Here is a 144,179-nt window from a genome sequence, read left to right on the forward strand (position 1 = left end):
AAAAATTGCGCGCCTTCAAAATTCACCTTCATGATAACTTGACTTCTATTTTATCGGTGGAATATCAGCACATGAATAATGATTTGGAAAAAACGGCCAAGGAAATATATGGTGTAAATTTTCTCCTATAGAACTATTTAAACAGACCTTCGCTAGTGCAGCCAGTCAAAGAAGGGTTGCAATCCTTATATGTCGTACCACTGTATACACCGTTGATGCTATATACACGACGAGTATACACGGTCATGTGCCAATGTACTTTTACAGTGGAGAGCTTACAGGTATTGATCTCTTCATGTAACAGTCCCTCCACAAAGCAGGACACCGTTTGGTCACATATTAAGGAGCGCTTTGTCATTATGATGGCAGGAAACTCAACGCCTATAATCCCCTCATTACCTAATACTATAAGCACATAAACTTTATTTCACTTTACCACAAAATAAATACACTTGGCGCTTATCGTAAGAGTACTAATCAACAGGCATTAATAGAAGATGTTGGCATCGACGAAAGTTCTTATGGCAAAGACAACGCCTTATCATTGTTTCTATGCTTTATTGTTATCTCAACTACGGGTGTTTATAAATGATTAATTAAATGCAAATGACAACTGGGTAAAAATTAGATACACTTGGAGTCAGGATTTCAGACAAAGCCTTGTCACCTGCCGGTAGATGCGTGCCTTAGCGAGCCCGCCTTGAATTTTGCCGATGATGTATCTACGAAGCCAGGAAAGAAACGCTATCTTCTTTTGGAAACTCTACGTCACATTATGCCTACTTTATTTCCTTACGGTAGTCAATTGTGACCGCAATGAGATTCAACTTTCAAGTGATGGTTACGAAAATGTGTTGGTAGCTATTCACGAGAGGATACCAGAGGACAGTATTATAATCGACAGATTGCAGGTAGGAGACTTTTCAGATCATCTGTCTTACTATAACTTGCAGGGAAGCACACAAAATAGGTTGTTGTTTATAAGCATTATTAAAAGAAGGTATTGTCATCACCATAATAGTGTTTTAAGGCTCCAAGACAAGAAATCGACCTTTCAAAGCTAACGATACTTTATTGGTTGATAAGCTCAGAACCCCCGTCAATTATATATTTTCAGAAAGCCTAGATATAGTGGAACATATTTGTTACCATAGTGTCACCATTGTTTATATAACTATCACGTGATAGGTAATTTGCATAACCTTTCAAAAAGCGGTTTTTCCCTATGTTTTGTTCCAATGCTTTTAATTCTCGCGTAGATCTTCAGTTTCTGATTATTTTTAACGTCATTACAAAATATTATTGATTCAACAATAAGACTTTTTGGTCACATTATGGAGTTTTCCTTCGGTCATGGTCGTTCGTTATGATAAATTAGATAACACCAAAATATGTACCATTGTCAGTTATTCTCACCCGAGATGATATTAATAATTTATCGTTAAAAGGTACGCACAATCTTGTGCTGATGAGATATCAACCCTTATTCACAATTGCCTTGGAAGGGGTACCGTCAGTTAAAAGTTTTTCTTGCCTTCAACATAAACAGTTGCGCGAATGCTAGGCATTACCCGGATACACCCATCGCCAAAACAGCAGAAATCGTGATCGAAGGATTAAACATGACTTTTTGGTCTCCACATCTTCGCACTTAGTATCTAATTAGTGAGAATAGTGATGGGACAGGTATTAACATGTCGACAGCAGTTAGAACATTTTATCATTAGGTAGGCTATTAATCAGTGTCAGAGTATCAATATTGATTAGGTGTTTGTTGCTGGCAACCGGACAATTTTGGAAAGAAAAACCCCTGTGGGGCTTAGCCCCTATTATATTTAATCAGGGTCACTTCTTCTCTTTTTTCTCTTCTTCTTCCTTAAATGGTTTGCAAAGCTGGATCTCCGAAACCGTTGCATTGAGCTTATTAGGCATACTAAATACTTTTGCACCTGACCCTTCATATTTTGATTTGTCAAATGACCTGGCTGTTATTATGAAATTAAATTTTAGTTCCACCTAATGTGCATGAAAATTGAACAAACGAAATCTGTCAACTTAAAAGAAACTTTGTAGACCATCTACCAGGTGCTATATACATACCGAATTTGAAGGATACTAACATTGCCCTTTTTGAGAGGAAGATTTTTAAAGTGTAATTTTTCTGATTTTACAATCACCTTTGACCTCGCCTATACCTCTACAGCTAAACCATGGCAATGGCTTATACGGGCCTATGTAGAGTCCAAGAGGGCTAGTAACTACTGAAAAATGACCAACAGGGGACCAATTTGTACATACAAATTTTGAGAATGAACTTGACCTTTGACCCTGCCATGCTCCTGCACCTTATTAATTATGCATATATGAAATTCCATCTTCCAAATATACCTTGAGTTTTGATTTTTCGAACACAGGGACAAATTTTTGTGTGAAGATTTCTTAACAAAATGTCACTTGACCAGCACATCCTATGCCTATTTATTATGCACAAAAGTTTGTGTGTGCGATGTGTGATAGTTAGCGTATGTGCGTGAGTGCTTCACAAACTCTACAACGTGTGGAGCAGTCGCAGACAGAAAAAATTAACAACTTAGCCGGCTATTGAACCACTCTTTTTAGAGTGGGGATTTAGCCGTGCGGTTCTGTCTGCTGCCTCTCCGCTAGGTGACTGATATCGTATGTTGTGGGTTCGAACCGGATTGAAAACTAGCCGTATATCTAATCCTTGGCGAGCCAGAGGTCTGATTTTGGTAACAGGAATAACTATAGGAACAAATATTTTCGACATATTGTTACGTGACCTCGATGACCTTTGACCTAAAATATACTTATATGCCTATAAAGTAGTAGCTACAAGGGTTTTACAGTTCATATTTAGTAGAATGGTAAACCTTATGGTACAACACCATGAGCTTCTTAATTATGCACATATCTAATTCTAAGCTAGCCAAAAATAGATATAGGTCTGATCTTTGGTACACAGGCAAATCCATTGGAGCACGAATTTTGTCGAAATGTCACGTGACCTCGATGACCTTTGACCTTGAATTTACAGTATGCCTTTAGGTAGTACCCCAACTGCTATACAGTTCATATTTTGTCGAATGGTGGACCTTATGGTACACATCATGTGCCTCATTAATCATGCACATATATCTAATTATACGCTAACCATAGAGCAAGAGGTCTGATTTTTTTATACAGGCATATGCAATGGAGCATAGATTTTTGGACAAAATGTCAAATTTACTTCTCTACCTATAATCATTGGCAGCAACAGCTGTGAAGTTCATATTTGGTAGCATGGAAGCTTAGGATGCCACACCATATGCCTCATTCATTTTTTTAACTACATTATTACATTAAACAAAGCGGAAAAACTTACAAAAAAAAGAGCGAAAACAAAAATGACGACAAAACTGATGGCAGTTACGAAAAAATTGAATACATGGATTCCAATTTTTTTGAAATATTGAAAATCCTTGTCTCCTTTTCTTTTTGATATTTTCTGTTCTTTTTCAAACAAGTCCTTTAAGTCGATAAGAAAAACTGAAAGTCGAGGACGTATTTTCTGAAGTCTACATTTATAGATGTGGTACTTTCCATAGAAAAAACAAGTTTACAAGGCAATAAAATTTGATCTATTTGTTGTCATTCCGAACAAAACATCCTTCAGACTAAAGTTAATTTCTTCATTTGTGATGGTACACCACCAATCAATTACATCACTCCAAAACTGTAATACAAAAACACAATTGAACAAAAGGTGATCTGTTTTCTCCGTAAAAAGGTCACAAAAAGTACACTCAGAATGATCAAGCTTACCAACAATAGAAAGAATGTAATTGTTACAGACAACATTATTTACTATTTTATACTGAAATTCACGTATTTTCACATTTCTTAGAAGCTTATTTGGTAATGTATAGAAATATTTCCACTGATCTTCCGTTATACTAAAACGATTGGAAAATTTAGACTTAACCGTGGGTGGAGTGATATTTTTTCTTATTAATCGTAAGTACATTATTTTGGCTGTGATCTTATCCAGTGATATGCATAGCAACTGACAAATGCAAAACAGAGTTTGAATTTTCTTCCTGTAAAGCAAAAATTTTACATTACGAGGAACACTGGAAATTAAAGCCATCCATCTGAAACGATTTACATGATTATTCTTAACACATCTACCAGTAATGGAATCAAAGGCAACAGGATTTCCATGCTCATTGTAAAGATCTTTGACATACCGAATACCAGAGTTGAAAAAATCTTTATAAAATACAGATCTACCATCGATTAAGATGTTTTTGTTGTTCCATACAACAATGTGACGATTCGCTGTGCAAACTGTTTGCCAAGCTGCCAGTACTTCAAAATAAAATGTTGGGAGGAACGGTTGCAGTGTAGGTAGGTGAAAATTACAATAGAAAATAAAATCTCCTCCAAAGTCTCTCAAAAAATGACGAAAGTAATATTTCCATGAAGAAATGTTATTTTGAAAATACCGCTGAACCCAAGTAATTCTTGAGGCTTCAATCATCGTGTTAATATCAGGCATATTTAAACCACCTTCATCAATATTTGCAAATAAAGTTGACCTTTTTACCAGAGGTTTTTTATGTTTCCAAATAAAGGAAAAAATCATTTCATTGGCAGATCTAATAAAATTGACCGGAACAGGAAGGACGGATGCTCTATAAAGAAATTTAGAAATAACAAAAGTTTTGACCACTAAAATACGGCCATATATGGAAATATTGTGTCGACTCCAAGATATAAGAGAGTTTTGTATGTCTCTAAGGAGACTGTAAAAATTCCATTGATTTGAGTCTTGCTCACTATATGAAAAATACACACCAAGTGCCAAAACCGGCCCATTTGGCCACTTAATGCCAAAGGGTTTTTCCGAGTTGTTACGTGAGCAGCCCAGCCATAAACCCTCTGATTTGTCAACATTTACTCTAAGACCTGAAACAATTTCAAAACTCTTCAAAGTGGAAAAGAGGCGTTTGGCAGAATCAGTATCCGCCAAGACTGCAGTTGTATCATCTGCATACTGGACAAGTTTAGTACAATTTCCTTCTACATCAATGCCCTTGATGGCGCTATCACCACGTATTGATATAGAAAGGATTTCCAAACCAATTATGAAAAGGTAGGCTGACAGAGGGTCTCCCTGTCGAACTCCACGCGTAACATCAAAATAACCAGATGTATAACCATTGTTTATAGTACAGCTACTAATGTTGGAATAGAAAACATTTATCCATCGAATAAAGGAAGTGCCAAACCCAAACGCATGAAGACAATTTTGTAAATATTTAAAGTCAATTGTATCAAATGCCTTTTCAAAGTCTAGAAATAAAAGTAAACCTGGAATGTGATTTCTCTTCGTAAAATACATAACATCTGAAATAGAGCGAATAGCTTCTCTAATATTTCTACCCTTGACATAACCACACTGATTATGATGAATTATATGAGGGAGAACATTATCAAGGCGTTTTGCAATCGCTTTGGACGCTATCTTGTAATCAACATTGATAAGCGATATTGGGCGCCAATTCTTAAGAAGAAGTTTGTCTTTATCCTTCTTAGGTATAAGAGTAATGACGGCCTGTCTCTGTGAGTGAGACATTTCGCCATGAACATGTGAATAATTAAAAGAGTCCACACACACGTCAGCTATATCTTCCCAAAAATACTTATAAAACTCAGCACAGATTCCATCATTTCCTGGTGTTTTGTTTACAGCTAAGTTTCTCACAATTTTCCCTCATTCAAATATGGACAATAAACCTTCACATGTTTCACGCATGATATCATCGAGTTGTGGAATATTTTCATTTCCAAAGAAAAGATCTGCATTTCTTCCATTCAACTCTACGTCTTTTTTTGAATACAAGTTGGAATAGTAACGCCTCTGTTCATTTAAAATGGCATTTTGATTTGTAATGAACTCGTCATGACCTGTTTTTAACTTCTTCATATGTTTTTTTGAAGATCTGGACTTTTCCAAAGCAAAGAAGAGCTTTGACGATTTTTCACCATACTCATGCCAGTTAATGCGGGACCTTACAATTGCGCCATTTGTAATATTTTCATTAATATCGTCATACATCTTTTTGTATTTTTCATACTCAGCACTGGCGCTATCACGATTGGAAATATCCCTGGAGAGCAAACTTTCAGCATTTTGCAATTTAATGCTGATGTCCTTTTCGAGATTTCTACGTTCTTTTGCACGACTCTTACTAAAATTTACTGTCAAAGTCCCTATATAAAACTTAAAAAGCTCCATTGTCATCTAGGGTCAGCTGTACTCGGTTTCCAATGGCTGATTTTGCGCTTCATTGAGTACGTAGTTAACAAAGACTGCGTTGTGATCAGAGTGCACTGCTGGTATAATATCAACGTCAGTAATCTCACTATGAAGACCATCAGAAACCAGCCAAAAGTCTAAACGAGACTGAATAAGAGGGGAACGTTGCCTCCAGGTATATTTTCTTACACTTGGATTACGAATGCGCCAAATATCATGCAGATCATACTTGCATAAAATGCGTTCAAGCATCTCTGCAGCTTGAGGTTTGTAAATGGCAGCACCACCAAACCTGTCCAAGTCTTTGTTAAAAACACAGTTGAAATCGCCACCAAAAAAAATGTTGTCTTGAAAAGAAAGTTGACAGTCATCCAAAAATTCTTGCATATCATTAAAAAACAGCATCTGTTCCCTTTCGTTATTTGGTGAGTAAACATTTACAAATGCATAAGATCTGTCATCTATAGTACAGCGAGTGATATTTAGTCTTCCATTTTTGTCACAAAAGGTCTCATTTACATGACAATCAAAATTCTTTCTGAAAAGTATGGCGACCCCTTTAGAACGGGCACTGCCATGGCTAAAAATGCAGTGTCCATTCCATTCTTTAGACCATCTGGTGACTACATCTGCTGTACTGTATGTCTCCTGCAGAAAAAAAATATCTCCTTTCTGCCTTTTCAACCACGAAAAAATACTCTGTCTTTTCTTGTTACTTCGAATTCCTCGACAATTTAAAGTGATCACTTTAAAGGCAGGCATATACGTAAAGTATGAGAAAATAGACCAAAGGTATTGTTACTGTGCCATCAGAACACAACAGGAGAACAAGAGACAAAAAAAAACAAAAAAAAAAAACAGACACAACATTGACGAAAACGGAAAAACGGCAGAAAAAAGAAACGAGGTGCAAAGCAAAAGCAAAGCCCAAAAACAAAAGGAAAAGGAAAAAACACCCATTTCAGCAAACATGTGGACGTAAGACTTATTTGTCACCAATATCGTTAAAACGAACTAATTTCGAGTCTTTGGTTTTCTTTACAAAGGATATGCCGTTATGAGTCCACGCACTGTACCATTTCCTTTCTTTCACGAAAGTTCTTGCATGATGAAAGATTTCAGCATTTTTCTTGGTCAAATTTTCATTGATGTACACAGTTTTTGAACTTGGATGAAGTCCGATTCTTTCAGTTTTCACCTTCCTCAGCTTTATTCTTGCGCGATACAGCTTCCTACTGACGTTGCACGACTTGAATTTGGCGATGATAACAGGCAGTCCTTGTGATTTCCGTTTGATCGGATGACAGATGTCAATGTCGGCTTCCGTTATGTCCAAATCTAAAACTTTGGAAATCTTCAAGGTGGCTTCTGTTGCTGCTTCCGCCGATTGTTCTGACAAGCTGACTCCGCTTATTTCAACTGCATATTTTCTACAGTATTGCCCCAGGTTGTTCATAGCTTCAGCGGTGTCACTCGTAACTTTGGCGGCCACTTCCATGCCGTTTTCAAGCGCCATGATCTTTTCTTCATGGCGTCTTATGGTTTCTTCCATGAAACCAAGGGACTTATGTAAGTCTTGTATTTCAGTGCGCAATTCACTGACAGTGGCTTCAAATTTTTCTGACAACTTCATGTACAAGTCTTCGTTCGACATCTCACGAGTCGTCGCCATCTTGTCACTATTGTCTTTGTACTCACCAGAATGTTCAGTTGACGACGTATCAGTGGATTTTCTCTTCCTCTTACTTTTTCTTGTCATAATAAGTACTTACATCTCCACATACGGCATCTTTGTTCTTTCTCTGGAGACAAATTTTCTTGTTCAAGGCGGATTGGGTGTAAAAGACGCTCACAAAGACGGAGCACTAAAATGCGTGTGCTCACCATTGCAGATTAGAGCGCTCTTTTACATATGCCTTATTCATTATGCGCATATCTATTTCAAGGCTGGCAAATAGAGATAGAGGTCTGATTGTGGTACACATGCTTTTCAATGAGGCAAAAGATCTTTGACAAAATGTCACTTGATATTGATGACCTTTGACATTAAATTTACTTCTATGACTATAGACCAGTGGCTAAAACAGCTATTAAGTTCCTATTTGGTAGCATGGTAGACCTTACGATTCCACATTCATCAAATGCCTCATTAATTATGCAAATAGCTGATTCTAGGCTAGTCAATAGAGCTAGAGGTCTGATTTTGGTACATAGGCATATCTATGGCAGCAAAGATTTTTGACAAAATTTCTCGTGACTTTGATGAACTTTGACCTCAAATATTATTATACGCATATAAATCAGTAGCCACAAGAGCTATGACCGTTCATATTTGGTACCAATTGTGTGCATATCAAATTCTGGACTATTTCATTAAATGAGGGGCCTAATTTTTTGTACTCAGGGATAACTATGAGAGCAATGATTTTTGACAAAATGGCACATGACTTCCTTAACCTTTTACCTTAAATATATTTATTTGCTTCTTAATCAGTAGCCACAAGGGCTGTTATCTGCATTTTCGATGTGAAGGTAGACCTTATAGTGCCACATCCTTTACCGGATTAATTGTGTACATGTCTAATTTTGAGTAAGCCCATAAAGCTATTGGTCTGATTTTTGGTTGACAGATTCAACTATAGTAACAAAAGTTTTGTTGCAAAAAAGACAGCTAACTTAGATTACCTTTGCCCTCTCTGCTGACATTTGCCTTCTTTTTCCCACTGAAGATTGCTTTGGCCCTGGCAATCACTGTTTGCAGCTATATTTTTTCCCGTTTCTGGTCGACAAGGGACTTGTCCAAAATTTTTTCATCATCAGCGGGTAGGGAATGTAAAGTATCAAGCTCAACACTAAATCGTTCTCATAAAATATAGTAAAGAAAATTGAACTCAGGGAGTTGCTGTATGTTCTGCACGCAAATAAAGCGTATTATCGTAGTTTCCATAACGTTTTGCTATTTCGATACAGCAATGTAAAATTTTGTAAAATATATATTCAAGTACTTTAGTTCTCTTTTTACAGTTCAGTAGCATATGCATTTCAGTGACATCATTATTCAATCTTCACTTTGCATTCTCGTAACATCACTTTTGCAAATTACATGCGCATCAATCGGTTTCGAACAATTCATTTGGCCGAGCTGTTTTGACTGTGGCGTCTCCGCTAGATGACCGGGCGCCGTGCGTTGTGGGTTCGAACCCGATCGAAAACTTACTGTATTATCCCCTTTGAAACTTTGTTAATGTTCAGGGAAAAGGGTGTGTGGTTTGAATGACTGTTTAGTGTCAAAGATTATGTACGGAGCACCTTATGTTTAAAAATTATTGACCTTGAGTTTATACTTTAAAGCTTTCTATGTAAGTAAATCCTTTCAAATGTGTGAGAACGAGACGTAGAAAAATTTTATGCAAACTTATGTACCCTACCCCTAGGGACAGACAATTCTACTGCCCCTGTCTTCACACACAACATGCATTATTTCCCCTTCAGGATATATTCATCAGTGCATCTCATCATCTTCACAAAGCAACGCTTAACAGGACTTACTTCAAAGCAGTGACAATCCTTGTTCCAAAAACATGGACAGCAAAGTCAGATTATGAGCCGGCAACGACTGAGAGATATAGCATCGCAAACTTTGTTGTTGATGAAATGGACCCACAATATGGAGACAACCCATACACAAGACAATCACGTACTTGTGGTGAACCAGGTGATTTCGTCCACTTCACAGATCGGTGGGTTAAAGACGTTGAATACAGTCAGCAGTACTGGGGCGATCAAGGTATGGATACACTGATACTCTTGTAGCATTTACAGTATTCGTAGGGAAAATAATTTATAAAGATGAACTGTCGCAATATTGAATTTGATCCGTAGCATGTAGAATGATAGTTCGCCTTTAAGGTACTGTGCGTCTCGAAAATGAAAGACTTAAGACGTTTGCTAAAATGTCCTAAATAAAACTTTAAACCTCTGTCTGACCAAATTAATAATAAAGATCAGCTGTCATTGCATAAACTTTGGTACCAGATAAGCAAATAACATAACATTTACCAATAACTGACATTTAAAATGAACGCCATTCCCGTGTTTATTCTATGGAAAAAAATAACTGGCGATTTAAAGGTTTCCTTTTATAATAGCTTCCAAACGAGCACAACGACTGGCATATGTGTAGTATCCAAGAGGTGCTATATAACTTACATGATTGCCCACATAATGAAACTTCAGGCATGTCCGGTTGAAAGCATGTAGATTGTTGCAGACAGTCCTTAACGGATCGTGGGCAATATTAAAAAAATATTTTAGCATTTCATTTCACACACACACACACACACACACACACACACACACACACATATGTATATATATATATATATATATATATATATATATATATATATATATATATATATATATATATATACACACACGCACACAAATCGCACAATAATATGTTTTACTTAACTTGCAAGTTCAGAGACCAACGTTCAAGTTAAGAGAGACCAACGTAGAACCTTTGCTCTTTTTTCTCATGTTTATTGTTTGGACGTACAATAATATTACTGCGTTGGATAGTGTTTACGTTCGATGTTGCTATTGCTTTGGTGGCACTATAGTGGGACAAACCAAGAAACGTGGTGAACCACAGGGAACAAGAACTGCCAATTCAAGTATGAGAAAGAATAAAGAATACTGCTATCGCACCTTGTTTGTGTACTAGCATTTTTAGGGGCCAAATCCTATGGGCTGTACCCCTGTTGTTTTTGTTGGCGATCAATATTTAGGGTCCTAAGCCTATCGGCTGGGCCCCTATTGGTTTCATTTTGATTTTAACCTCTTGATTATAAGGCCAATATATTCTATATACACTGCAAGTTCTTCTAGCTTTCCGGCAAGTAAATTCGTGCTAAATTTGAACGGTTTGTTTGTCGTTGAACGGATTGCTTCATTTACCCTAAATTGGCTTGCTTTTTGGTTTGTTTTCAGTTTGCCTACATGCCACTTGATTGAACAGACTGGCAAGCTAACAGACCACACTGACAGTAGGACTTGGTTTGCAGGCAATCCACTACGTGTATCTAATAAATTTAAATTTAAATATAAATTTGGAGCATATTCAAATAAACGTCCGTTTACAGGCAAGCCAGCACTTCCTTGTTAGACTGGCATGAATGTTGTGTGCTTGCAAGCCACCCTGTGGTCTGTCAGCAGGCCAAGAAAGCTTCCAGTTTTAGGTAGGGCGGGGTTGGCGGGGCTTGGCGGGGCAGGGTAGGATATGGTATGTGAGGGCTGGCATGGAGGGATTGGGCACTGACGATGCCTTTACTGTCTGTTGTCCTCTTTATCCTCTTTTTATCAGGTTCCATAGCCAAGCTTGGAAAATAATACAACTCAGGAGAAAGGGGATTAAAATAACTTAGTCTCAATTAATATACCCGTGCACTATACGCTGACAAACTGCATAGTCCTGTAAAAAACGTACAGTAAAGGAACCCCGGATTGAATGGTATTTATCCAGGGAAAGGGAGAGCCCTATGGTGGTAACCTGCCAAAGAGATCACACAGAGAAATGTCTTTAGTGTTATTACGATTATTATTGATAAAATGAAAATTTTTGACAAAGTTGTACAATTAAGGTACATAATATCACTTGACAAGCCATACATGCTGATAATAATAATGATTCGAATATATATACATAGCAAATAATAAGTATAACTTAGTAAGAAATAAATACAGCAAAACCTGTCCTATCTCAACTTTGCCTAAAATAGAACAGTCAAACTTAAGAGGTCTTTTCTTAAGTCCATTGCCCATTGACGCAATGACAAATATTCCCCAATACACCAAACACCATTTTGAAGATTTCAAGTCCCAAGTGCAGGTAGACAGGTTTTACTGTATATGGAAAATGTTTAAGAAACTACAGGCCTCTAAAATGAGAAAGTGCTCATGAAGAATTAAAACAAATACTTGCCAACTCTTCAATGAATGGCAAAAAATACATCTGATTCCAAATCATAGTGTCAATGAAAATCACTAATCACTATCCTAAAATCTAAATCAAGTCATTCCTAGTGACTAGGATACATCTGTCAAATAAATAGTTCTGAAGAATAATTCTTCGACTCAAAACTGAAAAAAATTGCTTCAATGACACTTGGCTCACATTTGGTTTTATGTAGCAGGCCAGAGTAAGTTTACTTAAAGTTTACCCCTTGGAACATGCACACAGAGTTTCAAAGCAATAGAACAATCAATTTCAGAGAAAATGATCTTTATACCAAAAATTGGAAACATTGCCCGTAAAACAAATAAGAGAAAATTTCACCAAAATTTGAAGACACTCAATAAGGTTGCCTCTAAGTACATGCATACCAAGTTTAAAAGCAATCATAATGGTTAATTCAGAGAAAATGATTTTGTGACCAATTTGCTGAATTTTCCTTTTATACTTCGTTAGATATTTTTGACACTGACATATTCATTTAAGGCTATTGTCTGGGCTATTTTTAAACATAACCGTGTAGTACCTTGTTTTCAGATTTTGTCATCTTTTTGTTGCAGTAGATGGTAAAATGCAGTGCAGGGGGAAAACCGGTATTCGGTTGCCATGGCGACAATTTCAGGGTTAAAAATATGAGGAAATTTGTGGCAAAGATATCTATTGAACGAAAAGTCATACAACAACCGAATTTTTTCTGTAGCATTCAGATGTATATGTATTACAATATGAACCTAAATCTATGACTGTATAAGATGTCAATATAAATTAAATCATAGTCATCTCGGTAAGATTGAAAAATTAATAAATTTCACAACTTTCCGTCAAGTTTCTACTATGACATGATTGGATGACCTTGTTTTTTGAGGTTTATTTTGTAAAGTATTTAATTTCACATATGTTGGCTGATTTTCATTGCATTCCAACCATTCTTTCAAGAGATATTACTGCCACAAGAAACGAATGCAGTACAAAACACAATGTTAGGAGTATTGGATTGAAATGTTTACAACATAAAGGTGATACTCATACTTCATGCAAAGTTTACGACCTCAAAATAGGGTATTGGACAAGTTTAAATTGTCAGTTAGAATTCTATTTACAAAAGCCTGGTTGTAATTGCTTTCTAAGTGAAAAATGAACTGTTAATTATCAAAAAAACATTGATTTATAATCAGCATGATAATGAAATTCATGTGAGATTCTTTACTTGTTATGTATATGGACACCATAACGTCTAATATGGTTGTTTTCTGGTTTAATTGCTATACCTGAATGAAAATCTTCATATGCCTTACAGTAATATCCACACAAAATATAAAACAGAATCATTTGTTGCAAATTTCTTCCCGATTACTCATTGATCTGGCTTTTTTAGACTGCAATTAGTCTCAAACTCACAATTTCCACAACGCCATATTTTTGACCTCTGAAAAAGCTGCTTCAATAAGCAAGCAAATGGTCACTACTTCATACATGATGCCATAACTCAACAAAGTTTTTAGGCAACCAAAAATAGCGATTTACCTGTTTTGAATATATAATTAGACTAAACAAAATTGACCAGGGGTCAGTGGGAAAAAAACGCGATTTTCTCGATTTTAGTTAATATTTTTTGAAGAATGATATAGCTTATTTGAAAGTATACATGTCGAGGGTGACAATGAAGGAAAAAAATAAAATTTGATTTTTTGAGCATTTTGACCGACATTAGCCCAGACGATGGCCTTAAACAAATTCACATCTCCACCTATGGGTGCACGTGTACATCAAATACCTAGATGGTAGGTGCCGCGGTTTTGGATTTTTAGTTTTGTATTGACATACATTGCACATAGTTACAGACATACAGACACTGCCTACCATATAAGCTCTCTGGTATATATGCATAAAACATAAACCAAATGTAGGCACAAAACCTGCCCAAGAAATACAAATATGCAAATCTCACTAAAATCTGTAAGCGAGCAACCTAGCAGCCAATAGATCTCTGATGTATTGTGTTGAGACTTAACAATTTATGACATATGTTCTGATGAATGTGGAAATCTTTCACAGCCTTTGATATGTTTAAGGTGAAAAACGACATGGGACTCATTAGGATAAATGGCCAAGTACCTCTGCTCAGGCTGAGAGGCAGGAAAGATAATACAAAAGTATTTTGGCCGACCTTGACTTTGATTGACATCATCCCTAAAAACATTTGTACCAAATATCAAAGGCATAATACAAGCAGTTTTTGAAAACAAATTTTTAACTAAAATGGCAAAAATTACCCTTAAAATACAAAATAGCAGATTTCAGCATAATTTCAGTATATCATATTAAGATAAACACTAGAAACCCCAACACCAAATATCAAAGCTATCAGACAAGTAACTTATAAAAAACAATTTTTCTGATAAAAATTGCACCCCAAACACAAAATTACACATTTCATCATAATTTTGATACACATTACATTAAGATAACCCCTTGTTACCTGTATAATTAATACCAAGGCTATCAGATAGCAATTGTCAGAAAAAAAACCCCAAAATGGCTAAAATAACCCCTAAAAATATCGATTGTAGATTTCATCAAACAAATTAAATATACGCTACACATTTTGGTCACCCTATGAATCCTGTATGCTAAGTATCAAAGCCATCGGAAGAGCGATTTTGGTAAAAAAATTTTGATCATGACCAAAAATTGCAAAACTAGCCTCAAAATTACAAATTTGCATATTTCTACACACTTTAACAAATGTGAATAGATCATCCCTAGAGATCTATGTACCAAATATCAAAGTTATCCAACCTGTAGTTTTTGAAGAAGATTATTAAGATTTTTGACCAAAAATGACAAAAATTGCCTAAAAATACAAATATGCAAATTTATCAATGATTGGAACAAATCTAACTGAAGTTACCCTAAGTAATATGCATACCAAATTTCAAAGTAATCGTATCTGTGGTGTCAGAGAAGATGTTTTTACCAAAAACAGCAAAAAATGCCCCGAAAATACAAATATGCAAATTTAACCATGATTTGAAGAAACTTAGGTGAGGTCACCCCAAGTAAACTGCATATCAACTTTCAAAGGAATCAGACTTGCGATTTCGGAGAAGGCATTGTTGACAGACGACGGATAGACGTACAACGACGATGGAAAATCAGTCTATTTGATAAGCTCCGCATCACTGACAGTGGAGCTAAAAAAGATCACAAAAATTGAGCTTGAAAAGTATAAAAAATGTTCAAAACAACATAATTTGCAAATGTGAGATTGCTTGATATGAGTTCCGGGACCCGTGGTATACTAAAAGTATTTTCATCATAGGAATAGAAATCCCAAAAACTTGCTGATACAATGTCCTCAACATTTGCATAGAGGCAGATGAAGTCATTGCTTAGATCTAACAAAGCAATGCAACTGCTTTTGGACAACATTTTCAAAGAAATACAGTTTGAAACACCATTGAGCAAAAAGAAAGAGTACCTGCAAAAGTTTAAATATCCGTTTTCATGCTAATTTAACAAATACCTACTAATAGCATCCCTACGAAGCTAAAAGCTGTACTTGAAAGCTATAAGATAAACCGTACATGAGATAATGCTTTTAAGGTTTACCTTTGACCTCAATTTTTAAAAAAAAGATAGGGAAAAATGAATGGTTTGTCAAGTTTTAGGGTTGTTGTTCCATAATTTAAACTCTATGGGTTCGCTATTGTGGGAAGAGACTACAGGAATAGAGCACTGTGTGAGTGAAAAACATATTAAAAAAGGTAATGCAAATTAATTATATTCTTACTTTCTTGGTTCCCTTGATAGAAGGAATATCGCTTTAAGATTGCAATGTGTCCTAGATGTGTTTGGTACAAGTCCAGATTTAGCAATACTATCTGAAATGGGGGGGGGGGGGGTGTATCAGGCATCTGAAAAGAGATTAAACCAGGGAGAACAGTACCAAGATGCATACGACACACAGTTTCCCTACTTCCAGTTATTTAAAAGTTATGAGACATGAGGAGACATGAGGAGAGACTGCACTAAACATATATGGTGCTAATTTCTCAAGAAATGTCATCTTACTTGTTAAATAAAATCAAAATAAGTCCAAACACATAAACTGAACTTCATTACACTTAACTGACACCTTACGTCCATTCCATGATAACTATGATATTTTTTCCTTACTTCTAGTATATACTCAAGTTTGAAGTATCAATAGAACCTCCACTGATAAGACATTTTTCCTATTTCATGAATGCCCTTTCTGCTACACCATATTTATTTACTAGTTTTCATGATGACTTTTGGGACAGTTGCAGCAGTTGAAAGTTCTGTCATAGAATGCGTACTTGAATGTGCTATTTTCACTGGCAGCGACTCAATAATTACACAAATATGTTAAAACAGTGCATTCCAGTTTCAATCTTGCCGGATGCAATTTTCACTGGCAGCGACTCAATAATTACACAAATATGTAAAAACGGTGCATTCCAGTTTCAATCTTGCCGGATGCAATTTTCACTGGCAGCGACTCAATAATTACACAAATATGTAAAAATGGTGCATTCCAGTTTCAATCTTTCTAGATGCAATTTTCACTGGCAGCGACTCAATAATTACACAAATATGTATAAAAACGGTTGGCATCCCAGTTTCAATCTTTTCCAGATGCAATTTCACTGGCAGCGACTCAATAATTTAGCATAATCAATTATGGTCACTGTGACGATATACTGTGAATATTGGATTTAAATAGGGTGGCCTATTATCTCTGAAAGATTATTTATTTGATAGAAGACACTCACAGAATACACAGTATATATATTTGCTATGGTGAGAAAGGAAATTAAACCTTACCTGAACTTTTTTTATCTGCAAAAGAAAAATAGTGACAATATCACTGTTTCGCTCCCCATATAGTTATCAAAACAAGCCAACAATTGTATGAAACATGGACATACACATACATACAGACAGACTGACATAAACAGACTGGCACAGACTGATAACATTAGCCCCAAGTGTGTCTTGGCCCATGGAGATTGATAGGAGATTGATAAAGATATAACAGCTGAATGTAATGATAAAACAGTTAAACATGAACTTCCCCTATAAAAGCTGGATTACTGTAAAGTCTATGCAAATATTAAAAAGCCACGCTGCTGATCGGACATGCCGTGTTTGGTCAAAGAATCCCATAGTTTTGTCATGTTTCAGGTGTTCATTGTCACTGAATCTTGCATTATGACGTGTGTGAATAAATAGTGACAAAACTTGTGTCAGAAGTAAACTGAAAATATGTTTCGATTTTGTCAGAGAACACATGTATTTCAAAATGTGTTCCCGTACAACCATTTAATCCCTCTTGGCATATGTTACGAAAGTGCTCATCATGATTATTCAAATTTATGACATAGTCAAAGCAATGCTACGAGAATTCAAAACTCCGGTCCAGTGTACGCAAATGGATGCGTCATCAGAAATCCCCCTTTTGTGCGCTCATGGTCCTGTAACTTCTCGTTTAAGTAAAGCCTACAGGCAATGAAGGTGAATATGTTACAGCAATTTGATTACTTTCTTTACTTTTTCTATTTCTGTGATAATATAAGATAATCAATCTGTAAGGCAGTTTATGTATTGACAAATATGTTATCTTTTACAAGCACACAGCAAACTGCTCTGATTTTTCATTTACAATATTTGACATAGACTGAAATGCATAGCATGCAACCGATGTTTACATTTTGCCCATACACCAGATACATGGAGTGATTTCAACATACAATCAGTATCTTAGAAACATTACAGGGAAAAGTAAACATTATTTTCTTCCAGAACAGCTGGTGCATCCACATCTGGAACAACTTACAAACTTAATCAATTACTCAAGGATGATGACACAAGTGATAAAGTTAAGAAATTTAACTGTGTGAACTTGACTATTCCTTTCAAATCCATACCTAACTTGGCATCTTAATCTTAAATACACTGCATGGTTTACTGCCTGCAAAAATACATCAGGGGTTTGGATAAAAGGGGGGGGGGCATTCCAGCCCCCGCGCCCACACAAAAATTGACCAATTCGGGATTATGGCTTATCAACCAATTTCATTGTTCCTGCTGTTTTTCCTTAAATGTTTGGTTAGTCCTATGTACTTGACACTTTCGGGAAACTTGTACCTGGTTTGTCTAAAGGGCTCTTCCGATCATTTTATGACCCTCGTGCTGGTGAGGTGTTAAACTTCTTTTTAACAGTAGTATAGTCTCAGCTATACACAAGTGATCAGTATTACAACAGAAAACACAAAACTCGAAAGCTATCTAGAAGCGACAAAACTCGCACTTCTAGAGATACCCTTTCAAACAAGGAAACAGAACATGTCGCGTGCTCAAAGAATCGCGATAAACAAGCTTGCAAACAATAGGCTAATTACAATAAAACCCTTCGACAAGGGTCGAGGCATCGTCATCGTAAACACAAAAGATTACGTACACGAATGCGAAAGACAATTACGCAACACCCAGTATTATACACAACTAGACAATGACGACACAGAACAAACAGTAAACAAAGTACACGAACTATTAAACAAAATGTACGAGAAAAAACACATCGACCATGATACTTATAAGTATCTCGATCCAAAAAACATAAAAATCCGTACCCCGCAGTGGTACTTACTACCTAAAATTCACAAACCGCCGCCCGAAAACTCAACGTTTGCAGGGAGACCAATAATTAGCGGCTGCTCTAGTCCCACTAACAGAATCTCAGAATTCTTGGATTACTTCATAAAAACATTGGTCCAGCAACAACCAACGTATTTAAAAGACACAACAAACTTCATACAAGAAATTGAAAAAAACAAATGTCCCCCAACATGCATTTCTTGTAACACTCGACGTAGTATCTATGTACACAAACACAATTCACGACGAAGCGATTCGGCTAGTCAGTGAAACATTAAACTCACAAACCTCGCTTCAAACAAATTACGGTATCAAAAAAACCACCAACGGAAGACTTAATAGAAATGCTTTCACTAATTCTAAAACACAACAGTTTTGAATTTAACAAGCAATACTTCCGTCAAACCCGCGGTTGCAGCATGGGATCGAATGCGTCTCCAGAAATTGCTTTTCATGAACTTGAAAAGAGAATAATCGTAAACAACAGCAACAACATTCATTTCTGGAAAAGATTCAGAGATGATGTCTTTGCAATCTTTCTGGGAACACAAACCGAACTAACTAACTTCATTCAAAAAAACAACACAATGCACCCAACGTTTAAGTTTTCATACAAAAACTCAACACAAGAAATTACATTCCTAGATGTAGTAGTTTTCAAAGGTGCAAGATACCACAAAGAAAATATCCTCGACATCAAAACACATACTAAACCAACAGACACATTCCAATTTCTACATAGAGAATCGTGTCACCCGACAGCAACATTTAATGGCTTTATCAAAGGTGAAATCCTTCGATACGCCCGCACTTGTAACAACAATGACGACTTTACTAAAAAAAGTCGCTTTCTTTAGAAACAAACTACTCGACAGAGAATACAAAAACAACGAAATCACGAATATAACAGATAAAATAAACCACAGTATTCGTAACACACTAACAAACCGTACAATTACACGTAAGGAAACAGCAAACAAACTCATCTTCAGTACAACTTACAGCCCCTACATAAAACAAAAGATCTTAAAAGTTCCATAGCTGTATCTTCTTGCGATTTTTTTCCGTTAGTTTTGATTGAAATGATCACTGGCTCATGTTGAATAGCCTGTCAAATAACAGAGAATCGCATATTATTCGGAAACATTACGTGCCCTACAACTAAATAACATGTGATTTTACAACGAAAATTTCAATTTTTGTCCGGACAGAAATACAAACTCTGTTGACACGCGGATTGCAACGTAGGCATTCTTCTGCACCTGCGCCGAGCCATTTACAGCAATTTCAAAATAAATATTCATTACTTATGCCCGGTACTTACGTCGTAGACCATTGTCCGAGCACGTTGCGCAGCCAGATGTCTGGCAATCCACGACGCAATGTTGTTTTGATCCCGCAATAAACGTGAACTTGTACATCTGGCGTGATCGCGGCGTCACCATATCTGCGTTCTCCCAGCACGCTGAGCATGCCAGACGTCAACAAACGAGCTCGGAAGGCAAACGTTTGAACAAAAATTAGCAGTTTTATGGGCTATAACATCACATGATCATTTGTTTGTTTCTTCGTTAAACAACATTTGCAACAAATATGAGCCTCCAACATGGAATTTTCCGAGGTAAAAAATGGGTCAAAAATTACAAATAATGGCCCTTTAAGGCAATTCTTTTGAAACATTGGGCTGAACTGGAGAAGGACTCAACCCTAAGAATGTATTCCAGAATCACCAATCATTGCCTACAAGAGAAACAAAAACCTAAAAGACACACTAGTCAAAACAAAATTCACAGAAGTAAAGAAACTAAAAACAAACAAAAACCAGACCACCAAATGGACTCACAACGAGACCTAAACATTGATATTCTTGCCTCGCTATTCGATGAGCAAGATCACTAAAACACATTAAAATAAATATTCACAAACACAAACTAAGGAAAGAATCTACATTGCGACTGATGAGAAACCACACTCGGGTTTCGAAATGCAAGCGTCAAAGGGCCACTCTATCAACTTTGTAACACCATAGGTCCGGCTGCGTCTCGCCATAAGCTTTCCCCACACAAACAAAACATTACCGTACACACTAATCCAAACTTCCCTACAAATATCCGAGGCGAAACAAACATTTTTTATTAACACAAACAATCGGATAAGAATGTAGGAACACATTTTTGAAAACGAACCAAACACAAACTCGACACAAAAACATTTTGGATAGTTAGGTGGGGAGCCTCTTTCACACTTTATACAGACAAGCGTGAGCATCTAGCGACTGATGAAATCTGCTGATGATATCATGAATATGTAATTAGGTGAAAGTGGCCGTCGACGCGTCGCGACTGGCAGTGGCGCTGCACTTGATAAGTCTTAGTCGGGTGGTTACCGTATAACTGGAACAGCCGATCGTTTGCTGAGACGATCAAAAGGTGTCAAGTGCGCCTCCGATTAAAGTAGTAAAGTAAACTATGCATAACTAATAGACGGGGCCCAGAACGTCGTTTCAGGCCCAAACAACACTCTTAGCCCCGTCGAGTTCTGTGTGGGCGCAGGGCTGTCATGGGGCTGTCTGGAAGATTGATGAGGTACATTATTTTTTTTATTCAATACATAGTACATTTTTTCTTCCCCTCTCCAACCTTTCCTTTCCGTCAAAACCTCTGCCTAATTTTTTTTATTGACATTTGTTTGGAATATTATTAATAATCCCTCACCCTAAAATATTCAAAAAAAAAAGAGGATATATTTGTTGGAAACCAAACTTGCTAAAAGCACCTCAGCTATGTTTTCTAATGATTTTTTAACCGCATTTCCAAACCAAATACATTTTACCATATGTATCAAATGCTTACTAAATCACTACATTATATACTATTAGTTCCAGTAGGTATACAATTACCAAAAAAAATCTCAAAAATACAAAATGAAAGATAATCCTTTAAAAATGAGTTTTGCAAAGTTGCCCCCTAAAATTCAAAATTCTGGATTTCAACCTAATTTCAATATGTATCATATTACATAAACCCTAAAAACATGTTTACTAATTTCAAAGCAATACGATTGGTAAATTTTGGGAAACAAATTTTTTGACCAAAAATGAGAAAAATTGCCCCCGAAAATACAAAATTGCAGATAATATCCTAATTTTAATATATCTATTAACATAAACCCTAGGAACCTGTACACTAAATATCAAAGCTACCAGATCAGTAGTTTTAAGGAGAAATTTTTTTGACCAAAAAGGCAAAAATTGCCCCCAAAATACAAAAAATTGCAGATTTCATCAGAACTTTAACACTTTAGATTTTGATCAACCATAGGAACCTGTATACCAAATATCAAAGCTATCAGATCAGAGTATTTTGATCAAACAAATTACGAAAATTTGGAAAATTTCCCATTAATTACAAATATGAAAATTACCATTCATATGTATAAACTTGACTGAGGTCATCCTGAGGAACATGTATACCAACTTTTTAAGCAATCAGACAAGCAGTTTCAGAGAAAAAGATTTTTTGACTAAAAACTAAAAATAGAAACATGCAAATTTCATCTCAATGTCTGCATACATAATTTAGAATACCTAAGGTAATCTGCATACTAGTTTCAACCAAATCTGACAAATGCTTACTGAGTTTTTGCCAAGTGCAGGCTTTTTCCTTTTTACCCCTCATTGCATATTTTTGGCACTGACATGTTCATTTGAACATCTCCATCCCTAGGTGCACATGTACACTAAATACTAAGACAGTAGGTGCTGCGGTTTAGTTTTGATGCGGACGGACATACATACATACATACATACATACATACATACATACATACATACATACATACATACATACATGCAGAAGCCATTTTGCCACATAAGAATACCTTCCATTTGCATATATTGGAGCTAAAATAAAATTAGAAAACAATTTAAGTTTGCGTGATCATGACAACCAGTAAGTTGGAATACATGGAGTCTGAGACAATGAACCCTATGACATCTTTGACTGTAATTTAAACTCTTTTGGCGAGAAAGTTCAAAGGGTAATCGGTTTCAGATAAATCTTGCGAGACTGATTTAGATTGAAGTGTAAACATGGGAATATATGTGTAAGGAGCTGGTGACAGGGTTTCATATGTTCTCACATAACATTTCTTAGCACTTTCCAGCTGAGCATTATAAGTTTCTTAGAAGAAAAATTCCTGCCGTGAAAATAGTAAAACATATAACAGTATGGAAATCAAACATACGGCACACCATTAAGATGCGAAGCCAATCGTAACTTAATACCACAAGCGATGCGAAAAATAATTTTGGCTGGTAAATCCCTAGACTGGTTGAATTTAATCGCCGTTGAAATATTAATTTGATTTTTTGATAGCCCGCTACTCATATTAACATACCAATACAATAATTGTTAGCAAAATGAATTTGTATATCATAAAAACACGACTTTTCTTCTATCCATCTGTGTTACTGTGATGGTGAAATGATGTATGAATTCACTCACAGAATTACCTTTTCAAGCCCCCCCCCCCCATGTCAACGGATAACTGTGGCATGAAATGTGTTATTCTAATAGTAACTGTAGTATATTTACTATGCATTGTATAGAGAGACAAGGAGGCCGTTGTTCACTAGTCTCAAGCATGAGGAGAGTCATACTTTATTATGCACATGCGCACTACCATAATACGTCATTACATGAATACATTAGCATATATTACACTGCTTCCCCTTTCAAAAGAAAAGTGTTACATGCCTGATTTCTACAAATAAACTACATTGCGAAATCTACAGATCTAATTTCACTACTGGTTTTCTAACTTTATTTGATCTTCTTACTGGTTCAGTAATTACACTTGGTTTTACTGATGTCTCCTGACTTGGTGTTACTTTGTCAGATTTACTGGTACCATTAACTGCAATATTTTCTTATCTTCACAAAAATCAAGTGAACTCTTTGAAAAGGTTTCATTGGCCATACCCACGGATGTAAAGGTAATTTAGCTGGCATTTGTCTTACTCTTTGACAAACTGAACATGCTTTCACTTTACTCTCAATATCCGAATCAATATTTGGCCACCATACATGACTACGGGCGAGTGCTTTCATGGCACATACTCCAGGATGTTCCCAGTGAAGCTCGTCTAACAACCTTTCACGACACTTGTTTGGAATCACCACTCGAGTACCCCATAAAATACAACCTTGTTCCGTTGACAATTGATCTCTTCTAGGATAAAATGGCTTAAGTGCCTAAAACATATTTGTGAAATTGCTGGGCCAACCATTAAATACAAGATCATGTACTTTACTAAGAAGTGGATTAACTTTGGTTTCCCTAACGATATCATCAGCTACAACTAGGAAACTCTCATCTATTACACTAACAGCAAATACACTGTCCTCAGCACCTTGTGTGCTTGGACTTGGTAGTCTTGACAACGCATCACAATTTGCGTGTGCTTGTGTATTACGATACTCTATATCATAGTCATATGCCTGCAGAGTCAGTGCCCATCTTTGCATTCTTGCAGCTTCTATGGTAGGAATACCTGATTTCGAACCTAAGATTGCTAGCAATGGCTTATGGTCCGTAACCAAGGTGAATTTCCTCCCATACAGGAAATCATGGAATTTCTTAACTCCAAATATCAGTGAAAGTGCTTCCCTCTCAATTTGGGCATAGTTACGTTCACTCGGGCTTAGAGTTCTAGAGGCATACGCTATTGGTCTTTCGTCACCATTTTCAAATACATGTCAGAGAACAGCTCCCACACCATAACTTGAAGCGTCACAATCTAACTTTAGCTTCTTATTTGGATCATAGTGTACAAGTAAGTTCCACTACTTAACTTTGCTTTACATTTCTCATACGCTTTTTGACATTTTCAGACAACTTCCAGTCAACTCCTTTCTTTAACAATTCATGGAGTGGCTGTAAAGTTGTGGCTAAACTTGGAAAAAACTGATGGTAATACTGTACCATACCTAAAAATGATCGCAACTGTGCGACATTCTTTGGGATTGGAGCCTGCTTAATTGCTTGCAATGACGATTCTACAGGTCTCAATCCTTCACCACTGTATTCTAAACCCAGATATATAGCACTTGCTTTGACAAATTCACATTTCGACAAATTGACATGAAGATTGTTATCACTTAATCTTTTAGGACTTCCTCTAAAATATCTAGATTCTCATGAATATTATTCCTCCAATGAGAATATCATCTTGTTTTACATACACATTTCTGAATACCCTGTAAGATACAATCCATCTTACTTTGAAAATCTTTGGTGCTGACTTCACACCATAAGGTAACTTAGTATAGGCATACAGGCCTTTGTGAGTATTGATGGTTAAGTACTTCCGACTTTCATCATCAACTGACAATTGTGCATACGCATGCGTCAAATCTAATCGTGAAAATACCTTTGACCCTGACAATTGAACATACAAATCTTGATAGTTGGCAGAGTACATTGCTCATCCTCAACTACCGGATTAATACTGACTTTATAATCTCCGCATATTCTTACAGACTTATTCGATTTGGGAAACGACAACAATAGGACTCGCCCATTCAGAGCGGTCTACTTTAACAATTACACCGTTTTCCTCTAACTTTTGTAACTCTGTTTCCACTGCTTCCCTGAGCGCATATGGAACTCTACGAGGTTTATGAAACACAGGCTTGGCGCCTTCTTTCACACGGATGTGAGCTTTGTGCCCACGCATACCATCGTAGCTATCAGAAAACACATTACTGTACTTACGTAAGACTGAATCAAGTTTGTCTTTCGTATTACCGGTCATACAATCACCGCTTTCTTTGTTAGCTTTTTCAGCTACACATGTAAAAATCTTACCCCAATTTAATTTCAACTTTTGCAACCAGTTTCGCCCAAGTAATGTTGGTTTACCAGGGTGATCTACTATTATCAGTGGCAAGTTGACACGCTGACTTTCATAGCTCACTTCGACCGAAATTTCTCCACTAACGGAAATTGTATCGCCAGTGTAGCTTTTCAATTTAATTCCCGACTGTCTCAAAGAATTTTCTGGAAATTCTTGTCATACTCTGTTTTTGACATGATACTGTAGTCAGCTGCCGTGTCTATTTGCATGGACACTGATTTACCATTTAACATCCAGATTTTTCTCCACTTACATTCATATCAATGGAGGACTCAACATGATACACATTACAATTAGAATCATCACTGTCGCTATCTGCTTCAGTGACAGCCTTTACTGATTTTGACTTACCAGACTTCGGCTTTTTACCTTTTTGTTATCTTTGCCCTTTGGTTTCGACTTACAAAATTTCGCAAAATGACCACGTTTAGAACACTTATGACACTCAACATTTTTGTGTGGACAATCTTTAGCCAAATGATTATTTCCACACCTATAACACTCTATACTTTTAGAAGAGTCACGTTTACTTACTACTTTACTGATCTTCCCTTTGCTTGAAGTGTCCTTTGCCATTTGATTCGACTGGTGCAGTCCCGTTTCCATCGATACCGCGATCTCGCACGCTTCGATGAAACCCAACTCTGAAATGTCTTTCATAGTCATGAAGTGCTGACGAATTCGCGAGTTGTACAGTCCCGTTACAAGTTTGTCCCGCAAAATTCTGCCTTGACAGCACTCCTTGTAGTTACAGTCCCGCAGCTTCTGCTTCAACGCGGTTATGTAGTCTTGCACCGATTCGCCTGGCTTCTGGTCCCGCTTCAGGAAATGGAAAGCTCCAGCAAGTTCCATCCGCGCTGGATCGTAGTACTTTTCCAAGCACGCCACGATCTCTGCTAGCGACTTGTCTGCTGGTTTTGCTGGCAGGAGTATATCCTCCAACTCGGAGAAAGCCGTTTGACCAATGCAATATAAAAGTGCATCTTTCTGGTCTGCTTCCTCCGTTTTATGCCGTTGACACGGTAGAACCTCTCCATCCTATTGTAGTAAGACTTGAAAGTACTTTTCGTCTTGTCGAAAGCTTCAGTCGTAGCACGTGTTATTCAGGCGTTGGCCATTATCACTTGTTTACTTTAGATACATCATGTTCCTCAGCGAATACGAGTTGTTCAAAATCGCCAAACTGTCCCATGGATCACGACTTCAATCATCTAAGCGAGGAAAGCTAGGATGAAAGCTGAGAAAACCTGGAGAAAGTCACAATTAGAAATTCATCGTCAGATTTATAGAGAACTTCGAACAAAGGTTGTGCAATTGGTTAAAACCGCCAAAAAATGTCACTTTGCTGGCCTGGTTGAAAACTGCTCCGGTGATCAGAAGAAGCTCTTCCAGATAGTCACCAGTCTATTGTACACCTGTTTTTGGCTTCGGGACCTGGGTGTCGCCTGGCTTCATTTCAGCTCACTACTGTTGATGAGGTTGATGAGATTATTCGCTCATCACCCTCATCCTCCTGCTGTCTTGATCCTATTCCCACCAGGATCCTGAAGGATAAGCATGTCCTTACTATTCTTTTACCATTGATTACAGATATTTTTAATAACTCATTACAGTCTGGCTTTGTACCATCCGATTTCAAAGATGCAGTCGTAAAACCTCTTCTGAAGAAACCTTCACTAGATCATAACACTCTTAAGAATTATCGCCCGATTTCAAATCTCCCATTCTATCAAAGGTTCTCGAACGCATTGTCGCTCGTAGACTTAAAGCTCATATTGTCTCCAATTCTTTAGATGAACCCTTACAATCGGCTTATAAACAAGGTCACTCTACTGAAACAGCTCTATTAAAGGTCACTAATGATATTTTATGTGCACTTGATTCTAAGCAGGATGTATTTTAGTTATGTTAGATCTTTCTGCCGCCTTGATACGGTTAATCATGAAATTTTGTTAGAGCGTTTGCACCATCGTTTCGGTGTCACTGATAATGCTTTGATGTGGTTTAAGTCATATCTCTTCGATCGAAGACAAGCGGTAATCATAAATTCTACCCAGTCGCCCTATTATCCTCTGGAAACAGGTGTACCGCAAGGGTCAGTCCTTGGCCCAATTTTATTTAATGTTTACACATCCCCCCTAGGCGACGTAGTCGCTCGTCATGGTTGTAAATATCATTTTTATGCCGATGACTCAAATCTGTACATGTCTTTTCGACGTGAAAATTACCATGTCACTGTAAGTAATCTTGAATCCTGTGTCTCAGATGTCAGAGCCTGGATGTCCTCAAATTTTTACGCCTTAATGATGATAAAACAGAATTTGTAATTTTCTCTAAGAATTTTGACTTTTATTCAAGTCTTGAGCGAAGTCTTCGTATAGGTGATGCTCTGATTTCAACCCAATGTCAAGCAAAGAGCCTTGGCGTCATTCTTGATTCCGGTCTCACTATGAAATCTCATGTCAGTCATATTTGTCGCTCTTCCATGTTCCATATTCGACGCATTGCCCTCATTCGTAAGTACCTATCCAGATCTGCCACTGAACAACTTATCCATTCGCTTGTCTCCTCACGTATCGATTCTTGTAATTCTTTGCTGTATGGCTTACCACTGTATTTGATTAATCGCATTCAGCATGTTCAAAATGTAGCAGCCAGAGTTATAACTCGGTCAAAGCGTTCTGATCATATTACACCATTTCTGCAGGAACTTCATTGGCTACCTGTACACCAGCGTATCATTTACAAGATTTTAATTATTACTTTTAAATGTTTATATGGTGCTGGTCCACAATATCTGAGAGATTTAATAAGTTTTTATGTACCTAGGCGCAAACTTCGTTCTGCGAACGATTTTAAACTCAATACATTCATGACGAAGACAAAAAGGTATGGTGATAGGGCGTTCTGTTCTGCAGCCCCATTTTTATGGAACGAGCTTCCAGTGAATATTCGTTCTTGTAATAATTTTAATACTTTTAAACGTATGCTTAAGACACACCTTTTTAAATTGGCTTTCTCTATTGATTAGACTTTTTTATGATTTTGCTTGTTTTTAACTTTCTCGATCAATTATATTTTTATTAGTTATCCATTTTCTTATTGTAATGTATCTTTTAGCGGCTGTGATCACTTTTTCTGTGGAGTTTGTCGCTTTACAAATAAATTATATTATTATTTTTATTAATAGATTAACGTAACAGTTAAGACAAAGGAATTTACTTGAAAACTTGAACTTCGGGTGACACAGTCTTAAATCTTCAGATTCGCTGAGATTTTCCCCGACTGCACTGCGTAGAACAACTGTTCCAAGTTCTTAGAGTTACTTTGAAGTTACTTCTCTCTACTGGATCTCTTCCACTGTTCCGATCCTCTGTCCCAAGTTCCACTCGACTGCGTGGCACTATTCCTCACTAACTGATTGATGGTCCGAATTAAATGTGCCGCTTTTTCTCCGTTCTCCAACCTCGTTTTTGTTCGAAACAACTCACACATTGCGAGAACAAAGCACTTTGCACTCTAAGGTCACTGACGTTTTTCCTCGTCCGCCACTTGTAGTATATTTAATATGTATTGTATAGAGAGACATGGAGGCCGTTGTTTACTAGTCTCAAGCATGAGGAGAGTCATACTTTATTCTGCACATGCGCACTACCATAATACGTCATTACATGAATACATTAGCATATATTACAGTAACAAAGCAGATTTTTGGTATTAAAATATCATTCATGATAAAGTGGTCCCTTCTCAAGTTGTCTATGCATAGTAGATAAGCTAATACGGATAGTTTTTCAATCGGATTCGAACCCACAACATACGGCATCAGTCGCCTAGCTGAGAGGCCACAGACAGACCCGCTCGGCTAAATCTCCACTCCAAAAAAGAGTGGTTCAATAGCCGGCTAAGTTGTTACATTTTTCTGACTGAGACCGCTCAACACGTTGTAGAGTTCGTGAAGCACTCACGCAAGAAAGAAATCCCCAACATTTGAGGAACACGTAGTACCACTGTCGATAAGACACGGTGAGGCCTTTATATATATATGTCATGGAGGTCGACTTACCCATCCAGAATTTTCAGGATCGTCCACGTCCGTGGGAAATGCAAACAGTTTTCCTTGATATGCTGGTGACAGGCAAGCTCCTTGGTCCACTGTTAGGCGCCATTGTCTCCGCTCTATACCAGGTTCAAAAGGCGGGCTTATAATTTTGAAGAAGACAGTTACTATCTAGCATCCCAGCAGTGAGGCATCCGCAGGAGAAATGGTCGTCAAAGTGCAACACACTTAATTGTACTTGTAGGAGCGAACCAGGGTCAAAGGTCATGTGTCGTCCACACTTGGCTGACCAAAAGTAAGTATCATTCATCATTACCCCTATTCAAAGCTAAACGTAGACAATCATTATCGTAAATATGAACATTTCCTCATATTGATTTCAGGGGTAAAAGTATCAAACATATTAAAAGTGGAAAGTAAACTGTGCTACATTGACCTCTTACCCTTATTACATATTCAGACCTTACGCCCTTGGCAATATTCGACAAGGTCGAGAAACTTGAGAGTTAAATCCGTTGTGTAACTCACATGCGTAACTCTAAATGCCATGCAACGTGGCAAGTATTACCGCTTAAAAGAGGATCCTATGTGCGCTATCGTGAGGAGATTTGCATGCCTTTTATATAGAGAATTTTATGTAAGTTTTGTAAGGCCCGCAAAACCGTTTCTGTGTTCCGTTCGCTCTGCTTTTCATGAGATACAGTATGACACTCCATGTGGTTTGATGCCGAATGACTTTACTACTCTCCTAAATTAGGCTAGCCCATCGGGCTTATAGGCACCAAAAATTACTTGCTTGGTGGTAAAACTGCTACACCAGTTAGCCCTGCTTATAGGTCTGTGTGTCCGGCGTTATACAGCCTCGTTGAGGCTGTACAACGCCGGGAACACACAGACCTGTACGCAGGGCTACCAGCCAGTGAGCTCGCTCGGGGTGGTGGATTTCCTCACCCTTGCATTCTGAACAGAGGCCTACTCGGGCCGGGCGCGAGTCGCTTCCAGAACCCGGAAGTAATAATGCAAAGGCGATATACGATCGCGGTTGGAGTGATCGCGTCAAAACCGTTCTTTTTTCGGAGCGAATAAAAAAATTCTCAAGCGTGGCTGATTGGCTATAAAAAATCGCCAAAAACACGATTGGAACTCATTTGGTATACATACTGTTGGGTTGGTGGGATCACTCATGATGGAGGAATAAAATGTCGGATTGAGACAAAGCACACCAGACTTGTCTTCACACTAAAATCGGAGGACATGCCAACATCCTGGTAATTTATTTACAAGAATGCACCTCATGAGGGCGCTATACACATTTATCGGTACCATCTACTACAATGAGTTTTCACAGCTGTTGGAATGAGATTACAAAGAATGGATATTCTAACACCCCCACTTAATCTCATTTCCACTTGTGAAAAAGTTTACATGACATGAAAATATGCATATTTTCAATAGAAAATCTTGTATTCTCTGTTGATGCCGTGTTACATTTACGGACATCAGAATACAATTATCCAAAAACATAGTTTCTGAACTTTTCCAGCTTAAATTTAGTTGCCGGCTTAGTCAGTATATCAGCCACCATGTTATTTGTAGGACAATACTCCAAGACTATTTTACCACTAGCTAATTCATGGCGAACGAAATGGTAACGTATGTCAATATGTTTTGACCTTCGATGATTTACTGGGTTTTTGGCTAAAGTAATTGTGCCCTGGTTGTCCTCAAAAATCAAAGCAGGCACTTTATGTGTGATACCAAATTCATTGAATAAGTGAATAAGATAAAGACATTCTTGAATAGTTGCTGCAAGTGCCATATACTCTGCTTCACAGGAGGACAGGGCAATAGTTGGTTGCTTCTTAGACTTCCAAGAAATAAGAGGACCTGTATTAGTTAGACTAAAACAGTATCCACTAACACTACGTCTATCATCTGTACATGATGCCAAATCTGCATCACTGTAGCCCATTAATGTAAGACCATCATCACATTTCTTGAAACACAATTGATAATCAAGAGTACCCTTTAAGTATCTAAACACATGTTTAACTGCCATCCAGTGAGCTTTTAATGGTTTTGACAAATACTGTGACAGCTTGGTTACAATCCAACACAAATTTGGTCTTGCACATGTCATTGCATATATCAGACTGCCTACAGCCTCACGATATATTCTAGCATTAGCTAGTGTTTCATCATTACACACAAGCTTTTGTTCTGAGGGAGTAGACCTTGGTTTACATTCAACCATGTCGAATCTTTCAAGTATTTTACACAGATACTTCTTTTGGTTCATTTTAACAACACCATCACTTTGTTCAAAATGAATCCCCACAAAATAGGAAAGTTTTCCAAGATCTTTCATTCTAAATTTAGCTTTCAGCATTTGTTTGACATTACACAATAAAGTATCATTGCTTGCGCCAATAATAAGATCATCTACCCAGATAAGTATTACAACCATACCATCATCAACCTGTTTTGTATACAAACATGGGTCAACGGAACTCTGTATGTAATCATTTTCAGATAAGTAATTGTGTAACATACTATTCCAATTTCTCCCTGATTGTTTCAAACCATACAAAGACTTGTTCAATTTACACACAAGTTTACTGTTACCTGTATTTGGAATTTCAAACCTTCAGGTTGCTCCATGTATATTTCACAATCAATTGGAGCATTAAGGTATGCAGTTTTAACATCCATTTGATGTAAAATCAAATCATACTGTGCAGCTACTTCCAAAAACATACGCAATGAGGTCATTCTTGCAGTTGGAGCAAAAGTTTCATTATAATCTACACCGTTCATCTGACTATACCCTTTTGCAACATATCTCGCTTTGTAAGTTTGGGAACCATCAGAACTTTCTTTAATAGTATACACCCAACGACCCCCCACTGCTTTTCTACCCTCTGGTAAAGTAGTCAGGGTAAATGTGTCATTTTCTTTCAGTCTGGCGCTCTGATGGCTTCTGAATAACTTTGAGGAAAATCAGAAATCCGGTAACAATAATCAACACTAGACATTGCCTGATCATCTTCAAAATCAGTAACATAATCACTTAGATATGCAGGGGGGGGGGTTTCTTACTCTGCTAGGATACCTTGAATTTCTGTCAGACGACTGTGGATCCGCAATCGCTTGGCCACCAGTTTCTGACATTTCAGCCCCATCTGAATTTAACTCAACTTCATCACTACGTGGTTTCAGAACGAAATCATCATCAGTATTCAAAATCTCAGTTTGAATTTTCTCATCTTGTTTCTTACAAGTAGTACCTTTCGTAACGAATTTCACAACTCTGTGTTTCATGACTTTGCCCGTTTCTGGATAGTACACCAAATATGCACGACTACCATTGTCATATCCTACAAAGATACCCTTAGTACATTATGGATCCAATTCCTTCTTTTCATAACTATATGCATAGCATTCAGAACCAAATACTCTCATGTAAGCTAAGTTTGGTTTTTCGTTTGTTTGACCAGTAAAGGCAAAGAATGGCGTCTGATCAATACGCTTATTGTAACACCTGTTACGTATGTATGCAGCTGCCATTACTGCATATGGCCACATATCTTTGTCAAGATTGGCCTGAATAAGTAAACATCTGCCCATTTCAAATAATGTTCTCCAGTGTCGCTCAGCAGTGCCATTTTGATGAGGAGAATAAGGTGCTGAAGTTTCATGCCTTATTCTATTCTTCCTGAGAAGCGACTTGTATGCCCTTGAAAGGAACTCTGATCCATTGTCTGATCTCATAGTTTTTACATTTCCCCATGGAGCAGAATCTGCTAAAAATTGCTCTGTGGCAGCTAAAGTATCACTCTTATATTTCAGAAAATACACAAACATCAAACCTGAGTAATCATCTGTGAAAATAGCTGCGTACCTGAAATTTTCATTAGATACTGGATCAATAGGCCCTGCCAGATCAGTATGAACCAACTCTAATGGGACGGTTGAGCGAGCACGAGGACCTCTATTTCGACTTTTTGTCATTTTACCAAGTGCACAAATACTACAATCATCAGGTTTTGAAATGTTGCCAATGGCTTTCATACCATCAACAAGTTTTTTCAACTTTTAAGATATCGTCATGGTTACAATGACCAAGTATTTCACGCCAACTCTGTAAATTATTTGCATAGTTAACATTATCAGAAGTAACACTACCATCACATGTTGGAAGATAGTACAGTCTTCCATGTTTCTCAATATCAAACTTCGTACCATCCCTGTGAAGTAATTTTGCAGAGTTAGGTTGAAATATTACACTTGCACCTTTTTCTGTTGCTGCCTGTACTGAAAATATGTTCTGGGGATATGATGGAATATACAAGGCATTTTTCAGTAATGCATGGATGCTTCTGCCATGAACATCAACCAACGGAATACTCACATCACCTCTCTTGAGTGCTACATTATTAGATTTCATACCATTTGCTAGCTCAATATAGCGCTTTTCTGGTTTGAATGATGCATCATAATTTATAAATTTGGACTCATCAGTAATTATATGTGCAGTGGCACCACAATCTACCAACAACATATCATTTTTCATCTTACTCATATCTCCAGTGTACATATTAGCATGAAATGCAAAAGAATGTTCATCACTTGACCCTGTTACTTGTTTAACTGAGTCTTTGCTTCTACTGTTCCTGTCTTTTCCCTTTTTACGACACGTCTTGTCCGTGTGGGAAGAGTTTCGGCAAAAACTGCACCACTTACTCGGCTTCTTCTCACACTTCCGAGCCACATGGCCTGCTGACCACATCTAAAACATGTGATATCTTTTGTAGTTTTAGACGACTTTGATATGCAGACTTGTTAGCGGCTTTCATGATTGAATCATCAGGTGAAGTGGAAGATCTAGCCCGTTCAGTGTCCTCAAAACTTCTCAAAGCTATCTTGAATCCTGAAAATGTCTGAGTCTTTTCACTTTGGGTAACAACTACAACAAATGGCTTGTAGCTGTCGGGCAACCCTTTCAATACCATAGCAATCAACAGGCTGTCTGTAACAGTTTCACCCGCATCTCTGAGTGCTGCTGCAGTAGTCTCGGCTCGAATGACATAATCTGTGGCAGTTTCATTTGGTTGCATGACCAAGGATGTGAGTTCTGTATATAATGAAATAACTCTAGGCTTGCCTGCCCCAGCATAATGTTCTTTCAATATCTTGAACGCTTTACGACCGTCATTCTCAGCATCTCTCATGACTAAAGACAGACTTTTATCATCCAAGAATTGAATTAATTCAGCATAAACTTCATTTTTAGATGCATCTACCTCCGTTCCGTCTGGTGTCATGACAATGTCTTTGAGTTTTTGCAGTTTCAAATATCCTAGAAACTTTACCTTCCATTGCTCAAATTTTCGCTCATCTCCATCGAAAAATAATCTTCCATAACGCCCATTAACAGCTGTACTGGGCCCATAACCTGTTGGGTTGGCGGGATCACAGGGAATTCAGTAATCTTGTTGTTGTTGTTGTTGTTGTTGTTGTTGTTGTTGTTGTTGTTATTGTTGTTGTTGTTGATGGTGATGATGATGACGATAATAAAAAATATTAAAAAACAATGTGTCATTCCTTGCTGTTGTTTGTCGATGTTGTAGATAATTGTAAAAGAAAACTGTAATCGTGACCAAAAACGACGTAGGTCGCCCAACGTCACTCCCGTCCTATTATACAACCAAGGGTGGAATCGAGATGCCCCTGATCAAGGCTCATCAGCCACCTTCAAGGCCCAGAAAAAACACCCCATTCACGAGCGATCGATTGAAATGTGCTATCATAGGCACTGAAATTATCTCACTGACCTAATTTGGGCTTCACTTGAACTACCGACCTGCAAACGAGTGGAAAAACGGCGATTTCCAAGTCGTACCTGGTCAAAATCGATCACATTTGAACTTCCCGGTCGATGGTGACGGCGCTTTCGTCACTGGGCATTTAAGTTGACCAATTGGGGGCCCTGTAAAGGCTGCTTCGGCCAGCTCTCATTACCAATACATGAGAAGGCTTGTCCCAACGCAAAATTTCACTACAGTTTAAACTTCGCCGTCTAAACTTCATTCAATTTCCATTCTTGTAAAATAATAATTATATGGATACCAATGACAAATCAACCCGTCATTTACTGTAAACTATCACCTGGAATACTCATTCACAACGACAATGTACACTCGCTCAAGTACGAGCCCGGATGTTGATTACGCTTGTAACGGGGGGGGGGGGGAATTCAAATACCCGGAAGTGTACGCTCTAACTATCGACAGTATATCCTGACGTAAAATGGCAGATTTCCTGACAAAGTGTTGGTAAGTATCCGTTTATCTGCATGACTATGAAGGTTTTTCTACTTTTTCGCGTACTTTTGAACGTTACACGTACGCGTACGAGCAGGGAGCATTGAAACATAAACAATCGGCTGGCCGAAGCAGCCTTTACAGGGCCCCCAATTGGTCAATTTAAATGCCCAGTGACGAAAGCGCCGTCACCATCGACCGGGAAGTTCAAATGTGATCGATTTTGACCGGGTACGACTTGGAAATCGCCGTTTTTCCACTCGTTTGCAGGTCGGTAGTTCAAGTGAAGCCCACATTAGGTCAGTGAGATAAATTTCAGTGCCTATGATAGCACATTTCAATCGATCGCTCGTGAATGGGGTGTTTTTTCTGGGCCTTGAAGGTGGCTGATGAGCCTTGATCAGGGGCATCTCGATTCCACCCTTGGTTGTATAATATGACGTTGGGCGACCTACGTCGTTTTTTGGTCACGATTACAGTTTTCTTTTACAATTATCTACAACATCGACAAACAACAGCAAGGAATGACACATTGTTTTTTAATATTTTTTATTATCGTCATCATCATCACCATCAACAACAACAACAATAACAACAACAACAACAACAACAACAACAAGATTACTGAATTACCTGTGGTGGGATCACTCATGATGGAGGAATAAAATGTCGGATTGAGACAAAGCACACCAGACTTGTCTTCACACTAAAATCGGAGGACATGCCAACATCCTGGTAATTTATTTACAAGAATGCACCTCATGAGGGCGCTATACACATTTATCGGTACCATCTACTACAATGAGTTTCACAGCTGTTGGAATGAGATTACAAAGAATGGATATTCTAACACATACTTTTCAAATTTCTCAAAATGATAGGTGCCCTATAGTTGAATGTTGCGATACCACAAAATAACTCATAAAAACGAGTGTTTAACTCAAAAAGAAAAGCAGATGAGGTTACATTTGCAGATTAAATCGACATCACTTCACCATCCAATTATCCAGAATTAGTTCTAATCGTGTTCAAATGAGTTTTACTCGCATTTTGTGAGTGTGGCGCGACACACTGCATATGACCAATCAGTTTTACTTGTTATAACTTATTCAAACAAGGGGCAATCCCGCATGTCATAAAAAGCGGCAAAAAATTAACAGCTGCAGTGGTTTACAACTTCAACTTCAAAATGGAATAAATTCCCACCAGATCATAGAAATAAGTTTAGTTGTCAACAAACCAACGATGACCAATTTTTGCTCAGTGATCTTGTGGCGTGGAATACTAACCATTATTCCGCCACAGTTGGTCTGCTTTATGCAACCATAACTTACATGGTTGGGGTACAAAAACAGTATACGACACGTAAGTTTGCCCATAACCGGAATTGGGAATAAATAGAAGACCGTGTTCTGAAATTTCAATCCAGAAGAATTTGCAGTGTACCAGGTCCCATATGCAAATATTGATAAAATCTGGGGTGTGGTCATTGAATCAACACTGCTTACAGTAATTATTAAGTGAGTAGCAATAAACCATATATTTTCTGAATCAGCATGAAATTTCCCACTTTCTCATAAATCAGTTTTGTATTTCCAGGTCACGTGACTGGTCACATGACTCATCATGTGACCAGAGTTGACGAAGAATATGCTTGGGAAGAATATTTGAAGCATCAGGAATCTGATGAATTTTTGAATTCTTGAATTCTTGAGTCCATGAATACAGTTGCAATTTTCATGGCATTGTCTTTACATATATGTAATAATAACTACTCTTTACTTTATTTATAGATGTACCTGTTTAAGATTTTTCTCACAAAAGGCAGAGTATTTGAACCGCAAACATCCGCATCTGACATAATTCTGTATTTGAAAATTAACACATTTTATTTGTAAATACCTTCTTTGTCTTCCTTGCAGTAAACATGCATCGAAAATGGTTATGATTTATCAAAAATAATTCATAATATTTAAAATACATTTGAGGGAACAACATATCACATGACCAGTCACATGACAAGTCATGTGACCAGTCATATTGACAATATGGCTGCTATAAAATTTCGCTGGATTATAGTAAAAAATATATTTCCTCCAGTTTTATTCACAGAATATTGCTGTTAATAGAACATATTTACATATTAATCATTTGTTTTCAATAAATAGACATTTCCTTTTATTAAAAAAACCAAACCATAAAAATCTTGCAAGTAAATGACATTAATCAGCTTCAAACTACACTCATCGGATTTCTTTCTCACAAAAGGCTGTGTAATTGAACCACAAGCATCAGCATCTGACAAAATTCTGTATTTGAAAATCAACACATTTTATTTGTAAACACCTGCTTTATGTCTTCCTTGCAGAAACATGCATTCAAACTGGTTATGATTTATCAAAATATAATTCAAAATATTTGGAATATATTTTATGGAACAGCACTCACATGACTAATCACATGACCAGTCATGTGACCAGTCATATCGACAATATGGTTGCTATAAAAAATCACTCATTCATTCACAGAATATTGCTCTATTTAAATTCAAGTAAAATTCATTAATAAATAGAACATATTTACATATTAATCGTGTGATCATTTGATTTAAATAAATAAAAAATTCATTGCATTAAAAACATAACCATAAAAATCTGGCAAGTAAATGATATCAATTCGCTTCAAACTACTTTCATCAGTATCACTGTGTTGTGATAAAATCATTGTCCTTTCAGAAAATATAGATAGTTGTTGTCAATCAATGCTTTTTGTCTAAGATTATAGATGTGTAGAACATTTGATTATGTACACAGAGATGCAAAAAAGGAGTGATTAAAAAATATGGTTTTTCACAAATTCTAGGATTTATGTCTGATTACATCATACAGTAGTGGTATTGTAAAGACGCACAGCGTCGATGACAATACCAAAGCGACAATATACAAGGACATAAATCCTGGTATTTTGTGTTTTTAACCTTATTATTATACACACCTGTTCAAAGTTGAAAAATTATGCTTCAAAACTTCCCTGAACAAAGGTCAGGGTAGTGTGATCACCTAATACAAAATGCTACACTATATGTAGACTGCATGTACAGCATGCTTGCACAATACACTGGAAAGACACCCAAGTGCAAAATGGAATATGCACCCTGAGCGGGCAAATGATACCCCATTGCTTACAACAGTATTTCGCATGACAAAGTTATTGTCGTCTCCATCAACCATTGGAACAAACTGCACAATTAAAGTCCATAGATTACTGTAGTAGGTGTACAATAATACATACTATTCAGTCACAGTCCCTCAACCAACTGTTCTATAGTCAAGTGCAATGAGTTGTATACAGCCAATACTTTTTATTTACATAGTGGCTCAAAATTGCAACAGTGTGTTCCATATTCCAAAACAAGGTGCACTGCACAGACCTGGTTTGCTTGGACACTGTTCACACATATAGTGACATCTCGCCAGACTCCTCGCTTGGAACAAACACGGAATCTCTTCTGGCGTCTGGTCCATGTTGCTGATGCTTCCACCTTAGAAGGGAAGTGACGTTCTGTCAGCCTGATTATGTCTTATGTCTTGTTTGTTTGATCTGGTGCATCTATGTTGAACAGGAGACTTGCGATGACCTAAATGACAATAATAATGATCATCAGTAGTAGGATCATAATAATAATCTTCATCATCATTATCATTATCATCATCATCTATATAATTTTTTTCTTTGCTTATCCCCTGAACAAACCATGTGATTATGTCTGAAAACTCACCTCGTGCTGAAATTTCAGGAAGTTATATTGCCCACCAGTCTTCTTGTACAAAATGTGGGCATTCAGCATGGCAATCTGTATCAAATGGATAGCCAACTTCTTATACCATTTTAGAGGTTTTCTGGCTGCACTGTATGGTTGAATCATCTAAGCAAAAAAGTCAAGGAAATTCTATTCTGTATTTCCATTGAGAGGATCAGAGTTTTCGGATAATTTTATATATTGTCTTACAAATACCCTCCCAATGCACATAGAATGGCAGACATATAGCTGATGTTACACAGTTATATAAAGTTGAAAACATAAATCCATTAACCACACAAATTGTGTGTATATATAATTTTATATATATATATATATATATATATATATATATATATATATATATACATACACCATGTGTGTATTTATATAATTATATGTATATATAATATATATACATATATATATGTATATAATTATATATATATATATAATATATATATATATATATATATATATATATATATATATATATATATATATATATATATATGTGTGTGTGTGTATGTGTGTGTGTGTATGTGTGAAAGCCGGAATAACATACTGATACAACAATAACATCAAACACACACAACACTACACACACGCACATACACACAGTTAAAGGATACTTGATCAGCTATGTCAACTCCTCCCATGTTCCTGTTGTAGTCAATCACTGCTACTGGCTACTGCAGTTGTGTCCGTTGCTCACGTCTCCTGCCCCTGGCATTGTATACCCTTGTTCCATCATCATGGGTAGTCGTCAGGACATGTACATCCTTCTTGTCCCTGAACTTGAGACAAAGTAGGGGACCAGCATGGAAAGACAGGGTTGCATCCTGCTGAACATGTGCTGTGCGGATAAGTGATTGGATGTGGTTCAGGCGGATTGTACCACAAGCATTGTTGCCTGCTGGTGTAGGTAGCAAACAGACGTGTGGTTGTGTACCAGTTATCATATATGCTGAGTAACCCTTGCCAAGGAGCGGCAACAGCAGATAAACAACTATCTTCTCAGGCTTGTTGAAGTTGGTGGTATTTCTTGGCAGCCAGGTTGTAACATCTTATGCATTGCCTTCTCTGCCAGTATAGACTTGAAAGGGGTAAGTGTAGCCTGATTTGTCACACAGTGCAAATATCTTGATTCCGAACCTGGCACGCTTCAGTGGAATATATTGTCTGAATATCAGACGACCTTTCCACAGTAGCAGGGACTCATCAATGGCAACATCTCTTTCAGGAGTGTATACTGTTTGAAACATCTCAAAGAAATGATCAATGAGGGGTCGTATTTTGAAGAGCCTGTCTCTGTTTGGATCCTGGTGATTAGGCAGGTTGGTGTTGTCATTCAGGTGGAAAAATTTCATCACAAGTTGAAAGTAGTTCCTCGTCATAATGGCGCCAAACAGTGAGTGCTGTACATCACGTCAGTTGACCAGTAGAGAGAGATGAAGGTTTTTTTTATAATACCCATGAGGAGCACTAAACCAATGAATTTCTTCATTATTGGTACATCTACTGGACGCCAGAAATGGACAGTAGAATATCGTGGTAAACTAGGATGGGCTTGGATGTACTGCTGAGCAAACAGATTGGTTTGAAACACAAAATGGTTGATCAAATCATCATTGACATATAACTGAAAAAAATCAATGGGGGAAAAACCTGCAGTATCAACTTGAAGGCCTGGTACACCAGTTAACTGATGAACTGAACAAGGACCTTGATGAACAAGGACCTTGATAATTACCCTGTACCAACTGAAGTAGAGGGCACTCCCACGGTAAATTATCAACGGGCAGTTGCTGAACTGCTGGAACTCTATTGTTGTTTTCCTGAATTTCTCGATCAACATTGCCATTGACATTGTCAAAAACTCTGTCACCAATACGCCTTCTAACACGACGTGCGCCCTCATCGCGATCGTCGTCGACTTGACTTCGACGACCTTCGGTTCGGTATTGTTTTCCTCACTTCACCACGTGAATTTTCATCGCTGTCATCACTGTCACAGTCACTAATTCCACCACCACCACTACAACTATCATCGACACTATGATAATGATGATATTTGCCCTATTTACCTGGTTTTCTATGTCTTCATCATTGGTGTCAGACAAAAGTGCATCACCGCTATCATCAGCTCTAGCGCTTGATATGGCTTCACCGCCATGGCTGTCAAAATCATCCGCTTCTGTCCCACTTTCATCGTAATCACTAGCACTGACTTCATTATCCTTCAACATGCTAAGCAGTTGAGCTGCAGTTACTTTCTGACGCCTAGACATGGTAGGTTTATGAAATTGACCAACATTTCATGCGATCGTCAGTACTTCTTAAGTGTAAACAATAAGCGCGACGCTTCTGCAGTGAGCAGTCTGACCTTTCAGGGTCAAAGTCAGGGGTCGCGACATTTGCTTCCTCATTTTGGCCTTTCTCGGACGTACGTGCAATCATATCAGGCCAGGTCGGAATACATCTATCTTGTCGCGCTGCGTGCCGATGCCAAAATTACGGGATGTTTAGGTACAAAAACGAAGCAAACACAGCATGAAAAGCCAAATTTAACATTCTTTATGCAATTGCATAAATTTGCATAAAGTTAGTCGGCTCCTGTACACACCTTTATGCAGTGCATAAAGGTGTGTAAACACGGTGTCAGTGGTGGTGCCTATATGCATCTTTATGCACTTGTATAAAAGGGTTTAATGGCTCACTAAAATTATGCACCTTTATGCAATCTAATAAAGTTGCATAATTTTACGTGTGAGGTAAAGATTATAAAACAACACTGAGGATGACAATTTACAGTCTCTACAAATGTGAAAGAACTATATGTGTTTAAGAATAGCTGGATGTATAGTGAGAAACATCTAGTCACTTCCCTAGGCTACATTTCTAACGTTCACTCTACCCATCTGGAAACCATCTTGAAGGGCTTGGGGTTTGCACTTTGGAGTCCCCGCACTGTAGTAGACACATCCCTCTCCTTTAATTCTTATCATTTTGCGACTGTCTCTTTATCTTTTGACTGAAAGAAAGCTTGCGTTTTGTATACCACAGTATATGTTGCTGCAGTCATGACGAAAATAGTGATAGGTCAGGCAATGGCAAGTCATGCACGGCTCTGATTCATTGCTCCATTGTCGCAAGGTGTAAATAGCCATATGTCATTAACATATCAGAAAGGTTGCCATCGATATCGCCACAGCTTTTACACATGGGATACTTCCCTTTTCGTCACACATCATTCATTCAAATGACAAATGTGTGGAGTCAGTGGATGACTGCCTGTCTTGTGATAGTATTTGGTAGCCGGTATCAGACAGTTTGCGTTCGTGTCGGCTGCACAGACGATCTGCCCTATTGCGAGTTCGACTTCGTGAAAAAAAAGATATGACCTGCGACCAAAATTGCTTATTGACACATAACCAGGAGACCTGCATTACATTTTGCACCGGTATATCATGAAGAAAATAGTGATAAGTCAGGCAATGGCAAGTCGTGCAGGGCTCTGATTCATTGCCTCATTGTCTCAAGGTGTAAATAGCCATATGTCATTAACAACAACCACGAGGACCCCCTTGAACAACAACAACCACGAGGACCCCCTTGAAACAAAAGCGGTTTTCTTTCTTCAGTCACTGTTGCTAGAAAGTTTGACTGAAAATAGACTTTGTTCAAGTCTGCAATTTACATCAAATTCTTGTAAAACTTGTTTCTTTTAAAAGTTGATTGAACGCATTGTCATGGAGTTGCACCCGAAATCACATTTGCAGGATCGCTGTCAGCCCTACTGCACTATGGATGAAAAAAGGAATGTCATAAATTTGAAAGATTTTTGTGATGCATAGAAAATTATCAGTGAAGTTTGGTGTGTGTGTGTGTGTCCTGGACGTACAACAGGTACGTCCGTCGAGTGTCTTGGCCGTCCTGATCATGGCAACCATGCCACAGCTGAAAAGGCCAGCGTCGACAAAGATAAAATAATAGGTGTGAAAGGGATTATCAGGCCGTCCTGCACCCTTACATCCATGACTGCACAGACTCCACTTCTAGTGCGTTCTACAACTAATTTAAGAACGTGTACACTCAAAAAAGTAACTTGAGTAGTTTTGCGTGAAATAAAGATGACCGTGATAGCCGTGATTGAAACACCCTTTGTTTGCTGTCTTACTCGACCATGGCAAAAGTCGGAGACTGCTGAGACGGGAAGACCATTATCGAATTTGAAAATTGTGAATGTATCCGTCATTTTATCCAGATGATTTAGTGTCCTTTTCGATATTAAGTGGTCGAACCAAGGCCCCCGGGATGCACTCTGTGGTCACAATGCATATGCAGTACAGTCAGGAGAAGTGTGCAACACAGACAGGGGAATTATTTGTTTGTGTGTGCAACAAGCATTGTCAGGGCAGGGACTTCCCTAATTACCGTGGTCAATGTCGGAATGTGGAGAGGTTGCTGATGTCCTCCCACATTACGTGTATGGCATAATGTTATGAACACTCTGGTGCACCGAATGCTTCAATCGTCGTTTGTGTGCAGAGGGTCTGTGCCTTGACGAAAACTCTATGATACAACTTCTCATTTGCATCGTGGGAGTTTCGCATAGTTACTATCAAGTCGCCTGTGCCCTGGCGAGTGCATGGCAATTATCTGGCTAATCGACTACCTTTCAAAATCGAACAAGGAATGTTTTAAAATGATGAGTAAAATTAAATGCTGAACACAGAATGGACAATACGGAAAATGTTTTGCTGTAGCCGGTGACATAAGTTATTTCAATTGACATACTCTCAAAGCGGACCTACTATAGTCTTAGTTTCCGTATGAGTAAATCGCTACAGCCAGCCATCAGTAAGCATGAAAGTGAAAAGATACATCAATGCTGTAAGGTCAAATTATTTTGCTCTTGTGAGTAATTAAGATTGTCTTTTTTTTAATTTTCCTGGTGCTAGGTGTAGTTTACCAAGTATTTTCTGGTCAGATTTTAGAGTTGCAAACGTATCTCATATAACGGTGTGACCGAGAGGTTTGCCTATTCGGTATGTTTGTGTAAGAGTATCAGGGATAGACTTCTCCAAGTTTTTGGGCATATCAAAACATAATAAATTGAAGGACAAAACATCAGCAAACTGTTGTGCTAATGGTAGGCTATTTCGTGGATCGTGGAGTGAATGTCGCTTGGTCAGCAAGTAACTCAACTAAAGAGAAAGCGCGACTGGGGGCCAGTCTACACCCGGGACTGTTTTCCGTTAATAAATCCTGGGCTAAACTTTCCCAGGTTTAGAATAAAACAAGATCTAATGTGCCTATCAGAGATCAAGATGTATGACGCTTGATTTTGAAATACTACTCCATGTTGCTTTCTAATGCTGAATTCTCATTGAGAAAACAGAACAGTATGCTCTTCATATGCGCAGCAGGTTTCATATTGATCAGTACACTTTGCAAAACAGACTTTCAATTTACAGACATCAAAATATTTCTATGTATTTCTGACATATTAAAGTACCGCGCCCGGAGCGCCCGCTGAAAAATATTAACATATAGATATCTCCGATATATATATGTCTGATACGTGAAAGTCATACGGCTGAAGGGCATGCTGAAATATGTTTGATATTTCAAGTAATGCGCCAGATGTGCGCGTCGACAACATTTTAAATATACGAATGTCTCTGACATATATGTCTGATATAATAAAGTTTCGTGCTTTAAGGGACCTCTGAAAAAATGTTTCATTATTATTATTATTATTATTATTATTATTATTATTATTATTACAAGTTTAGGGGCTATAAGTATTATATAGAAATCTAATAACAGTTCATTGAAGCTGTGGGAATTCTGAAAAAGAGGTGTTCGAATGCAGGCCCATCGTGGCAGTCGTGGGCGCGCACAAAACAAGGCACAGCGACTGTGGAGAGTCTATGCCAGTGTATTTGCTGCAAATATACCTTCACGCATGCGCACTCGTTTTCCAGTGTAGTCTGCCAATATGAGCATGCGCAATTATGTTTTCCTGCGCGTGAATGTGTAGTCTGTACACTACGTCTCGTGCTATAATCTTGTCGTTGAGCTTTGCATGTTGACAGAAACTGGAATTACTGCAGAGAATACTTTTCAGGACATCACAAGTGAGTCCCTAAGGTAACAAGTAGGACGTTTAGGAAATCCTTTCAGAAAGTTCACGCCGCCTGTGGCCATTTTGTGGAGTATAAGCTTATACGTACCTGGAGCGACGGTATACAGTACATTTTGCCAGATAATATGCGATGGAATTTTGCGTTTCACGTCGTTCAATCATTCAGATGGAAATGCCGGCCTTCTCCAAACTTTGAAAAAAATCAGGGTGACAGACTTTGGAATGCTAACTCTTGTATAACAATGACGTTGAAGACATTTGTATTCGAGCTCGGCAACATTTTTTGATTTGAGAACTCTCATCATGGAGGATTCACTGAAACAGTGAGTATTCAACAACTTTTTCCTATGTCCATGTAGCACTAAATTATGCAAAAATAAGCGAGTCAACAGGCCTTTGGCGAATCAATAAATGCGTTTTTCACCAAGCTGAAAGGTTGAAAGATGCGTCGGTCACTTTGGGACGAGCTAGATAAATGCAGTCAAACCCAGCTGGGCATAGAAATTTGCCATAGTATGACTTTGTTCTGGAGACGACCGGCCGTGCGGTGGAATTTTCATATCTGAACTGACGTACTTGAATGACAGGCACAGGAAACGATGGCCAATAAAAACGCATTCACGTTGCATATTGATAATAATGTATCAATCTAAATGACACGGAAATTATGCCTCCTCCCAACAGAAGGGCCATGGTCTATTTTTAGCCCTGCTACAGTATGTCTCAGTGCTGAAAAGGCCATATTGTTGTCATGTTGTCATGGCGACTTTTAAAATTTGCATAAAACTGTGAGAGTGAAACGGGTTGTTTATAGGTCACAAAACTTTTGAATCCCACTGTCGTCCATTACACCTATTTCCTTGGGCATTAAAGGTGTGCAAGTATACACATCAATATAATTTGTCTTCATTATTCTTCCTGGAATGAGGCAAAGAAATCAAAATAAATATTATAAAAGGACATTATTATACGTCGTTAATTATAAATCATAAAATAAATAAGTACCAGTGAATTATGTTTTAAATAAAACAAAAAAACTGTGCGCTACTGTTACTGCTTGTGATAAATATGTTATCGTTCGCCCAGTTAAAGCGATGAAATTCGTTCTTCGCTTCGATAAAGTGTGCGATGTATGATAGTGAGCATGCGTGCGTGAGTGCTTTACGAACTCTACAACGTGTTGAGCGGTCTCAGTCAGAAAAATGTAACAACTTAGCCGGCTATTGAACCACTCTTTTTTGGGAGTGGAGATTTAGCCGAGTGGTTCTGTCTGTGGCCTCTCAGCTAGGCGACTGATGCCGTATGTTGTGGGTTCGAATCCGATTAAAAACTATCCGTATAATGGTACATTGGGTGATAAGGAGGATTGGGTTCGGATACCAGTAGAATTAATTTCAGGACATAAAATTAATTTGAAGGCATAAACTTAATTCGATAAATGCATAATAAGTTAGTAATATACTATATAACACTTATTTGGGATGACTGCATGAAACACCATTAAAAATGCTTGAAAAATTATTTCTGGTCTATGTAAAATTAATTCTAAGACACTAAAATTAACGGAAAACATAATTTTGACCAAAATGGCCCCAATATACATTATCTTTATTATTCTTTCCAGAATGAAGGCAAAGAAATTAGAAATCCATAAAATAAATAAAAAACAGTGAATTATGTTTTAACATAGACCCTCTCGAGGGTCTATGGTTTTAAATAAAAAAACTGTGGTTACCGAAATGGTTACTATGGCAACATAAAACAAAAATGAACATGGAGTTCATGCTGTTATAAATACACTTAGGAGAGCATTTGCATAGTAACTGGGATTACTTTTAATTGACTTAGGAAAACAAATTAAATTTTAAAACGCAAATAGGTTACTATGGAAACACTGGGCAGTAAAAATGGATATCATATTTTGTCTTTCTAACCCGAAATAACCCTTTGGTATAATATTTCAGTTGATTACTGGATTTTTACACTGGATATTTGGTCTTTCTAACCCAAAATATCCCTTTGATATAACACATTCTATTGATTCCTGGATTTTAGATGGAATCTTTGAAAAACTGGTAATTTTTACTCCTGAATGGTTGCCATGGAAACATCTCACATTAAAATGAGCGTGATTTTTTTTGTGTGTGCTAACCAGAAAAACCCTTATTATCAATTTTTACATCAGTCAATAGTTCTTTAATAGGAATTAGGAAAAAGTAACATTTTCAATCGCAGAATAGTTACCATGGCAACTCAAAACATTAAAATAAGTCTGTTTTTTGTGTTCTCTTACCCGAACTCCCCCTGCTAGATAATTTTTTATATCAATCAAAGTAACTTTTCATGGGATATTAGAAAAACTGAAATTTTCAACACCTAAAATGGTTACCATGGAAACATGGGGCAGTGAAATCGATATCATATTTGGTCTTTTCGACCCAAAATACCCTTATGGTGAAATTTTCATGGAAATTGAACCTATTATTATTCGCGTTATTATTTCTATATAATACTTATATTAATTATTATTATTATTATTACAAGTTTAGGGGCTATAAGTATTATATAGAAATCTAATAATAGTTCATTGAGGCTGTATGGGAATTCTGATAAAGAGGTGTTGTATATTTTAATTTTGTCAATAGGGGTGACTTCTCATTGATGTACGTGCAGCGCAGTTTTCTTCCATCAAAAGTCACGACTATGAAAAAGATTTCCAATATAAATTAACTCTCTCTCTCTCTCTCTCTCTCTCTCTCTCTCTCTCTCTCTCGGCAGTGAAATTGCTATGCTGCGACCACCGAACGAATATTTTCCATACATTAGGGGTAACATTAAAAGTTCATTATATAAATCTAACCAGTGTAGTCTGGCAGAGACCCTGCGATTCGCGTTCTTCTCTGCATTGGAACACGCGCGCGCCCTTCAGAGGTGCGACGCGATTCCCAGAGCATGCGCAATTGAGAGTGCGTGCGCGTGACACTAGAACGTCTCCGATCTCGTGCTATCGTGTCGTTAGCTTTAAAAATGATGGGAGGTCAACAGAAAATGGAATTAGTGCAGAGAATACTTTTCAGGATATCACATGTGAGTGTCTAAGGTACCAAGTAGGACGTTAGGAAATCCTTTCCAAAACTTAACGCCGCTTGTGGCCATTTTGTGGAGTATAATAAGCTTATAAGCTTACGTAACTGCACCGTAAACAGTATTTCTACTGTACATATTGCCGGAACATATGCGATGGAAAAGTTTGCGTTTCACGTCGTTCAATTATTCAGATGGAAATGCCTCCCTCTACTCCAAACTTTGAAAAAACAGGGTGACAGACTTTGGAATGCTAACTCTTGTATAACAATGACGTAATTTAATGGGAAGACATTTGTATTCGAGCACGGCTACAGTACAGTTTTTGATTTGACTCTCATCATGTCGGATTCACCGAAACAGTCAGTTGAGGGTGAGTCGAACTTTTCCTATGTCCATGTAGAACTTGTGCAAAATAAGCAAATCCACAGGCCTTTGGCGAATCAATAAATGCGTTTTTCACCAAGCTGAAAGATGGAAAGATTAATTATTTTGTAGCACGTCAGTAGTTTGATATGACTAACGCCTTTCACAATAATACTGGCTATTCCATTGAGCATCGTGCTACAGGTCAAAATCTTATTCCTCAGGTTGATATACATAAGTAGAGATTTTTATAGAAACTATTCCATAGCTATTTACATTTCTTTATCACTTTTGTGGTTTTGCGGTTTCCTGTTTTGTTAGCCGATTAGCCGGCACACGCCAAAACGACTAGTCTTTGCGGTTTTCTATAATTTTGAGTTGGCACGCGCCAAAACGCGTTTAACGATTAGTCTATTGCGCTCGTATTTCTGAGCACGTTTAGTCTCACTGTTTACCTCAGGTTGGTTAGCAACCGCAGTTTAATTGACAGCCGATTCTTTATATTTAGGGTAAATTGTTGCAATAAGTGTTTCCTACGACGTTCGCACAAGTGAGAGCCCTATACTATGTCAAGTAGGGCAGTATTAAATGTGATATCTTGTAATATTTCCCCTTTGTCTTGGCCTGCTTGGTTTTTAAAAAGTGTTTAACGGTAATACAGGCACCATGTTCAAATTAAGCCGTTGCTACCATGGAAAGGGATCTAGCTTGTCATAGAGTTTATGGGGTCACGCCAGGTCACACTAAAATAATGCACCACTACATGGTCATAATTTTACTTTAGCTAAACCATCAGAGATAATTTGTCTTCATTATTCTTCCTGGAATGAGACAAAGAAATCATTAATTGTCAATTCATAAAATAAATAAGTACCAGTGAATCTTGGGTGCTAAGGGGAATTAGGTTCACAAAATTAATTTGAGACACTAGTAGAATTCATTTTATCACATAAAATTAATTTGAAGGCATAAACTGAATTCGATGAATGCCAAGTTAGTAATATACTACATAGCACTTATTTGAGATAACTGCATGAAACAAAATTAAAAATGCTTGAAAAATTATTTCTGGTCTATATAAAATTAATTCTAACACACTAAAATTAACGGAAAACATAATTTAGACCAGAATGGCCGCAACATACATTATCTTTATTATTATACACCTGCATCTGCAATCTTTGGAGTTTTCTTCATACAGTAAATTTCGATATCAGAGGACGCAGAGTCCAATAACTTTGCCGCGGAGTACAATAACTTTTGGTGTTATTGGACGCTATTGACCTTTGACCTCAAAACACCATTACGTCAATGCGGGGAAATACTTCTAAACATTGGGTACTTCACAACTTTAGTAGTGGTGAATCAAAAGCTTGTGAATTCGGTTGAAATTATGCTGCCGGCCGTACAATTTCTCACACGTACACTGCGCTGCGCAGGTTTGAAATTTCGTACTGTGCGCTTAGCGGACGCGCTTAACGCGTTCTCAGTTTGCTCGCAATCGCTCAGTGCAGTGCGGGACGGTCATCCCCAAAAAAGCTTTAATTTTGATTTTTTCGAGGTAAAAGGTGTATAATAATGAGGTTATTCCCAAAATACCGGGATTTATGTCCGAGTACATTTTTAATAGAAATAAGGGGAAAAGGAACATTTTCAATGCCAAAATAGTTACCATGGCAACTTGAAACATTAAAATAAGTCTGGTTTTTGTGTTCTCTGACCCAAATTCCCCCACTAGATAATTTTCATATCAATCAAAGTAACTTTTCATGGGATATTAGAAAACCTGAAATTTTCAACCCCTAAAATGGTTACCATGGAAACATGGGGCAGTGAAATCGATATCATATTTGGTCTTTTCGACCCAAAATACCCTAATTGTGAAATTTTCATGGAAATTGAACCTATTATTATTCGCGTTATATTTCTACATAATACTTATATAATTAATTATGATTTAAGTTAAGCGCCTAAAGGGCGTGCCATGAATGCAACTGAATGATGAAATTTGTCACTTGCACGATGCATTTTAGGCAAGTATAGGGCCGTGTCGAAATTTTTAAAACACACTGAACCCCCCTCCCTTATAGGGCATTCAAAAACATAGTGCCCCCCTTTATCACCATAGTAAAAAACAGGGTGACCCTCATGAATCCACTGCCCCCTCCCCCGCCAAATAAACTGACCAGTCCCTTATTATGAATATTGCACGACTTTAGCAATTATGACTTCAAAAGAATTCCTAAGACAGACATGTTTTACAACAACTTGGTAGCCTTCTAATCCATCATAATCTTTCGCAAAATGTGCTTGTTCTTCAGACAGTGCTTCAACAACATCAAAATTCGACTCGGGGGCAAGTCAAGGCTGTTTAACGGCATTGATACCGTTGCTAGCTTCACCGATCGAAATGCTATTCTCGGAAACAGGACGGCAGCATTTGCCAGGGCCGGATTTCGCACATTATATGGAAAGCGGTGGTTATTTCTTCGAAAATATTGATTGGACTGCGTACTTCTCCTTTTGGCCTTGGACTTTCTCAGCCTGGCCCCAAACGTCAATTAGCAAAACTAATCACAAGATAGTTTAGTCAGGTGAATCTGTATGTTTGATGCATCGATCTATCGTGATTAATTCTGAACTCCCTAATGCATAACAACAGGGTCGCAGTCAGGTGTTCGAGGACGTTCAGAAGACACCATCGACTAGTTTAATTTCAGAGTTAGCGGAATTCTTTTTACTACTTTCGAGAACTATCATTGTAACGTATTGTTGTAGACGATGAACTTGGAAGTTTTAAATTGTGCACATTTTATTAAAAATACTTTTCGGAAAAAGCCGGTGCATGGGAAAAGACACCGCGACTGGAGCGACAATTGCACAAGAAAATGTCTTTTCCACTTTCTACATTTACCTTCGGGCTCCATTAAATCCAACGCCAAGTCATAAAGAACTCCGAACTCAGTCTCCCATTTAAAACTGCGACCATGACCCGATGATATAGGCTACGATGACGGATTTCATAAAAAAGTGCTAGAATTTCGCTTTTCCCGGCCCGTCAGTACAGGTTGGTAGTTATTATATGAGACCGAATTCAAACCATGTTCAGAATTGAAATAAACAGATATGATCTCCAGAACCATTTTTTATTCAATTGATTCATCACCTTTTCGCGTAAACCTCGCTGTGTGTATCCCAATTATCGTTCGGAAAGATACCAGTATATCTCCTATGTACTTAAGCTGACATGGAGAACACCGTCACAATTACGTAATATTTCTGCAATGTCGCAAAACATATTGCACAACCTTGGTGAATGATACACGTCCTTGTATGTTCGTCAGAAACTAATTAAGCTTACAGTAGGTAAAGGCTTATAGGATATGACATCGGTCAAATGAGGATGAAATATTGCACGTCAGTCATTTCTTTCAATTCATTTTTCTTTGTATATGAACTGTATTATTCTCAATTCCCTCCATACTATTTTTGAGCATTGCTGGTGTGTACATGGCAACATTGTTGGTGTTGAAATGAATCCAAATCTGGCTGTTGCAACAGTAAGAATGTTAGAAAGAGATTACAAGATGCACGATTGGCTATATCCGCAGATGCACTCATTAACTACATTAATGTCAATGTTATACTTGGCACTTTGCAGAGTTCAACCCGTCTAACATACACACGCACACACTTATCTACCAAAGCAAGATCATAGAAGAGATATCCTTTATTTCAAATAGTTAAATAGGAAAACACACGCAACAAAAACCGAATGAATTCTTCAAAACCGTCCTCAAAATACAAGCAATACCTACTTCCTATAAACTCACGCACGATTATTTCCCAAAGTTTTAATTAGGCAAATAGCTGCTATTTTCCCATCTTGAAAAAGTTCTCTCCAAATATCCGGCTCAGTGCACTGGTTGGGACGTCTCTGTGAGTAACCATAGACCCTCGTTTTTCTCGAGGGTCTATGGCGTAACACGAAATATTCATGAAGATAAAAAATGCGTAAGCTGCTCAGTGTACATGCAGAGAGGCTGGACTGCAGCCTGATGCTAGGGGGTCAATTTGTACAATGATGTACCTTAATCTGACGAAACACGAAAATATGGTTCAGTTAGCAATACTTTTGTCTTACGAGAGCAAAAAACAAATAACATTTTCTTCAAGATTGAGTAAAAAATGATAGTTATAATCAAATTCTTTGCAAAGTTCGTTTCGTGAATATTTGAGCTTTTAAGGAGTCATACTCAGAAGACGCCATTTTCGCATCTGTACATCGTACCATGAAGCTACTCCGTGATCGTGCCGTCGATAATCTTCTGTTGTCGATATTTTAGCTTCTACTGACATGTTCCGTCGGTGTTTAGGAATGTCTGCTAAAGAGTCTACCCTTGAAATCCTGGACCATCTCGACGACTATGCGGTACGTTTGAATCTATTGCCAGTTATGTGTGATAGATTGTGTCATGAATTTATGACATGGCTCGACAAGCAGCAAGCTTTTAATATTCTCCCTTCAACCAGGACGAAACTCGCTAAAACGGAAGAGAGTAACTCTTTTCCGCACCAGCGACAGGTCGACACACACTTCAAGCCCTCGATCGTCGCTGAGTCCTGCATCAGCTGAACGGCTCTTGTGTACAACATTGTAAGCTTATATGAGGTATGTATAGCTGCTGTCCTATTTTTAACAAGCCCAATTGTGTCTAAGATACGTCTACTCCTTCTTGTATAAACGTGTTCAGCAATGTCTGTATCTGGCAAAGTATCTAACATTTGTTTGTTTTAAATCATCGATATTCCTGATAATTTCAATGAACATCGAATTTCCAGGTCACTTTATGCTAATATGACTTTTAGTGGTATGCACCCCGGGATGACTGTTGATCCATGTCAGGGACCGGACAAAAATTAAGGGCGGGGGGAGGGGGATTGGTTGGTGTTTTAAAGGCCTGTGTTGGCACCAGATTGTCTCACCAGAAAATTTACCCACCAGATTACAATTTCAATGGAAAACAAAAGGCTATCACACCTCCATAGTCCTCTTACATACTAGAACAAAGGTAATTCCAGGGATCAGCAAAAGTGCCTTTTTAAATCCATGGAAAATAATGACCCTTCAAAAAGTGTTAGCAAGAAAAAGATTGTCCCTCCCAAATTTTTGTATGACCTGTGAGTCACAGTCTGTATAAATGATATCTTAAAAATTGACATATAAGTTCTCATTTAACTTTAAACTTTTAAAGAATACCTATACCCAAATAGAAATACGCAACAGAGTGAAAGTCGAATATCACATTTGTTGTTCACATCTGCTCTTTAACCAATAATCTCATCATGTACATTAATATCACTTGCCAAACATTTATAAAAACACAGGTTTAGCGTGTGCGTTATTTAAGTAATAAAGCACACCCAGCGACAGTATATCACGAGATTTTGATCAGTTCACGGCATGTATGCATGAGCGATAGCGAGTGCATATACATGTATGAAGTGAAATGGTCCAAATCAAGTGGTATACAGTCGCTGGGTGTGATTTATTGCTATTATATCATAACAGTATATTTAAATTTCGGCGATATATCAACTTTTATTAAAACCCTTTTCCTGCCAGACAGTATCACTTCCCCATCAGGTAAGTCAGTAAAAAGTGGTATTGAGCATTTTCACCCACTTGACTTAATTGGTCTGTTATAGCATTTTTAGTCCGAAAGAATCAAATTTACAGTATTTATGTTTTCAACAGCTTTCAAATGTACAGTATTATGTTAAAATACATCATATGAAATATGTTGTGTTTCATTAATTTTAACCGTCTTGACCGTGTGGTGAAATATTGACTTGGCAGAAAAAGGGTTAAACATACCGATACTTGTAAGTATTAGGAAATTTATGATCATTTGTTCTGACCAAAGGGTTTTGCTCTTGAAAATCAGAAAATGATGCTGTTCAAAACGAGCATACTTGACCTGCATGGATGCTTTCCTTGCGGTGTTCAACGTTTGTATGGACTGGGACATTGTAGACGCTTCAATTTGAGGGCATACCCATCATTTACATTCATCGGCAATGCCACATGCATACAGTTCCAATGCACTGTTGACTCCACATGTAATCAGTCCTTTCTACCCAACTTCCTATGCACCACCTTATATGCAGTGTTAGATGTTAGAAATTTTTAAAGGGATAGTCCACCCAAAATTTAATCAGCTGTGTACAGGTTTATATTTATGTCATAGAAGCATTTATCATTACTTTCTGCACAGAAACAGTGGTTTGTTGAAGTTATCCATGAAAATAAATATCAAAATCTGGCAATATAGAGCCCTTTTTAGCCTTTTTAGTCAAAAGATGAGCCATTTCTGGTCGTCCGCTTTGTCTCTCCCTCCCCCACCCCATGGGGAACGGTTATTGGAATTATCTCATCATCCGCTTATACTTTTTCTATATGTGACTGGAAAATTAGCACTTTGAATTTGCATTTTCGATAACCATTCTTTGTTATAAAAAGAATTATCCATATTTTAAAACCAGCGTTGCAATGGTTAAACATGCGGAGTAATTTCGGCATGCAATTCTCTTCGGGCATTTGACATCGAACATCGCTTTTTTCAAGTGATAATAGCTAGGTTGCAATGCTGATCGAAATGTTTTGGCCAAAAATACAACAATTTTTGAAGTTCATTTCGTCATAAGGCGATATCGAAGATGTGTTCAGCTCCAAACATGGCCTCCCCTAACGTTGTAACTTATACCTTTGAGCTACCAAAAGAGCCATGCTTGTACAGCTTCCTTCGGTAACTGGTTGAGCCACGTGCCCTTCTTTTACTTCCGTTATCGATGTGTCCGTGTATTCATCGGAAACACCAAGTTCGAAATCCTGGAGTTTGAAGTCGCTGAATTCCGGTTCAAAGTTATAAGGTTGAAGGCAAAGTGTGTCCATTGGGCAGTAGCTCAATACAAACGTACAGTAGATCAGACCCCCTAGTGATACCTCCTAACTTCCTTAACAAAACACGAAAACTTTACGTCATCTAAGGTCAAGCCTCTCTAAGGAAATCTGATAGGTGGCGCTTCCATATGGCGAAAATGGCGTCATACACATCAATTAATAATACATTAATTTCAAGGAGAATAATTAGCACATTTCTCATCTCTTCATCATTAATGTTACAAAAATAATCTACTTCAACTTTTAAAGGCAGGTTGATATTTGGTTAGACTATCCCTTTAACATTTCACACTATGACTGAGGTGAGGTTATGACTTTTTGGGAGCCCAACTTCACTGCGCGAATGAATGAACTACATGCATTTGCGTGAACTCTGTGTGACCAAACCATTTAGAGAATGTTACGCCCTGAGTAAATCCAATTATGTTGAGCCTTTTTAGGCCATGAAAATGCTTGATATATTTCTGATTCAAATGTGTGTCGATGGACTGTCAGATTAAGGTGGCTGGTATGGTTATACATTGTCATTATTGTCACTTGAAATATGATGATTCATCATCTGTGTTTGAGATAATTTGATTTTCTCGGTAGGATTTTTAACTCTTTTTATATTCTTGTAAGTCACAGGTCCCTGGAGGTACATTTATTTATTAGGCATTGAACAAATAGGGAAAGTGTAGTGCCCAAAGGAATGACAGTCACACAAAAAGGCATGCCAACAACTGGGAACAATATGAGAGGTATGTACTACAAAGTCTGCACTGATAAGTTTTTAGTCTAAAGTAGTGAACTTTGAAGGGCAAGTTAACCAAAGCACCAATGTTGGTGAATTATAGTACATGAACATGGTTAAGCAGAACCATCACGACACAAGTACGACAATTTTACTTAGCTCAACTTTGATGTTTGGTTATATTTGCAGGGCACCTAACAGCCATAAGCGACAAAATCTGCCTTTATAATCTTCTTTTGAAGATACAGATGTAATCGATAGTGATGCAGCTTAGCCCATGCCAAATTTTCAAATCACAATGAAATGTGAAAACCCTGGAAATTATTATAGAGAAGCATAGTGTTGAAACAACTTCAGGGGCTCTGACATGAGTTCCAAACACAAATGTACATGACACACAATAATTGCATAGTCAAACCAAGGAATTTTTTTTTTTAACACTGTCTCCCGACACTGACCAAAATACTATTGAATGAATCCAAGAAGTGTATTTTATGAACCTTGTCTGGAAAACAAAACTTTGAAACAATATCACCAGAAAAACTGAGGTTGCAGAGTCTGTTGCAAATTGTGTAATGAAAGATGAAACAAGCTTCTGTTCTGATAACATGTTCCAGATTACATGACATAAACAAAAACCGAAATTTTATTTTTTAGTAAAATTGAACGAAACTATTTTCAGAACAACATACAGTTTGCAAGAAAACCATTGCTTTTGTTCAAAAAATGTAGCATAATATATTATTTTTCATAACTGTACAGTCCCAAATACACAAACATGATCCCACCCCAAAGGTCACTAGCATGTGATTTCCAAACATTTAGCAAATGCTTTCCCCTGTAATGAATCTACCAAGCATGTTATTCAATCACCGTAATTCAAATGCCATAATCCAGCAGGGACTACATGTATGTCGTCAGCGAAGACTTCTAGATCAAGTACTGAGAGATTAACTCTTAATCCATACTATTACTGGCACACATTTGATTTGGGTGATTCCCAGCGTAACATGCCCTCTTTTTAGTTCAATATATGTATATGTTACAAGGCACTGTAGGTCAAGGCTGCATGATACAAAAATATTTCTATCTTCAATATTCCATCCTTATGACAGATGTAATATTCTATCCTATAGATCCTACTGTATAAGTTCTCGACCAACGTACAGAGACTTGGTCCATTCGCTAAAGCGCATAATTGATGACATGTTTTGCAAAATTAATATTGGAAGCACGACCATACTCCATGTGTCTGGAAGGTACATTGATGTTACAGTCTCTCGAATCAGTGAAAAAACTTTTGGTCTTCATATTTGTATATTTAGGCATAAACATGTCAGTTTGATGTGCAACAGTACATAGATGGCCAGACCTGGACTGACACTTTGAGTAAATGTAATCTTGAGCAAAGGATAAAAAAATAATACTATTTGAAAGAAGGTAAACTTGACAAGTGGAGTAGATTCATTTAATGATTACCATGACAATCATTTGTGTAAGGTGTATGTGGAATCGGAGAAAGAACAGTACCCTTTGGAGCCCCAGCAAAGGTGGACCGAGAGATTGAATAGGTAGACTCATAGCGAACCCTTTGAGAATGATATTCAAGAAAATCAACAATCCGAAGAAGAAGTTTGGGGTTGACATTACATGTAAGAAGTTTTTGTGCCTTGAGATGGGGTTAAATTGTATTAAAGGCTGATGAGAAATCTATAAACAACAAACGCACAAATGCACCTGGCTTTTTCGAGATGAGTGTACATGTGATGCAACAGTGTGATTGTGGCATCATCTGTACTTCTATTGTGTCGGTAAGCAAATTGGTACGGGACAAGATAGGGCTTTGTGTAATTTAGAAGTTGGCAGCGAACGATACGTTCAAAACACTTCATCGTAATGGACGTTAAAGCTACTGGCCGATAATCATTCAGGGAAGCGGGTTTCAATTTTTTGGCAATAGGGCAGATGGTGGAGTTTTTCCAAATAGCTGGTAATGTATAATCATTCAAAGACCAGTTGAACAATTTACGAAAACACTTGCAAGCTGTTTGGCACAAAACCTCAAAAGTTTTCACATATGTGATCTGTTCCCATTGCTTTCTGTGTGTTAATCCTTCGAAATATGGACCTAACCTGTTCGTCAGTAATCTCAAATAGCTCTTTCCCTACCCTTTGCTCAAGATTACATTAACTCAAAATGTCAGTCCAGGATTTATTGCCTTCAGAAGCTCAGATCACTCAGTGTCAATTCTGCAATCTTAAAACGTTTTATCGTTGTTTTATCGATTCCGTGTTAACATTTTCATTTTTTAAGCTGGTTTGGAGGTTTGAGTTTGTGTGGCAAAAGCATTCTAGGTAGAATTGTGAATATATGTAACAAGATTGTTGATTGGCGACTGTTAAATCTCAGTGATCTATATATCCGACGCATAAAAAAAAAGGCAAGAGAGATTTTAAAAGATCAAAATCACGTTTTAAGTAGATTTTATGAGAACCTGCCATCAGGCCGTCGTTTACGGGTTCCAAAGTGTAGAGCTGTGAGAACGAAGCTGAGTTTTATTCCGAATTCAATTTCAATTTCAAACAAGTCAAATTAGGGTGATGTCCAGTCTCAGTTTTATCCCTTTGTGTTTAAGTGTATTGTGTGTTGTGTATTTGGTGTTAAGAACAACATGTAAATTTGTCTAGAGGTGATCATAAAGTTTTCTGAATCTGAATTTATTGAATAAGGGAGCGTTCAGTTATTACAGCCGGGGGTAAGCCAGCACAATTTGAAGGGGGGGGGGATTGGGGGTTGGGGGTTGGGTTCACCTTAAATTTGAAAATTGCAAAGGTTAGGTCATTTATTTTCAAACAGCATTGGGGTCCCTCAGTTTTCTTAAGTATTTGTCCTATAAAAAAGTAGTTTTAGTGTTCCAAAATATTCTGGGAGATAAAACGATTCATTACATGATTTCACTATCGGTAGTCATTTAACTGTAAATCTGAACAAAAGTATAATTATCTGTCACATGAACATCTTGCTGTTGAAGCTCTGAGGCTTGTCTTATTGTAAATAGAGCTCACGGAGGGCAATGGATAATTTATATTACTTACGTATTAGAGATATAGCAAGTTTTGTAAGGGAAAATATTTAACAGTGACCTGGAGACCACTAGTACCATGAAAAGTGAAATAGGTTTAGTTGAAATTCCAATATCATAACTGTTGTCCACATCTGAACCTTTAAACACCCTATTTGAATCAAGTACATTTGTATGAATTGTCAAGCACCTCAGAAAGCACAGATTGTGTTTTAGACTGAAAGATTCCGTCGAGTGCGGGCGCTTCGGCGCACTGTGACCTACGACCATTTACCAGGTAGGTCACAGAGAGCCGGAGCGCCCGCATGCCACGGAATCTTTCAGTCTAATTGTGTTTGGGAAGCATTGAAAAATAATTATTCATAGTTTTCTCATAGACTCCAGTGTACAGTGAATACACATTTCAGTGAAATTCAGAAATCGAATTTCTTGCATACATATCAACTTTTAACCATTGTCGTCTAGTGAGGTACTTTTAAATGAATTATCAAATGTCTATAAATACACAGATTTAAACAAAAACAAACAAAATTGATAATGAACAATCCTGATGATTTACTCTGTGTAGCATTTTTACAGGAACTGAAGTACATACAATCTGGGCTATCCAAGGACTAACATCAAGCTGAAGACATTTTGACAGTTGTTTGTGTTTCTTCTGATGACAGCGAACATGACAGAAGTTGCAAGGGTGGTGCCTTTATTTGGAGACTCTAATGCCATTGGATACAGAAAGAAGTGAAACTGCATATGGAAAAAATACATGCATCAAAGGAAATGTGTATTGCGACTACCTTGCATTTGGGGCCAGGTATCAATCAGACCAGAGCCTTACAGACACATAACAATGCCAGCAGCGTTGACAACTCATTACAGGACAATGTTTAATGTATAAACATATTTTATACATTTTCTTGATTCTGCTAAAAGCTCAGTGATGTATTTTTAGTTTCGAACAAAGACCACTCAACTTTTGAATTTTGTTAACCAGACAGAGGCTGTACTCATGAAAGTCCAAGTGGGAACAATTTCTATATGTTATTACATCGACTGAGTCATAATCAGTGATTAAGATGAATACCCAAAGCTATACATGTGTGAATATGTGGACTGTACTCGACGGATTACTGGCTGAGTTATAAGACCAATAATACTGTCTTAGTCTCTTCAGTAGCCATATTCGATACTTCAAGAAGAATGTGGTAAATATGAGGTGCATCTTTGCAAACAAATTTTACAGATTATGTACAGCAACTGACAACTACAGTTATTTTTGGCAACGCTTTGGCTTTATGTACATGTAATTTGCTTGAATCTTACCCCGAGTCTAGGTTGTAATCAAAATATTTTTATGGCAATTTTCAATGATATGGTAGAACTCATTATCATGTGTGATCTGTAATAGATGCAGAGCAATGCAACACAAAACATAGCTATATGTGGAGCCTCTTTTCTACTTACACATCCAAACACCCGGTACATCACATTTTATTTTTAATCTTAGAGAACAATGAATTTATTATTTATTTGCTATAACTTAAGCCATAATTGCTGTGTAAAGTAAGTCAAGTTAAATCTGTTGTCAGATACTTGTTGACACTTCCATATTGCATCTACAATAGAGGAAAACAATAAGTGTATTTTTTGTTTTTCACATGAAGTATATTGCTTGTTTTTTTGAGGAAGTTTTTGAGGAAGTAATTATGTATTTGTTGTCCCATGTGATTTCCGATTTAACTATTTTAAATAAACAATTAAAACCGAAACCTCTTCTATGAACTTGCTTTGGTAGATATGTGTGTATGTTAAATGGGTTAAATGTGCAAAGTAGTTGACACAACAACCATATAAAGGTAGTTAATGAGTGCATCTGCAGATATTGCCATCATGCATCTTGTAATCCTTATCTTTATTGTATGTACAACATCACATTGATACTGATGAAAATAGAACTTAAACCCAGATTTGGATTCATTTCAACAACAACGTCTGCTACATACACACCTGCAATGCTAAAAAAATAGTATATATGGCATTCTGCAGTAATACAGTTCATATACGAAGAAAAATACACTGGTAGAAAGAACTACCGTACATTACAAAAGGTGTAAATTTCAGAACAATCAGGTTCATATTTGGACCTATAAGGTCCAAATTACAGAATAATTGATCAAGATGTTCCTTTATGTTGTGTAAAAAGATGCATAAATACAAATCAGGTTGATGCATAAATGTAAATCTTTATGCATCTCTAATGTCCAGCATAAAGGTATTTAAATTTAGTCAGCCATTAAACCCTTTTATGCACCCACATAAGGGTGCATGAAGTTCCAGCTTTATGCTGCAAAAGATGATCAAAGATCATCTTTATGCAACTTTATGTCACCTTTAAGCTGCGCATAAATCCAGATTTTCATCTTGTGAAATACGCCTATTTAACTGTACCGGATATATCCGGCACTAAAGGTATATGGTAATTCAATATGGCGCCGGATATATCCGGCGTTCAAGGTAGTCAAGGGGTTAAGGGGCATTAGCGTATCGGCGAAAGTAGTAAGGAATATATAGATACAAGGATAAAATGATTTTTTCTCCACCCCTTCGGAACGGCACTGATGTGTCTATACACGCAGCTGACCTTTATATGAACTAAAAAATCCCTACAGGGCATACTCCGTGACCCCATTACACGCATGAGCAGCTCTGTCACATACATGGTGAGACACGTCGCTGTCGCATGAGCACAGCTGAACTATATATGAACTTATGCATTCCCCTTCCGAATGGCACTTACGTGTAAAGACACACAGCTGAACTCATGCGTTGTAACACACTGAATCGTGTTTGGAATGTTCTAGATTGTAACGTCGGGCGTCTATATAAGGAGGTTTACAACTGATTGTCAGTCAGTCAATGGTGGACAGTGACGTAAGTAGTGTTTGAGCCTGTGACGTCACTCTCGTACGAAGACTCCATTGGGTGACAGTAGTTTCACAGAGATGTTCTACATTGCTGTAATTTTAGAAATTTCCTCCGAGCTCAAAATGTGAGGGAGGACCATTTTTCAAACAAAATGAGTTGCTTTAGGTGAATGGTACTGATATCCAAAGTGTGTAAGTGGTTGAAATTTATTTAATAAATGAAATATTACCATTTTCTTTACTATTACGAGCAACAATATCTAGTTCGTTTTTGTCTCTATCTATGGTTATGACAATATCACAAGGTGTTCGTGAATCTGTTGTTATAGAGATACTTCCAACTGAATTGTCAAAATCTGATCCTGTACCTAATTGTATGCATCTAATAAAAACTGTGCAATGTTCAAGTATTTTCATATTGTCTCTCATCTGTTGATTGGCTGTCTGTAAAGTTAATACAGCTGTCTCATCTCCCACACTCTTCAGACCCAGTTTCTGCGAAATTGTGTCCCAAAAGAATCTTACTGGAACCCCTCTAGCCGTATATGAACAATACTTCTTCCCAGAGTTTATCCATCTCCGCAGAGTAATAATAATTATTATACACCTACGTCTGTAACCTATGGAGTTTCGTCGTACAATAAGTTTCGGTATCAGAGGACGCGGAGTCCAATAACTTTGACGCGGAGTACAATAACTTTAGGTGTTATTGGACGCTATTTGACCTTTGACCTCAAAACACCTTTACGTCAACGCGAGGAAAAAGAAGAGAATATTTTACATTTTTACAACAATATATACTTCTTAACATTCAGTACTTCACAAAGTAAATCATGGTCAGTCCAAAACCGGTGAATTTGAGTGAAATTATGCTGCTGACGTAAAATTTCTGCCACGCGCACTGCGCAGCGCTGGTTCTGTGCGCTTAGCGGGTGCGCTGAACGCGTTCCAAGTCTGCTCGCGATCGCTCAGTGCAGAAGCATCCAAAAACGCCTAAATTTCGACTTTTTTCAAGTAAAGTTGGACTAAAAAGGTGTATAATAATAAGGTTATTCACAAAATACCGGGATTTATGTCCTCGTACATCGTACGCTACGGTATTGTCCTCGACGCTACGCGTCTCGGACAATACCTCTGCTGCACGATGTACTCGGACATAAATCCCGGTATTTTGAGAATAACCTTATATTAATATAAGTATTATATAGAAATAATAACGCGAATAATAATAGTTCAACTTCCATGAAAATTTCACCATAACGGTTACATGTTTCCATGGTAACCATTTTACTGGTTGAAAATTTCATTTTTCTAATAACACATGAAAAGTTACTTTGATCGATATGAAAATTACCTCGTGGGGGAGTTTGGGTCAGAGAACACAAAAAAGACTAATCTTAATGTTTCGAGTTGCCATGGTAACTATTTTGGGATTGAAAATGTTACTTTTTCCCTAATTCCTATTAAAGAACTTTTGATCGATGTAAAAACATTGATAATAAGGGTTTTTCTTGTTAGCACACCAAAACAAATCACACTCATTTTAATGTGAGATGTTTCCATGGTAACGATTCAGGAGTAAAAATTACCAGTTTTTATTTATTCCACCTAAAATCCAGAGTCCAACAGAATATGTTGTATCAAAGGAATATTTTGGGTTAGAAAGACCAAATTACCAGTGTAAAAATCCAGTAATCAACAGAAATATTATAGCAAAGGGTTATTTTGGGTTAGAAAGACAAAACATGATATCCATTTTCACTGCCCTGTGTTTCCATAGTAACCTATTTGGGTTTCAAATTTCAAAGTTTTTCCAAATTCCATTAAAAGTAATCCCAGTTACTATGCAAATGCTCTCCTAAGTGTATTTATCACAGTATGAACTCCATGTTCATTTTTTGTTTCATGTTGCCATGGTAATCATTTAGGTAACCACAACTTTTTTATTTGAAACCATGCATATTTTAGATCAGGGGTACCTTTTTTCGTTAACCAGACAAGAAAAGGCTATTTAAGAGATTCTGCCCTGAAGTGAATTTGTAAGTCTTTTGATGTGTATACTTGCACACCTTTAATACCCAAGGAAACAGGTATAATGGACGACAGTGGGACTCAACAGTTTTGTGACGTATTAACAACCCGTTTCACTCTCAGAGTTGTATTTAAATTTTAAAAGTCGCAATTACAACCTGACAACAACTTGGCCTTTTCAGCACTGAGACATACTGTAGCAGGGCTAAAAATTGGCCATGGCCCTCCTGCCGGGAGGAGGCATAATTTCTGTGTCATTGTGATTGATACATTATTATCAAAATGCAACAAGCATACGTTTTTATTGGCCATCGGTTCCTGTGCCTGTCATTCAAGTAAGTCACTTCAGATACTGAAACATTGTTGCAAAGTTCCACCTCACGGCCGCTTGTCATCGTAATTTCGAGAACAAAGTCACATTATGATTATGTGCCCAGCTGGGTTTGACTGCATTTATCTACCTCGTCCCAAAGTGACGGACAGATCTTTCAGCCTTTCAGCTTGGTGAAAAACGCATTTATTGATTCGCCTGTGGATTCGCTTATTTTTGCACAAGTGCTACATGGACATAGGAAAACGTTCGACTCATCCTAGCCCTCTCTATTGTTGAATACAACCACAGCCCAATATGAGAGTTCTTGAATCAAAAACTGTAGCCGTGCTCGAATACAAATGTCTACTCATTTATAAATTACGTCATTCTTTATATACAAGAGTAAGCATTCTAAATCTGTCACCCTGTTTTTTTCAAAGTTTGGAGAAGGGCGGCATTTCCATTTGAATGATTGAACGACATGAAACACAAAATTCCATCGCACATTTTCCGGAATATGTACACTGTACAGTAGAAATACTGTATCCGCTCCAGGTACATATAACTATAAGCTTATACTCAACAAAATGGCCACAGGCGGCGTGAACTTTCTTAAATAATTTCCTAAATGTCCTATTCGTTGCCTTAAAGACTCACATGTGATGTCCTGAAAAGTATTCTCTGCAGTAATTCCAGTTTCTGTCAACATGCAAAGCTGAACGACATGATTATAGCACAAGACGTAGTGTACAGACTACACATTCACGCGCACGTTCACTCAATTGGGCATGCTCATATTGGCAGACTACACTGGCAAAAGAGACGCATGCAAAAATTTGTATTTGTAGCACAGATCTCGCGGAAACTCATACCTTTGCTCTATTTGCATCCAAATTGATTGCTTACATTTAATGCACATGAACAAACTAAAACCAACAACGTCAGCATAGGGGAGGGTTAATGGTTTTCGCCACAACTACAAATGCTGAAGATACGTTTACAAGGCCAATTACACTGGCATAGACTCTCCACAGTCGCTGTGCCTTGTTTTGTGCACGCCCACGACTGCCATGATGCGCCTGCATTCGAAGGCTACGCTGCGCAGCTAAGCACCTGCACGCGCTGCCAGACACAGCGACTGTCAGTTTTTGCAAGTCTATGAATATTCATAAGGGTAGTGATGTCAAAAGGAGCACCTAACTGGGCGGAGAGAATATACGTACGACAATTGGAATTCACACCTATTGATAAAATTAAAATAAACAACACCTCTTTTTGTACAGCTTCAATGACTCTTATAAGATTTCTATATAATACTTATAGCCCCTTAACTTGTACTACTACTACTACTACTACTACTACTACTACTACTACTACTACTACTACTACTACTACTACTACTACTACTAATATTATTTATTGCTTAAAAGCGCACTTCACTACGTCTCAGTGCTCTGTACATTAGAATAAATTACATATAGATATGACATCAAATAAATTTCAGCAATAAACAACTACGGATAAGAACAATAACACTGCCTAAAAAGATGAGTTTTAAGACAACGTTTAAAAGACTGACACTGCATAAAAACCCTATAATACTTACTGTATTAACATGGATTATTGCCTGTATTTTAGCTGAAGAGTGCATATACAGATGAATACAGTCAAGAATCCATTTTTTGTATTCAGCAAGCCTGTATTCATGTGGATTCATGTGAATTCACGTGTATTATACTATAATACAGGCAACTCATTAATGTGAATTTATCTGAATTATTGGGTTTTCATGCAGTGTGACTAGACAAACCAAGACGTGAGAATCAAAAGAAAGCTCATTCCAAAACATGGGCCAGCAATTGAAAATGCGCGATAACCATGATTAACTCTAGTGCCCCTAGCGTCAAGTCTGGTAAGAAGTATTTTGTTGGATAAACGGAGAGCATGCTCAGGGATATTTATAGCTACCAATAATTGCAAATACTGTGGACATTCGCTGCAAAGAATTTTGAAAACAAAAAACACAATTTTGAACTTGATACTCTCTTTCACTTGCAACCAAGGAAGTTGGAATCGAACATGTGAGATGTGTTCACATTTCTTAGTGCGTGTTACGAGACGTGCGGCCGCATTATGAACTGACTGAAGTTTTATATGCTGATAGTCAGGAATCCCATGCATCAGGCTTTTACAATAGTCTATTCGTGAAGTGACAAAAGCATGTCGGCGTATATATCAAAGAACGAATTTTACCGATTTTGTACAGTGCAAAAAAGGCAGATTTATACGTGTTTAATATTTGATTTGTCATTGAACCATTCGAATCGAGCAAAACACCAAGATCTTTAACTGTAAAGGACGGGGTAACATCGAGAGTACCGATCTTTAGACTGTGAAGTCGAGTCACATCTCTCTTAAAACGCGATGAAAAGTGAATTACCTCAGTTTTTTCATCGTTTAGGATCAGCATGTTTGAACTCATCCATTGACGCACATTAACAATGCATAATTCAACATCTAACTTAACATCGTCTTGACTATTACAAACATCATAAATCTGAGAATCGTCAGCGTAAAGTATGTAATCCAGGCCGTGACAAGAAACAATATTATCAAGAGGAATTGTGTAAAGAGCAAAAAGTAAAGGTCTTTGGTCAGAACCTCGTGGATACCAAGTCGTAGAACAGCATCTTGTGATGTTGTTGAATTAATACAAACATGTTGAACACGGCCTGTTAAATAGGAACGAAACCACTGCAAGGCTGAACCTGTTATTCCAAAACGACACTGCAATCTATTGAGAAGAATTTCATGGTCCAAGTATCAAAAGCAGCTGATAAATCCAACATAACCAAAATGACATCCTTTCGTGAATCTAATGCTGTCATCATATCATTATGAACCCTAAGCAATGCAGTTTCAGCACTGTGATTTGCACGATAAGCTGACTGGCATTTTGTATACAATTTATTTTCTGATAAATAGATTTTCAAATGATCTGTGACAATACGCTTTAAACATTTGGACGAAAAACATAAATTTGGAACTGGCCTTTAATTTATAAGAATATTGGTATCAAGACTAGGTTTCTTCATCAAAGGCTTAATAGATGCAGTTTTAAAAACGTGCGGAACAGTACCTGATAAAAGCGAGCTGTTAAAAAGGTGAGTTAAAAATGCAGCGATTTCATAAATACAATTTTTAAAAACTTCAGTTGGTAACATATCTAAAATGCACGATTTAGAAGATGATTTCAAAACTAAATTTGAAACATCATTTTCACTGACAAGAATAAAAGATGACTACGAACAGTTGCAAAAAGGATAAATAGCAGTGTCAATAACTGGAACTAGGCCTTCTCTGTATTTCTCGACTTTTTGCTGGAAGAATAAAAAAATGAGTCACTAAGCTCATATGTCAACTGAATCTTTGCACTGGTCTTCCTCGATCCAGTTAGCTGATTAACAATTCGGAAAAGTCCTTTAGAGCCTGCAGTGTTTATTTGATCCTGGTAGTAATCAGACTTTACTTCATCCGCTCGTCGGTTGTACTGTAACCGTGAGGAAACGAATATTTCACAATGAAGGACAAAACGAGAACACAACCACTTTAGCTCATGTTGACGGACCTTTCTCCTGATAGACATCAATTCTTCATTATACCATGGTGCCCTTGGCTTGTCAGTGAATTTTTCAAACGTTATCGACACAAAAAACATCGAATATTTATAAACAGCCGCATTATATCCTGTACAAAGATCGTCAACATCCATAGTTAGATTGTTACAGTAGGTTGACAACGCCAGAGATATCTTCGACTTCAACTTTTCGCGATCAATCGATCGAAAATTTCGTCTTGACCTAGTCACTTTTACATTTGGTGGTCGAGTAACAGTCACCTTGAAATGACCAGACTGGTCCGATGCAAGTATTTCCGAAACACCAACTCCGTCCAATAATCGATCAGATTAGCGTGTTATCAGCAGATCTAGACACGTGGGTTGGTTGTTTTACATGCTGCTGAAGATTATTTGAATTCAGTAGGTCAATGAGTTTACAGGTGTCTGATGACTCTGGGTCATTCAAATGGAAATTGAAATCTCCGGCAATCAATAAGTGTCAAGGTAATAGAACGACGATTTCCAGTAGAGTTAAAAATTCTGATAGGAAATCATTATTTAATTTAAGTTTTTCTTGGATTTCGATGGACGATAGAGTTTGATCAGATGTAAGCATGTACAACCAGATCATAGACAAATATGAAGTGATTCAAAGGAATTAAAGGCATGTGTTTTTTTGTCAGTTACTGTCAAGTTAGACCGTAAAAGAATTGCAACTCCTCCGCCTTTGTGATTAGATCGTGGCTGTTGATGGACAGAAAAGCCAGTAAAAGAACATAAATTTCTGCAATAACAGGGTGGTCCTTGTTCTTGAGCCATATTTCAATCACCATGAGAAAATCAAGTTTTCTTCTATCAGTGATGTAGCAATGCTACTAATCTTACTGGTCAATGAGTATGCATTCCATAGAGCACCTGTCAATCTCAGTTTGGTTTCATTTGAAGAATTTTGATGGATATTCATCAAATTGGAGAAATTTTTTCCTGGTCGCTTGATGCTTTCTGTCTTATTCGATATTATAGTTTCAATGAACCATTTTGTACGGAGACAAACACCAGCTTTGGTTCCACCAGGATGAATCGCATGTTGAATTTTTCACGATGCTTCGGCAACCTGTTGCGTCACTGTTGTATTGTTCCATCTCATTAACAGCAAGTTCAAAACGCTGGAAGACTTGGCCAACGCCATGATGACCAACAAGGAATGCTAGGTACGGAAACACAGTCAAACAATATATAACCATCACCAAGCTTGACATAGACAGCGCAGATGGAGATGTGTACTACCGATATAGATGTAGAATAAAACAATACAGTGACTAAAACTGCTAAAAAAGAAAAATTGAAGAGCGGCAACAAAACACGTCTCCGCAGCCGGGTATTATCCGATTTCATGATTGTAGTATGAGACTGATCTTGAGGTGAATTGTATACCAGGTAGTACGATGTATGGGTTATTAGGCGCAAGCCAACATCGACAATCTAGCAACTTATATTTGTTATCATTACTGTCAAAATAAATCACATTTGGAGTCCCACCCACAATTATACTATCCAATATATCTAAGATGTTATGTGGTACATTATAAGGCCTAAATTTCTGACTAGACCCATCCCATGTCAGAGCAAAGGGAGTAGGATCATTTGCAGCCTTTGTAGCATCTATACTTTCATCTACATCTTTCAGTTCGGAAAACTCTAGAGAGTGCTCATGTTTTTTAACAGCTGCAGCTACCAAGACAATCTGGTTTTTTTTTGCTATACATCAAAGGACGTAATCCTTATTATGGTTACGATCTAAGTATTATTGTTAACTTTAACATCACGCAGATCTTCGAGCTCAAGATTTAGCCCATAATTTACACCTAGACCGTAGTTACTAGTGCCTGACATGATTGTCGTATATACAGTGAACACATTCATTATATCATTCCAGTATATTGATGGTGCAAATGCAGAGATCTTATTGGTCGAGACTCAAAAGAACCGTGGTATATTGGCAATATACCACAGCTGGCATACGTGCGAGCTCTTAGCTTGAGCAAAACTCCATATATGATGTTCCATGCCAGAATTTCAATCTACTGTTATGGTATAATAGCAATAAATCACATCCAGCGACGGTATACCATTCGATTTTGAACAGTTCACTTCATATATGCACTCGCTATTGCTCGTGCATGTACGTCGTGAACTGTCAAAATCTCGTGGTATAAAATCGCTTGGTGTGCTTTATGGTTTAAATGATACCTTGTAATAATATACAACATAGAGATGATCATTTTGATTGAAAGCAAAACGGGCGAACCCGTTACTGTTAATTTTAACCCTAGCATTGACATAACATGGTTTACCAAAATAAGACTGCTAGAATGCACACTCTACAATTCGTGGCATAACATAATATAGGCAAATAATGTACTAAAATATCAAGAAGGCGGCGAACAGAAGAAGACTCTATCAATACGACCAGGTAACTACAATATTGGTACCTCAAGAAAAGCAATTTGGATGCAACAAAAAATCAATTTGAAAAAAGTCTGCTGACAAGCCACGTTTATCTAGCACTGACTAAAGATGTTAAAGCCTATCTTATGCCACAGGTAGCATCGCCGACCTCGTTGGTTTTTCAGATAGGCCAGAAGACAACCCCATAATAAAACTACTATGAGTCCGAAGAGAGCGGATTTCATGACAGTCACTAAATACATAGTTCATTCAGATGCCGTTGTTGTGACTGGAAATTATGTTATAAACACAAGTGACTCGTTAGGGAGTCCGTACACAGGCAAAAACCTCGGACTGTTTACAAATACTTACCGTCTGGGACACAAAGATCAGTGAAAAGATTATCTAAAAAAAAGACTTAAAAAGTGGCGACTCTGCTAGCACCCATGCCATTGAAAAGGCCACAGGATACATGAGTTCAATGAGTACTTGGATAACAGGTCAGGACGGAAATATAGTCAATTTCAATAACAGGCCCAACCGATTTTGTATTAAATTGCTGTAGCTAGCACCTAGCAGACTAGCAGCCTTGTGCACCAGCATGCTAGCATAGCACAAACCATCCTATGACCAATCCCCCAGCAATATAGATCATTGCATATTTTTTGCTCGGGGCTGGGCTGATAATAATCTGAGAATTGAACGGGCACTGACCCTTCATAACGCGTAGTCGCCACTGTTTCTTCCACTATTTCCACAGCTGTATCTCTTAATTCGGCCGCAGCATGTGTATCTTTGGCCTGATTTTCTCTTTCCCAATCAGCCTGGAGTAATCTTGTGTCTGACCAGATATTGCGATCATGTTCAAATATTTCTAATGCCTTATCATGCCGGACTTTTCTTCAATCAGAACAGTGCTGTCTCTGCTAAGCTTTTGACCACTTATGTTTCCGCCTACTACTGCAGCCATACTGGTTAATTGTCTCTATATACATTACTAAGTATAAGTTTCTGTAGGAAAAATAATATTTTTCGACTGTCTCTCTATAAATAACAAAGTATTAGTTTCTGCAGGAATAATATTGTTCTGTTCAAGGAGATCTTTGGTCATAACCGCAGCAGCACTTGCTCCCCATAATTTTGCTTATTGAGTGAGATTTGGCCTGCTTGGATCACCCACCTCCATTTTCAGAAATTTGCTCGAGATCATAAGAAATCCCATCGTAAGTCATGCAATTACAATACCATCATACATTGTGTTTACAACTGTTTTAGTATCCATTATTGCTGTGTGTATATAAAATACAAAAATAACATAATTCACCTTTGAATGTTACTATGCGCATTAATCCATCTCATACAATGTGGAGGGGCCCAGTTTGGCGCTCAACTCCATAGGAGCAGATGCGTCGTGTTCTGAAGGGGCTCACTGGTAAGCGGACGTGTAGGCACGTTCCTAAGGGGACAAATATGTCGAGCAGTGCAGCCCAATATAGTCCAAGTGCAGTCAATGAAACTCCTATAATCCCTAAAACAAGATAACAATTAATATACCATCTGTCACACTGTTGTGGTGTACCCCTTCGGAATACAGCAGGGCTGGCGGCGGGCTTACATAGTCTGCCACAGTCATACCATCATTAGCCTGGTACGAACACTCTGATAATCCTTGACTGCACCTTGTCCAAAGATATGAAGAAGCGCAGTCACGTTTTAGTCAAACTCGGTTTCAGTGCCAGACATGATGTATTATCTGTCTAGGTTCTGACTCAACAATATACTAGTATCAGTAAACCATTCAGGGAAAACATACAGATTTTAGTACTTTTTTACATACAACAAGACTATTGTAAAAGAATATGGAGGAGCAGAGAGCAGGAGGCCTTGGACCTAGTCAGGCAATTGAATAATATGTCATTCAGTAAACTTGTATTTCGTTACGTCACCCGTATGGCATACAATAGTTCGTATAATAAAGCTAATCATGGACCACCCGAACCTAAAGAAACACTAAGAGAACTATACTACAACCCCTAACTGGTTTCTGAGGCGTCCAAAAACTATATGAGGCAGCACGTGCCGGTGGACTAAAAGTGAACAATAAAGAGGTACAGGACAGGTTGCAAACTCAGCTAACTTATAATCTACATAAACCAGTCCCTCGCATCAGCACCGATGGCAGGAGGCGCGTCTTCATATCATCGATAGATGAACAGTGGCAGATTGATCTTGTGGAGATGTCCGCACCATTCGCAAAAGAGAAAAAGGGCATTTGATATATGCTAACAGTAATCGATGTGCTCAGTAAATATGCATGGGCTAGGCCGATACAGACAAAAATGGCTGATGATACGCTGGAGGCACTGAAAGATGTAATTAACACTTTATGCGTAATTAATGCATTCCTGTGCATAGTTTTCTATGGAAATATGGCCTTATAAATATTGATTTACATGTGTGAGCTGTATCTTTGTAATCATAAGAGTATTCGGGGCAATGTTTTTTAGTGAGTATTGCAATATAACAGAGCATCATAAAAATGCTCAAAAGGTCACGTGACACACCTAGAAGATCACGTGATCTTAGCAGCCATATTGGATTTTACAACAAAAATTCAAAAAGTGTTGCATTTTTTGTTATTTCAATATAGAAATGTATTTTTTTCAGCGTAACAATTTTAAAAATTACTACTTACTTTTCGTTAACTCAAATTCAGTAGGGGAACATATATTCTAAAACATATTCCACATGAATGAGGTTAATATGCATATTTATTCAAAGTTCATCTTCGAACAACAAGTATCATCTGGCATTCAAAAGAGAGCTGCATTATATATAAGCTTATATACTGGTAGCCAGTCCGATGCGTAATTGTCATTGACAGATTGATGCACAGTCGTAAAACATCCACAGGAAACCCCATCAACATTTGTGACTTCTGTCACCGGCCCTTTGTCCCACTTTTCTGTCAGTATACTCAGCTGGCCTACCTTGTGTCTTTGCTCAACTTGTTCGGGAATATATTAAAGTTCGGTATTAGATTTGTAATTTGAAATTTGACTTCTGCTATGTCGAGTTCAGTTTCACGATCAGTGACAAATTCACTATTTCTGTCTAAAAAACATGCTCAGGGGCTTAGTCGGTGTTAAACTGTGCCCGTGTTGCCATTTTAAATACCCTCTGACAGTAAAAAACAACGATCACACAATCCTCACAAACCACGGCCGAGAAATGACCGAGTATGGTGGCATTTGTTTACAAATTTGGCGCTCATGCTCATTTAGGTTTGACCTCTACCTCGTGTGGTACACTAGGCCCTTGAGGAAATAGTCAACAAACATGATGTAGATCAAACAAAGCCACGTATGTCGAACGTATACAAACATGTACATTCTTGGCGCGTTTACGCGCCTCTTGCAGTCTGGCCGTTGGCGCAGAATGCGCCCTCCCAGGGTGAAGTGTTAAGAATAGTTGCCACAAACCTGACAGACTTCAGTTAGATGAGGGCGTGAATTTACTAACCCACTCGTTCGCCCAGTTTAGCATTGTATTCATTGCTTTGCTTCGATAAAGTTTGTGTGTGCGATATGTGATAGTGAGCGTGCGTGTGTGAGTGCTTCATGAACTCTACAACGTGTGGAGCGGTCGCAGTCAGAAAATTGTAACAACTTAGCCGGCTTTTGAACCGCTCTTTTTGAGAGTTGGATTTAACCGTGCGGTTATTTCTGCTGCCTCTCCGCTAGGCCACTGATGCCGTATGTTTTGGGTTCGAACCCGATTGAAAACTAGCCGTTTTTACTAACCATAAAATGCAGAATTGGCTCGAGGAGTCTTCCATTCACTGGTATCACACAAATAGTGAAAAAAAGCTAGTGTTGTAGAACGATTCCATCGTAATTTGAAGACACTTATGTGGAAATACTTCACAGACAGACATGCCAGTGGATCACTATTCTATCAGAACTTCTCGAGAACTACAACAACATTGTACATGGAAGTACCAAAATGAAACCAGTCGACGTAACAGAGGAGAATGATTTACAGGCATTTTATACATTATATGGTCCCGAGATGGCGGCCGCAGGCACCACTTCTGAGTTCAAGCTGGGAGAACGGGTCCAAATTATCAAATACAAGAGCACTTTCAGGAAAGGATATTTACCAAACTGGACAGAGGAGATCTTTATAGTTACAAAAGTGGTGTACGCAGCTGGACTGGGAACGCGGCCCATTTTCAAGATAAAAGATCTGAATGGAGAGGAAATACTCGGCACTTTCTATTCAGATGAAAGGCAGAGTGCCCCTGGCAGAGCTGACCTGCTGTACAAAGTCGAGAGAATTCTGAAGACGAAAAAAGTGAGAGGAAAGGAATACTATCTGATAAAATTGTGCGGTTATCCAGAAAGTTCAATAGTTGGGAGTTAGTACTTGCGTACCTTCCTGGTACTTACGCAAGTTCTTATGAAGTACCTGGCAAGTACTTATGCAAGTGCTTACGAAATTATTCATAAGTACCACGGAGCAGGTCCTAAGGGACTGGTCAGTTTCTTCAGCCGGGGGGGGGGGGGGCGGTGGATTCATGGGGGGGTCACCCTGTTTTTGACTTTGGTGATAGGGGGGGTCACCATGTTTTTGAAATACCCAATAGGGGGGTCAGTGTGTTTTTGAATTTTGACACAGGCTCATCATTGCCTAAAATGCTAGTGTCAGCCACAAATTTCATCATTCAGTTGTATTTTTTGGCGCGCCCTTCGGGCGCGTAACTTTAATAATCAGTCATATTTTTCAGCACGCCCAACTTTAACATATCAAGCATACATACATCAGAGATATCTGTATGTTCAATATTTTTCAGCGTGCTCTTCAAGCTCATTACTTTAATATATCAGACATTTTTCAGCATGCCCTTCAGGTGCATGACTTTAATATACAAGGCATATATATCAGAGATATCAGGATGTTTCATATTTTCAGCGCGCCCTTCGGGCGCCATACTTTAATAAATCAGAGATATCTTGATTTTTGCAAAGTGAAAGTGTACATTATGAAATCTGCATTTCATATGAAAAGGATGACTAATTCCTGATACTTTCTGTTCTCTCCATGAGAATTCGTATGAGAAAGCAACATGCACAAATATTTCAAAATATATATTTGATACAGTGACTTATTTTAGAGAGAGAAAAATGACAAGATATCTTTCCTTCTCATTGATGCAATTATTTTCCTTTGTGTCACAGGTTTTCTGTAGAAAGATGCTTTTTTATGAACAAAATAACAGTTAAAAGGCAGTTTTTGTCATTATTAGCTGTGCTTTTATGGTTTCAATGTTACAAGAAAAGGTCCTCTCAGACACTGTACACATCAGAATTGGCTAAAAAAGCTCTCTATGGCTCCTCAGGAGATTTAATTGGATGGTTGGCAAGTCTTAACACCCATCAAAGTTTTTGAATCACTGCTTTTTCCTTTTTGATATTAATGATTGACATCCATTTCTGTACAACAGTTCAGGACATCTGGTTAAGCATAGAAAGTGTGAAATACATTCACAGCTCATTCAAAATACAGCTCATTCAAAATGTACTGTATTCAAACTTTAAGATTGACACTTTGAAATTCCTATCTTACAACTGACATGTTAACAATTTCATTAAAACATAGAATGACTATTTAAAATATAAATATATATGTAAAATATAAAATATATATATATATATATATTTTATATATATATAATATATATATATATATATATATATATATATATATATATATATATATATATATATATATATATATATATATATATATATATATATATATATATATATATATATATATATATATGTCCACCTTTTGTTTTACCTATGTCGTGCGCCGGGGGGGGGGGGTCACCCTGTTTTCGAAATTTGGAATAGGGGGGGTCACCCTGTTTTCAAAATTTGGAATAGGGGGGGTCAGCCACTTTTTGACGTCGGCAAAAAATAATCCACCGCCCCCCCCCCCCAGGCCGAAGAAACTGACCAGTCCCTAATTTCAAGAAAGTGGCGTTACTATCCCATCCCCCTGGCCAAGTATTTACCATGTATTGTCGTAAGAAGTGTTCACTTATTGCATCCTTGCAGGCTGTATGTGTGTAGAGGTGTGGGGCCTGTCAGAGGCACATACTAAGTTTGCAAGATCTTCAAAACGACTTCTCATGTTGTCCTTATCCATTCTTTCGAGCCCCTTTTCAGCTTTCTTGAGAAGTTCTGATTTAAGTGCAATGTAGTTAACTGCCATGAGCCAGAGTATCAAAAGCAGCTGATAAATTCAACATAACCAAAATGACATCCTTTTGTGAATCTAATGCAGTCATCATATCATTATGAACCCTAAGCAATGCAGTTTCAGTACTGTGATTTGCAAGATAAGCTGACTGGCATTTTGTATACAATTTATTTTCTGATAAATAGATTTTCAAATGATCCGTGACAATACGATCTAAACATTTGGACAAAAACATAAATTTGGAACTGGCCTTTAATTTATAGAATATTGTTATCAAGACTGGGTTTCTTTATCAGAGGCTTAATAGATGCAGTTTTAAAACGTGCGGAACAGTACCTGATAAAAGCGAGCTGTTAAAAAGGTGAGTTAAAAATGTAGCGATTTCATAAATACAATCTTTAAAAACTTCAGTTGGTAACATATCTAAAATGCACGATTTAGAAGATGATTTTAAAACTAAATTTCATCATTTTCACTGACAAGAATAAAAGATGACTACGAACAGATGCAAAAAGGATAAGTAGCATTGTCAATAACTGGAACTAGGCCTTCTCTGTATTTCTGTACTTTGTGCTGGAAGAATTTAAAAATGAGTCACTAAGCTCATTTGTTGGCTGAATCTTTGCACTGATCTTCCTCGATCCAGTCAGCTGATTAATGGTTGGGAAAAGTCCTTTAGAGTCTGCAGTGTTTATTTGATCTTGGTAGTAATCAGACTTTACTTCATCCGCTCGTCGATTATACTGTAACCGTGAGGAAACGAATATTTCACGATGAAGGACAAGACGAGAACACAACCACTTTAGCGCATGTTGACGGACCTTCCTCCTGATAGACATCAATTCTTCATTATACCATGGTGCCCTTGGCTTGTCAGTGAATTTTTTAGACGTTATCTGCACAAGTACATCAAGAATTTCAGAAACACCGCATTGTATCCTGTACAAAGATCGTCGACATCCATAGTTTGATTGTTACAGTAGGTTGACAACGCAAAATATATCTTCGACTTCAACTGTTTGCGATCAATCGATCAAAATTTCGTCTTGACCTAGTCGGTTTCACATTCGGTGGTCGAGAAACAGTCACCTTGAAATGAACCAGATCGTGCGCTGACGTAAGTACGTCAGAAAGACCAACGTCGTCCAACAATCGATCAGATGAGCGTGTTATAAGCAGATCAACAATGTCTCCATGCTGCTGAATATTCTTTGAATTCAGTAAATCAATGTGTTTAGCGGTGTCCGATGACTCTTGATCATTCATATGAAAATTAAAATCTCGGCAATCAATTAGTGTCCATGTAATGGAATGACGATTTCCAGTAGAGTTGAAAATTCTGATAGGAAATCATTATTTAATTTAAGTTTTTTTTGGATTTGGTGTGACAATAGAGTATGATCAGATGTAAGCATGTACAACCAGATCATAGACAAACATGAAGTGATTCAGAGGAATTAAAGGCATGTGCTGTTTTGTCATTTACTGTCAAGTTAGACCGTAAAAGAAATGCAACTTCTCCGCCTCGGCGATTAGATTGTAGCTGTTAATGGACAGAAACACCAGTGACGGAAGTTAAATTTCTGTAATAACAGGGTTGTCCTTGTTCTTGAGTCATGTTGCAATCACCATGAGAAATCTAGTTTTTCTTCTATCAGTGTTGTAGCAATGCTACTAATCTTACCAGTCAATGAGCGTGCATTCCATAGAGCACCTTTCAATCTCACTTTGGTTTCATTTGAAGAATTTCGATGGATATTCATTGAATTGGAAATTTTTTTTCCTGGTCGGCTTGATGCTTTCTGTCCTATTGGATATTATAGTTTCAGTGGGCCTTTTGTACAGTGACAAACTCCAGCTTCGGTTCCACCAGGATGAATCGCATGTTGAATTTTTCACGATGCTTCGGCAACCTGTTGCGTCACTGTTGTATTGTTCCATCTCATTAACAGCAAGTTCAAAACGCTGGAAGACTAGGCCAACGCCATGATGACCAACAATGAATGCTAGGTCTGGAAACACAGTCAAACAATATATAACCATCACAAAGTTTGGCATAGACAGCGCAGATGGAGATGTAACCAATATAGACATAGAATAAAACAATACAGTGACTAAAACTGCTAAAAAAGAAAAATTGAAGAGCGGCAACAAAACACGTCTTGGCAGCCAGGTATTATCTGATTTCATGATTGTAGTATGAGACTGATCTTGAATTGTATACAGAGTATTATGATGTATGGGTTATTGGGCGCAAGCCAACATTGACAATCTAGCAACTTATATTTGTTATCATTACTGTCAAAATAAATCACATTTGGAGTCCCACCTGCAATTACACTATCTCATATATCCAAGATGTTATGCGGTACATTATAAGGCCTGAATTTCTGACAAGACCCATCCCGTGTCAGAGCAAAGGCAGTAGGATCATTTGCAGCCTTTGTAGCATCTATACTTTTTTCTACATCTTTCAGTTCGGAAAACTCTAGAGAGTGCTCATGTTTTTGAACAGCAGCAGCCAAGGCAAACTGTTTTTTCTCTATATCAAAGGACATAATCCTTATTATGGTAACCTGCAATCTTAGTATTATTGTTAGCTTTAACATCATGCAGATCTTCGAGCTCAAGGTTTGGTCCATAATTTACACCTAGATCAAAGTTACCAGAGCCTGATATGATTGTCGTATATACAGTGAACACATTCATTATATCATACCAGTATATTGATGGTGCAAATGCAGTGATCAGATTGGTCGAGACTCGAAAAGAACCGTGGTATATTGGCGATATATCATGGCTGGCATACGCGCGAGCTCTCACCTTGAGCAAAAACCCTTTTTGGATATTCCATGCTAGAATTTCAATATACTGTTATGATATAGTAGCAATAAATCACACCCAGCAACGGTATACCACTCGATTTTTACCAGTTCACTTCATATATGCGCTTGCTATCGCTCGTGCATATATGTCGTGAACTGTTCAAAATCTTGTGGTATACCATCGCTGGGTGTGCTTTATGGTTTAAATAATAGCTTGTAATAAAAGACAACATAGAGATGGTTGATTGGATTGAAAGCAAAAAGGGCGATCCAGTTACTGTTAATGTTATCCCTAGCAGTGACATAACAGGCTTTAGCAAAATAAGACTGCTAGAATGCACACTCTACAACTCGTGGCATAACATAATGGAGGCCAATATTGTACTAAAATATCAAGGAGGGAGCCAACAGAAGAAGATTCTATCAATATGACCAGGTAACTACAATGTTGATACCTCAACAAAGTGATTGGGATGCAACTGAAAATCAATTTTGAAAAAAGTCTGCTGACAAGCCGCGTTTATCTAACACAGGTTAAAGATGTTAAAGTCTATCTCAATGCCACAGGTAGCTTCGACGACCTCGTTGGTTTTTCAGATAGGCAAGAGGACAACTCCATGTAAAAAACTACTATGAGTCCAAAAGAGCGGATTTCAAGACAGTCACTGAATATGTAGTTCATTCAGATGCCGTTGATGTGACTGGAAATTACATTACAAACACAAGTGACTCGTTAGGGAGTCCGTACACAGGCAAAAACCTCAGACTGTTCACAAATACTTTCCGTTCTGGACACAAAAGAAATAAGTGAAAAGATAATCTATGACTTAAAAAGTAGCGACTCTGCTATCACCATGCCATTGAAAAGGCCACAGGATACATGAGTTCAATGCGTATTTGGATAAAGATCAGGACGGAAAGGTAGTCAATTTCAATAACTGGCCCAGCAGCTTTTGTATTGAATTGTTGTAGCTAGCATCTAGAGGACTAGCAGCCTAGTGTATCAAATTAACCCGCCCGGTTTGGATTTGAACTCCGTTATGCGGTGCACTTTATTTGTCTAGCAGAGATGCCACTTCACAAACCTCTCAGCCACATCCATGCAAACGTCTCTTAATTAGGACGACTGTAAGGCAATTTTAACATCATTTCCATAGACAACAGACATCGCCATGATCGATATCGATGGTATGGCCAAAAATAGAAAGATGTATAAGCTTTAACAGTAATGGAAGTCAGATTAGTAGATCCGAAAGATGAACGAAGTTTGCCGCAAATTCGTACATTGCATGCTAAATTAAAAGATATATACACAAAATACGGCGGACGGGAGAGTAAGATGAAACAAGAATTAATAGTTTGCTACGAAATTTTGGGTTCTGGTGTCGTTCTCGAGGTGATACTTAATTTTAAAGTAATTCTGTCACAAATTCGACAGCAGCAACTGGGGGCAAATTCGAATGCTGCCTCAATGGTTAAAAATTAAGCATTGTGTCAGTGATCTTATTCTTCCTCGCGGCAGCACTCGGTGCTTCCAGTATGCAGTCGTGGCAAGTATAAAGTTAGATTAATTTCGCGAGAAATGTGGCCAGACTAGAAGGAACTGGAAGACATATGAAAAGTTTGTGGCCGATTACTGTTGGATGAATACCATTTCCTACACCTATAGAAGATATATCCCTATTCGAGCGTTTTGAGCAGCAAAATCAAGGGGTTAAGTCACAAGTATTTCAGATTCACGAAAATGATACTGAACCATCCGACATACCAATCATATATTATCAAGGCAACAATTATGCTGCAGCACAGATAACCAATATCTTACATATAGTAAGTGCCGCGGCGAATTACTTCATTAAGTCGTCTTCTTAATTCTCGTAATGATCGTAAGAATAAGCACAGAATGAAAGTAGTGTATACCTTGTGGGAGAGATTTACAGCGACAGAAGAATTGAAAGAACATTAGGTGTACTGTGGGACTGATGCCGTTCGGTCAGTTTTTCCTAAGGAGGTTAGTTGATTCGAAGGGCATGGGAAGAAGGTAACTTGTACGTACGTTATCTATGCAGATACTGAGGCGGTGATCAAGAAGGACGACAAGCACATTCCAATCTGTCTTTCGTATGTATGATTGAGCGATTGCCAGGCAGTCATTTTCAGAACTAGCCGAAAATGTTAGTTAAAAGTACAAAAACGGGCACAGATTGTGTTGTTGAATTTCTGAAGGATATGAAGGAAATGGCTGCGTATTATTCGAGAATATATTATTCAAAAATAAAACCGATGAAAGATCCTTCTGAAAACGGGGTGGAGCACCAGACTTGCGTTGCATGTGGCACTCGTGCCACACATCGAATTATGATAGATTAGCATTCCACTATCTACTATTGTGAAGGGTGCCGCCAATAGTGAACCATTCCTATCTACTTTCATAACTTCAAGGGGTATGATGATTCTTTATTATAAATAAGTTACATGAACTCGATATGGCAGGGTATGCTGATGCCGGAGGGACGACCTAGAGCCCAAAATTATAGCTAAAAATGCCAATGGATTCATGGGTCTTATGAAAACATTAATCTTCAGTGCCTCAATTGTTGTTGGTGGAGAGTGGCCAAACTGGAAGACGCAGAAAGTTAAATGTTTATTTACGATAAAGTTTATGGACAGTGCCAAATGATGAAAGAACCTCTCGAGAAGTTGGCCGAGACTGTACCAAAGGATGAATGGGTGGTGCCAATTTCTCATCCAGAGATTCAGCAGGCAAAAGCTTTCTTCCCATATGAATACTTAGACTCGGACGCCCGACTGAAAGAGGAGAAGCTCCCGCCGAGAGAGAAATTTGATAGCAAACTAAAGGAAGAGGGAATCTCGGAGTCCGATTATAAAAAAGCATTGAGAGTATTGGACGAAGTGGGACGAAGAGGATTCAAGATTATATGGTATTCTATTGCCAGACTGGCGTTCTCCTTTTTGCGAATATATTCGAAATATTCCACAACACATGTTTATAGATATATAATTTGTCTAAGATAGAGGATGGTGATTCCTGCGACAGTGCCCTACTGGAACTAACAAAGATGACAAATCGGTATGTAAGGGCCAGTTCACATTGTCACAGCGTTGCTCGTACTTTCTAAGCTGCATATGTATGACATGCATTACAATTACTTTTGAGAGCGATTCCCTGGAATACGATTAGCCTACATAGATACTGATAGTTTCATATATAGTGTACCTCTCCCTTCTCCTGATATAACTTTCAATGATATAGTTCGGGAAGATGTGGAACAGAATGGGGAGGAATCGATATATGATACCAGTGGGATGGCAGCCCCCGATTTTCCAAAGATTAACAAAAAGGTGATAGGCAAATTTAAAGATGAATTGAATGGAGAACCTATTCTTGATTTTGTCGGCATTCGTTCGAAAGTGTATGCTTTTCGGACTCCAACTTCGGACACGAAAAAAAGGGGATAAAAGATGTCTGTGTTCGTAAACATCTAAACTTTGAAGACTATAAGGATCTGTTTGAAAGTGGGAAGGAGCCGGAGCCGGCACATTTTGTACAGTTCGTTCGAAGAGCCGGTGAAATCCGGAGTGAAAAGTGTAGTAAAATCATGATGGCGGCCAATGACATCAAACGTGTACAGTTATATGATCCAGACACGGGCGAATGGCTGGCAGAAACAAGACTTATAGGATGGGTGCCTTCGGGTCCTAGTGGCGGAGCCCCGGCCTGCTCAACTTTCATAACCATTTAGACCGTAAAGCCTCATGTAACGCTCGAGTGGGGACTAAATCCTTCCTGTTTTTGAATTTCTAGTGCCTGATGAAATATGTTCTGAATAAGGTCTGAGGCGCGTTCCAAAGGGGCCTCTTCCTCTTCTTCTTTCTTTACAGATGCGGCTTTTTCTTGTATTTGTGGAAGCAATTGTTTATATTGAACATAATAATGTTTATACTCCTCCCATCTCTTTGCTACACCTGCTTTGCCTTGTATTACATACTGACAACACCTGGTATAGGAGTTAATGCTTACAGTATCGCCACTTCTGGAATGGCAGCTATGACAGCAGAAATAACAACAAAGTCCTTAGTAATATTAAGAGCCATATCAATTTGGCCCATCAATTTATAACTACAGCGATATGTAGCACTAGTTCTGTCGATATGGTGGGCCAACCACTGTGGGCAAAATGGCCCCTATTTTGTTCACTCAACATGTGACAATTTTTTGTCGCACTTACGCTGAATGAGCGTAAAGAGAGCCAAATCAAGCTTCCGCGTCATGTTGAAAACTTCGCCGAATTTCCTAGCCGCACAGCTAAATATTCAGGAAAGAGATGCACATTCCATTTCCCATATGTTCCTCTGTCCATTATGATATTTCGGCAATAATTTCATGAAGGAATTCTTAAAATACCGAAGTGAAAATACTCAATGCAAAAATAGGCGAAAACACTGCCAACAGCACAAACAATCGTAAACTTGTCATTTCATGAAAATAAGAAGGAAATTTAAAAAACTAAAACCATAGAGTTTTAGTTAACTTTCATGAGATGCTTAATCTCAAATATTGTGAGAAATAACAGTGACATGAAAATTTAAACCGGCGGGTTTTTTCAAATGTATTTTTCATTTTACGATGTGCCGAATAATCTCGATTCCCATAGAAAACAAGGGCATTTATGCGCGTCCCATCGACCAGATTGCACACTTCTCGCCGGTTCAAATTTTTCAATTCTGAACCAATGATAATGAAATTGGCACGGTGATCCTTTGACTCATAAGCAAAAATCGTATTGTTTTAGATTTTGTATTTCTTCGTAAAATTGTTTTATTGCCATTCTATTTATTCTGATCACTGAAATATACTCTTGCCGTCAACAATATGGTGATCTGACGGCGTTTACATGTGCAGAACAAGGGTCTGAAATTGACGCAAATTATTCACCAAGTGTCTCCTAAATTGTACAGATCAAATACCTGTCAGGATGTTGTCTTTTATACAAAATTTGGGTGAATATGAACCATGAACATCGCAGTAAATTGGTAAAAATAACACGAAACTGAAGCGAACTGGTGTAGAGTCTCCACTGTGAACGTGTAGTGAACGTTATCGATCGATATTCCTTTGTTGCAAATTGATACAATGTTGTGTTGCATACCCGCGGATCGCATGGCGCCAAACTTGTCCAAAGAGCGCCAAAATACGCTGAGACATAAAAGTATCATCAATACTAAACAAACTGTCTTCGATTCAATTGAGTGGAAGAAAACAACAGATACGTTGATTTTATGGTACATAAGTCAATACATACGGGCTGTCATGGACAAATTCATGACGTAACCTGAAAGCGACAGGCGAGCAGATTTCGATCGATATTTTATTGAAATGAAATTGATACAATGTTTGCTGTCGTCACTAGCAACCACCCCCAAACGTTGTCTGGCTAAGGGCGCTGTACTGAACAATTTAGGGCCCTTTTGCCCATAGTGAGTCGTTTGCGATTTTGCGACTCTTTGCCTGTTTAATTTTTTCATTTTGTTTTAAATTTATTGTATTATCGTGTTACAGGCAAAGTTGTTGTACATGAATGGGCACACCTACGGTGGGGCGTCTTTGACGAGTATCCTGACGGTGATGATGACCATTTTTACTATGCTGAAAACGGGCAGGTGGAAGCAACTAGATGCTCTGCAGAAATTATCGGCGAGTCGTACGATATAGATAATGGTGATCGATGCAACAATGATCCACAATCTCGTGAAATGCCAGGCCCAGGATGTAGATTTTATCCCGACATGGACAGTGAAACAACTGCTTCCCTGATGTACGCAAATTACCTAAACTCGGTAGGTTGAATACATTGCTGATAAGTATGTTTGGATATTCATATTGGTACAAAATCAGACACTCCCTAAATGTGTTCTGATATTCTTTTTTCGTAATAGGAGTTACTGTTACTATCGTTTCACATAGAATGTTATCTCCAAGTTCTTGTCTTTTTTGACCCTAGGTCATACATTTCTGTTATGGTCCGAATGGCAATGAAGATACTACTGAGAAGCACAATGTATTGGCTCCAAACAAACAAAATAGGCTATGTTTTCATCAGAGTGCTTGGGACGTAATTTCAAGACATGGCGATTTTCAGGAAGGATTTATGACCCCAAGAGAATTGCCGCTTGTTATTCCTGAATTCAAAGTTGTAAGAGAAGTTGATCTAAGAATTGTCCTCATTCTTGATGTATCTACAAATATGGCTACTGTAAGTAAACATGATCTTTAACCAAATAAAGGTGTTTAACTAAATTTCTAACAGGTCCATCGCACTGCCAATGGAACAAACAAAATTAACATTTGTTATGGGTATTATTTAAACAAGTTGTAATATTCACAAAGATGTTGTATTTTTGTGACTTGCACGAAAGCTAATTGTTACATGGGTTAAAGTCCGTTAATTTCTTTCACAATATTTTCGTTTGGCTCTACAGAGATATCGTCTAGAGGAAATGGTACAAGCTTGCACTAAGTACATCGGATATACAGTTCCAGAAGACTCACTCGTAGGAATTGTTGAGTTTAGCACAAATGCAACAATTTCATCTTATTTGATGCCCGTTACCGGTAAAGGCAAAAGACAATCTTTGATAGACTTACTGCCCCAAACTTCTGGAGGCAGTTTGTGTATCGGTTGTGGATTGGTAGCTGGAGTAGAGGTAACATCATTTGTCATCCTTTTTTTGGAAAATTTACAGTTTAGTTGAATTCATGTGATTAGTAATTTCGTCCATGTGAAAAAAAAAACTAAATTCAGCAGACATACTCAGAAATTCTCATATTTAGCGTATTTATGCTGTCTTAGGTTATGACAATTTTTGTGTGCTTTGTGAGAAATATACTACAGTGTTGGAATAGTCGGCCAGAAAAATGAATATAGGGACCAACTTGGTTATCAATTTTGCCCTGGTAACAAACTTTTCTATGTAAACCATATTTAACAAATAAGTCCAGTCAATTTAGGGTTTAACCTACGACTAATCGCAACAGACTTTTTTCTTCACAGTGACCTCTTGAAAGGCCTCACTGATGCATATAAAAAGTATAAGATAATCTAAGTGGTGCTAATCGGTTACATTTGCATATATTCAAATTAGCTATATATGCCTTTAAAATAACTGCTATACTCACAGTTTGGGCATGTAAAAAGAACTCAAGTGACACTTTTCTTTGCCACACCATTTAAAAAGTTTCAACAAGTTTCAAACTGTTTGCAAAAAATATCATGCAAAATGACTAATTTGTCGTATTAACAAACCTTTTTTCTACGAATTGTTAAAGTTTGAAGAATTATCAGTAACATGTTAAAAATGATTAGAAGTTGACCTGATCTGCATTCTGTGTCACGGCACTATTTGCATAATTGGCACCAATTGTCTGTTGAATATAAAACGCCTACCACAGCTGCCATTGATATTTTGTAGTTATTGAGCATGCAGAAAAACAAAAAGGGTTTTAACATATTAGTTTGTAAAAACGGGAAACATAATATTTTCCTTGCATATTCTTTTTCTTTTAAACAAGGTAAAGGTTATTCATATCAATTGGTTATTTTCTCCTTCACCGTTTTCGATTGAAGTAAAACGTTTAAAGGAATTTTTCATGCTTTTGCCCATTTTTTAAAACTATGATGGCAATTTGTTGTAACTAATAACTGGTTTATCTTGTAATTGAACTATCATCAGCAAAAATACGCACGTCATTTGAATCACCATGATGGTGGTGGTATTGACGATTGTTACGGTAGTCATATCAATATCATAACTTCCTTCCTCTTCCTTCTTGTTCTATTCTTCTTTCTAAAGGTAGTTCATTTTTTACAGCCAAACTTCTTTTTGTTGGCAACAGAAGGTCTCGATTTTGCTTTCTGCAAGGGCTATCGAGACTCTTGCAGTTCATTGCAGAGTCTATGAGAAGATAAAGGAAGGGTTACCTCAAGCAAGAGTTGATAAAGTCGAATCTTAGTTGTGCAAGTATCATTCAGGAGGCTGCTTATGTAATTGACTTAAAATTTGCAGGTTATGACACTTTTGTATCATTGCCAATAAGACAAAGCATTCAAGAAATTAACAATCTGGCCAAGATTCAAATCACAGGTTGACGAATATTGATTAATGTGATTGTTTCTTCTCAAATGTAACAACAGCTTCTGCGATGCATATTTTAAATTGTTTAACATTTATGAAAATTAGAAAGACAAGCTAGATTCTGTGACTCTATGAAAAGTATTTAAAATTACTTTTACCAGTTTTCTACATTCTCATAATTTGGTCAACATATTGTCGTAGAACAAGGTTTTTTTATTTCTTTGACGACAGATGCAGTGCACATGCCCCAATAAGACTTCTTGTCGGTATCTTGGCGAGGAAGGACTGCTGAAGCCGGCGTTGCTTGCAGCTCTTGTGACCTCCGGTCAGATGTGACCCTGAATCTTTCAAGGACTATCCTGGTGTGACCTGAAAATATCAGGGACCACCAAGATGAGTCCTTGAAACTTTCAGGGACCACCCAGATGTGACCCTGAATCTTTCAAGGACTATCCTGGTGTGACCTTGAAAATTTCAGGGACCACCAAGATGAGTCCTTGAATCTTTCAGGGACCACCCAGATGAGACCCTGAATCTTTCAAGGACTATCCCGATGTGACCTTCGCTCATCAGCTTGTGCATTCACAAGCTGACAGGCAGAGGAATCACCGGAAAGATTTGGTCCAACTTCCTGCACATAAGCGTCAATATTCAGCACCTCGAAGTTAAGATTATGTAATGGCTTAACTGGCGTCCTCATGGCTCCGATGTGTGACTGGTCGGCCGCGCTGAAACACGTCTTTGAGTATTAATCACGCGACGAGATCTCCAAGACATGTTCTCCATGGCATAAATGTGATGAACTGGGCAATGGCTGAACCTTTAGTTGAGCCTCTTGACGATTAATGGCAATGTACTCGTTTGTTGAATATGCTGTCCGAGCCGACGCGACGCTGGTAAACAATTTGCATGATGGCATATTCCATTTTAATCTACAGGGACACCTAGGGCTCATCGCGCGATTGTGTAAGGTCCCGGGTAAGGTACATGTTGCTCTTTCATGCTGTAAAGTTTTCCCACCGTTTAAAATACTTTGGTTGTATGTTACAGTCTTCATGATTAATTTGGAGATGTTTTCAATGATGCTTTTCTCGTTAAGCGAGACACTGAATCGTACACCAAATAATATGGTCCTTGCTAATTAACATAATAAAGGTCACGGGTCACATTGTTGTGAGACTCTGCATTGTTTCAAGTCGATTGTGTAAACGATGTGACGTTCGAATGAATTTTGTCCAATGCACTAATTCCTTTGTCGGGAAAGGTTACCGATTCTGAATGTAGGACGTCCATTACCTCAGTTATTTAATGACAGGACTACATGGAAAGCAACGGAATACTGGATATCGCCGATGAATTTGATGTATGTTACCAAGGTCCTTTGTGGAGTGACAGTGCTGTTCTGATCTCGACAATGATGTCAACAACTGTGATCGTAGCGTGAACATGACTAAGTCTATGAGTCCCTCAATCTTTTGAGGACTATCCTATGTGACTGTGCAACTTTCAAAGACCGCCAAGACGAGTCCTTGAAGCATTCAGGGACCACCCTGATATGTCCCTGGATCTTTTAGAGACCACTCTGATGTGACCTTTAAACTTTCAAGGACCACCCGGATGAGTCCTTGAAAGATTCAGGGACCACCCGGATGAGTCCTTGAAACTTTCAGGGACCAACCTGAGGTGTCCCTGAATCTTTCAAGGACTATCCTAATGTGACCTTGAAACATTGAGGGACCACCCACATGAGTCCTTGAAACTTTCGGGGACCACCCTGATGTGTCCCTTAATCTTTTTTAAGGGACCACTTAGATATGACCCCTAAACATTGTTTGAAATAGTAAAGAACCAATCAGATATGATCCCGAAACCTTCAAATGCATCAAGGTCCTCTAAACAATACAGCAATCATGAAGTTTTGACCTTTAATCTTGACATTTTCAAGAATGTGTATCAATGAGATGAAATATCCTTAAAAATTGTCAAAAAGGATAAATTTACAATTTTTGAATAGCAGATGGCTTTAAATACTACAATTTTTTTATACTACTTTAACATTTAGTTCGATAATTACAGTTTTGATATTTTCACTAGAAAAATTGATAATTACTAAATGCTTTGAGTAAACCCTCTCTTAGAGAGCATATTCTGTGACTTTTACTGTTCATCTTATAATCACAAAATAGTTCCAATTGTGTTCTGTCTTTAGTACTCTGGACATTCAGACTGGTATCACAAGATAGAGTTGGATAAGCGCAGTAGGACATTTCACTGGGCAAAACACTTGATATACAACAATATATACACATATACTGATTCTGTACATTTGTCAAATACGTTAAGTATACAAGTACGTATACTAATAAAATGCATAAGTACAGTGTACACTTGGTGTGCAAAGATCTGCATTACGTATACTCTTGATCTGCATAGATATACGCTACACATATCAACGTATTGAAATGTTCTATATACAAAGATATACGTTACGTGTACAATTAATATTGTGTTCCATATACGTCAATATATGTAAATATACTGAACGTATATCAAGCATTTTGTCCTGTGGGGATCTGTAATGCACCAGCGACTTTCAAAAGGTTTATACAGAAAGTGTTTCGAGGGCTCCAGTAGAACATTTTGTAGTTGTACTTAGATAATAGCATTGTTTTCGGTGATTCTTTTGAGTCTGATTGGGAAAGTTGGACATAGTTTAATGGAGGCTGAAGGCAGCTATGTTAAGTTGAAGTCAAAGAAAAGTATTTTATTTGCACTGGAAGTTGAGTATCTAGGACAGAGTGTTGAGGAAAGGAGTAACAACTGATCCTAAAAAGGTAGAGTGTGTAAAAGATTGGCCAGTGCCGAAGTCACTGACTGGAGGCTTTGTTTGTGGTTGATAATTGCACGATATTATGCGAAAAATACGACGAAATGGCATCGTACTGCCAGTCGCGTAGCAACCATAGTTACTTTGTCAGGTTGAGATCATTGGTATTTGTAAAAAAATTACGATCGCAGTGACTATATCAGCTGTAGCCTTGTGTCACCCACAGCGCCATCTTTGAAATTAGGTGGCTACCAAAACAAACAGCGAGGGCAAATTCTTTGCCGTACCATGATAAGGAAACATAATATTTGAGATCAAATGTCAAAACTAATGCTTACAACATCTTTACAACTCAACACGCTTGCCCAATTTGTTGTACTAAATTACGTTTTTTCGAACAATTTACGATTACGGCAACCGGCTATGTGCTTGCATTGATCATGCACACCGCACTGTAAGTGACCTACTGCGAACTGCCCGCTCGCCCGTTCACTCAATCCGACTTAGACCTTTATATAAACTGAATGCTATTACGATTTTAGAAAAAAACCGAGCTATAATTATAAGGGATTTTTTCTGTGAATGGCGTGAGTATGGTGAAATCAATTTTAAAGCATTACAGTAAGGTCTACAAATAAATGTTTCCATCTCGCTGACCACGGGTACGTGTGGCCGTGTTCAACGGGAGAGGTGACACAATGTACCGGTTAGCCAGCCAGCTTCCCGTATGCTGACAGATTTTCCGTTGTCAACCAAGAATTTCTAATGTGCATTAGTATGATTTTTACGGTCTGTTATACAAGAGTACATATTTCTAATGCCATAAAATGATAAATATTATATTTTCAATAATATATTTACGGAACTTTGCCCTGTCTCAAAGTTTAATGAGCCTTGTGCATTGTCAATGGCTCAAAAGCAGCCATATGGGAGGTTTGATTGTTAGTTTGTATTTCGTTCCTTCAATTATGTTACCATACCGTAACACATGTGTCAAGTGCTTGACATAAATCACGACCGCCAACGATTCCCTGCCAGTAATACAGTAGTTTATCTCACTTTTACTCAGTACACGACTCGCATATTAAACAGGCCTCTCAACCCAATCCTGAATCTGACTCAATATTGCTCACATACCAGTAAAACAAGCCTCAGTATCCAAGACAAATGGTCCTTCCGCCGATCACTGCAGGAAGATAGTATATTGATTGTTTTGTATTCAACGTGGCATATTTTCTCCCTGAGAGCGCTTTCGGCTGGTTGCTAGTGATGATAGCGAACATATATATCAATGTATTTTGAATAGAATATCGATCGAAATCCGGTGGTGTACAGGCTCATGTGTCGAGGTCACATCATTAATATGCCCACATAACCCGTATATATTGACTTAGATGCCATAACAACAGTGTATCTGTTGGTTTCTAGTACTTAAATTGAATCGTCGACACTTTTTTACAGTTTTGGCGATGCGTTTATGTTCCAGCACATTTTGGCGCACCTTGGGGACCGTTCAGTTTTTACGACCGGGGGGGGGGGGGGGCTGGCAAAATCCAGGGGGGGTCATCATAATTTTGGAATCCGCGAAGGGGGGGGGGGGTCATCGCTTTTTCACTGGTAGGAAAGGGGGGGTCACTACATTTTCTAAAACATAATACCTCCAATAAAGTTCACTTTATGCCATGGCCATGATCAACCCTCTTTATCGGCCTTCGGCGGCCCACTACAATAAATATACTTTATCTATAACCAATGACCCTCTTAGCGGGCAGACGCCTTTGGCGGCCCACTCCAATTAGGTTTACTTCATGCAATGGCCATTATCGACCCTCTTTACCGGGGCGGCCCACTACAATAAATTGACTTTATTGTAATACCCCACGGCAATCTTAATGGCCGCACGCCTTCAGCAGCCATGTCCAGTAAAGTTTACTTCGTGCAATGGCCATGATCGACCCTTTTTACCAGCGGGCCACCACTACAATAAAGTTGACTTTACGTAATGGCCCATGACCCTCTTAACCGGAGCGCTGCCTTTGGCGAACCACTCCAATACTTTATACATTGTGCATGGACATAAGTTGTCTATGGAAATGAAGTTAAAAATTGCCTTACAGTCGTCCTAATTAACAGACGTTTGCATGGATGTGGCTGAGAAGTTTGTGCACTGGCATCTCTGTTACACAAATAAAGTGCGCTGCATACCGGAGTTAAAATCCAAACCGTGCGGGTAAATTTGACATATAGGTTTTGGTTATTTTTCAGGGGGGTCATCAATTTTTTTTGTGTGTGACAAAGGGGGGTCATGGTTTTTTTCACGAAAAATGCAGGGGGGTCTATATTTTTTTGAACACCGGCGACAAGATTTTGCCGGTCCCCCAGGCCGTAAAAACTGAACGGTCCCTTGGTCAAGTTTGGCACCATTTTAAGCTGGGATCGACCTACGAGTGAGCACGACAACAAAGTTTCAATTCCCGATAAAAAAAATATCGATCGATAACGTTCACTGCATGATTACATTGGAGAGTCTGTGCCTGTTTTTCCTCGTTCTGTGTTATTTTTCAAATTTACTGGAATTTTCATCGTTGATATTCGCCCAAATTTGGTATAAATTACAACATGATACGCATTTGGTCTGTACAACTTACGAGACGCATACTGATTAAAATGCGTCCATTTAAGACCCTTGTTCTGCAAATGTACAAGACGTCAGATTGCCATATTATTGACGGGCAACAGTATATTTTAGTGATCGGAATAATAAAATGCAAATAAAACAATTTTTGTGAAGAAATTTAAAATCTAAAACAATAGGAATTTTGTATATCAGTCAAAGGATCACCGTGCCAATTTTCATCATTATTCGTTCAAAATTGAGGAATTTGCACCAGCAAGGAGTGTGCAATCTGTTCAGTGCATTAGACCCAATGGAACTTATTCACGGAGTCATAAAATGAAAAATACATCTGAAAAAAACCCGTTGGTGTAACTTTTTCAAACAAAGCCTCCAAAAAGGCAACATCTTTGAAGTTCATTTTAATATGAAAAGAGACAACCATGGAACAAATGGCATGCTGTGTTTCCAGTCCATCTATATTTGTCTTTGATTTTGTTTAATAATAGCGTGTCACTTTTCCACCACACATACGTTGAGTACACGTACAGAAAGTCCGTGTTCGATGCTATGTTTAAAATTTCGCGAATTTCCCAACTGCACAGCTTAATATCGATGGAAGAGTTGCAGATTCAATTTTCCAATATGTTGACCTATGCATTATGATAGTTTAGAAACGGCTACATTGTTGTTATGGTATCTAAGTCAATATATACGGGTTATGTGGGCATATAAATGATGTGACCTCGACACATGAGCCTGTACACCACCGGATTTCAATCGATATTTTATTCAAAATACATTGATATATATGTTCGCTGTCATCACTAGCAACCGGCTGAAAGCGCTCTCAGGGAGAAAATATGCTTCCTTGCCCGGCAAAAGTGTCAGTGGTCTAACATGGACTACCATGTTAGTTCTTGGTCATATGACCATGGTCAACCTTGGTAGTTCATGGTCGACCATGTTTGTTAAATGGCACAAATTACAATCGTTGTCCATGGTCACCAACCATGGTCAACCACGGTAAACCAAGGTAGTTAACCATGGTTAACCATGGTTGACCATGGACATCAAACGTGGTTGACCATGTTATTAACCTTGGTCAACCATGATCACCGACCAATGGTATTTATTGGTTTTTGAAACAAAACCTTGGGTGGAAAATTGTCAGAACGGAAAAAATTTTGGAACAAACCTCACCAAAACTCTGCAAAACACCAGTGATTTCCTGATGTCATTATAACTTGACAGACTCACTTAAGGATCAGCAAACTTAGCCTCCATTATAGTGTCCACTGCAATAACAGCCAAGCTCTTCAGATTTATCAACGATCATCCTCCAACATCTTCTGAGTGTTTCCCTGAATGTTCAATGAGCAAAAAATGGACCTATGACCTTGCCTATGTTGATATCATGTTTCGAGGCAAACATTGAGTGAGACTGAGATAGTCTTAACTTCCTGCCATTGCAGCAGTGCTTTTATGCCCACCATGTCAATAATTCCAAGAAATACAGCTCGATATTTGTCCACAGTCTTGTGACATGGACAAGAATACAGCAAATTGGTCTAAGCTTCCCGGGCAACGACATTAATTCTCTCTAACAACTGTGAATGATGTCAAGAGACTCAACTATGTAAATATAGGAGTGTATATACATACAGCCTATTATCAATATGATCATCAAGAAAATTGGGCATCAATATTAAACTACCATGAGTCATCAAATATCATGGTCAACCATAGTTGACCATCGGTAACCATGGTCATAAATACAATCAGTCATCAAATACCATGGTCAACCATGGTAGCTGATATCCATAAACAGGTCAGCCATGATAGACCGTGGTTAACTGTGGTAGACCATAGTATTGGAATGCCTAACATCAAAACCATCAAATACCTTGTTGACCATGGTACATCATAGTTGACATTTTGCCGGGGAATACAAAACAATCAGGTATACTATCTTCCTGCAGTGATCAGCAGAAGGACCATTTGTCTTGGATACTGAGGCTAGTTTTACTGGTATGTGAGCAATATTGAGTCAGATTCAGGATTCGGTTGAGAGGCCTGTTTAATATGCGAGTCGTGTACTGAGTAGAAGTGAGATAAACTACTGTGTTACTAGCAGTGAATCGTTGGCGGTCGTGACTTATGTCAAGCATGAAGCATTATTTGCAAAGGACACCATTTGTTGTCCGCACTGACCATTCTTTGTTGACATGGCTATTGTCATTAAATAATTTGGAAGGACATCTAGCTCACTGGCTAAAAGTGCTAGGTCAGTTTGATTTTAGAATAGAGCATTGAGCTGGTAAGCAACACCAGAATGATGATGCCCTTAGCCGTATGCCTGTTAGGGCAACAATGTGGTAGGGATCATGATGGCAATTATAAGAGAGATCATTCGGGTGGTATTGTGGTCCTTGATTGTTTGGAGGGCTTAGATTCTGGATGTGAGCTGGTCAGTGATGTTTCAGAGGGGAACAAAGGTAGTGTGTGTTGTCTTAAGAGACAGAAAGTCCACTCTGATATTAGTTCACAGAAGTTTCCAAGGAAGGTAAGGGAGCCTTCAGTAATTACAGGGGGGTGGGCCGGGGGAATTTTGCGAACACCTGTACCGTAAAATGTGACCCTCCCCCTTGTCCGACATTCTTAAACTTGACCCTCCCCAATCACTGGGATATTCTCCCAGGAATAATGGAAAGAGCATCAGCTAATTTATATAACAATTAGTTCAATTGTTATGTTAGGGACAAATTACAGAGGGAGGGCTGATGTTTTTGGAGGGACAGTCGCAATTTATCACGCAAGAATTTATAAAGAGATATGGTATTTCATACATTTGAGGGAGGGTCGCCATATTTTGTGCAACTATAAGAAGGCAAGATGTAGCTGATTTAGTGCTTCATCCAAAATATCTAATCATAATACATGGAGTCTATCAGGCAAATTATTGACCATTTACACCCTCAAAAACATGTTGTATCTGTATTTTATATATGTTTGATAATGTATTTAAATGTACTTTGCTTGAATAGGGAAGTAAAATGAACATTTGCGTACAAGAAATTGATTTCTTTATTTCATCTAAAAAGTTGGTTCACTATCCATGGTGTTTATGATGAAATTATGAATAGTTTTTACCAATACAAAAATAGGTAAATCTTTGCATTTGTGTACTATTGATTATTGATATTAATTTTCTTGATTAGACTAGAGTGGTTACAAGTCTAAGGTCATGTAAGAAAAGTCGATTTTGGAATTTCACCAAAATGTCATTCAATACCTATGCATTGGGGTCTATGATTAAACTGTGAATAATTTTTTTTCAGTACAAAATTAGATAAATCTGTGCATTTATGTATGCTTGATTATTCACATTATTGTTCTTGATTAGACTAGAGTGGTTACAAGTCCATGGTTGTGCAAGAAATTTGATTTTGGAATTTCACCAAAATGTCAATTCACTATGCATGGCGGTCTATAAGTGTGTGCGTATTTTGTTGGTGATTTTCTATTCAGGAAATATCACACGGACAATCAAAGTTTTGGCCATAATATCAGCTTCTGTCAAAAGTGACCCTCCCCCCAAGATAGGTTTATAAAAAGTGACCCTTCCCCTTTGAACTGTTTTCAAAAAAGTGAACCCCCTGTAATTACTGAAGGCTCTCTTACTGGCTTGGATAGTAATGAAGTGGTCCCATGTGTGCCCTTCGTCCAAGGAGGTGATTAACGTCAAAAGCTTGCTGACTTAAACAAAGGAGTCATTATGAAGTATGTTGATGTAGGCCTTGAGCGCAGGGAGAAATTTCATCAAAATCGCCAGTGTATAAAACATATTGGGCATCGTATGCACAGCTGCGCATGCGCACAGAATTCTATACAAGTTGTATAAAACTACTGATGGAAAAGCCGTGCATTGGCAATTGATATTGTCAAAGGTGTATAATACACCGCAGCTTGTAGAAAGCCATGATTCAAAGCTAGGGGTCATTCTGGTTTGACTCTGATTTTAGGAAAGTCAGGTTAGGGTACTATCGGTTTGGTATGAGTAAAATAATTGCAATCATACCAATCCATAATCCGATAACACTAGGTCAGAATTCGTAAGACAATACAGACATACAGTAAATAGACGGTACAAAAAACAAAGTCAAATTCTTGAAACAAAGATATATTGACCTCTTGCCAAACCAAGAAGTGATGTCAGGTGTTTCGCAAATAGTAGCGCATCCTGACCCACATGTGGCAACCGCCATATATCAATCTATAAGTCAGATAGGTAGGTCACTAACTAAGGTCCCATGTCACCAATGCCATCGATATCAGCGATCATTGGTCGAAGAGAGATATTGTATTTATCTACCAGCTTGCGATATCTGCCAAAAAGCATTCGAATGATCTAGACAGTCTTGCTCTGCCGTAACCTTGATTTAACAGTTTGTAAGAGAGATGGCCATGTCTCTCTACAAATCACCATATGAACTGCATGCTCTTGCATATCGAATAAGCTGGGAAACGTATACCCCATAAGCTGGTGAGAGTGGAATATTACTACTGAGGTATGGAAAATTGATTATACTAAAGTTTTAAATCATCTCTCTTGTCATATTGCCTTGTAGAAAGGTTACCATTAGAGTCAAATTCAAGTAAAATGTCCAGATATGAAGCAGAAAAGGCCGTTTCTGTAGTTTCTTAATCTCAAATTCTAGAGGATAAATCATAGCGAGATAGTCACTGAATTCAGAGTTATTCATCGAAATAACATCGTCTATGTATCTAAATGTTAGGTTGAAAGTTCTAGCTACAGAGACCTTTTTCTGTTTGATTAGGTTCTTGATAAATTCTGCCTTGTATGAGAACAGAAATATGTCGTCAAGGAAGGGAGCACAGTTAGTGTCCATAGGAATTCCTATACGCTGTTGGAAAATGTGTCCTCGAAATTCAACAAATATGCTGTCAATGAGGAAACCAAGCATACTTATAATGTCTTTCTCGGCATAGAACACTTTAGCGTTAGTTATATCTTTAACAAAATATGTACAATTATACCCTAATACTACATGTTTGTAATGGCGTGAACCATTTTTGTAGAAAAATGCTTGGTTGATGATGTTTTTCAAGCATTCTTTCAATTTATCATGTGGTATTGTGGTAGACAATGTAGAAAAATCGAAAGTTTTAATAAACATTATTTTTGAAACAGATCTTGATTTTAAATTGCCCCAGAGTTCCTTCGAATTGTTTAATATCCACATTTGATTTAAACCACTCCGAAAAAAGACAACACAGTATGCTTGAAGTCCACGTTTAACAGTACAAAGGACAGAAGTCAGTATCTTTGATAACTCTGTTGTTGAAAATTTTGAAGATCCTGCGATAAACCTAGCTTTGTAAGGTGTTTTGTGGAGCTTTGGTATCCAGTATAAGCTTAGTATAGAATAGGAAACTTATTGTTTTCATCCTTTGTTGTAATATTAAAATTATCCATGAATGACTTATGGTTTGCCAAAATTTCAGATTTGTTGAACATTGTTTGCTGTAAGTGGACACTCAAAAGAATACTTCTTAAAGACAAATACGATTGCAGCTTTATCAGCAGGGACGACAACATATTTGTCATGGATATCATTCAAACACTTTACACCATCAGGATCTTTAAATACAGAATAGGGTCTTCTGCAAACATGTGATTTTAGTCGACCAATACGGCGACGAACTATTTTCCTCACAGATTTGACCCATTCTGACAGTGTGTCTAGCACAACATTCTCCCTTTTAACCCATTTCCGGCATAATCTTCAACTGAGTCCATAATGATCTTAAAATTATGGTTCCAGTTGATCCTGCGAGGTTCTCTGAACTTGGGTCCACAAGATAATATCTTACGAAGTGGTGATGTTCAACCAAGTTCAGATCACCAGTGATGACATGGCCAACTGGAGTATATTTGAAGGGAGATGTAGAGCAGTCACAGGATGCTGGTGTTTGAAAGAATGCACAACTTTTTAAGTTCCGCAATGCCTTATTATAAATGAATATTTTATTGGGGATTGTTTTGGTGTACCGATATGACACAATAGGTACAGACTGGTTCTTAAAGTATACAGGTATAGTTGATGTAACCTTGTTGTTGTGAAGTATATTGCTGATATTAATGGCATCAATTCCTTTGTGAGTAAATGGAAGATGTATGACGATGATCATCAGTCATAGGTTCAGCACGAACAGGCTTGTATAATCTGTATAGTGCAATATCAGCAGTTATACTGACCAGTCTTTACGGTTGTTTGTTAGGCTCTGTCAAAGACAATCCTAATGCACAGGCATGCAACCGTCTCAAGTCCTTGATGGAAAGAGCAAATAATGAAGTACCAATGTGATGGAGACCTAAAGGCTTCTGTAATAAAGAAGCATTTCATGAAATTTGTCATGGCAGTTAGAGGTAGATGTATTCAATTTAGGCCGATGGTAATACCTATGTCAATGACTTCGTCTTCTACGGACAGAAGACTCAAAGAGGCCCATCACATTCACTTCTGAACAACCGGCACTTGAGAGATTGCCTATATCTTTGATGTTGTCATTACAACCATAAAGTATTGCGGTACCTAACTGTCTAATCCAGTGGTATTCTCTCTGCCTACGTAATGGTGAACTAAGTGTGGGGCTGTTGGTTGGATGGTATATTTTTTCAAGGATACGGAGAGGCATAGACAAAGTGGAGTGATCGTCTTGGTTAAATTGCTTATAACGTTGCACGTCCAAAGATCGATACGATCCACTGCGATGTCTGTTTATTATAGATCGTAAGCTGTTTCCTGTTTCACCAACATAATGAGCCCACACAAAGAACACTCAATTCCATAAAATACGTTTTTTGGTAGTACAATTCAGAGGTTCCAGACATTTTGTAGAATAGGTCTTCCCTGTCAAACTACCACTGAACTGTTCTGTAGTGATGAGCATACTGCAAGTTTTGCAGTTTTTAATACCACACTTTGTAATGGAACCTGTATAATGACAAGCTGCAGATGAATTTAAACAGTCAGTCAGTAGCAATTACATGGTTTAATTGTCTGGTAGATTTCTTTATTTCTGTGATAAAAATTGCCCTCTGATTGCACGTATGAGGTCTTAGTAACATCCCGAAGGATAATCCTAGGGACACATGGTTTTTGAGCTACTGTGTCCCGTGTAACTGGTCGGGATCTTGTTAACCTGGGCGACGTCCCAGCCGGTATAAATATATCTCTTATATTCAGTCATTCGTTATCATGTACAAGTACCAGGTGGATGATGCCCTTGGGGACAAGATGTCCACCAGCAGAAGCATCGACCTGGTCGTGTAAAATAATCGCAATCATACCAATCCATAATCCAATAACACTAGGTCAGAATTCGTAAGACAATAGTTGTAAACATAGGCACAAAACACAAAACAGACAGTAAATAGACGGTACACAAACACAGTCAAATTCATGAAACAAACATATATGGACCTCTGGCCAAAAGACAGAGAAGTGATGTCAGGTCTTTCGAAAATAGTAAGCGCATCCTGCCCCACATGTGGCATATGCCATATATCAATGTATAAGTCAGATAGGTATTGGTCACTAACTAAGGCCCCATGTCACAGATGCCATCAACGATCATTTGTCAAAGAGAGATATTGTATTTATCTACCAGCTTGCAATACCTGCCAAAAAGCATTCGAATATAGAGACAAGTCTTGCTCTGCTGTAACCTTGATTTAACAGTTTGTAAAAGAGATGGCCATGTCTCTCTACAAAATCAGCATATGAACTGCATGCTCTTGCATATCAAATAAGCTGGGAAACGTATACCCGTAAGCTGGTGAGAGTAGAGTGTTACTAATGAAGTGTGGAATATTGATTATACTAAAGTTTGAAATCAACTCTCTTGTCATATAGCCTTATAAAAAGGCGACCATTAGAGTCAAATTCAAGTAAAATGTCCAGATATGAAGCAGAAAAGGCCGTTTCTGTAGTTTCTTTAATCTCAAATTCAAGAGGATAAATCATAGCGAGATAGTCACTGAATTCAGAGTTATTCATCGAAATAACATCGTCTATGTATCTAAATGTTAGGTTGAAAGTTCTAGCTACAGAGAGTGTTGATGTGCGTGCTTATATAAGATAGTGTTATATGTGTGCTCGTAATAAACCTTTTATGGTCAGTAAACATGCACCATCGCAGATCTATTCTGTAGAGGCTCGTATGGAGCGTATAGCAGTGGGTATAGTGGGACCATTCCCGAATCCAAGAGTGGAAATTGTAAGATTGTACTGGTAGGAGATTATTTCACCAAAAGGATAGAGGATTATGTGGTCCCTAATGAAGAGGCCTCCACCGTCGCCAAGGTTTTGGTGGATAATCTCATCAGCCGTTTTGGTTCACCCTTAGAGTGTCACAGTGATTTGGGACGGAATGTCTTGTCGAACGTGTTTTAAAAGGTGCGTGTTTTGTTAGGAAGACATAACACTTACACCACTCCTCGTCACCTGTAGAGTGACGGACAGATTGAACGTTTTAATCATTCCTTGGTTGCGGGTCAATCTGATTAAGATGAAAATTTGGGTCTTGCTACTGCAGCCTACCGACGTACTCCTCATCCACCTACAGGGGAGACGCCAAATATGCTGATGCTTATGATGGAGATTTACTCCCCCCGGAAACAAAGAGGACAGCTGAAGTGCCCGATGTTATGGATGGTGTTTTCACAGATTTTGTTATCAGCTTATGAGACAGATTACAAGAGACACACAAGCATGCACATGAACGGCTCAATGCCACGGAAAGGCAACAGAAGTTGAGTTATTTTTTATTGTTGCTAAGAAAAGTTTCAAAACTAGGTGACTTTGTATGGCTTAGGGATGAGTGGCAGCGTAAAAGGATATGCCCCTAAATTGCAAATGATGTTTGGGGTTCCACACCTAGTTGTGAGCAGAATTTCTGATGTTGTGAACAGGATCCAGGAAACTCCCCTTCTATGCCTATGGTGGTTCATTACGAACAGTGGAAGAGGTATACTGGGAAACTGTTGCACTCTGCTTTGGAAAAGGTGAAGTTGTTACCTCTTGATCAAGACAACAAATTGGTAAGAAAGGTGAAAGTGCTGTTATGGAGCCCAAGGATGGCCGACATGATGCCATTGAGTCTCCAGTTGAAAGTACTGTGGAAATAGACAGTGATATCAGCACCGTTCAAAACGGTCAGTTTTCTCACAAATTCAAACCCTGAGGTCAATTGTTCCCCTTATGCCTTCTCTGGAGTCGGTTATCCACTGGCTTCAGAGTTAGAAGTCACTGACGGAAACAGTAAGAAGGGTAGTTCAATTGTTGAGAGATCTGATGATTTGAATGATCAGTTTGCGAATACTTAACCCTTATTAACACTAATCGTTACCCTAGGAGGGAGGGGAAAATTCGTCAGTACTATGAATTTACTGGTATGATTAGAAATGCACTGTAAACAGGTGCACCTCACAATCAAAACAGACAGATCCTGGAAGAGTAATGGTGTAGGTTAAGGTGTACTTTGGGTTGCATTAACATTTGATACTTTTGTAATTGAGTTGTCACTGGTTTAACCAATGATGTGGTAATGTATACCACTTTTATAGACAATTTGTTTTTTGTTTTTCTTTAAGCTATTAGACTCTGGGTGTAGTAGTTATAGTTCTACACGCATATACTCATAGACAGATAGACTGTGAATTGCGCCAAGCTTTCTTGTGAAGTAACTGTTGATATTGCTTGGTGTTAATCTGCTTTCAGTCTAATAATGATTGTGGCTCGCTCGAATGATGTGTCGGTAGGTGTCCCTGTTTATTTTCGTTTCCTGTTAAATTGTCGAAAATCTGACATGAGACAGCGGATGTGCTCTGGCAATGTGTTGGCCTTAAATAGTAGATACTCACCATTGTTCTCCATTCTTTCAATAAGTTTGAGGCCATGTTATAGTCTGGACTCCACCGACTGCAATTAACATGTTTGTAGGTACATCAATTACCAACGTATAGGTGATAAGTCTCACCTTGTGATTTATTTCTGTTGGTTGAAAAGTGTCATGGTTACCACCTTTTAGTTCGAAGTGCGTTTTGAGGCAGTGATTACCCGATGATTACTTTGATTGTAATTACCATCAACTTTACATGACCGACGCTATAGACTGACTAAAACTCGACAAAAGACATACTTTCTTATTATTTTGATGTTACAAGAGTTATTTTTTGTTGTACTACAACAGAGGGCTCTTGCATGTAAGCAAGGTTGTTGTCCTGTTGGTAGAACTCAATTATAGGGAGTCGAATTTTCGGGGGACCGAAAAGGACGGAAAAAGATGAATGTCGAAGAACGAGATGATGTTTCTATGACGACAGATGTATTGTTAATGTCCCAGTAGACGTATAGCATTTAGGACACAAATTTGTGTCCTAAACGTCAGCGTCGCTCACGTTTTTGGTAGGTCTTATGTCCCTATGCCCCGTCTGTGTTCATTCATTGGCTGCCTATATGTTCTCAAGTCTCATTAACACTTACTGTTCCGAATCCTGTTCATTCATTGGCTGCCTTATGTTCTTGTCCCTGCCTCATGTTCGAGCGCTACTTGTCTCGTTCTGCCATGTGCTCATCACTGTAATGTACAAATGTATCTGCGGGCTTAGCAAAGCAGTCCCAGACTCCAGGTGTTTCATTCTTCACTTTCGAACAATGACTGACAGTAACCTTTGTGAAGCCGCCAATTATGATGGATATAAACATAGCGTATCGCCATGACACTCTTAGGTCAAATAGCACCTCTTTACGATTGCTAAATGGTCATATAATCAACCCCCGTCTTTGTTTGTCTCTGTGGGTACCGCTGCTCCTCTACCAAAAGCATAGTAAACATAACCAAAAAGATAAATTCGTATAACCGCGTGACCTCTATAATATCAATTCCTGTGTGTGCGCACACACACGCACATACACACACACACAATGGCAGTGCAGTTGCCTACTCCAATAGTACAAAATACAGGGAAAATATGTTATGATTTATTTCAAAGATCTTCGCTTATATATGTTGTTTAGAAGTCAATTCAAGACACAATACAATCTGATATGTCGTTTTGCTAGGAATGTGCATACTTCAACTATAATAGGTATAAACTCTTGCAAGATTAAACTCCCACTTAAATACAATCTTCTCTTGACGATACGGACCACGTAACTCACGAGTAGGAAATGTCGTTAACAGAGGATACATGTTTGGGTATCCTTTGTCAGCCAAAAAATATGCATCTTGTAGAATCTGCAATTGACCTGCGAACCCTATTGATGGTAACAATCTGTACTGCATCAAACTGCGTCATTGGCATGTCCAAGAAATCCTGACTGAATAAAAATAATGTTACATTGATTGTCCACAATAACTTGGGTGCTCATTGCATGATCACGAACGTATCCGCTATTAAATTCATGCTGTTCTTCAACTTCAGGTCAATATATTTCATGTAGAGTACCATCGATTGTGCTGATGGCATTGGGAAAATGTTCCCAGTGTTCTCGTAATTGTCGAAAGCGTTCTAACGATGACCGGCGGACGCTCCGTCGAAAATAATGCCAAATTAAGGAAAGAAGATGACGTATTTCCCTCTGAACAGTCATGACGTAACCATATAAAAGTAAGAAGAAAACAATTTCTCGAATCCAAGGCACAAGCGTGGATTGGGCTCCAGGTTATATATGATTGCTTCCATTATTTGAATGGTTTCTCCAGTTAACATAAAGAAATGGCAAGGACGTCTTTGCAATGATGTCCAATCATCAATGGCATTACCTCAACGAATACCTTCATCATTATAAAGAGTAGGTTGTATATAGTTGGTGGTCGCTGTAAAGGTGGACGCAGGATGTCGTACAACAGGCGTAACCAGATCTGGATGGAAACTTGGTCATCAAAGAACTGTGCTAGATGATACACTTCCCGTTCTTCAGAATACACTGGGAGATTGATTAGCACGAATACAATCAACAATATTGCCATAATACTTGGATATAAGATCGAAGAAGACATATTTGATTGCGCTGTAGCGGCATATTGATAGCAATGTCGAGTTTGTTGGAGTTTTTTTTTGTTCCGTTCTAAGATGTCTTTGCACATTTATTCAATGTGCACTTGTTAAATTCTAATTTGCCAAACCGTTGACCAATCGGAAACAAACAGGAGTGACCACCTCGCACTACAGAAGTTTAACTTTGAGTGCCAATAGAGACGAAGACGACATAGACAAGCTGTATCCCTGTCTCCCTTTCCATATTTTGTATGGCTGATAGTGGTCAATACATTTATAATTTTGATTTCATCACTCCTTTTTATATTAAGGATTTTTACATTTATCGGCAAATTTCAATGTGACCACGGATCCTTTATAGTTCATAAGTTGAAAAAAAACTTCCATTCGATTCTTTAAAATTAATCAAAAGGCAGGAGGTATGCCTGCAGAATAATAGGTAGTCAATTTGCCGTGTTCGACTCACTATGCAATTGTAAAGGCTTCAACTCCTCATGCACCTCTTTGCGTCGTCACTGACGCAGAAATTATGAAAGTGTTATGATCAGCATCTTGAATAATATTCACTGCAAATGTATTCCAAAGACGATGTTATATACAAATATGGAATTATCTGCTGTCATTCGGATTTTCATCAGGAAAGAATTTAGTACAATTAAATCAGGCGAAAACAACTTCAGCAACTTTCGATAAAATCACCGTAGTTTAGTAATTCATTGAAAGGACACTTGATTATACTTCGCATAGGCGAGATAACTGTCATCTGTGTATATGTAGCAAGTGTAATCAGATCTGGTACAGTAATTTGACTCAAAGTACTAATTACAAATGATGATTAAATATGCAAGGAAATTTTTAAGGAATAGTCCAGCAAAATATCAACCTGCCTTTGAAAGTTGAAGAAGACTAATTTTGTAACATTTTGTTGAAAGGATGAGAAAGTGCTGTTTAATATCCTAAAAATTAATGTTTTATAAACTTCTGTGTATGACGCCATTTTCACGGTATGGAAGCGCCACCTATCTGAACTCCTAAGAGAGGTTTCACCTTCGATGACATAAAGTTTTCTTGTTTGGTTGAGGAAGCTAGGGGTATCGCTAGGGGGTCTGATCTACCATGCGTTTGTATTGAGCAGCTGCGCTATGGATACACCAGGCATTTAACCTTATAACTTTGAACCAGAATTCTGCGATTCCTAACTCAAAGATTTCGAACCTGGTGTTTCCAAAGAATACACGGATATATCGACAAAATTGGAAGTAAAACAAGAGAACGTGCCGCGACCAGTTACCGTAAGAAGCTGCACAAGCAGCTGCGCGACAGGAGGCCATGTTTATTTCATTACATGGAACTGAACGCATATTTGAATCGCATGGTGACAAAACGAACTCTTGCTTAACCATAATTGGTGTATTTTCGGTAGAAACATTTCGATCATCATTGAAAGCTAGCTATTATAACTTGCCAACAAAAGATGTTGAATTTTAAATAGCCAAAGAGAATTGGATGACGAAATTGCTCCAACTGTTTAGCAGTTTATAATATTGACAATCTTTTTGTAACAAAGAACGTTTATCGAAAAATGCCAATCCAAAGTGCTAGTTTTTTCAGTTACTACAAATTTATTACATATAGAAAGGAGGTGAACGAATGACGAGACAATTCCAAGCATCGTTCCCCATGGGGGAGGATCGAGGGGAGACAAAGCGGAAAACCGGAAACGGCTCATGTTTCAATTCTACATGGAGTATTCCTAATCTAACAAACAAAAGCACATGCATTTTCATGTTCTCCGGCGCACTAAAGTAAACTTCAAACACATTGTAATGTTCTCGAGACTCTATTGAAATGACATCTTAATTTATCCTTTCAACTTGAGTCATAAAATATACTCTAAATTTACCTTACTCACAACTCACATTGAACTGGTCATGAGCTACTGGTAATTAGAAACGCCTTGGAGGAAGGAAGAGAGTGATCGCAAAGAATGATTTCAGTCACCGTTTGTCTACTGTCAACTTAGTGCAGTCTTTGGGGAAAAAATACTGAAAAAGGTCAAAGTCTGAAAGCAACAGCCTCACGACCAGTCGTTGGGAAAAAAGTCGGGGAAAATTAAACACTTTACAGCCACTTCCTGGCAGCTGACCGCGGACAGAAAATACAAAAAAGTCACAACGTGAAAGTCACGACCTTAAGACCGGTCATTGGGAAAAATACAACACTTCACACCCACGAGATGTTGACCGGTCGTGTTAAGAACAATTTAAAAAATTGAAAGCTTCTACCTCACGACCTGTCGTGGAAAAAATGTAAGGAAAACTTCATCGCTTTACAGCCATGACGACCTGTCGACCGGTCGTGCCAAAGAAAATACAGAAAAACAGGAGAACAGCTGAAAGCCACAATCTCACGATCTGTTTGGGAGAAAACTGTCGGGAAAATTCGACACATTATAGTTACTACCAGGCGACCAGTTGTGGAAAGAAAGTGGAGAAAAAGTGAACAAGCTGAAAGCCATTACCTGGTGACCGGTCATGAAGAAAAATTACTGAAAAAAGTCAAAACTTGAAAATCTCGACTTCACGACCGGTGTCGGAGAAAAAAATCGTGGAAAATATTCATCAAGCTGAAAGTCACTTCTTTACAACTGGTCTTGGAAAAAAAATGTCGGCAAAACTGCGTTACTTTACAGCCACGACCATGCGACCGGTCGTGGGGAGAAATTATAAAAGGAATCGGGATCGGGAGAGACAATATGTACGATTAAAAAGGCGCGTACAAGTACAAAAGTAATTTTGGTGAATTCACCAAATATGGATTTGTCGTTTTGGGTCAATCTTGACGGATGCAGCTAGCTGGCAGGGTACGCTTACTCATTCCGGACACCCGGTACCACCACTATTTCGTGGTTCAAGATGACCCCATTGCCTTTGTCATTTTCGATTGTTCCTTGGACCTGGTAAATTTCATAGTTACCTTGAATGATAATGATTATTGGACCTGATTTGATGTCTACTCTATATCAAAGTCGAGAGAAAGCAGCCATGAGGTTTTAAGAATCTGAATGGACTGACCGAGGAGAGAAACGCTAAAAATTTTCGATCACACGTATCGAGTTTGTGATTCCATTTTTTCACTGTTGCACTGAAAATTTCCAAGCTTTAGCTCAATGATGTTATGTGCAACTGCGTGGTGAATTGGAATTACGATAATGCACTCTGATCTCTACCTTTAGAAATTCCTGGAAACCTTGCAAAAGAGAGCCTCGTTTTCACTTCCATCGAACATGGCGTGGTTGTACGACCGTCATGAAGTGTGCTCATATAAAACGTTGGTTCATTAAGGGCTTAGTATTGAAATTCATGCGTTTACAGTGTTAGATTTTTTTTTGAAAATCCCTTGTACTATTGCACTGGTAACGAACTTCACTTGCTGCTACTTGTTTATTAACGTGGCGAAATATTTCAGTATTTTTTCGATGCTACTTACTGCCGTCACGGGTATCGTAGAAAACTTCAACCTACAACACAAAGGCTCGATAATGAATTTAAGGTGCCTAAATTTTTTTCTAAAAGGAAGAAAAGACTGTACATATTTGTCATGTCGGAAATTTTCCTTAGACCAATGAAAGTTCTGCTTCAGTCCTTCTATCGATTTTTTCCCCGACCTCTTGGCATCCGTATCCTGGTTCCAGATAACGCATTTCAACATATGGATCGTTTCCTGTCATGTGACGCTTGGACGCTAGTTGTGTCGATTAAGTTAGACATGACCGAGCAAGAATAAACTTTCTGATTTCAGTTCATCAATGTTTAATTACAAATGCGATGTCATCAGAATAACAAGGATGACAAGTAATTTTTTGTTAGAAAGATGATCACTACAAAACTCTCCGGCGATACAGAAAAATCATAAATATTTTAAACTATAAACCTCTGTTTTGTTACGGAGAGTATCTCTCTCAATCGTCCTTGATGTTCCCCTTTTCACCGATGCATTTGCTTACCAGGGTAGTTTTGTGCTACAGCATCATCTTGAATTATTTTGCTAATCCCCATTTGATTATGGATCATCAAACTGCTGATGAAGTCCTCTTTGAAATGGCTTCGAATACGCAAAAACTTGTACCGTTGCCTACTTATAGATCTGAAAACTTATGTCGATGCCAACCTTTTCCGGCAACAATTTGTAGAGGCTTTTTCACTTACAGTTTTGAATCATGCATAATGCCTAATCGAAATCTCGCTCACGATTACTGGTACATCCGTGATACTTACATTTGTATGTTTATATCCGAGGGAACTCCCTAGGTCGACCCTTAGCCAATGCACCCAAACCCAAAAACTTTATGTCATGATCCGGCCATTTCTTGCGACATGCTATGCGGAGGAAGTAGACAATATGGCCGCATGCAGTCAGCCAGAAAAGTATCAATGTTGCCTGATTCTGATATTTATGTTAGTTTGTAACTCCAACCAACCGCTCTTTCTGTGCTAAAAGTAATAATAGATGCTTCAAGACATGAGTATACACCTGTATAGAGCTGATGAAATTTTGGGTGGACTCTCACCGAGTTTGGAAAAAAATATGGAGTAATACAATCAGACATATTGTAATTTTGTAGGTAGATTACAAATAAGGAATTGCCTGAAGCAAAAATACTAAATGTGCCATGATTTTCCTAGTATCTATAATGTACATAGCATGTTTCGCCAACCTTGATCGACTTCATCCAGGTATATAAACCAAATTAGAAAAGTGTCATTAAATATAAAAATAAGGAATTAGCTGAAGTAAAAAATGCTTAATAACTTTGAACTATGTTGTATCATTGCAGGCTGGTATTCAATAATTAACAACGTGAATAGTACTCGTAATTTAAAATACCGGTTTGGGTCCAGACCGGATCGACAAAACTACCCCTGATGGGCCATTGAGGGCGAATGGTTCATCAGCCAGACTGTGCCCACGGATTATATTTAAATGTGTCCTTAAAGGGAATTTTTAATGTGATTGCTCTGTGTCGCCATGTCACACAAGGAATTGTAAAACATGTGCAATTTTAATAACTGACACTATAATACAGAGCAACTTATACAAAAGACATACCACACTAAGGCTTTTGAAGACCTTTCTTGCCAAAGCAACAATGTCATTTATGGCATTGACTGTACTTTGTGATGGATGATATATGTCGGAGAGACTGGAGAAAAACTATCTAAGAGAATGTGTGGCCATAGGTCAGGTATACATAATAACTTGCCGACATGCCTATACTCTCATTTTAACGGTCCTCGACATTCCATACTAAACATGAAAGTCAGAATATTGGAAAAAATCTATCATCCTTCTTATAGTTTTTTAGCTAAGCAGGAGCTACCGCAATCAACGTGAACACTATTGGATCACTGGACTTGGTACAGCTATGCCCTATGGATGTAACGATAACATTCTAGGGGTGGATAATTTATCCAGCCCTAGAGGGAGTCGTTTAAATGTGATGGGTTTATTTAACTCTCACACTAGAAGATGACGTAGCCATAAACATGGTAATACCAGCAGTTCTCCCAAGTTCAATGATCTATTGTCTATTCTTAATCAGCAGTAAGAGTTCACAAAATAAAAACTACTTTGTTTGCTTGCTTCTTGCAGAAATTGAGATTGCAAATGTCAAGAGTTCAAACGATGAATATCAACCAAAACAGCCCTGATTATCGTTTAGTCAAAATTATTCTCGATATCCGCAATTACCGGCTGCTTAAGCCAGTAAGGACAGACCTCTTGAACAGTGACAAGCGTTTATTTTTTCATGTACCATTTGCAAACAAGGGGATTGACCAACCAAACATCAGGAATATTTTGCATGATAAGAAAGTTGTGGATAAAATACCTCCATATTTTAAATTTCAAGAACCACCTACAGTTTCCTACTCGTACACAAAAAACATTGGTAGGAAACTTCTTAACCATAACAATGTCTTGAAAAAATTCAACTTTCCATTAAACAACAGCAAAACTTGAAATTGCTTGTCATCCCCCTTTTGCTATAAACCACTTGGTCACATAATAACTGGTGACCTGACCATCATTACCAACAGTAAACTTCGGCAACTCTTTCAATATGGCCCAAAACATCGAGAGCCAGAAAATATTAATTGGAAATTTAATTTCAGAATTATCATGGATGCCGCCGAAAATTTATGCAAGATAGTGGGCTGCAGTTGAGGAAGTAGATGTGGAATGCCTCTCTGACCGGCTGAGGAAAGTCAGAGATAAATTAAAATCACTTATTTCACATTTCCGTTCTCACAGTAGAGATGTAAATACTTCCTCAGCATTGGATGACCAATCGGTCAAAGCATGCCTCGATGCTTAACACAACGAATATGTTGTAGTTCCGCAGACAAAGCTTCAAACAACATTATCTTTGTCTGTAAGAATTATTATATCCAGTGTATAATAGATCAATTAAACCTTCATTCAGATAAGAGTAACACAACCTACACTTTTTCCTCCCTCACTGATGAAGACATTTTTTCAAATCATTCATCTGTGTTCAATGAATTGGCATTCCTTTGATAAAGAAGGACAAAAAAAAAAACTGCCCATGTTGTATTGGATACCTAAATTGCATAAGAACCCTTACAAACAACGTTTTATTGCAGGATCAAGCAATTGCACTGCCAACCATCTGTCACAATTAATGACTATATTTTCAACAATCATCAAAAATGGTCTTTTTCGATATTGTGACAAAGTGTATGAAACAAGTGGGTTGAATCAAATGTGGATACTAAAAAATTCGAAGGAATTGTTGCTTGATGTGAAAGTCAAGAAAAACAAGTTCAGATCAATCCGAACATTTGACTTTCCACATTATACACCACAATGCCCCACGATAAACTTAAAACAAGGCTGTCATCTCTTGTTAAACAAGCTTCCCTGCATAAACATGGTAGTAGAAGGTACCAATACATTACCATTAAACAAAGGTCAGATTATTTCTGTAACAACATGGATGCCCAGCACAAATACACAGATGGAGAAATTATTAAAGTGCTTAATTTCTTAATCGACAACATATTTGTTAGGTTTGGCGGTATGACATTTCAACAATCTATCGGCATACCAATGTGTACAAGTTGTGCACCCCTTCTTGCAGACTTATTTCTGTATTCATATGAAGCAGAGTTCCTACAATCTCTCTACAAAGCATTGTCTAAAAAATTGCAAGGCGTTTTAAAAACACGCACAGATATATCGATGATCTGATTAGTCAAGACAATCCAGTTATCAAATTACTTACATCATATTTCTCCTGATGGGTTGAAAACCAAAGAAACTACAGAGGGTAGGAACTCTGCTTCATATCTTGATCTGTTTCTACAAGTGGGTACTACAAGGGATGATTTCGATTTTGAAATCATAAATTATCCCCTTGTCAAGTAATATTCCATCTGCACCTGCTTATGGTGTGTACGTGTCTCAACTTCTCAGGTATTATAAGGCTTGTGATTTTTACAATGATTTTCAACTGAGGCACAGCTCATTGGCATCAAAATTACTTAGACAAGGATACACAAAAAAAGACTCGTTAGGACTTTCTAAACGTTCTACGGTTGATATGACGACATTGTTGCGAAATATGACACCTCGGTCACTCAAATGATTAACGACAGCATTCCCGGCTTTGACTTATTACAGTATTTCATATCCTGTATCTTTTAATACAATATGTAGACAATTTTGGGACCAATCCTGACGGGTGTAGCATGCTAGCAGGGTACGCTTACCCATTCCGGACACCTGGTACCACCACTAACTATCAGTGGTTCAGGATGGTCCTACTTAAATTTGTAAATCACAATTGCCCCATGGACCTGGTAATATATTACCTTGAATGGAAATGATTATTGGACCAGTTTAATGTCATATAGTAAGTTTCTTTATCTTTCGCCAAGTCAGTAAATGTATATAATCCCTAGTTAGAAAAGTTCATAAAATATGCAAATTAGAATTGATTGAAGTAAACATGTTTAATGACTTTCAATAATGTTGTGCCATAGTTTCTTTAACAAACATACAAAGCTTTGTCAATTTTGATGAATTCGATTCATATATAAATTCTTATTAAGGAAAGTTCATTATATATGCAAATAAGCAATTACTTTATGTCACAACTTTATGTCTTTCATGTCGGATACATCCTTGAGTGATCAACGTTTGTAGCAAATCTCATTGAAGTCTTTGCAGCCGTTCAGATTGCATGTATTTTCTCTTAAACCAGTAATTATGCAAATGAGCATAAAATGTGCAAGCCAAACTCACAAAAAACTAATAAGTTCATGCACTTCTCAAACATAATCTTTGTATCAGATTTAATTCCGAACAGATCGGCCGCTTTTGAGACATCGGGCCGCATTCAGGCTCACAGTCGTCGTTGCGACCCAAGCTCACGTGTGTGAAAACGTGAGCTGGAAATGAACACCTTCCGTTAGCATACTACTGAAGTACTACAGTACTAAATGAATTACTAAAACAAGTAGTGTCTAGTCTCTTAATGTAACTACTTAGGTCAATAGCTCATGTGTTCACATGTGAGCTGATGTCATAGCGTTGCCCGTCTGTCTGTCCTTGAGTATGTGTTTGCTATGTGTGTGAGTATGTGTGTGTGTTTGTGTCTCTTTACACGATAACTCAAAGCCGCATGAACGGTAGACAGGTAACACATGCTAATGGCAAGACCTTATTAGATTTTGGTGTCTTTTACATTGTTGAAGTCGTGAGGGGATTTGCCGGCACAAACCATATATTTAGGCTAATCCCCTGAATGCGGAAAATTTCTGCGTTACCGAATTAATGGCTTATGACCACCACAGAGTAAAATAAACTACCGATCAAGTAAAACAAAAGATCACAATGTTTTTGAAAATGACACTACCCCGAGGTAGACAGGTACCCTATTCTATTGGCAAGAACTGATTAGATTTCGGTTATTGTGGCTTGTATTAGTGAAGCTATGAAACATAATCTTTGATATAATGGTTTCCTCTGGATTTAGTAATGACAGTGTCGACAAAAATCAAGAAAAACTGAAGAAAAGTTCATGAAACTGTTCATTTATGACAATCTCTAACATTATGATGATAATGTGAGTGTCATGTCAATCATCTGCTCATTTGAATATACCATTAACTTTGTAATTGGTGATATTACTCTGAAATTATGGCACTATTTCAGTGAAACGTGCTACATATATTAATCTGGCAATACTTTATTGTCGCGTCAAGTTAATAATAGCGCATTGCGTAATGAATAAGCTCGAAAATTTGCAATGTAACTCCGAGATCACTGCCCAAAATTTGATGAAATCTGCTGCAGACGTATATCTCATTAATATATTAGGTATTGTATCAACTGCAAAAAAAGTAAATAAATAAATACAAAATAAATAAATAAATAAATAAATAAATAAATAAATAAATAAATAAAATAAATAAAAAAAATAATTAGTTCCTTCATTAGCTTAGATTACACTCGTGTGCTAGAAGTTGATATACAATTCAATTTTTTTCTAATATTCGCTCAAAGGAAGCAATACCCACTGGGCAAAATGCTTGATATACAACAATATATAGTTACATATACTGATTCTGTACATGTGTCAAATAAGTTCAGAATGCATGTACGTATACTAGTACCAGATATGAACATAATGTGCTCAAGTGGTTAACAACAGGTTCATTAGTATAAGTATGCTTCACAGAATGTTGGATATCCAGTAAACAGACCAGAAAATTTTAAGCATTTACGAAACAAAACAACTTGACCAACTAATCTGACCCCTGAATGGAAGGAATGACTTTGAGTTGGACAATTTACAAACTTAGTTATCAATCATTGAAATTGACTGCTGATGACTCGATATGTATTGACATTTATCAGGCACTACTAGACGCATGAAGTAATAATGTATGACATGAAGTTGTGTAAAACTATTATACCTTTCACCTGTCTCATATTAAAGTGCAAGGAGATGTTACGCAACATTTGCAGACCTCAGGATAATCACTAACCGACACACAAAAACAAATAAGGCCATTGTATATTCTGACAGCAGTTCAATTGAGCACACGACGCAGAGTGGAAGACAGACTTCTGATAATACTAGACGTGTATACGGTGTACTGCCAGAATAACTATCTCTGACGAGGATTTATTGTTACAGTATTAATTTTTTCAATATTCCTGTCAATAAACCAAACTCATACATCCACACCATGTGAGGCGTGTAATGAGAACAAACAGATATATTTTATATCATTATATGTAGCAGGTTTAATCAATTTTCTCACAGTACTCTCAGAATTACATCACTAATTACAAAACTTTATTTAATATGTAAATGAGATAATTATTTACTTGACACGCCCAAGCTTCTCAGTACAATTAAATACTTATAAGATCAATATCTGTAGCAAGTTTCATCGATGTAATGCTGTAATTTTGGAGTAATGTCACTAATTAGAAATTTCATCAAATATGCAAATGAACACTTAATTAACACTGTGCGACTGCTTCCTTTCTACTAAGGTTTGCACGACCTCGCTCAGCCGTCGGTTCGCGCGAACATCTGTTTTTTATCAATAACCAGACGATCTGTTCTCGAGAACGATCAATGAAATATTGGGCAAAGTGAGAAAATGCCTCAATGTGTAGCAACCTGGGGTGTTCGTTATTTACATATGAAAGAAAAATGCATTTCATGAATTTATTATCTGAATAGAATCATGAAATACATATGAAAAATGAAGTGCGAGTGAATGTTATTTGTCATCGGCGGTGTTTACTGTTTCTCTACCTGGGAAACGTGCATCCGTTCGTGTGACCTCAAAGTGTTTACACTGTACGCAAATATTAGAAATTTTAGACGGCACATCTGTTGCCGCTGACGTCAAACATTGGTTCGTAAAGCTCATCTCTTTCTCTCGCTTGTATATTACAGGCAGTGAGAAACCACGATGCAACAAGAAATAGAGCGTAGACAGGAATACTACGAAACGAGTATTGCCGGTGGTACCATGAACAGACCATACACAGACCTACGAACTGGTAATTTTGATCTTTTACCGGAGTTCATTGGTCTAGAGCCGGGGCTTATCAACCCGTGCCAGACGATGCTCAGAGTCGAATGGTTTTTGCAAATATTCGACGAGGATCTGATAAGATTCATTACCCGATGCACTAATCGTTACGCTAGACAGAGGAGAAGGGCAAATGCGAGTGAATGGCAAAGATCGGCCTGGACAGCGACGACTGTTGTCGAAATGAGAGCATTCATTGGAGTGATGGTGCTATTCGGAATTTGCTGGCAGCCTGAAATCCAGCTGTATTGGTCGGACCATGTTTGCTTCGGTCATAATTTCGTCAAGAGAACTTTTTCCTGTGATCGCTTCAAGCTACTGATGCGATATTCATACTACAGCACACAGCCGTACTGTGCTCGTAACACAGCCATGTATACAGCCCAAAAAATAAGTGAGAAACAGGATAGAATGTTGAAAGTACGAAATGTCATTGATCGAGTGAATGCAAACAGCAGAATGTACAGGAGCCCGATGTGCGAGCTGGCGATCGACGAAGGAGTCATCCCCATCTACAATCCAGCAAAACCACACAAATATGGAATGAGAGTTTACACTCTCAGTGAGTCCGCCACGGGTTACGTTTTCAACGACAAAGTCCATCAACCTGTCGCTGATAACTGTTATCACCCGCTTTATCGCGATGCTGCAGACAATCCCCGAGTTTTCAGGGGAATCAGACCTGGGCAAGTTGTTTCCCGGCTGATTCGACCTTACTATGAGTTAAGACATCATGTCATTATGGACTCATATTACACTTCTGCCCCGTTGTTTGACCATCTCTACGTGCATAATATTGCTGCCACGGGAACCTGCACCTTAGGTTAACCCGATGAAATAAAAAATGCCGCAAACTATGATCCACAAGTCGTACCGCCTGATGCTGATGACGAAGAGCGATGGCCACCCCGGATGGTCACGTGGTAGTTTCTCGGTATTTCAAGACGGCGCAATGACAGTATGTGCCTGGAAAGACATAAAAATGGTGAAATTTATGAGCATGGCAGTCTCTGCATGAAGACCGAATCGAGCACAAGTGAGGCGCTGATGTAAAGATAAAAGAACCGGTGCTTTTGAACGAATTGAAGTAATATGCCCGAACGTTGCTGTAATGTACAATCAGTACTTCAGAGGTGTTGACTTGACTGATCAACAGCTGGCTTACTACACGCCAGGTCGATCATCGCCACGGTGGCACAGAGCTGTGGTTTTACCACGAGCTGAACAAGGCACTCATGAACGCTTTCCACAACATGGCATCAGTTCATGGATACGGTCAAAGTGGATCGAGATACAGACGTCAGCTCATGTTTCGCGCCCAAGTAGCAAAACAGCTGATCGTTAATTTCTCATCTCGGCAACGTCCCCCAAGAGGAACTAGTCTGAAGGCACCACGTCTCATTCCTACCAATGTGGAAAGAGTTGGTCATCGAATGGGTCGCAATCCGGACAGAAGACGTAGTAGCGTGATGTGTCGACGTGCAGTACGGATAGTAGGCCATGGAACTCGTCTTAATCGTGTTCATGAGACAATCAACTGTTGCCTCACTTGCCAGTTTCCACTGTGTCACCCACGTACAGACAAGCGTGCTGGCGAGAGCACAGTGAGTGAATGTCTTTGGCAGAGGACCGCATATCTTGACTATGCATAGACTGAACATTTGTCGGTTTTACAACCCTTTATTACACAGTTGACATGGAAATAAAAAAAAAACCATTCACTCGCAAACTATCAGTGAGTACGATGTGCTTTTGTGTATGGTTGTGTAAAGTGAATGATTGAGTCTAACACGTTTGTGTTTGATTGCATCGATGATTGCATCGGAAGATTGCTAGACAAGGTCTCAGCCAGAGCAGTTCCTGTTTTGGCAGAGAGCGAGTCAGTGTGCGATGAAAAATGCATCTGAGTAGCTAACAGTCGATTTCCCCGGTCTGTCATCTCTCAAATGCGTAATAAAATATTTTTTATTATGCAAATAGTATTCGACATTTACATACGGCTCCCTAGGCTGTACGAACCTCGAATACATCAACACAGTAAAGATCACATGTCAGCTCAGGGTAGTTCAGACCATAACTGCTCAAACTGACAGCTGCCGACCGACAAACATGGAAAAGTGAGATCGGCCTTGTGGGAACCCGTCGCCTCAGTGTTAAATGCACACAACTTCGTAACTTAACAAAATATGAAATTGAGCTATTTGTTAAATTGACACTGTCGAAAGCTTGTCATCACAATTAGATACTTATCAGATCAATATCTGTACCAGATTTCACTAACTTGGGTGCCGTAATTTCAGAGTTATATACCTAATTATAAAGTTCATTCAATATGCAAATGAACTCTTAATCAACTCGACACTACTAATTGCTTTACACCACTGTTAGATATCAGTCAGATCAGTATCTGCAGCAGAATTCATCAAATTTGGTGCAGTTATATCGGAGTTATATACCTAATTATAAAAATTCATAAAATATGCAAATGAGCTGTTTCTTAACGTGACACTAACCGATGCCTCCTAGTATAAATAGATATTTATATATCACATCAATATTTGTTGAACATATCATCAAGTTAGTGCAGTAATTTCAGAGTTATGTCACTAATAACAACAGTTCATTAAATATGCAAATGAGCAGATATCTGCATGACACTCACAGTATCAACATAATGTTCTAAGATTGTCATCCGTAAATAGTTTCATGAAATTTTTGTGCAGCATTGATTGATATATGTCTACACTCATTACTGTCACCTTGAATGATATTGCATGACTTCATTGATATGCAAGCCACACTAACCAAAATCTAATCAGTTCTTGCAAGTAGCATATGACACCCCTGTACCAAATCTGACTTGAATATGTTCAGGCGTACTGAGTTATCGTGTAAACAGACAGACACAGAGACACACAGACACACAGACACACTCACACACACACACACACACACACACACACACGGACAGACAGACAGACATCGCTATGACATTAGCCCACGTTTGAACACGTGAGCTAAAATGCAAAGTACAGTGTACACTTAGTGTGCAAAGATCTGCATTATGCATACTCTTGGTCTGCAAAGATATACGCAACGCATATCAACATAATTGTATTGGAATGTTCCATATACAAAGATATACGCTACGTATGCAATTAGTATTGTATTCAATATACGTATTACTAAATATAAGTAAATATACTGAACGTATACCAAGCATTTACATTATCGTTGTTTGCATGTTTTGGAAGGTACTAGAACAGGATGGGAACAATGCTGCTGGTGGCATCTTACTTCTTGTTACAAGTGGAAAAGAGACGCTGGAACCATATATAGATGACGTTGTCGACGACCTCGTCGCTAAAAAAGTTATTGTTGATACCTTGGCTTTCAGCGAAGAAGCAGATGATGGACTGGCATTGCTGTCTGAAAAAACAGGCGGCAATTCCTACTGGTATTCACAAAGCTCCTTCTCAGTGGCATTACATGACAGCTTCACTGATACCATCACCAGTCGCATCGGTATAAACGCAAAAGTCCAGGCAAGTATACATGAATCATAATTCACAAACTTAGGAAAAACAACTCATCTGGTTCCTTATACATCTAAAGATAGCTTTCTGATTTCTGCAGGAACAGCAAAAATAATAGAGTGTATTCATTAAGATATGTACAATACATACATACGTTCATATATACATCACACGTATACACGTACACACATAATTTCGCACAGACATGCATAAACACACACAACCACACATACATACACCACACATACATACATACATAGATACATACATACATACATAGATACATACATACATAGATAGATACATACATAGATACATAGATACATAGATACATACATACATACATACATACATACATACATACATACATACATACATACATACATACATACATACATACATACATACATACATACATACATACATACATTACATACATACATACATACATACATACATACATAAACATACATACATACATACATACATAGACTCTGGAGCCTAGACAAGGGTCGAAATTTACATCCTCGCCGCGGAAAATTTATATACATAGGACCTCGTTCTGACTTACTGATTTAGGGAGCCTTCAGTAATTACAGGGGGGTGGGCCGGGAGAATTGGGGGGAGGGTCACTTTTTAGAAAACAGTTCAAGGGGGAGGGTCACTTTTATAAACCTATCTTGGGGGGAGGGTCACTTTTGACAGAAGCTGATATTATAGTCAGGTGGCTTAACATAAATATCGTTACACGGATGACAAAAGTGCCAACTTTGCTACAGAGGTTCGCATACATGTGTACATCAAAATTAGCTATTGCTCCAAAAATTTGGGCCAGCGGAAAGGCTCGACGACGTCATTAATTCAAAATGGCCGCCGTTATATTGCTTAAATGGTAAAACACTGCTAATTCAGGCAGTTTTCAATATTATTTTGAATAAAGTGACACAAACATCCAAAATTACAATTACAACATGAAATTGATGCTAATCAAGTATTGTGTTGACGCCATAACGCCAAAATGGCCGACCAAATTCAAAATATCCCCCATAATATCGTCTGATAATGTTCAATTACTGTTGATGAAGCCTGTGTCCAGCATTTTAGTGCCTGAACTGAAATTAATACCCCAAATTACAGACAAAACATATATTTGATACAAATTAATTATTGTGATGACGTCATAAAAACCAAATGACAACCGAAAATTACAAAATGGCCCAAATGAACTTCACTATGCTTAGTACAATAGCCCATGTACGTGACAAAATAATAGTTTTCAAGGTAATATACAATTTGTTTTGATAATCCGTAAACTCAAAATAAATGATAAATGTACCAAAACTTAGCCAATAAGCTCAACACAAGTTGCAAACTATTATGAAATTATTGATTATTTAACAATGGCCTCTGTCTGAAAAAGTGAATCAATGTAAAGGAAATGAGGGCAACTTTACGCATCGGTTCTACCTTTGAAAGTGTTACGATATAGTGAGTAGATCAATAGTAGTGTGATTTCATGATAACGAAAAAACATGGCGAGAAACCGGTGAATAAATCATGCCTTGACCCTGGTCATGTGACCTTGGCCCCCGAAAAAAGGTTTTATGTTTGTGATTTGGTCTTTTGCTTCCTTTGTTTGAGAAGCCTTTTTCGTTTGTTGAATTTTATGTTTTTTTATGTGTGATGACAGACACATAGTTTTGTGCAACAGTAGTTCTCTTTTTGGAGGATGTGCTGGCCTAAAAAGACCGTTTGGTCTGGGTTTTATGAACAAAGAGAAGACTTTTTTGACTTTTGAAGCTAGCTTACCTTGCTTTTTTGCAGCTTTCGTGAATTTTATGAAAAGCGTCTTTGCCTTTCGTTTTGGTATCGTTTTGCTGTTTGGAAACCAAAAACATAAAAAACGCCAGGAAGAACATAAACAGAAATTCGAAGATTTAACAAAAGCGAGAGCTCAGAAAGATTCTCAGTTTCATAAAAAAGCTTGCAAATCAAATCTCACCAAATGTTGAAATCAAAGCATTAAGCAAAGGCTTGAAATTTATTCCCGCTCCGAAGTGCCTATACAGAAAAATTGTCCTGTCACATATCAACAAATCTATTCGCATCATAAGATTGTGCAATATCATGAGAAACAAACGATCAATTCATCAATCAGACATCTGTTTGAAGATAAATCCAATGTCGACACTACTAACAGCGGAAAATCCAAAATTGTAAAACTGTCTCGAAGCAATTTAGATCGATAGAGGAAATTCCATTCACAACCCACATCAGAAAGAACACAACTCTAACAGAAAAGACTGCTCTGAACAATCTGTCTAAAAAAATAAATCACAATAAAACCCATCAATAAAGGAAGAGGCATAGCAATTGTGAATACGACAAACGACATTAAAGAAAGTTATAGACAGCTGCGAAATGTACACTATTTCTGTAAATTAAGGCAACACTTGGCGACATTAATTATACGGTGGAAATTGTATACGGAATCATTTATCTGCGACAAGAACATCATTGACGAGGTGATTTACAGTTTCCCCATTTCCATAAGTAGAATAATTTGTACAACACGATGGTATCGCCTGCCCAAAATACACAAGACCAAGCAGAAGGAACAATCATCATCCAACGTCTCAATAGAAACGGCTGCTCGAGTCAAATTAACCAAATCTCGGAATTTCTAGACTTTGTCATAAAACCAATTATGCAAAGACGACTTATATATATCAGGGACACAAAAACTTCATTAACTAGTTAGAATCAATAAAAAAATACAAGCAAACTCTATTCTGGTAACATTAGGGGTGGAATCAATGCAGAAAAACATGCAAAAATGAAGCCATAAATACAGCGATCGTAGCGTTTGACTCTGAAACAGTACCAGTCAACTGATACGATACAAAAAACTCACCAACAACGTACATAAAAGCCAAACTGTCGCTTATTCTGAAACGCAACATATTTTAATTCAACTGAGAAAAATACAAACGAATCTATGGATAAAACATGGGCTCACCAAAAATAGCTGATATCACATACCATGAAACGGAGAAAACTATATTTAATCCCAAATCCGGTCAAATATTCGTATGGAAACGTTTAAAAGGTAACATTTTCATGATTTACTCAGGAACAGAACATAAACGTATAACATTCAGAACATTCGACGAGGAGTGCAACGCCCTGTACCTTACGTTCAACTTGGGAATTCATAATTGAACATTTCATCGACAAAATCTCATACCCTGACCTTGTGGTCTTCAAATGCCAGAGACGCAATCGAGAGAGATGGCTCGATTGTAAAACCCACACAAACCATCTGACAATATTTATCTGCCACCAACCTTCAAATGCTTTATTAAAGGTTAATTACTCAGATATGTTCGCACATGCAACAACAATATGGACTTCAAAAAAGGTCAATTTCTCAACACAAAAACTTCAAGAACGAGATTACAAAAAGAAAGACATAACTTGTATCAAAAAGCATGAAACCCAATAATTCAGATAAATTCACATTAATGAGTTGCCTGTATAATAGAATAATACACGTGAATTCACATGAATCCACATGAATACAAGCTTGCTGAATACAAAAAATGGATTCTTGACTGTATTCATCTGTATATGCACTCTTCAGATAAAATACAGGCAATAATCCATGTTAATACAGTAAGTATTATTGGGTTTTCATGCAGTGTCAGCCATCCTTCATCAACGAAAATAAGAGTAATGATGTAACAAAAACCTTGTCAGCACGACCTCATCATAAACAGCCTAATCAAACCATGTAATAAGAAACAGGAAAATAATGAAGGACGATTATACCCTGGCTATGGTCTTCCAGAAAACCTATAATAACGTATAAAGGAAGAAAAACATACAAGATATCCTCCTTCAAGCAAAATTCAAACACAAGGAGAGTACAAATGAACGGTCTGAGCAACAATTCACGCAACAATCAGACTACAACATAATGATCTTGGCATCTCTCTTTGATGGCTACCATCAAACTAAGCATGTTGGAATACAAGACCATTCAAGTGACTGAAGAAGGGACCTCACTTTGGCCCGAAACGCCGCTAGGAGGAATCACCAACATAAAACCTTTTTTCTGGGACCAAGGTCACATTACCAGGGTCAAAACACTATCGATTCACTGGTTTCTCACCATGTTTCTCTATCACGAAACCACATTGATCTACTCACTATACCGTATCATAAACAAGGTTGAACCAGTGTGTGAAGTTGCCTTCATTTCCTTTTATATCGATTCGATTTTTCAAACACAGATTATTGTTTAATAATAAATAATCTCATAAGAGTTTGTTACTTGTGTTGAACTTATTGGCTAAGTTTTGCTACATTTATCTTTTATTTTGAGTTTATGGAATATTAATACAAATTGTACATTACCTTGAAACTATCATTTTGTCACGTAAATGGGCTATTGTACTAAGCATAGTGAACTTCATAATAGGCCATTTTGTAAGGTTCGGTTGCCATTTTGGTTTTATGGTTTTATGACGTCATTACAATAAGTAATTTGCATCAATTATATGTTTTGTCTGTAATTTTGGGTGTTAATATCAGTTCAGGCGATAAAATGCTGAGACGGGCTTAATTAACAGTGCTTTAACATTTTAGACAATGTTACGACAGATATTTTGAATTTGGTCGGCCATTTTGGCTTTATGACGTCATTGTAATAAAAGATTTGCGTAACATTTAATGTTTTATTTATAATTGAGAGTGTTTTGTGTCAGTTTATTTTAAAAATATTGAAAACTAGCCGAATAAACGTATTTTACTATTTTTAAGCAATATAATGGCGCATTTTGTATTTATGACGTCATGGGGTCTTTCCGGTAGCCAAATGTTTGGAGCAATAACTAATTTTGATCTACACATATATGTGAACCTCTGTAGCAAATTGGCACTTTTTTCATCCGTGTAACGATCTTGCTGTTTTTTGTTGCTAAACAACCTGACTATTATGGCCAAAACATTGATTGTCCGTGTGATATTTCCTGAATCACAAGGAAATGACCAACACAATACGCACACACTTATAGACCGCCATGCATAGTGAATTGACATTGGGTGAGATTCCAAAATCAAATTTCTTACACAACCATAGACTTGTAACCACTCTAGTGTAATCAAGAACAATAATCTGAATGATCAAGCATACATAAATGCACAGATTTATCTAATTTGTACTGAAAAAAATTATTCATAGTTTCATCATAGACCCCTCTGCATAGTGTATTGAATGACACTGCATAAAAACCCTATAATACTTACTGTATTAACATGGATTATTTCCTGTATTTTAGCTGAAGAGTGCATATACAGATGAATACAGTCAAGAATCCATTTTTTGTATTCAGCAAGCCTGTATTCATGTGGATTCATGTGAATTCACGTGTATTATTCTATAATACAGGCAACTCATTAATGTGAATTTATCTGAATTATTGGGTTTTCATGCAGTGTGACATTTGGTGAAATTCCAAAATCAAATTTCTTACACAACCATAGACTTGTAACCACTCTAGTCTAATCAAGAAAATTAATATCAATAATCAAGAGTACACAAATGCAAAGATTTTTTATTCATAATTTCATCATAAACACCATTGATAGTGAACCAACTTTTTAGATGAAATTCAGAAATCAATTTCTTGTACACAAGTGTTCATTTTACTTCTCTATTCATATATAAAATACAGATATGGCATGTTTTGTGGGGGTACATTGTCAATAATTTGCCTGATAGACTCCATGTATTATGATTTGATATTTTTGGATGAAGCACTAAATCAGCTACATCTTGCCTTCTTATAGTTGCACAAAATATGGTGACCCTCCCTAAACTGTATGAAATACCATATCTCTTCAAAAATTCTTGCGTGATAAATTGCGACTGTCCCTCCAAAAACACCAGCCCTCCCCTCTGTAATTTGTCCCTAACATAACAATTGAACCAATTGTTATGTAAATTAGCTTATACTGTTTTAGTTATTCCCGGAGAGAATACCGCAGTAGACAAGGGGGGAGGGTCAAGTTTTAGAATGTAGGACAAGGGGGAGGGTCACATTTTAGACAGAAGGATTGGGGGGAGGGTCACATTTTACGGTACAGGTGTTTGCAAAATTCCCCCAGCCCATCCCCTGTAATTACTGAAGGCTCCCTTACTGATACAGCCGCAAAATTTTATAAACATACAGCCTCGTTCTGACTTACTGGTACAGCTGCAAAATTTTATATACATAGGACTGCTTTCTGACTTATTGATAGAACTGCAAAATTTTATATACATAGGACCACGCTCTGACTTACTGATACAGCCGCAAAACGATGCTGTGCGTTCCCAGCGTTGAAGGTGCTGGACGGGAGGCGGTAGGCCTCTCCCGCCATACTTTGAAAACACAGTATCGTACGCAGGGCCATGGAGCTAAGAAGGTACCATGGCAGCGCTAAGAATGGCCCAGGCTAGGTGCAATTATTGTAGCCCATATGTTGTGTGCTGGCATTTCCGATCTGGTTTCTTTGCAGCGCTGGCCTGTAGCGGCTGCTACTTCACAGCAACACGTTAGGAAATATGGGGTGAGAACACCGCAAAAATTATCTTCAAAACTTTATTTAAACTTTTCTCATTATTATTATTCCATTGTTTGGTGATTTAATGATAATTATGTCAGTATTCGGCCATTATTTTGCAATTATTTGATCATTATATGGATATTATTTTGACATGATTATCAACTTATTGGAAATTCGGTTGTTTTGACATTATTCAGCATAGATGTCTTGATTTGGAACTTATTTCTTCATGATTACGCCATTATTTGGTGATTTCGTCATTTTTATGTCATTATTTGGTCTTTATCATGTGATTATTTGGTCATGAATACAATATTATCTTGACATCTATTGTGTAACTGTGTGCCGTCTTTGGCAATGGCTATATTGAAAAGGGGTCAATATGGCCATCGCCGTCGGAGTCAGTTTGTACATGACAATAAAATTTGATGAATAAAATGTGGGATGGGACATATTGTACCTTGATTGAGACGGAATTATTGCCACGATCACATGAACTAACTAACCCCAAAAAGTCTGTGATGGTCTTCATTTGCTTGATTTTGTGTCGGGTGAAGCACAGTGCGAGCCAGAAATTGGGGTAAGCTGACCTATTTGTCGGAACTCCGCTCGCTTCGCTCGCTCCATTCCGACAATTTGGTTAGTTAACCCCAATTCCTGGCTTCCACTGTACTTCACCCGATGCAAAAACTAAGCAGTCGGAAAGTGTGACAGTGATTTGAAGAAGAAGTGCAAATCTATATTATTTTAACCTTATTAGTTAGTCAGTGCCGCAATTATGGGGCGTCTGTGTTTGTGTACAGCGATTTTGACGTCATCAGTTTGTGGCTATACCACTTGATATTTTAAAGAACTGCGCCCAATGCGTCAAATATATAAAGTTTTGCCCTAGGACAGGGCTCGAAAAAATATGTCTTATTATTATTAAAGCAACGCACCCAAAGGGCGCGCAGTAAAAATGCAACTCAATGCTGATATTTGTGGCTGGCACAATGCATTTTATGCAAGTATGAGCCTTGTTGAACTTGAAAGAAACACTGACCCCCTATTTGGCATTCCAAAAACATGGTGACCCCCCCCATCACCAAAGACAAAAACAGGGTGACCCCCATGAATCCACCCCCCCTGGCTGAAGCAACTGACCAGTCCCTTAGCTACATGCTCGCATGTACCTCCATGCTCCTTGTGTCAAATGCCCGAGAAAGTCGAAGACCAAGAATTGCTGTCCTTTTACTCCAATTTATCTTCATCCATCATTGTGCATGGGTTATTGCACCAAGATTTCAGTATCAATTTTTGTCTTTATTCTCGTAACTGTGTAGACCGCGAAAGTTCGTTGCACAGCTGACAGACTGCAGTCTCAGTAAACCATCGTTGTTGTATGGTTGACGCCGTTGTATGGTTGATATTATCTTCATATTATCTTGATATTATCTTGACATTATCATGTTAATTCGGTTCTTTTGCCATTATTCGGCATTGATGTCTTGATTTAGAAATTATCTTATCTTATATTCCATTATTTGGTGATTTGGTCATTTTATGTCATTATTTGGTCTTTCTTATGTGATTTTTGGTCATGATTATTACATTGTCTTGATATTATCTTGATATTATCTTGACATTATTATGTCAATTCGGTTCTTTTTTCCATTATTCGGCATTGAGGTCTTGATTTAGAACTTATCATATCATTATTATTCCATTATTGGTGATTTGGTCATTTTATGTCATTATTTGGTCTTTCTTATGCGATTATTTGGTCATGATTACAATATTATCTTGATATTATCACTGCATAAAAACTCTATAATACTTATTGTATTAACATGGATTTTTGCCTGTATTTTAGCTGAAGAGTGCATATACAGATGGATACAGTCAAGAATCCATTATTTGTATTCAGCAAGCCTGTATTCATGTGGATTCATGTGAATTCACGTGTATTATTCTATAATACAGGCAACTCATTAATGTGAATTTATCTGAATTATTGGGTTTTCATGCAGTGTGACATTTGGTGAAATTCCAAAATCAAATTTCTTACACAACCATAGACTTGTAACCACTCTAGTCTAATCAAGAAAATTAATATCAATAATCAAGAGTACACAAATGCAAAGATTTTTTATTCATAATTTCATCATAAACACCATTGATAGTGAACCAACTTTTTAGATGAAATTCAGAAATCAATTTCTTGTACACAAGTGTTCATTTTACTTCTCTATTCATATATAAAATACAGATATGGCATGTTTTGTGGGGGTACATTGTCAATAATTTGCCTGATAGACTCCATGTATTATGATTTGATATTTTTGGATGAAGCACTAAATCAGCTACATCTTGCCCTCTTATAGTTGCACAAAATATGGTGACCCTCCCTAAACTGTATGAAATACCATATCTCTTCAAAAATTCTTGCGTGATAAATTGCGACTGTCCCTCCAAAAACACCAGCCCTCCCCTCTGTAATTTGTCCCTAACATAACAATTGAACCAATTGTTATGTAAATTAGCTTATACTGTTTTAGTTATTCCCGGAGAGAATACCGCAGTAGACAAGGGGGAGGGTCAAGTTTTAGAATGTAGGACAAGGGGGAGGGTCACATTTTAGACAGAAGGATTGGGGGGAGGGTCACATTTTACGGTACAGGTGTTTGCAAAATTCCCCCAGCCCATCCCCCTGTAATTACTGAAGGCTCCCTTACTGATACAGCCGCAAAATTTTATAAACATACAGCCTCGTTCTGACTTACTGGTACAGCTGCAAAATTTATATACATAGGACTGCTTTCTGACTTATTGATAGAACTGCAAAATTTTATATACATAGGACCACGCTCTGACTTACTGATACAGCCGCAAAACGATGCTGTGCGTTCCCAGCGTTGAAGGTGCTGGACGGGAGGCGGTAGGCCTCTCCCGCCATACTTTGAAAACACAGTATCGTACGCAGGGCCATGGAGCTAAGAAGGTACCATGGCAGCGCTAAGAATGGCCCAGGCTAGGTGCAATTATTGTAGCCCATATGTTGTGTGCTGGCATTTCCGATCTGGTTTCTTTGCAGCGCTGGCCTGTAGCGGCTGCTACTTCACAGCAACACGTTAGGAAATATGGGGTGAGAACACCGCAAAAATTATCTTCAAAACTTTATTTAAACTTTTCTCATTATTATTATTCCATTGTTTGGTGATTTAATGATAATTATGTCAGTATTCGGCCATTATTTTGCAATTATTTGATCATTATATGGATATTATTTTGACATGATTATCAACTTATTTGGAAATTCGGTTGTTTTGACATTATTCAGCATAGATGTCTTGATTTGGAACTTATTTCTTCATGATTACGCCATTATTTGGTGATTTCGTCATTTTTATGTCATTATTTGGTCTTTATCATGTGATTATTTGGTCATGAATACAATATTATCTTGACATCTATTGTGTAACTGTGTGCCGTCTTTGGCAATGGCTATATTGAAAAGGGGTCAATATGGCCATCGCCGTCGGAGTCAGTTTGTACATGACAATAAAATTTGATGAATAAAATGTGGGATGGGACATATTGTACCTTGATTGAGACGGAATTATTGCCGCGATCACATGAACTAACTAACCCCAAAAAGTCTGTGATGGTCTTCATTTGCTTGATTTTGTGTCGGGTGAAGCACAGTGCGAGCCAGAAATTGGGGTAAGCTGACCTATTTGTCGGAACTCCGCTCGCTTCGCTCGCTCCATTCCGACAATTTGGTTAGTTAACCCCAATTCCTGGCTTCCACTGTACTTCACCCGATGCAAAAACTAAGCAGTCGGAAAGTGTGACAGTGATTTGAAGAAAGTGCAAATCTATATTATTTAACCTTATTAGTTAGTCAGTGCCGCAATTATAAGGCGTCTGTGTTTTGTGTACAGCGATTTTGACGTCATCAGTTTGTGGCTATACCACTTGATATTTTAAAGAACTGCGCCCAATGCGTCAAATATATAAAGTTTTGCCCTAGGACAGGGCTCGAAAAAATATGTCTTATTATTATTAAAGCAACGCACCCAAAGGGCGCGCAGTAAAAATGCAACTCAATGCTGATATTTGTGGCTGGCACAATGCATTTTATGCAAGTATGAGCCTTTGTGAACTTGAAAGAAACACTGACCCCCTATTTGGCATTCCAAAAACATGGTGACCCCCCCCCATCACCAAAGACAAAAACAGGGTGACCCCCATGAATCCACCCCCCCTGGCTGAAGCAACTGACCAGTCCCTTAGCTACATGCTCGCATGTACCTCCATGCTCCTTGTGTCAAATGCCCGAGGAAAGTCGAAGACCAAGAATTGCTGTCCTTTTACTCCAATTTATCTTCATCCATCATTGTGCATGGGTTTATTGCACCAAGATTTCAGTATCAAATTTTTGTCTTTATTCTCCTAACTGTGTAGACCGCGAAAGTTCGTTGCACAGCTGACAGACTGCAGTCTCAGTAAACCATCGTTGTTGTATGGTTGACGCCGTTGTATGGTGATATTATCTTGATATTATCTTGATATTATCTTGACATTATCATGTTAATTCGGTTCTTTTGCCATTATTCGGCATTGATGTCTTGATTTAGAACTTATCTTATCATTATTATTCCATTATTGGTGATTTGGTCATTTTTATGTCATTATTTGGTCTTTCTTATGTGATTTTTTGGTCATGATTATTACATTGTCTTGATATTATCTTGATATTATCTTGACATTATTATGTCAATTCGGTTCTTTTTTCCATTATTCGGCATTGAGGTTTTGATTTAGAACTTATCATATCATTATTATTCCATTATTGGTGATTTGGTCATTTTATGTCATTATTTGGTCTTTCTTATGCGATTATTTGGTCATGATTACAATATTATCTTGATATTATCACTGCATAAAAACTCTATAATACTTATTGTATTAACATGGATTATTGCCTGTATTTTAGCTGAAGAGTGCATATACAGATGGATACAGTCAAGAACCCATTTTTTGTATTCAGCAAGCCTGTATTCATGTGGATTCATGTGAATTCACGTGTATTACACTATAATACAGGCAACTCATCAATGTGAATTTATCTGAATTATTGGGTTTTCATGCAGTGTATCTTGATATTATCGTGACATTATTATGTTAATTCTGTTCTTTTGCCATTATTCGGCATTGATGTCTTGATTTAGAATTATCTTATCATTATTATTCCATCATTTGGTGATTTGGTCATTTTTATGTCATTATTTGGTCTTTCTTTTACGATTTTTTGGTCATGATTATGACATTGTCTTGATATTATCTTGATATTATCTTGATTATATCTTGACATTATTATGTTAATTTGGTTCTTTTGCCATTATTCGGCATTGAGGTCTTGATTTAGAACTTATCTTATCATTATTATTCCATCATTTGGTGATTTGGTCATTTTTATGTCATTATTTGGTCTTTCTTTTACGATTTTTTGGTCATGATTATGACATTGTCTTGATATTATCTTGATATTATCTTGATATTATCTTGACATTATTATGTTAATTCGGTTCTTTTGCCATTATTCGGCATTGATGTCTTGATTTAGAACTTATCTTATCATTATTATTCCATTATTTGGTGATTTGGTCATTTTTATGTCATTATTTGGTCTTTCTTATGCGATTTTTTGGTCATGACTACTACATTGTCTTGATATTATCTTGATATTATCTTGACATTATTATGTCAATTCGGTTCTTTTTTCCATTATTCGGCATTGGGTCTTGATTTAGAACTTATCTTATCATTATTATTCTATTATTGGTGATTTGGTCATTTTTATGTCATTATTTGGTCTTTCTTATGCGATTATTTGGTCATGATTACAATATTATCTTGATATTATCTTGATATTATCTTGACATTATTATGTTAATTCGTTCTTTTGCCATTATTCGGCATTGATGTCTTGATTTAGAACTTATCTTATCATTATTATTTCATTATTTGGTGATTTGGTCATTTGTGTGCCATTATTTAGCCATTATTCTGCGATTATTTGGTCATGATTACAATATTATCTTGACATTCCTTTGGCTTTCAATTATCTGACCTCCTTTATTATCTGAACTCATTATTTGACCTGCATTTGAACCCTACCCAGAAATTATTGCACATTGAGATTCACAATGGCGCAGTTGATACGGTCTGTTCCCTCGCATAGAGAGAGAAAAGCGGGCTTTGCGTAAGTTTTAAAGCGCAGCTCAGCACAGCATGTATCTAGAATAATTTGGCGTGCTCGAAAACTGAGATCGACCACAATTTTGGATTAAAAATCGATTGTTTTCGGCGGCGGAACGGCTGTGGTGGGTAGCTGACGGTGGCCTGTAGTATTACTATTACACCTAGCCCAGCGTACAGGTCTGTGTATATACCGTGTGTTCTCGGCGTTATATGGTACAGGCCCACGGAACGTTTCGTAGATCATCGTCGGATGGGAAGTGACTAAGACCGAGGTTCGGCCTTCGGCCTCACAGTGTCAGTCACTTCCCATCCGACGACTATCTACGAAACGTTCCGTGGGCCTGCTGTGTTATATGGTGGAGGCCGTATAACAACGGAAACACACAAGGCCAGTACGTACCCACGGTTAGGTTACACCCAGCCTGCCACACAGAGATCAGTAAAGGTATCGATACAGTGGACGAAAACGACAATCGCCGCGCTGTGTTAAAAAAAATCGCCGAACTGTGTGAAAAGCTCCGTGCTGTGTTAAAAATGTCCATAAGCTTATGTTACTATACCCCAGTTCCATGGAGCGAAGCGCGACCAAGATTTAACGTGTTTATGTTTATCAGATGCGAAAGTTTCTGAAGTCTCTCGCGTTTTTGCCAATGCAGACGCAGTGGATGGTGACCGCCTGCGCCCTAAGTGACTGGTCAGTTTCTTCAGCCTGGGGGGGGGGGGGGCGGTGGATTCATGGGGGGGGGGTCACCCTGTTTTTGACTTTGTGATGGGGGGGTCACCTTGTTTTTGAAATGCCCAATAGGAGGCGTCAGTGTGTTTTTGAATTTTGACACAGGCTCATCATTGCCTAAAATGCTAGTGTCAGCCACAAATTTCATTATTCAGTTGTATTTTTGGCGCGCCCTTCGGGCGCGTAACTTTAATAATCAGTCATATTTTTCAGCACACCCAACTTTAACATATCAAGCATACATACATCAGAGATATCTGTATGTTCAATATTTTTCAGCGTGCTCTTCAAGCTCATTACTTTAATATATATCAGACATTTGTCAGCATGCCGTTCAGGTGCATGACTTTAATATACAAGGCCATATATATCAGAGATATCAGGATGTTTCATATTTTTCGGCGCGCCCTTCGGGCGCCATACTTTAATAAATCAGAGATATCTTGATGTTTGCTAAGTGAAAGTGTACCATTATGAAATCTGCATTTCATATGAAAAGGATGACAAATTTCTGATACTTTTCTGTTCTCTCTATGAGAATTCAGTATGAGAAAGCAACATGCACAAATATTTCACAATATATATTTGATACAGTGACTTATTTTAGAGATAGAAAAATGACAAGATATCTTTCCATCTCATTGATGCAATTTTTTTTTTTCCATTGTGTCACAGGTTTTCTGTAGAAAGATGCTTTTTTATGAACAAAATAACAGTTAAAAGGCAGTTTCTGTCATTATTAGCTGTGCTTTTATGGTTTCAATGTTACAAGAAAAGGTCCTCTCAGACACTGTACACATCAGATTTGGCTAAAAAGCTCTCTATGGCTCCTCAGGAGATTTGATTGGATGGTTGGCAAGTCTTTACACCATCAAAGTTTTTGATTCACTGCTTTTTCCTCTTTGATATTAATGATTGACATCCATTTCTGTACAACAGTTCAGGACATCTGGTTAAGCATAGAAAGTGTGAAATACATTCAAAGCTCATTCAAAATAAAGCTCATTCAAAATGTACTGTATTCAAACTTTAAGATTGACACTTTGAAATTCCTATCTTACAACTGACATGTCAACAATGTCATTAAAACATAGAATGACTATTTAAAATATAAATATATGTAAATTGTAAAATGTAAATAATATATATATATATATATATATATATATATATATATATATATATATATATATATATATATATATATATATATATATATATATATATATATAATTTTTTGTCCACCTTTTGCTTTACCTATGTCGCGCGCCGGGGGGGGGGGGGTCACCTTGTTTTCGAACTTTGGAATAGGGGGTCACCCTGTTTTCAAAATTTGGCTAAGGGGGGGTCAGCCACTTTTTGACGTCGGCAAAAAATAATCCACCGCCCCCCCCCCCCGCCCCCCCCCGGCCGAAAAAACGGACCAGTCCCTAAAGCTCCAACACCGTGATCCATGTTGCAACATCCCTGTTTCCGACACCCCTATATATTCTTAAGCTTAAGGCTTCTGCAGGAGCTAGTTTTTTTGGTTGTTAGGGGCCTATGTCTTATTTACAATGTAATAAATATAAACCATTTTTACATGTCACTGTAGATGCAAGACTTCAACCGGAGTTCACGCCGAAATCATTTTTTGATTCATTCCTAATGATCTATAGTTTATTATAATACTCTTTCGTAAATATGTTTGACCTTGACAAAGCGGTTACATTGTCGTATTTATTTGCCAAATATAGACCACACTGCATTTGATTGTATTATTAGAATCAAAATCATCTCAACATACTCGTGCCATTATTGAAGCTTTCTCATCCAGATGAGTCCAGATGGGAATTATGAAAAAATGAGAAAGCAGTACTTTTATCTTTTATCTTATTTTACGGCCAGTTAGAGTTGCAGCTGTAAGCTACAGACTGAAAAGTCGGTACTAATAAGTATCAAGGACATATTCGTTCAACGAAGATGTTTTATCGTAGGTATGCCACATTATATTTTTTATTGGTCGGGAACTATTCTCGGGCGTGGATTTTTTTTATTGTAAACTCAAAGGGGCACGGTCGCTAACCTAACGACTTTTTATTGCTTTGTTTGTTATGAAACGTTATGACCTTTCTGCCTTAAAGAAGTAATTGATTCGTTGCGGTTTCATAACAAACAAAGCAACGAATCAAAATACTTACGCTAACCTAACGACTTACAAATAAGTTCATAATCATGTCAAAATAATATCCATATAATGATCAAATAATTGCAAATAATGGCCAAATACTGACATAACTATCATTAAATCACCAAACAATGGAATAATAATAATGAGATAAGTTTGAATAAAGTTTTGAAGATAATTTTGGCGTGTTCTCACCCCATAAGGAAAAGACCGCATACAGCCCGGCGGCCGTGAGCTGCCTTTTTTGCGGCTAAACCCTGGCAAGACTAAAGCTAATACACGCATAGTGCTTGCGCTTATGCTATTCAAGTGCATTTCGACTTTCCTGATTATTTTGTGCGAGCGACAACAATGACCGTGGTATTGCTATCACGAGAGATCACCACCGATCTGGGCTGTTCGTAGAAGAAAGGACATGCGCTCGGCGTCGACCACACAGTACTTGTTCACTGCAGGTCATTGCAGTCGGTTGTGCAACCTACTTCGCGGTCTACAGAGTTATGAGAATAAAGACAATGGCATCATTTTACAAGTGGTATAGCCACAAACTGATGACGTCAAAGATGTGCGTACTTATGGAAATGAGGTCAAAGGTTACGTTCTAAAAGGGGCGATAAATTATTTTTGGGGTAAGAGTTAGGAATGGGGGCTTGGAAACTTAGGGGGGAATGATTGAAAAGAAGGGTCCCAATTTTTTACTATCTTCACTCCTTTCCTTCATTTTGTAGTATCCTATTACTCTATCCACGTCTTCTTCAGACGCCCTGATACCTATGTGGAAGCAACGGTTGATTAATGACAGGGAGAGAAGTGTTATTTATTAGTTACACTTTTTTACACAACAACTAATACCGCTGCCGGGGATCGAACCCAGCACCTCCAGCATATGAAGCACTACCTATAAACTGTACTCCACGAGAACAAGTTGCGAGAAAGGGATGCAATGTTCCATATAAAAGGTAGTATGATAATAATAGGCAGGAACAGATTAATTTATAATGTTCACTTGTAATGATTTGAAAGTCTTTTACGCATTTTCCTTCTTTTATTGAATTTATGCCTCTGCAGTGATTGCTTTATTGCCTGTCTTTATTTTTTTCTCTGCATTGTCGTGTTTGTTGTGCAGATTTGTTATTGTTTGAATATTTTTCATATTATTTGTTGTATTTGCACAGTTCAAGCATAAAATTGTCACTTGTTTAGGGTGTTTTATTTGTTGAAAACTTTGTGTTTGAAATTTATTATTTGTCATTTGATGCCTTTTTTACAATACGAAAGGTGTGTGTTCTGTTTTTTGACAGGATACACTTTTATATAACCCAACATGTATGAAATGCAATTTTCATAGGTATTGTAGATGAAAACGTGAACAACAATTCGTTGGATATGCCACGAAAATTACATTATAAAGACGAAGTGAATTAAGTGCAGAAGCAAACAAAAGTCGCTGCCAATATAATGATTTAGGGTCCATATACTGTCACTAGCACAAACTTCGTCAGGTTTTTTGCATTCCCGGTGTCACACATCAGCGGCAGTGGCCTCCTTAGCTGTAAACTTAGGCGTAATTTTAGTTTTTAGACCGTCTCAAAAAATTGGCACGATATGGAGTTATGTGCAGTGTTGAATCGATGAAGGGGGCTGTAAACTAGAACGAGAGAGAAATTAAATATGTTGATCAAGTGACATCCACGCCTTAGTTTTATCGCTGAAACGCCTCCACCACATGAACTCAAAAGATAAGTTGGGAATTAGTCTGAAGATGTGAAGCCCATCCAACATCGCTTGGCATTCATCTACATGCCTTCCAAGGAGTTGGTGTGGGCGAAGGTTTGATGATCCACAAAATGAAAACAATGATTAGCGGTGAAATGAAAGAGCTGAAGAGACTTCAACACGAAGAATAAGCCCCCCTACCACTCATCAGAATAATATTGGAACCTGGAGGAACAAATCGATAAAGCATTGGCATTACGTTCGCCGGTCAACAGAAATTAAAAAGTAAGCTCAAATATCGCGACCAATGACTCCAATCACCAAATGTCTGTCACTGTGTCAACTCAAGCTGTATTTGGACTTCCGGAACTTGAATTCATTATAGATGTTTTTTTCACATCCATGGATTAATAAATTTTCATAATACAGCCTGGCAAAAAATCTATTGGGAGGCATGATCGCAAAGAAGAGGAAACAAATTTGTGGACAAAAATTAGACCAATCAATAACAGAGTTTGAACTATCGTACAGGTGTGAAAACATACAAAGAAATTTTGGCCGTCATATTGATTATTATTTGCATTTGAATGAACTCTGAATTCCGTTCTGTGACTGTGCCGTCTTTGGCAACGGCTATATTGAAAAGAGGTCAATATGGCCATCGCCGTCGGGGTCAGTTTGTACATGACAATAAAATTTGATGAATAAAATGTGGGATTGGACATATTGTACCTTGATTGAGACGGAATTATTGCCGCGATCACATGAACTAACTAACCCCAAAAGTCTGTGATGGTCTTCATTTGCTTGATTTTGTGTCGGGTGAAGCACAGTGCGAGCCAGAAATTGGGGTAAGCTGACCTATTTGTCGGAACTCCGCTCGCTTCGCTCGCTCCATTCCGACAATTTGGTTAGTTAACCCCAATTCCTGGCTTCCACTGTACTTCACCCGATACAAAACTAAGCAGTCGGAAAGTGTGACAGTGATTTGAAGAAAGTGCAAATTCATATTATTTTAACCTTATTAGTTAGTCAGTGCCGCAATTATGGAGCGTCTGTGTTTTGTGTACAGCGATTTTGACGTCATCAGTTTGTGGCTATACCACTTGATATTTTAAAGAACTGCGCCCAATGCGTCAATATATAAAGTTTTTGCCCTAGGACAGGGCTCGAAAAAATATGTCTTATTATTATTAAAGTAACGCGCCCAAAGGGCGCGCCGTAAAAATGCAACTCAATGCTGAAATTTGTGGCTGGCACAATGCATTTTATGCAAGTATGAGCCTTTGTTGAACTTGAAGAAACACTGACCCCTATTTGGCATTCCAAAAACATGGTGACCCCCCAATCACCAAAGACAAAACAGGGTGACCCCCATGAATCCACCCCCCCAACTGACCAGTCCCTTAGCTACATGCTCGCGTGTACCTCCATGCTCCTTGTGTCAAATGCCCGAGGAAAGTCCAAGACTAAGAATTGCTGTCCTTTTACTCGAATTTATCTTCATCCATCATTGTGCATGGGTTTATTGCACCAAGATTTCAGTATCAAATTTTTGTCTTCATTCTCGTAACTGTGTAGACCGCGAAAGTTCGTTGCACAGCTGACAGACTGCAGTCTCAGTAAACCATCGTTGTTGTATGGTTGACGCCGTTGTATGGTTGATATTATCTTGATATTATCTTGATATTGTCTTGACATTATTATGTTAATTCGGTTCTTTTGCCATTATTCGGCATTGATGTCTTGATTTAGAACTTATCTTATCATTATTATTCCATTATTTGGTGATTTGGTCATTTTTATGTCATTATTTGGTCTTTCTTATGCGATTTTTTGGTCATGATTACGACATTGTCTTGATATTGTCTTGACATTATTTTGTTTATTCGGTTCTTTTTTCCATTATTCGGCATTGATGTCTTGATTTAGAACTTATCTTATCATTATTATTCCATTATTTGGTGATTTGGTCATTTTTATGTCATTATTTGGTCTTTCTTATGCGATTTTTTTGTCATGATTATTACATTGTCTGATATTATCTTGATATTATCTGTGTGTTCCCGGCGTTATACCGCCTCCACCACAGCCGTATGACGCCGGGAACACACAGACATGTCCACTAGGCTATGAGGGCTAGGCTATGAGCAGCCCAGAATAGTGGTGATATATATATATATATATATATATATATATATATATATATATATATATATATATATATATATATATATATATATATATATATATATATATATATATTATATATACACACAAAATGTATATAATGTGCCCTCCCTGTTAACACCATGCTAATAGTTTTATGGTGATCCCTGAACTTTGGCACAGAGAGTATGTATATGATATATATATATATATATATATATATATATATATATATATATATATATATATATATATATATATATATATATATAATATGTATATGTATATATATAACATTCCTCTCCCTATATGCTTTTCCATCTATTATATCTCTATAAAAGCTTGATTGTGTAATTTTTTACATTTGGCGCCTTGTGCCAGCTGTATATTATCTAAGGATTTTAAGAGTTAATCCTACATGCAAACGTTAAAACAAGGACCAAAGAACTGACAAAGAATTCTCAAAGGACCCTGAAAAGTTGTATAGTACCTAAATGGGGTTCACATAAGAATCTCTCATTCAGTTTAATACATTCTATGTTGGTTCCCTGTAGCAAAAGACGGCTGTTCCAAATCATCCATCAGTTCCCCTCAAAAAGTACAATAAAATTACAACACAGTTGGGTCAGATTTTACATCTGAGTAAAATTTTTATTGGTACCCCTGATTATATGACAACGAAATGAAACTTTATAATACAGGTAAATAAAATCACCAGGTCATATAGCTTAAACTGTTTACAGTATGGAACTTACCATCTTGAAGCACACATTGAAATACTCAATAGTTTTACTAGGTGGTCAGAGTGGGTAAGACTAACCTGATAGCATGTTAAACCGGCCAGAATGTGCAAAGCTGAAAAAATAAAAAGAGTAATCAGTTGAAGCATTGTTTAAATTCAAAGTTAGGAATGGCTTTCACTCTTCATTTGCGTAAAAATATGTCATATTTTGAAAGTATGTCTCCATATCTACCATAGAGCGTCTTACATGATCCTACAAGTCGAATTTCTAAGACGCCATTTCTCACTAGCTTCAATGCAAATAATTGTGTCTTACTCGAATCCTCAAATGAATGCAACTCAGAGGCATAAGGAGTGGGCGAAACGAGTATTCCATCAAAGGTAAAGGATGCTTCATAGTAACTAAAATCATCATCAAACTTTCATTTTTAAAAATGTTAAATCACGTCGCCCTGGAGTTCGATTATATTTCTCCTCCTTCTGTAGTATTTTCTCTGTATTGCTCCAATAATAATGCCGTACAGCAATGACAATGCCGTAAAATCGATAATTTTATCAAGCTTCACTAGCCGAAAACTACATGGAATTAAGGCATAAAGGATCCATCATGTAGTTACTCATAATCCGAGCCAGGCACAGATAGGTGAAACACTACACACATACGGTGTCCAAAGTAAGAGAGTGGAGTCGTTTAAGTTCCAGATACCTTCGATCTGGCTTTTGGCCTAATAGTATCAGGCCATGTAACCGAGAGGTTCAAAATGTCGCAAAAATATATTCAAGTGTATTGTTTTAGAATTCGAGGGACAGATGATCTCGATCTGAGTAATCATAATTTTATTGAACGTTACCGTGATGCCGACCAACAAAAAAGGAGAGATGAAACGTGATTCTGAAGAGTATTCAGAACGAAAATCTCCGAATCTAAGAAGTGGTGCGCCGATGCAGATGATAACATCGTTGACGATAATCTACACCTTGAGGTATATAAAACGAAATATGCCATGCACTTGACTCATCCCTTCATCAAAGGTCATAGGTGTAATGTTCAGAATGGCCAAGTTGAAAGGCATACACCCATACATACAGTAACAGGAGCTAACACCACGATGACAGAGTACTGACTGTCTGATTTATTCATTTTCTCTTTTAAATACACAAAATACAGATGCAGGTGCAAATACACAGGTGCAGTACCAATACTAGATGCAACAAATTAACATATGTATAGAATGTACAGGTCACTACAATTGGGTCACTTATCCGTCAGCGCTCGGCAGCTACATCGATTGGGAAATTACCCTTGCGTCTCTATCTCCCAGTTAATTTTCAGTGAAAATCTCCCTACACCAGGTTATACAACTGACGAATATTCTATTTGAATATGAAAATTGTGATAGACTTCATGACACTCTAGTGACACTGGCAAGTGACACAGCCGGGCACTACAACAATGGTAAAAGTTTTTCCGTACGATCAAGTGAGCTACTTTAGGAAACCTATCTAATAAGCCTGACTTAATTATCAATGAAAAGGCCAATGTACCACGTTGTAGAATGGGAAGTAAACTATTACTCTAAACCAAAGAACAGAATGTCTATGAACTGAACAAAGAACTTTGTAAATTCATTCATTGAATCTCTTTCTATATTGGTATCATTGGGGGATCGTGAATAAAATATCCTCATATTTTGTATGAATCACGTTGGTATTTTGCAGAAGATAAGGCTCAACATACATCAAAACAAAAGATAAAAAGGAAAGCCAGTCAAAATATTTGGAAGAACTTTACAAGGGGGAAGCATTGAAAACCCTTGCTGAACCAACCAACAAGAGCCTACAATAAAAACAAGTGTATAATTTAAAGCAGTGGCATTGAGGGTTCAAATGAATCCTAACAAATGCCAAGGCCGTATCTGTTACGAATTATCGAAATTTAGGTGAAACGTCACCACAAGGAACCTTCATACAAAATTTCAAAGCAAATGGAAGTAGTTTCTAAGAAGAATATTTTTGACCTGTTTTTTAGAAAACTATCGAAATTGCCCCAAACGAGTCGTGCATATATCAGCACAATTCATTTCGTCTTGCAGGAATTATCTCTGGAAACCTTTATACATTATTTCAAAACAAACTACCTGGTATTTTTAGAGAAAATATTTTTTCCCAAAAACGGCATATTTCCGTAAATATAATACGCATAATTTACGAAATAATTTAAACAAATACGGCTAAGGTTTTTTTCAAACTAAGTTTTGTTACAAATAGTGTTAAATTTTGTGACAAATTGGGTCAGTATTACAATATATAGGGTTAACTTTGTTACAAACAAGGTTTGTATGATTTTATCATAAAACAAGATTTTTTAACATTTTGGACCGAAATTGGTGAAATTTGCCCCCAAAACAACATTTGGTATGTATCTGCACAACTTGATTATCATTTACGAGCAGGTCTATTATCCCTAGGAACCTGCACAACTAAATTTAAT

At 37.8% G+C, this 144,179-nt stretch overlaps 1 protein-coding gene and 1 long non-coding RNA gene across 2 annotated transcripts; both read left to right on the forward strand.

Annotated features, from left to right (window-relative positions):
- The first annotated feature begins 685 nt into the window (after positions 1-685).
- Positions 686-86,805, forward strand: LOC139128812 (calcium-activated chloride channel regulator 3A-1-like). Its single transcript, XM_070694521.1, has 3 exons — positions 686-911; positions 9,818-10,112; positions 86,519-86,805. The coding sequence occupies exons 1-3, from the start codon at positions 714-716 to the stop codon at positions 86,803-86,805; spliced, it is 780 nt and encodes a 259-aa protein (XP_070550622.1). The 5' UTR covers positions 686-713.
- A 157-nt stretch (positions 86,806-86,962) lies between these two features.
- Positions 86,963-121,306, forward strand: LOC139128814 (uncharacterized). Its single transcript, XR_011551419.1, has 3 exons — positions 86,963-87,212; positions 87,439-87,663; positions 121,022-121,306. It is a non-coding gene; the product is annotated as an uncharacterized lncRNA (long non-coding RNA).
- The last annotated feature ends 22,873 nt before the right edge of the window (positions 121,307-144,179 follow it).

The sequence above is a fragment of the Ptychodera flava genome, unplaced genomic scaffold (assembly GCF_041260155.1).
Source record: "Ptychodera flava strain L36383 unplaced genomic scaffold, AS_Pfla_20210202 Scaffold_71__1_contigs__length_606264_pilon, whole genome shotgun sequence".
Lineage (NCBI taxonomy): Eukaryota > Metazoa > Hemichordata > Enteropneusta > Ptychoderidae > Ptychodera > Ptychodera flava.

Bases quoted from the DNA above. Each gene is read 5' to 3' on its own strand.
- LOC139128812 (XM_070694521.1), top strand. From the start codon at position 714: ATGATGTATCTACGAAGCCAGGAAAGAAACGCTATCTTCTTTTGGAAA. The intron at 912-9,817 runs GTAGGAGACTTT...TTTCCCCTTCAG, and splicing joins TTATAATCGACAGATTGCAG to GATATATTCATCAGTGCATC. The intron at 10,113-86,518 runs GTATGGATACAC...ATCGTGTTACAG, and splicing joins GCAGTACTGGGGCGATCAAG to GCAAAGTTGTTGTACATGAA.